This window comes from Ochotona curzoniae, unplaced genomic scaffold (assembly GCF_017591425.1).
Source record: "Ochotona curzoniae isolate NIBS_2020 unplaced genomic scaffold, NIBS_Ocur_1.0 contig_832, whole genome shotgun sequence".
NCBI lineage: Eukaryota > Metazoa > Chordata > Mammalia > Lagomorpha > Ochotonidae > Ochotona > Ochotona curzoniae.
The window spans coordinates 4,168,208-4,276,897 of NW_024466580.1; the positions used below are offsets into that span (position 1 = coordinate 4,168,208).

The following is a 108,690-nucleotide window of genomic DNA, read 5'->3' on the forward strand; positions in this document are numbered from 1 at the left end:
AGAATCATCTGAGATTGATGGCTACAGAGAACAGGAGACTGGATGACATAATCTTGAATTTCACTTTGGTGCAAATAAGATTTCGGTTGCCTAGAAGCTAACTAGTAGGACCACCATGATTCCCTGCCCGCTGAAGGACCCTCCTTCTCCTCTCAGGACAGCTCATGAACCAGAGCCCACTGTTGACTGAGAAGGCTAGTGTCAATTTGGACACAAAATTTCAGCAACACTAAACTTCAAGGCAGGCATCTGGTACAGCAGTCAAGATGCTTCTTGAGATGCCAGCATCCCATACCACAATGCCCAGATTCGAGTCCCAGATCCACTTCTTATTCCAGCTTCCCACTAATGCACAGCATGGAGAAAAGCAAGTGATGGTGCAGCTGCTTGGGTTCCTGTTGCCACATGGACAGCATTCAGAAAGGGCTTCTGGGTTCCTGGCTATCTGGTTGTTGTGAATATTTTAGGGAATGAACCAGCAAATAGAATTTCTCTCTCTCTCTCTCTCTCTCTCTCTCTCTCTGTCTCTCTCTCTCTCTCTCTACCTCTCTCATTCTACCTTTCAAACAAAAGGAAAAAAAATTTTTTAATGTAAAGTTGGATTTCTTTCTCTTTTTTTCAGGTTGTAAGTTTTCTTTTTTTAATTTAAGTTTTATTGGAAAAGCAGATTTACAAAGAGAAGGAAAAGCAGAGTGAAAGATTTCTATCTGCTGGTTCACTCCCCAGATGGCTGCAACAGCCATAGCTGAGTTGATCTGAAGCCAGAAACAGGGACCTTCTTCTAGGTCTCCCATACAAGCGCAGGATTTGGGTCTTCCTCTACTGCTTTCCCAGACCACAGGCAGAGAACTAGATGGGAAGTAGAGCAGCTGGGACACAAACCAGCAACTATATGGAATCCTGGTGCTTGCAGGGGGAGAATTAGCCAATTGAGCCATTGTACTAGGCCCCAGGTGATAAATTTAATACAGAAAAAAGAACTACCACTAGGAAAGGTGTGATGGCTCCACTGGCTAGTCATCCTGCTCCCATTTACCAGTGGAACCTCTTATGCATTCCATTTTGGGAGATCACCGATGCAGGGATTGGGCTGAGCACGATCTGTTGCTAAAACAATGCACTCAGATTCCCTGCAAGGAAAAAAAGAGAACATGAAGAAGGGCTAGTTTTGTGCCACGACCATTTTCAGGTAGTTTTTAACATGTGGGAGGCAGCATGGTACTGCACATTTTCAACCTCATCTGCTCTTGAGGATTACCACGCATCCTTGTTAACAAAAGAGATTCTCGGGTTTTTGCTCAGACTGGCTGAATCAGAACTTCCCAGGAGGAGTGCCTGAGAACCTATATTTTTAATAAACATCCCAGAGAGCTTTGTACATGAGCAAGTTTAGGAAATACACAAAAGGAGAATAAACATGGGCTGTGGAGTTAGGCTGGGAATAAATAATGACTCAGTCTTTCATAGCGTGTGGCTTCAAGCATGTCCCTTAACCTTCTGGTGCCTCCTTCTCTTATTTAGAGAAGGGGGTAATCATACTACCCACTAGGGCAGCCCCCAAGTATCAAATGAAAGGACATACATAAGATACTTGGTACAAAGCCTGGCACGTGGCAGGTGGCCATCTTCACTGTGGGAAAGATTCTGGGAGAAGACGTGAGGCTTAAATTACCAACCTACAATGACATTCCCATCCAAAGTTAAGAAGATACAGGGCTGGCATTGTGGTGCAGTGGGTAAAGCTGTTGTCTACACTAGCATCCCATATGGGTGCCAGTTCATGTGCCAGCTGTTCTACTTCCAATTCAGCTCCTATTTAACGGCCTACAAAAAGCAGCATGGCTCAAGTGTTTGGTCCCTGCCACTCAAAGAGGAACCCTGAAAGAAGCTCCTGGCTTTGGTCTGGCCAGTTCTAGCCACAGCAGCCATGTAGGAAGTAAACCAGTGGATGAAAGATCTGTGTGTGTGTGTGTGTGTGTGTGTGTGTGTGTGTGTGTGTGTCTCCCTCTCTCTTTCTCTCTCTTGTAACTCACACTCTCAAATAAATAAATAATTTTTTTATAAAAGATGCAGTGCTTCCTTCCTGTCTTTCTCTAGTAGTCCTGGGTTTGTTTGTAGAATCATCACCACTACCACAAGTCAGGTGAATGGATTTATCCCTGCCTTTCAGGTCCAGGGATGAGAGTGATCCAGGCCTGAGCACCCAGCAGCCTCCGTTCCTGCTGGTCAGCATTACCAGTTCAAGATGAAGTCAATGAACCATACTGGTCCCATCTTGGGACTCTCACTAGAGCTGGGGGTCTGGAGCCAAGTTTTTGGCTGTGTCTTAACCCCTGGGAGAGTGAAACGAAGAGCGATCCCTTGACCAGAGAACTGTACAGCCGTGGAGGAGTGGAGAACAGAGATATGGGCAGCATGGGACCGAGTCAGGAGGATATTTTCCAGCCCTGGAATCTAGACACATAGCAGCAATTCTATCCAGGGACATTTTAGTTATATGAGCCAATAAAAATTTTTGCCTAACACAGTTTGAGATAGATTTTCTGGTACTTGCACTCAAAAGTGTCTTGACAACGATTTTTAAGGCATTTCTTCTATTTTCGTCTCCAGCTTACCATGGAATCACACGAGCCCTGTTGGTCTGATACATTTCCTAACTTTATTAGGAAGAAGAAATCCCCTGGTCTAACATTTAGACGTGATGGATAAGGGATGTTGCTGAAATCACTCTCCGGGGATGAGAAAACTCGAACCCTTCCTACCTACGTGCATTCTTTTTTCTCAGAGTGGGAATGAGCTGATGTTTTAGGTAGGTGTCTGTTTTTGTTCTCCAAATGCTGAGCAAGGCTGCCATTCAAGGGCAATGCCACAATTAAAAGCTGCTGGGTACGAGAAAGACAAGCTTGGCTGGTCTACAGTACCGTGCAGCTGAGATGATCATTCACAACTAATGGGTAAACATTACACAATTGTGTCTTTCATGTCCGGAGAGCTAATACATAATACACAATCAGAGGGCATTGTTCATTGGAATATAGCTATTAGCCCAGGCCAACTTTTTACCCCTAGAAATAAAATAGTCCATTGTCTCTGAAAGCTGTAATTCGAGTCTTTCAAATTCGCAGCTACAGACCAGGTACATGATTTCAATTTGGGAAGAATCCAAATGTTAGTGGAAATGGGAATTCCTGTTGGAATTCATTGTAAAGACCAAAGCAGTGACTAAGGAGAGTGCAAGGTTCGATGTGGGGGTGGGAGGAAGGGGAAGGATGGTGAAGTTTGACCTCCTACACCTCCCACCAGGACCTTAAACAAATCTGGCTGAGGCAGCATCTGGCCCTTGTGAGGGACATCCCAGAATGGACATGTCCCTATGTGACTGTCCAGTGAATACCAAAGAGATTGGGTCATTTTATTCAAACCTGGAGGACTTGGCTGCCCAAACACATGCTCTACAGATGAACTCACTCTTGCTTTAGTCACACACGGCTGTCTGAGTAGCCCAGACAGCAAGGGACAGAGGGAAGGACAACACAGGGCAGGCAATCAGAGAAACCTAAGGGAGGGGATTGAGTTACTGTCAGATCAGCAGCTGTGGAGGCTCTGGGACCTACTGATAGGAGAGTCACACAGGCTGGCAGGAAGGAGAGCAAGTTGCCTTGCATGCAGACCCCAGGCTAACTGGTGGGAGGAAGTCTCAACATTTTACCGAGAACACCCAACAGGACACCAGCCCAACGAAATGGTAAACAAAACACGCCTTTTGGACTCTAGTTCCCCCCAATCTAAGAGACACCTGCCATGTTCCACAGAGGATGTCTCCACCCAACTTCCCAAAAACGCAACTTAAGAGCCTCCTAAATGTCAGGCTCTGTGCTGGGGGTGGGAGATTGGGAGGGAAAAGTGTGCAGGACTTCCTTCTAAGGAGCACCCGAGTAATAAACAATTACAAAAGTGGTGGGGGGGAATGCCGTAGGAGTTGGGATAAAAGGGAACACAGGAATGACAAAAGACCAAAAACCCCAGGGAGTTTACATTCTAGAGCTGCCTGGGGCATTGGGGGGGGGGGGGCACAGGGGAGGGGGCCTGGAGGAGTGTGCTTTCTCTAAGGAGCAGATATCTGCAGACCGACCGAGATGGGAGCAAACCGTGTTTGTCCGTGACCAGGATTACGATTGTGGGTTTACAGTAGGCGTTGTTTCTGCTGCTCTGCAGGAGACGGCAAAATGTTGCGCGCGTGCGCACACACACCACTGCTGAAGTAACTGAAGGTTGTGATAATAGGACTGAATGGAACAAGCCAGCTTGACCCTGTGACCAAGGACCCAGCAAACACTTGCTAAGCCTCTGGCTCAGGCTGACGGATCAATCTGTGACCAACGGAGTTTTACTCTCATTCCGGGGAAAAAAAAAAAAAAAAAAGCTAAGTGATCCATAAAAGTATAGTTCTGACCTTTTAATATCAGTCCCTACCTACCAGATTAAGCAACACACTCTAAAAGAGAGACAGGGAGATGGGAAACACACACAAGGAAGTAAAAATTACATTGTTGCAAGACCTGAGGGGCCCTGCGGCATCGTTACCAGGCTATGGCCTTGGAATTAGTCTGGGCAGGATGACAGGAAACTTGAGTCTGCGTGCTTGAAGGGTGGTTGACATGGCTGAAGACAGACTCTTCAGATCCTGACTCAGGGCCCGGGACCTCCCTTCCTGTCTCGTGCAGAGTTGATGAGCAGAGCCTGGCACATGATGCATGATAAGGAATTCGTTTCGGGGCCCGGCATGATAGCTTAGTAGCTAATGTCCTCACTTTGCACGTGCAGGGATCCCATATAGGCACCAGTTCTCATCCCGCCTGCTCCACTTCCCATCCAGCTCCCTGCTTGTGGCCTGGGAAGGCAATCGAGGACGGCCCAAAGCCTTAGGACCCTGCACCCGTGTGAGAGACCCGGAACAAACTCCTGGCTTTAAATCAGTTCAGTTCTGACCGATGTGGCCACTTGGAGAGTGAACCAGTGGATGAAAGATCTTTCTTTCTGCATCTCCTCCTCTCTGCATATATATCAGCCTTGCCAATATAAATCAGTGAATAAATAAAACTTTTTTTAAAGAATTAGTTTTGAAGTCTTAGTAAACTGAACATTCAAGTACTCTTTACTGAGCTAGTTTTTCTTTATTTTGCTTGGTTTTCATTTAATTATAACACTAGTTCAATATTTCAGTGTAAAATCAAAGTACAAACTTGTGGTCTCACCCCATTCTCTACCCATCCAGGTCCCATATGCTGCACAGAAATCTCCTCCCCAAACTTTTTATTATTTTATTTATTCTTGAATACTTTGTTTATACAAATCAAATACAGGTAAGTTTTCATTTGATTATGCAAAAGATAATGTATAATGTAATCTATGCTTATATTTAGCTGTCTTTTTCTCTAAGTGAAAATAGGAGATTCTTCCATACTCAGCTTGGACAGTGCTGTCCTTGCATACATATTTGTGTATACACACACACACACTAAGACAGTAAACATTCCAATCAATTCAATTGTGGTAATGTTTCATCTTTTTTTTTTTTTCAATTTTAATTGTTTCAGTTTCTTTCATTGGAAAGTCAGATTTACAGAGAGGAGAGACAGAAAGATCTTCTGTGGGCTGATTCCCTCCCCAGGTGACCACAATGGTCGGAGCTGAGCTGATCTGAAGCAGGAGCCAGGAGCTTCCTCCAGATCTCTCACACAGGTGCAGAGTCCAAAGGCTTTGGGCCATCCTTAACTGCTTTTCCCAGGCCACAAGCAGAGAGCTGGATGGGAAGTGGAGCAGGTGGGATGAGAACTGGCAGATGCAAGGCGAGAACTTTGGCTACTAGGCTTCTGTGCTGGGCCCCATGTTCCATCTTTTCTTAAGCAAACCTACATAGATGGATATTGGTGCCTGTTCCTAGGTCTTGCTATTTAAAAAATTAAAAGCACTAAATACCATACAAAAGAATAAAATTCCAAAAGCAAAATTGCTAGGTCAAAGAGTCTATGCATTAGTAATATTTTATTTATTTATTTATTTACATGTTATATAATAAAAATTAAATGACATCTATATAATCCATAATTACCTTTCAAAGGAGTTGTATAAATACTCACTGGTAATGAATAAGAATGCCTGATTTGGGTCAGCACCGTAGCATGGTGCATTAAGCTGCTACCTGCCATAATGGCTGAGAATTGTTCAGTTCAGGCGCAGTGATACCATGTTCACCACTCTTGTGTCTGGCATAAGCTTTCAGCCCTGTCAGCTCACTACTCTAATTTCCTAAAGAGAATCCTCCAATGACAATTGGGAAGAGAGACTATCCAAAGGTGTCAAAGCTTGTTATCTTCGAAAATAGCCAAGACCCTAAATTCAGTCTGTGCTATTCCTGTTCATCCAACATCTTTTCCCATTACAAAGTGAAAATCCCCCTAACTTCACTCCTTAATAAAATCAGGGTCTTGACTCTATTCCCCCTGTCCTTGGCCAGAAGATATGTAAGGTACATGATCCAATGATGTAGCAACTCAAAGCAGTCACAAAGCCTTTTTTCATATTGGGAGAATTTGTCTTTCTCCATTTTCTTACTTTTTAAATATATATTTATTTTAATTGGAAAGTCAGAGTTACCGAAAAGGAGCAAGGGGGCTCTTCCATCCACTGATTCACTCCCCAAATGGCTCAAAGGCTAGAGTTGAACAATCCAGAGCCAGAAGCCAGGAGCTTCTTCCAGGCCTCTGAAATGGGTATAGGTGCCCAAGGACTTAAGGTCATACTCTACTGCTTTCCAAGGTCATAAGCAGGGAACTGGATAGGAAGTGGAGCAGCCAAGACATGAACCAGCACCCGTTTGGGACGCTGGCACAACAAGCTGAGGCTTAACCTACTGTGCCACAGCACCAGCCCCAAGAATTTGGGTTTCTAAATCTTTCTTTTGATTCGGAATTTCTGTACACTTGCCTTCTAGAGTAGATTACTTCTAGGAAACAGAAAAATTTTGTGAGTTGGAGTCAAATCCTGTAAACATCCTCTTCCCATGAAACCACAAGCATTTACAGTCTCATCATTAGAAACTTTTTCTTTTAATTTGAATCTAAACTTTTGTTCCAATACAAACCACTGCCAGGAAAGTATCCATCAAATTTTTGGGTTCCTTTGAACGTGTTTTCACTGGGAAGATAGAGACTAAAGGCAGAGAAAGAGAAGAAAGTTGAGATGGGGAAGCAAAACAGAAAAGAACACAGAATTACAGAGATGGAATTCATGGCTACCTGGCTTTTAAGTCCATTTTCTGAGGTCCAGATTTTGCTAGGCTCTAATGAGGGTCTCCTGACCACACCACAATATTGTGGCTGGCATTGCAGTGGAGGGAAGCCACAGCTCTTCCATGAACAAACATGCCCTTTGGACTCCTTGGTAGGAACTAACTGAGGCCCTGTGAGAGGCACATTCACCCTTCCAAAGGGTGATGGACCCACAGTGATGTAATTATCTCCCAGTAGGCTCCAGCTGGTAAGCATTCCACCACTTCTCAATGTCATCACACTGGGAACTAAGCTTCAGCACCTCAACCATGAAGGGTCACATGCAATCCACATCACCTCCACAAGTCACTGCTTCGACACACCCTACAGTGTTCCATCTCCTGTTGTCACAGCAGAATCCCTGAGACCGGGTGTTGGGTAAAGAACAGTTCATGGCTCTGCAGGTAGGGAAGGCAAGTAGCACTCCTGCTGATGAGGAACTGCGCTCTGTCATAACATGGAGAAAAGGTGGAAAGACAAGAGAGCCCATGAGGAAGAGCCAGAACAACCCTGCTTTACAACAAGCTGTTCTAGCGATAACTAACCCAGACCTGTGGGAGCTGGAATTTAATCCCTCTTAATAACCTAATTACCTTTTACAGGCCTCATCTCCTAACTCTGCCACAATTTCAACATGCATTTCAGAGGGAGCCACCATACTCACACCACGGCACGGTTGTGAACCATGGTCTGAGATGGACAGGCTCCTGTAGAAGATGCCGTTACACAAAGTGAATGAGTCAGGTAGCCCTAAGAGGAGGCCCTGATTCAATACCAGAACAAGTCATCTCATTCTTCTCACATACTCTTCTACTTAGTCATTTTTGGCATTGCTTTTATATGCTGGAATTAATTTACATTCAGCAATTAGACCCCAGCAGATGTAGCATGTAATTGCAGCTGTCCTATGATGTCAGCAAGAACCAGCTGCCTGAGCAATGTACTACCTAGACAGAACTTCACTTTATAAGCTTATCTGTTCTTCACTATCAGTATCCTCATAGATTCCTCATGTATAAAGTATTCATTCCCCCAACTAGCTCCTATTTCAAGGAACAGACTGCACACACCTTCATGCAGGTTACAGTCCAAGTCTTCTGAATCCTTTAGTCAAAGTCCAAGTGAAGCCAGAACTGTGTTGAAGATTGGCAGAATGGCAACCAGGATGTTCCCAGCTCTCGTTCTCCCAACAGAAATATGTGGGGAGAGGAAAAAACAAACTCTTTGAACTCTGGAAAACAGGCAAGTCTTACAGCCACCAGGAGAAGGCCATCCTGACGATGGCTGGGGAGGTCTTTGGTGTTGCTGCTTGTCCTTACCTCATCTGTCTCCAGTTCCTGGAACTCCCCACTGAGCCGAAGCATGGCAGACCATGCTTGTCAATCATTGTGTATGTCAGTTCTAAACTCCGGTAGAAACCTAAAGCACGGACACAAGAAGTTTGTCCCCTTTTGTCTCAAAATTTGGATGGGAAAAGGTCAAGCCTTGTTCACAAAATCTACAAGACAGATGATAATAGGCCCACAGACCCCTGGAGCAACAAATTGCAGTTGGTGACAAACAAAAATCATGTTAGGCCCAAAGAAGATAGTGCTGTGTGATGGGGAGATGAGAGCGTTCAAACATAGCCATCTGCATGAGGGAACTGAGCAAGTCATGCACATGCACACGGAGATGCATGCTCAAAAAAGACCTGGGATCATTTTTAGCTTTTATCTTTATTTGCCGCACACAGCCATACGCCTAGTTAGTGTTGAGAGAATCCACCAGCACAGAGCTAATCTAAGCAAACTGAGAAAACCACTGAAACGTAAGGAAATCTTTGTCAAAATCTTAATTAGACATGAGTTAAAGGAAGAGTGATCAGATACAGCAACAACAAAAACAGCCTCTGCCACACCGGCTAAGAAAACTTACAAGTAACAGACTACTGCACCAAAAAGCCAGAATCATAAAACCAAATTCAGAGGGGGAAATAGGATGTGATTTCCAGAGTTTCCATCTTATATAAATAAATCCTCTATTTAAAAAAAAAAACCAGCAAAAAACACTAGATATATCATTGGATACACAAACGGGGAATGTGGCTTATTCAAGGGAACAAAATAAATAGGCAATAAAGTGAAGATATCTCAATATCAAACTTACTAGACAAAAAACTAATTACAATCTAACAACTAGAAGAAAACAGACCAAAAACTAAGTGAAATCAGGAAAAGAGTGATATGTCTACTCCAAATTCACTTACTGAAGTGCTAACCTCCAGGGTCAGGGTGAGTGTGTGGCAGTGACTAAGTGTCTGCTTGAGGTGCTTGTGTCCCATATCAGAGCATCCGGTTTGAGTACATTTTCAATGCAGCTTCCTGCAACTATGCATTCTGGAAGGCAGCAGATGGTGGCACCAGTATTTGGACACTTAACACGCATATGAGAGACACAGATAGTTCCAGACTCCAGCTTTGGCTGGCTCTACAATCATGGGAATTGTGTCCTCATAGAAGGCCAAGATAGACCATTTTCCCTTTTCCCATATGAAGAAATAGTGAAAAATTGGCTGTTTAAGAACCAGGAAACAAGCCCTGACCACATACTGAATTTGCTGGCATCTTGATCTCAGACTTCTCATACCTATGAACTGTGACCTTATTGTTTATAAGGTATCTTTGTATAAAATTTTGTTACGGCAGTTCACAGACTAAAGAATATGATATCAATATTCAGAAAAGAAATTATGAAAAGCAAACCAAATAGAAACCCTGGAACTAAAAACTACAATGATTGATAGGAAAAATTCACTATGTGGATGCAATAGCGTATTTGAGAAAACGAAAGAAAGATTCAGCAAACTTGAGAATAAGACAATTGAGATTATAGACTCTGAGGAACAGAAAGAAAAAAGAATAAAATGAAGTGAAGAACATTCAACATACTGTAAAATATCATGAGGTGAAACAAATATGCAATTTGAAAGTCTCGAAGAACAGAAAGAGGAAGAAGTAGAAAGATTGCTTGAAGAAATAATATGAAAAATGTCCCAAACTTGTTGAAAGACACTTAACAACAGGTCCAAGAAGCCAAATGAACTCCAATTATGAAAAAGTCTAAAAGATACATGCAGCAAAACAGAAAGAATGTTTAAATGCTGAGAAGTAGTTCAAAATATACAAGGAATTCTCAGCAGGAATATCACCCAATTTTCATCATATAGATGTGGGATAACGTGTGAAGTGTTGAAGGATAAAAGTTGTCAACCAAGAATTCTGTATCTGGCAAAGCCCCATCGGAAATAAGGCAAGGGTAGACATTTAGCACAACCACTAAGAAGCCAGTTGGAGTGTCCACACCCTCTATTGGAATTACTAGTTCAAGTCCCAGATCTTCTAGCTCTCATCCAGCTTTCTGCTAATGCACACCCTGGAAAGCAGTGAGAGAGATGTCTCAAAGACTCAGGTCCCTCCCTCTCATGTGGAAGAGGCAGACTGAGTTCTGGGCTCCTGATTTCAGCCTGGCCCCGCCCAACAAAGTTGCAAGATTTAGAGCAGTGAATCAGCAGGTGAAATATTCTCTCTTTCTCCCCTTCACTCTTTCTCTCTCCCCATCCCCACCTTTTAAATAAACAAATCAAAAGTTTAGAAAATAAGAAAGAGAAAAATGTATTTGGGTAGTGAATAAGATATTTCTTGGAATGCCCACGATCTGAGTTGAAGAGTGTTCAAGGCTTGGCTCCACTTCCAATTCCAGCTTCCTTCTAACAAACACGCTGAGAATTGGCAGGTACTTGGTTCAAGTACTTGGGTCCCTGCCACCAATGAGTGAAACTCGGACTGAGGTCTGGACTCCTGGCTTCTACCTGGCCTAGCCTTAGCGGTTGCAGGTATTTGAGCAGTGGGCCAGCACATGAGAGACTTTCTCTCTCACTCACTCTCACTCTCCCACCCACCCCCATATTTCAAAATATTTTTTAAGTGATTGTCCTGTTTTACATGGGAGTTATACTTTATCCTGAGTGAACATTACAGAAAGTTTCAGGAGAAGTCAGCTCTGTCTTTACCATAAACCTCCCCGGATGCATGGTGGAGCATGAACACCAGATGCACATTCATCAGTGAGAATCAGTGAAGGGTCTTGGTAAGATAGTAAAATGGTTACGAAGATGAAAACAGTCAGAAAATGTTCACAACCAAGACTAAGATTAGTGACTAGTTGGGCACATGTGATGAGAAGACTTGATTTTTCTGAGTTAGAAAATTTGATAAATGGTGACAAAATTCAACTGAAACAAAAAACTCAGAAAGAGAAATAGGTCTGGGGTGAGAGCTGTATTTGGAAATGTGTTGGAGGTGACCATTAAGCAGAAGTAAATTGCTATTTAGGTGTGGAGTTAGGAAAAAGCCCTGATACCCACTGAAAAGAAAGAGGAGTATGTCCGAAGGCATTCACCCTCCACTGCAGGATAATCTAGGGAATGGAGTGGCTCCACCCTGTCCATGAGAGTGAAGTCAAACCACATGGGCAGTTGTCCACTCGACTTGTGTGCAAGCCGATGATGGATAGTCCTAGATGATCCCCAAACTGTGTTTTCATTTTGAAGCTCAGAGAGATTTTTAATATGTATCTTGTCTGCGGCAGCTCAGAAAATACCTCTCTTCTAATGGTTCAACCCTGTGGGATCTTGGCAACAATCAGGAAAGAATAACTAACAAGCAAAAAATAAAACAAAGTATTGATGTCACTTTGATGGTTAGGTAGCTGGGTGGGTAATGAATGACAGAGGGGAGACGCAAGGTGGGATACGGTGCATTGTCTCTACTTTGTTGTCTGGAGGTGCCATTGAGTCATTCCCCTCACTGTCTACAACTTTGTAAATACTCCCAGGGAAATGGCTCTGCCAAAAAAAAAAGCAGTCAGTTAAGCCACCACTTGATAGTTCTATATCCTGTATCAGAGTACCAGGAATCAAGCCATGGCTCCTCTTTCTGATCCATCTCCCTGTCTATGCACACTCCAGAAGCAGAAGCTAATGATTTAAATACCTGGGATCCTGCCACCCAGTTAGGAGACCAGAATGGAATTCCTGGACTGTAGTTTTGGCATAATCCAGCCTCTGGTTTTGCAAGTGGGTATGCAGGTATTTGAGAAGTAAATTAGCAAAAGGAAGATTTCTCTCTCTCTCTATCTATCTCTATCTCTATCTCTCTCTCTCTCTCTCTCTCTCTCTCTCTCTCTGGGACAAAGAAAAATAAATAAACTTTAAAAATGAATAGGCCTTGTTTACAAGCAAGCAAAGTTGAGATATACAATCACAGAACTGCAGAATAATCCAAGCATTGAAAGAATGAGGAAGATGATGCACCTAACTCTGCTTTTTTTTTTTTTAACCAGAGTTTTGTTGAAACCTAAAGGAGAAAAAACTATTGTCCAGTTTAAAAAACAAAGTACATGTAGCTAAAAGTATCTAGGTGGGGATGGGGCAACATTCCTGAAATACAGGATCAAAGTCAAGAAAACATGTGAGTGCGGAATTGGATTCCAGGAGCTCCAAGTCACTCTGATGGTTAGGTAGCTGGATAGGTGCATGAATGACAGAGCGGAGATGCGGAGTGGGATGTGACACCTGCGCATTCTCTCCACTTTATTGCCTGGAGGTGCCACTGAGTCATCCTTGTCACTGTCCACACCCTTGTAAATGCTCTCAGGGAAATGTCTCTTTTCCATCTTATTGCTGTCCCTCACCCTGTGCCTGGGAAATTTTCACTGATTATCTGGGGACTTGAACATTGTGCATATGGGCTCCTCTCTGAATTCAGAAGCATTCGGTCTATGCCAGAGTTCTCCTGGGAAACAAAATGTGGGGGAATAATGAGATCTACATTAAGAAACTGGATCACACAACTATGGTGACTGTCAAATCTGGTCTGCAAGGCAGGCCAGCAGACAGAAAATTCAGGCAGCATTTCTATAGTGCAGTCTTGAGTCAGAATTCCTTCTTTTTTAGGAAAATTCCAGTCTTCACTTTTAAGGTCTTTAGCTAAGTAGATTAGACTCAACCCAGTAGGAGCAATCTTGTTTAATCAAAGTCTAAAAACATTTAGAAATTTAATCATATCTAAAAAATATGTTAAAATCAAAATCCAGATAGGTATTTTTTTTTCTTTTTAAAAAATATTTACCTATTTATGTGAAAGGTAGAGTTACAGAGAGAGGAGGAGAGACAAAGAAATCTTCCATCGGATGATTCACTCCCAAATGACCACAACAGCCAGATCTAGACCAGGGCAAACCTAGGAGCTAGGCGCTGGTTCTGGGTCTCCCACGTGGGTGGCAGGGATCCAAGCACTTGAGTCATCTTCCACTGCTTTCCTCAGGCACATCAGCAGGGAGGTATATCAAAAACAGAGCTCCCAGGATATAAACTGATACCCATATGGGATGCCAGTGTCACAGGTGGTGGCTTTACCCAATACACCACAACACTGACCCTTAAACTGATACTGGATTAAACACCTGGGTACCATCACCTATAGAGTTGAAAACAAAATGGAGTAAGCATGGCTCATTGCTACTTGTAACTGTGCGAGCTTTCAGGCCAGCCAATGTGACCTTTAGCACCAATGGGCCCCAATCCTCATGAATCAAGGCCCAAGTCTGGTTATCTCACAGGTGGCTCCAAGGAATTAAGTGGGTGGTTACATTAATTGCTGGACTAGAGAAGAGCCAGACATGGACTGTCCAGCCAAGGTAGGTAGGGAATCTGTGGTATTTCCCTCCTCACCTTGCAGGCTATTGTGGATTGCCCCTTTTGAAGCCATAAAACCCTGTGAATGTGTTGTTTGGGGCGACACTCCAATAAAGGGTATTGGTCCCAGCCGGCCAGTCGGTTGCCTTGCCTCTCATTTATAAGATGACTTTGTTGTGACTGGCACTGGTGAATGTAACATTCTGCTTTGTTGGATGAGTGGATGCAACATTCTAACCATCACACATTCCTTTATATTTCAAACTATCTGGATATATCATAGAGGGCCCCAGCAGGAAACAGAAATCACTAAAATTGGTTTTATTAAAGGTCTATTTATAAAGAGGTCATCAGAGTCAAATGGAAAAATGAGACACAAAGATACTTGTCATAAAATGTAAAAGATCTGGGGCGGGGGGCAGTGCTGTGATACAATGGGTTAAGTCACTGGTGCAGCACCAGTACCCCATATAAGCATCCATTTGAGTCCAGTTTCCCCACTTCCAACCAAACTCCCTGCTAATGTACCTGGGAAAGCAATGGCAAATGGTTCAAGTGTTTGCCTCCCATGTGAGAGACCTGGATGTAGTTCATGCCTCCTGGCAGGGAAAACAGGGGCTGGAGAAAGCTTTCTAAGCAGAAGGACTTGTGGAAAGGCCCTGAAACAGGACAAACCCTGATGACTCAGGAAATGAGACTAAGCCAGATGGCCATTGAGGTAATGAAGGAGGAGGCCCATGGCCTGGAGGGATGCTGGAATGACCCCATCGTGCAGGACCTTGCACAGTGAGGAGGATCCTAGGGATTAAAATCTTAGAGATCAAGCTGAGAACTTTAGGATGTTCGTGGCTGAATATGAGAGACATGGACAGGGCCAAGAGACACTTGATAAAATAAATAAGAAAACATTTGCTCTTCTTTTTCTTTTTTTTTTTTTTTTTTTTAAAGATTTATTTTTATTATTTTTTCATTGGAAAGGCGGATGTACAGAGAGAGGAGAGAGAGAGAGGAAGATCTTCCGTCCGATGATTCACTCCCCAAGTGAGCGCAACGGGCCGATACTATGCCGATCCGAAGCCAGGAGCCTCTTCCGGGTCTCCCGCACGGGTGCAGGTTCCCAAAGCTTTGGGCCGTCCTCCACTGCTTTCCCAGGCCACAAGCAGGGAGCTGGAAGGGAAGCGGGGCTGCCGGGATTAGAACCGGCGCCCATATGGGATCCCGGGGTTGCAAGGCGAGGACTTAACCACTTGCGCCACCGCGCCGGGCCCATGCTCTTCTTTTTCATAAAAACTTTACCACCAGGTACTTAAATAACTGAAAAGGGGAAATTTTCTCTGTGGAAGCAATGTGGCTAATGAATGAAGCATTACAGATTTATATCACTATTTTGAAACTAATGAATGAATGAACCTAAAGGCTGCCAAGATCACAAAAAAGAGATGGAAACCCACACTGTGTGTCTCCTAATGGGAAAGTATAGCATCGCCTGTAATGCCTACTGGCCAAAAATTAAATCTGATCTGACAAAATATGTAATCTTATGGCCAATTTACAGAAAATGCATAGGACAAAGGGAGGAGTTAAATACACCACAGTGATGCAAACGACAAAATCTAGATGATAGGAAATGCCATGAGATAAACAACCTAGCCCTATTTTTAAAAAGGAAAGGCTATTTTAAGCAGGGAAGGCTTTTGGTATAGCAGTTAAGATACTGATTAAAATGCCTCATTGCATATAGAAGTCCCCAGGTTTTGAGTCCCCATTCCACAAGTGCTGCCTCAAGTACCTGGGTCCCTGTCCCCCACACTGGGTACCTGGAAAGGCTTCTGGGCTTCTGGCTTTGGCCTGGCCTTACCGTAGCTCTTGCAGCTATTTTTCCCGGGGGGGGGCGGGGGGGAGGGGGCGGGGGGGAGGTCGGAGGAGTTGTAAATCAGCAGCTAGATAATCTCTGTCTCTACCTTTGAAACCAAATGAAAATAAGCAAATAGATAACTTGAATGTGTAGGAAGAGGACTTAAAAGATACACCAATCAAACACAAAAATAGATCTGCATGGAAACAAATCGCAAAATATTGCACTGAGAATCTGTACAGAAAGCAGATGGGTAAGTGGTTGCCTAATGCTAAGGAGTTGGGCAAATGGAAATGACTGCTATTGGATGTAGGTTTCTTTCCGGGATGATGTTAATGTTTTTTTTTTTTTTTAAAGATTTATTTTTTTTTATTATTTTTTCATTGGAAAGGCTGATATACAGAGAGGAGAGACAGAGAGGAAGATCTTCCGTCCGATGATTCACTCCCCAAGTGAGCGCAACGGGTCGATACTATGCTGATCCGAAGCCAGGGGCCTCTTTCGGGTCTCCCACGCGGGTGCAGGTTCCCAAAGCTTTGGGCTGTCCTTGACTGCTTTCCCAGGCCACAGGCAGGGAGCTGGAAGGGAAGCGGGGCTGCCGGGATTAGAACCGGCGCCCATATGGGATCCCGGGCGTGCAAGGCGAGGACCTTTAACCACTTGCGCCACCGCGCCGGGCCCGATGTTAATGTTTTTAAAAGATTGATTTTAGGGTCCTGCATTGTGGCATGTCCACTAAAACCACTGCTTGTGGTGCCAGCATCCCATATTGGCACTGGTTTGAGTCCCCGTGGCTCCATTTCTAATCCAATTCCTACTCATAAGAGAAACAGTGGAAGATGGCCCAAAACTTTGGGCCCGTGCATCCACATGAGAGACGCAGAACAAGCTCCTGGCTCCTGGGTTCTGAGTTTGAACCTGCTCAGCTTTGGCTGCCACAGCCATTGGAGAGGTAAGTTAACACCTGGTAACACCTGGTTAACACCTCTTTCTTTCCCTCTCCTTCTGTAACTCTGCCTTTCAAGTGAATAAATAAATCAATCTTAAAGATTAATTTTAATGATCATTGCACAACTGCAAATATATTGAAACCCACTGACTTGTATCTTAAGTGGATGGATTTTATAGTATGAAAATTATATCTCAGTAAACTTGGTATTTATATTCAAATGTGCACAGTTCATGGAAAATGGAATAAAACATGCCTTCTCACCTTCCTAGAAAAAAAAACAAACATGTTTATTTAGTTGAAAAAATAACATTAGCAGGAATCCACAATCAGAAGCGTAACTATGTCTCAAGCCGAGGCATATGCATGGCAGGTGTCCCAAACAATGCAATAGACATTTACTCTGGGCATAAAATGTTAACAACTGGTATAGCATATTGAGAGATGAAACTGACGACCTTGGGTAGGGTCCAGATCGCACAGGGTTGTGATACCCTTTGTGTTTGAGACTTTATCCCAAGAACAAAATAACGCTATATTGGGTGATGTGATCACTATGCCTGAATATCCCATAGGTAATGAGGCGAAGGGAAGCGTATGGAAGCAGTAAGTGGTATTCCTCTTCTCTAGACAAGCTATATTCTTACGTTAGGGTGTTGCTGATGAGAATAACAAATTCTCTAGGACTTACGGGAATCGAGATGCAACGTAATACTGAAGCAGCCAAGTTGACTTGCTCAACTGGGTGGATGGTGAAATGGGAACTTTAGACTCCGATTCAGAGTGAGGGGGGTGACATTAGTTCTTTTAAAATGTATTTAAAATGTATTTAGAATAATAAAGAAGCACGACTGACTTCTGCTGCAGTGAGCTCTTTTCACTGGAATTGTTCAAGTCAAACTAGAGATTTTTTCTGTGGAAAACATCCTTGCTCTGGAAATATATTTTGGGTTCAGGTCCTATCTAGCACTAATGATTTACCACAGAAAAGGTTCATTTTTGCCAGAATTTGTACCCCCAAACAGCTCATGGCTGGAAAAAAAAAAGGCACCTGGAATTTGAATTCCTCAGAATCATCCAAACTGAGTTAATAATTAAAGGTTCCTTGTACTGTCTACATTTGTTTGTTTCACCTATGTGCAGAATTCTGATTTCACAAAGTCCTCCCAGCCATGTTATTCAACTTAGTGTCAAAGACGTCTGTGTCCCAACAGCGCAAGGACAAGTCCCCACTCGCAGGGGAAGAGAAAAGGTGGGAGGCTGCAAAAGCCACAGAAACTGACCCTGCCCAAGCCAACCCGAGAAGAGGGCTCCCGTGACAGTTAATTTGTACTCTCTCACACCCTCTTCAAGCAGCTAACACTGGGTCCCAAAGGGGAAGAGGAGGGAAGGATCAAACATCTTAAAGTGGCAGAGTGAAAAAAAAAAAAAAAAAAGAAATTCAAAGGGAGAAAAGAGGAGATGAGACAAAAGAACAATCCAAGGAAAATCAAGTTTTTGTGCCACCTGCCAGTTGCTGTCACCTCCAGTCCCTTAAGAAACACCTGGTCTTTTATTGCGTGGCCTATTAAATGCCCTAGGCAAGGTAGATGGGGCTTATTTTGATTACCTTATTACCACACCAGTGGTGCTCTGGCTGTTCACCTTATACAAACCAAACACTCATCCTTGCACCACCACCTCCAGCTCAAAGTCTTTGCCTCAGCCTGGCTCCCGCAGGTAAGCACTCTGTCATCTTTTCCTATCTTTCTTCAAAAATCTCAGCAAAAATCCTTTAGTGTTGCATCATTCTGATTTTCCTCACCTCTGAAACGAGTGTAATTATATGCACACACATATGTACACATATATGCATGTATGTGTGTGTGTAAGAGAATAACAAGAGAAACCTAGAGAGCACAGGAGCTGCGAGGACTCAACAACACTGCAGAATAACTTGTTGGAAACAGCCAGGGGCTATGCACGCAAGCCGCTTTCACTGCCTTTACTTCTCCAGCGGATTTCAGCTGTTAGAAGTAGGGTGTGCGGGTGCTAGGCTGTTTGCCCAAGCTTGGGGAGAAGATTAACGTGAGCGTTGGGGAAGAAAAAAAAAAAATCCGCTCTGCTTTGGCGGGGACGTCAGCTTCTCCACCTTGCACAGAGGAAGTCCTCCGTTCCTAAAAGCTGGAGGTGTGGGAAAATAAAGTACGTCAAAACCGGGTGCACAGAGTGCCCTGGCGCCCACCCACCTCCAGATACCTGGGGAGCCTCCAAGGCCCTCCCAGAAAAGGGACTCGGGGCTTGCGGTCCCCCGCCTTTGCACTTCAAACGATTGATTTGGCAACCGACCCAGAACTCCAACACCCACCAGACAGTTACCGGTCACTTCCGGGTGGCCGGCACGCTCCCTCCCCGGAAGCCCTGGAAGCTAAGCGATGGGGGAAATCAAACGAGTCACCGTGGTGAAAGCAATAGGTATATATTTTGGACCCGCTGTTGGTGCCCCTGTGTGGGTGGGAGGGCGGTGTGTGGAGGGTGTTGGGGGTGCGGGGAGGAGGGAAACAGCCGTTGCTCGACTCTACGTCGCCCGGGGATAATTCTAGAACCGCCTTGACAGTGGTGAGCGGCAGAGTCCAGGCGGTGGCCACGGGAGAACGCCCGGTGCGCACGACCCTCACCTGCCCAAAAGCCTCGGTTTCCAGGTGTGAAAAATGGGAACACAACCCACTAACCTCTCTCACCGAGGGAGGAGCTGGGGTGTTTCGGTTTCGATCCTGCCACAAAAAATAACCCGAAAAAAAAAATCGGAGTCTCTCCCGATTTTTAGTTGGAAAAGGACGGGAGGGGGGATGGGGAGGATGCGATTAGTTATGAAAGCTGAGGAGGAAAAAATTCATGCTCTGAGTGTAGGCGAGGGAGAAGGCTGCGTGCAGGAAAGGCGCATTGTTCAGGCCTTATGCAGACTATGGATATGAACCTGCACGTGCGCCCACAAGGAAAAAGGCATTGTGTCAAGGCCCACAGGGTCCGCGCCGTGCGCCCCCGCGCCCCACCAGGACACCGAGTCGCCCACAGTTCAAATCCCGACGCCTCCAAGGGCCTTTTCTGCGCTTGCGCAACAGGCTCGTCTCCCCCCCACACACACACACTGGGCTCCGCCCCCCGCTGGCCACGCCCCTCCCCTCACCCCCTCCAGCCCTCGCCGCCGTGTGCGCAGAGCATTGTGGGACACAAACAAAGTGCCCCCAAACAGGCTGGAGTGCGAGCGGCGGCCACGGCGGCGGCGCCGGCCCGCGCGCGTGCGGCGGCGGCTCCCTCCCAGCCTCCCCTCCCCTCCCCTCGGCCCCTTCCCCTTCCCCACCCCGCCCCGCCGGGAGAACGCCCGCCGTCGCCGCTCTGCCCGCTCGGCCGGCCGCCCTCGGCCAGCCGCCCCCAACGGCCGGCCGCGCGCGGCGCCGGGGCCCCTTGGCTCCTCCCCTCGGGCCCCTCCGCGCGCCCGGCGTGCCTTCCTCGCCGCCGCCGGCCCTGCTGCACCTCGCGGGCGCGCCGGGGGGCCGGCCCGCCATGCCCCAGCCCCACAGGCCTAGGCGCGGCGGCCCGAGATAGGGTCCCCTGAGCTCCCGGGGGAGGAGAGGGAGCGAGCCGCGCGCTCCGCCCCCTGCCCCCGGGGTGTCGCCGCCGCCGCCACCGCCGCCGCCACCTCGCCCGCTCAGCCTGGCGGGGAGGAGGAGCAGCAGGCCTCCGGGCCCGCAGGTAATGGGGAAGGCCGGCTGGGCGGGAGGCAAGGCAGGGGATGCGGCCGCCACACGTCGCCGGTGCACTCGGGGGAGCGCTCGCCTCCGGGCTGCTGATGGTCCGTTACACCCCATCCGCGCGGGGCGCATCCCCCCTAGGGTCTCTCCTGGCAGGGAAGGGAGACCGGCCTGGAGCCGCGCAGTCCAGGAGCGACTCCCCCAACCTTGCTGGGTGCACCCCGCCTGCTGCACACGCGTTTGCCCCACGCCCTAGTGCAGAACGAGCGCAGGTGTTCACCTGGTGCACCCCGCGACCCCGAGACCTGCGTTTTGCCTCCCTCTCCCTTCTGCTTTTTCTTTGGTGCTGTGAAGAAAAAGATGGCACTTCTTTAAAAAAAAAAAAAAAAGACTTTTTATCTTTCCCACCTGAGAGGTTTCTACATTGGCTCGTTTTCCTGCCGGCCTAACCAGAAAAGGGGGGGCTACATGCAAGTGAAATGAGGAGCACCTTGCAACCGTTGAAAAGAAATTGGGACCTTGTGAATGCTGGGAATCGTAACCAGCGTCGTAACCAGCGTTTAGAATAAGGCCCCATAATTGAATTCTTTATTGCAACTTAGAGAAATGAAGACAGAAACTTAATTTCTTTTTCTGTCGCGATCGGGGCAGGATTCTCTTTGACTCCGGTTTCTATTGCTCGTGTTTACTGGGAAGTAGTCTAACAACCATGAGCGACCTGTGCAGTTTGATAGATGGCAAAGATGGGATAGGTAAAGCTTGAGGTTTCCTTCTGTTTGAGATTTCGGTTGAAATTCTTGGATTGGAAAATCTGTGTGAATGTTTAATTTCTCGTAATTTCCCTCGGACTTCCAGGAGACTGATAATAATAAATTTTACCTAACTTGGTTTCCTCTCAGGGTAGAGAGTGAATGTTGCCCTTTACTGTTGTGTTTTAGGGTGATTGTATTGATTATGAAAGCGAGGTTTGTTTTGTGCGACACTGCTAGGCGTTTCAAATATGTAGTCTTAACGTCAGTCTAATGACACATACTGCGAACTCAAATTTTATGGAAATCAGCACCTGCCTTAGGCTGCACTTGTTGGTAATAGAATTGAGAGTAGAACTCCAGAGAAACTGTATGTAAGTGTATTTTCTACTGCATGTCTTAATAGATGTACTTTTTTAAAGATTTTTTTTAATGGAAAGTCAGATGTGCAGAGAGAAAGATCTTCCATCCATTGAATCACTCCCTATGCAGCTGCAATGACCACAGCTGCATCGATCTGAAACCAAGAGCCCAGAGCCTCTTCCCGGTCTCCCGCACAGGTGCAGGATCTCAGGCTGTAGGCTGCCCTCAATTGCTTTTCCAGGCCACAAGCAGGGAGCTGCATGGGAAGTGGGCTGTCAGGATTAGAATCCGAGCCCATATGGGATCCCAGAGGGTGCAAGGAGAGTGCAGTGCCAGACTGGGCCCTAATAGATGTTCTTTTTTAAAAAAAAGTTGGTGTAACAATTTTCAGTCTGTGGAACAGAACATAAGGGGGAGTGGAAGGGTGATATGCTCCCACCGGTAAAATTCAGTGATTGGTGTTTTGTAGTGTTGTTCTTGTGTATGTGTGTCCCATTGAAAGTAAATTGCAGGGCCCTGCACGGTGGCCTAGCTGGCCTAGTGGCTAAAATCCGCGCCTTGAGCGTGCTGGGATCCCATATGGGCTCAGTTCTAATCCTGCCTGCTCCACTTCCAATCTGACTCCCTGCCTGTGGCTTGGGAAAGCAGTCAAGGACGGCCCAAAGCTTTGGGACCCTGCACCCGTGTGGGAGACCCAGAGGAAGTTCCTGGCTCCTGGCTTCAGATCGGCATAGCATCGGCTGTTGTGGCCACTTGGGGAGTGAATCAACAGACAGGATCTTCCTCTCTGTCTTTCCTCCTCTCTATATATCTGACTTTGCAATAAAAATACATAAATCTAAAAAAAAAAAAGGAAATTGCAGCCCTGCCACCTCGAATATTTCAGTATACATTTCGTAAAAATAAGTATGTTGTTTCAACCCTAGTGACATCAGTACCTATCAGAAACCAGCCCACACTCAGTTTCTTCAGTTGTTCTTTAGCATTTCTAATTGTTCTCACAGCCTTTCTCTCCTCTTCTGCAATCAGGATTAATGTGCTTCATTGGGTGATTAAGTCTTGATTCTCTTTTTAAAAAATAATACTCATTGTCTCTTCTTTTTTTTTTTTTATATACCCAGTTAACCAAACCAGTTGTCTAGAATACACCTACATTTTGGGTTGTTTGTGTCCTGTTGTTTCATTTATTCCTTTTTCCTGTAAATTGCTGAAAGTTACGTCTGCAGAAAGGCTTGATGAGCTTGATGTGCAGCTTTCTTAGGCAAGAATGTGACGTAGGTGATGCTGTGTACCTCATACCACATCATGTAGGGAGTGCGTAATGCCACATGGTGATGCTCCGTGGTGCTAAATGGGATCCTTGATTAAAGTAGTGACTTTCAGATCTGCTAGAGATATGGCTGGCCTGCTTGCATTCCCAGGATAATTCTTGGGGAAATTCTTTGGCACCAAACAAATATCCTGTGTCTAAGGACTTTTGAAAAACTTATTTAATTAAGGAATTGGAGAGCTCGCGCTTCTGGTTCACTCCCCAAATGGCTGCAACTGCCCAGGCTGCAGCCAGGAGCCTGGAAGTCTGTCTGACTCAAGTCCTGGGGCCACTGCTGCTGTTTGCCCAGGCACATGAGCAGAGGGCAGTGTGAGAAGTGGGACCGTTGGGCTGGAGCTGTGCCCATTGGGATGCTGCTTTTTGGCCAGCAGCTTAACCACGTGTGTTACAGTGCTGGTCTCTGAATATCTTTTGCTTAGAGATTTTTAGCACCCATGGCTGACTCTGACTAAAATTAATTTTTTTGTTAGAGGTTCTTTGTCAGATTCCTTCCTTAGGTAGGGAATGAATTTTCCTAATTAAGTATCTAATACAGATTCAATATTTAATTTTATGCCTTTAATTAATATTCAGAGTAAAGAACTGGAGAGATTTTCTCCCCAGTGGTGGCAGGTAAGGTGCTCTGTTTTGTTAATTATTTTGAGGGGCAAATCATTACCATGGTTGTTTATTTGCAAGGGAGAGACGCAGGGATCATCTGTGGACGGGTTCTCTGTCGTGCTGCCCGCAGCAGCCAGGGCCAGGCCAGCAGCCCAGGGTCCTGTGCAGTGTGATACATGGCAGGGCCCCCAGCGCTGCAACTGTCCTACTCTAACCCTGCATGCACTTCAGCAGGTGGCTGCATCAGAAGGGGATCAGCCAGGAATCACACCAGATAATCCACCTGAGGGATGTGGGTGTCCTCAACAACAGTCTGCTCCTCCCCCTGCGTTTACTTATTGATATTTATTTTGAAAGAAATCTTCCATCCAGCAGTTCAGTCTCTAGATCACGCCTTAACCTTTCATGGGTTTTTATTCATTTTATAAATTGTGGCTTTTTTTCTTTCTGATGATTAAACTGTCCCAAAATTTGATCAGTGGCCATCATGCGAGCTGACTGCTCTGCCTTCTGCAGCCCTTCTCACTGATTAATGCTGGAGTGCTTGCTGACACGGGCTCTCAAAGGCTTGTGCTTGGCTTCAAGTCTAGAGACGACGGTTTATTCAAGAAGTCTTGGTTCTTTGTACAGAGGAATAGTATATAGAAACCAAAATCTGGATATGTGTCACGTTCAGTTGCTGGGTGCTGTTGCTTCTAGGAGCCTTGAAAAGAGAACAAGAAACATTTTTTGCTTAATCATCAGTTTGTAGTAATCTTGAAAGGAAAATAAGAAACATTTTTTGTTTAATCATGGCTTTGCAGGGATACATCTAATTCAGATTTAACATGGTAGACTTTTGTATTTCATTAAATATTGTGCCTTTTGTCTTTAAATGAAAATCTTACTACCTGATGAGGTTAATTTATTTCTATTTACACAGTCTTCTTAAAAGTACAAGTGTTACTATCAGTAAACCTCTGAACAAAATATAATATTTCTTTGCACTGAATTTTTGTACTTAGAACATATTATATGAAAGGATTATATTATAATCAGAGTGCTATGCTTAAGAGTCACTTAAAATACTTTTCTCTGGTTATATTAACAATTTGTTAGGATTTATTGGTTACTTTATTCTAGGATCTTGTTTTATTATATATGATTCAAAAGTCAAAATAAGGTTTTAAATTAAGCTATACTTCAAAGAAACCTTTGGAAACTATCATTTTAACATAGTGTATTCCTTATTTCTTGATATCTGTTCTCTGTATCTTAAGTGAGAAGGATTGGTAGATGTGCTGTGTATTTGAAACCACAAAAGAGTGCTTATAAATTTTACAATTAGGGGCCGGCATGTTGGTTCAACTAGTTAATCGTCCACCTCCAAGCGCTGGCGTCCTGTATGGGTGCCTGTTGTGTCACAGCTGCTCCACCTCCAGCCCAGCTCCCTACTTGTGGCCTGAGAAAGCAGTTGAGGGGGCCCAAGGCTTTGGGGCCCCATACCCATGTAGGAGACTCGGAAGACTCTCCCAACTCCTGGCTTCAGATCAGCTCAGTCTGGTTGTTGTGGCCATTTGAGGAGTGAACCAGCAGATGGGAGATCTTTCTCTCTGTTCTCTAGAAATCTGCCTTCCCAATAAAAATAAATCTTAAGAATATATATATACATGTTTTTAAAATGCTTACAACTGGATTTTGATCCCTGTAGCACAGAGAAGGCACTAAGGCTAGTCTGTAGAAGTTAGCAGAGAAGTGGATTTCACATGTGCTTTTTGCAAATGTCATGTTTTTAAATAAAAATTACATGGAACTGCAACTTTTGCTTGAAAAGCATGTCTTTCTAAAGGCATGTAGTTGGTATAGATTTAATGAACCCATTTACTTTTATACTACACAACAAAACTGCCTTACCTAAGCTGTCTGTAGATACAGAAGAATTTGTCTATGCCATTAGTAAAGATAACATAGTTTCTTTGGATTGGATCAAATTTGATAGGAATTCCTAATTGTGTAGTCTGAAATACTGTGTTCAGATGAAGTTCTAGACAAAATAGCTAAAGCACAGGTAGCAGTTCATCGTCCTGCTGAAAAGCAAGAGCTGTGTCCGCAGTCCGTTCTACTGTTTGTCACTGCTGCGGGTAACAGAGCAAAAACATTTATTTCCTTCTGGGAGTGCTGTAGGAAGATGGAAAATGCCTTTGCTTTGCACTGCATCACCGACTTGATCTTTAATCTTAGTGAAATAGACTGCATATGACTGTTAAACATAAGGTATTGAAAAATGCAAATACTTGTGTGGCAGGTAGGGGCTATAGCGGTAGGCTGAACACAGGGGTGCTGTCGTGCCCTTCCTCCATGTGGGCTTTGCTGTGCACTTTTATACATTATCTCACTTAAATGTTACAATTGCCTTTTGCTACTGCTACTATCTTATTTTACAAGAAATGGTATCTGGAATTAAATGCCTTGCCTGTGTTGTCATAGCTAGTATGTGGCAGAGCTAGGTTTTCAGAGTAACACGTAACTGCTGCTCCTCACATCTGAAAGTAACCAGTCGTAAAATTGAGCATATCAGCAGCCACTGTGAGGAGGAGCTGGCATGCCTCATGTTTGTGCTAAGGCAGCGCTCTAGATGGCATGCCAAGAGCGGACATGCTTGATGTGTGTATTGGGCATCCTTTCGGTTACTCTTCAAGGATGGCGAAGTTCCTGATGCATGTAGATGCTGCTTAAATAGGCATGTAAAAAGTAAAGTATCCAGAATTAAAATGGTTGAGATGAAAACTTTCACAAGGAAATGCTGGAGGGAAAGATTAAAAATGTATTTGCATTAAGCAAGTGTTGAGAGTTGTGTTTAAACTAATACAATGAAACGTCTTCCATGTCTGTGTCCACTGTGATGATGTAAGGGTTCCTCATTCTGTGAGGATGAAACACCTGCCACTGAAAGTGCTCAAGTGTCGCAGACTTGTAAAGGGGACAGGGGTCTCATTACCTCGGAACCTTTTAATTAGGCTCTTTGCAACTCTACATTTTTACTACCCTTGTAAGTATTACATTTATCAATTTCCCCCTGTGGTTTCCTGACATTTTGTAGGCTGCTGTTAAGTACAGTACACTCTATATAAACTTTATAATGTTTTTGCTTTAAATTCCACTTCAAGACTAAAATAGATAGCTCTTGAACCTCAGATGATTGATTGAAATTTATATCCTACTAAGGTGAAAGTGATACTGGCTTTTGCTTGCATTTTGTATTGGAAACAGTTTAGCACTTTTTAGGCAATGAACTGGAGATTTTTAGATCCTTGTCATGGGATCTAAACTAGTGTTTGAAAATCTAGATTTGTTAAGGATCTAAAGTAGTGATTGTGTTCATGCCTTTGAAAATAGAGGTTAGATTTCCTGCTTGAAGGCCACATGCTGCATAGTCCATTAATTTCTTTGGTGACATTATTATGAATGTAGATAGTGATCTTTGCTAGCACACTTTTATATAACTTATTCTAGTAAATCACCAACTTGAATTGTCATAGTATTTATACTAGTAATTCTGTGCTGTAAGAATAAAATGATTAGGGGCCTGGTATGGTAGCCTAGAGGCTAAGATCCTTGCCTTGAACACTCCAAAATTCTATGTGGGCCCTGCTCCCCATCCAGCTCCCTTTTGTGGCCTGGGAAAGCAGTTGAGGACGGCCCACAGCCTTGGGACCCTGCACCTACGTGGGAGAGCTGGAAAAGGCTCCTGGCTGTTGCAACCACTTGGAGAATGAATCAAAGGACAGAAGATCTTCCTCTCTGTATATCTGACTTTCCAACAAAAACATTTTTTTCAAATAAATCTTTAAGAAAAAAAGAATAAAATGATTAGTAGTATTTCTCCCTAGATAATAACATCTTTAATCTTCACACTGAGTATTCTTTTTTGAATATTTATATGGTTTTTAAAAAGTAACATTACAAATGCTTTATACCCAATCTTTTTTCCAATTTTATTACTCTAGGACAATGCTATCCCTTTACTTGTGTTCATGATACGTATTTCTGTAGGCCGGAATGATTTGCTGTTAATTTGGTGGTGAAAATTTTTGATACATTCAGCAGAAATAGATGCATTTTGAGGGTAGCAGTGAAAACTGAGTCCGTTTTCACTGCTACCCTCAAAATGCAGTTTTTGGTGAAATGTTACTCTGCAGCTTCTGAAACAAGTTTGGATAATTTGTTTTTTAAATAATTTTCCTTTATTACAAGTTTAGCCTGCCATGTGTCTGAATCTCATCAGGAAGCATGTTTGGCACTGTGTTAAGTTTTTTATGCTCAAATTAATAAAATTGGATTTTGTGTGTGTGCAAAAAAAATAAAGTGAGAGCTTTCAAGACTTGGAAATTTTGAACTTGTTTCATATTTCATTTTTCTCTTTTACTTGTATCTATTGACTTTCTTTTACTTTTTTCTCTTACACAATGTATTTTGACTATGTGGGTTTTACTTTGGGGCTGTTAGGGAGTTACTGTTTGTTTTTCTTCCTTTCCTGAGTGGTAACTTCCCACTATTACTTTTCTTGTTGTGGCTTTCTATTAATGTACTGGCATATTTCAAATGGTTTGTGAAAATTAAACTGAAACATAAGTTTATTGTAGTACAAAAAAGCTTTGAAATTCATACGTATTTTTTATAAGATTCTTTTTCCATGAATTTTTTTGAAGACCACATTGATACGAGAACATTTTCTTTTACCTTAGGGCACTTTGTGTGTGGAATAAAACCATATCAACATACTTCTGTGAGCACTATTTTATTTGCGTAGATCACAGCTTCTCTTTGTTGTGGGGCCCATGAGATACTATTTCTTCCTCCTTAATTAGGTTTGTTTTGACTGACTTTGAGAGGCAATGTAACGTAGTGTTAAGAACTTAAATGCTTGGAAATACTGCCTATGTTTGACTGTTCTTTCTAACATATAGGGATATGTGCTTTATTTTCCTCACTGGTAAAATGATGTTGCTGATACCTATTTTAAAATATGTGAAATTGGGATTTGGGCCTTGGGGTTGGGGGCAACTGCAGCTCCCTGCAGTGTGGCAGCTGTGGGGGGTGCCCCTGCTGGGTCGGACCCAGTGCTGGGGACTCATGCCAAAGACACTGCCAGAAGGCAGGGAACAAGTCCTCGCCTTCCCCCAGGACCCAAGAGAACTCTTCCCTCAGGGTAAGTCCGCCATGAGGGAACTTGGGAACTGGGTTAAAATTCCTAGCTCCACCCTGCCGCTAAGATCTTGTGGCTGGGTGAGTTTGGGAGGGGTTCAGGCCTTGGGGTTGGGGGCAACTGCAGCTCCCTGCAGTGTGGCAGCTGTGGGGGATGCCCCTGCCAGGTCAGACCCAATGCTTGGGTCTCAAGCCAAAGACACTGCTGGAAGGCAGTGAATGAGTCCTCGGCTTGGGCGGCCTGTGCACTAAGTATTGCCAGGCTTTGCCTGCTGGCTGCCCGGCGGCGAACTCTGATGTTTTAAAGATATGTAGTTGCTGCCTGGGGACACCCATGACTAAGGCCAGTTTTAGTGTAGGTGAGAAGTGAATTTTGGGTGATTCCCCATGACAGGGTCATGAAAGTTTCAGGCACGCGTGGGGACTGAGACCTGGTGGTTTGGAGAGAAGTATCCAGAAGATAATTTGGGTTAGACAGATTCACCAGCCCAATTAGCAATCCAGAGATGAGCTGTTAGCATAGAACTTCATTAATCGCTACACACCAACCCACACCAAAGCTATGGATGGGGGCCTCTTTGGCAGTGTTAAGTACCATTACACGACTGGGTGGTGGAATGGTGGCGTGGTCACATGTGGCATGGTCAAAACACTATCCTGCAAGCGAGAGAACTTGGTCTAGGGGTAGACTCTATGGGGTGGTGTGGGCCCAACCCTGTGGAAATACAAGTTCCCCCTAGTTAACTCGCAAGCTGGGGTTGCGATGGACTAAGCTAGGTGTGACCATGGCACCTGGCATCACTCATGGGTAAAGGAACCCACAAAAGTCAGGGCATGTCAAAGCAGCAGCACCTGAATGTGCATCCTAAAACAGGATGTGGGGTGGGCCGGGCTGCCACTGGAAGGGGGTAGAATGGGCAGGGCTGAACAAACTTTAACTCACAAGAAACAGCAGAAATCAGGTTGGAGCACAGGTCATGCCAAGTAGGTCCTTGCACCTACTGATCTGTGTGAGACAGGGACACTAAGCCCCAGCATCCAAGGGGCCAGGACAAGTGAGGGGCTCTGCCAAACTGAGTCAGAGCAACCACTGGCCTGCACATGATCTAAGGCTGGGAATAGGCCCGGTTGGGGAGCTAAGGGGATACCCTAACTGGTTTCAGTTTCCCACCAAGGAGCACATGGGCTGGAATTGGGGCTGCATTCTGATCAGGATACGATTGTAATCCCACTTGGCACAAGTGTGGACTGGGATTGGAAGCACCAAGCCGGGCAAGACTCCAACACCATCTGGTGCTCTGGAGGACCAGGGGAGATGTGTGACAGACTAGGCTAGGTCTCAGCCCTTACTAAACCATGTGTGAGCTGTATATGGGTATGGAAGAGCCGTGGCTGGGTTGAAGCATCCAGCTGTAAGAACCAGATTGGGTTGAAGGCCAGTCAGGAAAAGCCACTGTTCAGGAGATGAACTGAGTAGGGCTAGCTCATGGACCCACTGGTAGGTGCAAAATCTGGCACTGGGACAGTTTCTGATGGAGAAGCCTGGACAACTTCTCTGGCAGGACACAGTCCCTGCAGGTAAGCACAAGAAGCACAATAGGAAACAGCCCAGAACAGGCAATGGAAATTATCCCACTGGCATACACATGGCCTGGGTTGGGGGCAGACCAGGCTGAACCTGCTCACATCACCTGCTGGCAAATCTGAGCACCAGAACAGAGTGTGGGTCAAGCCAGATTTGGTTGCAACACATACCAGTAAACATCAAGGAATGCCAAGGCGAGATGAGCTGTACCAGATGTAGTTGCAGCACCCAAACAGCACATGTGATAATCAGGGGGAGGAGACAAAGCCGACAGGGGAATGTGGACTACCCTGCTGGACAACTACTTCCATTGGAAAGCGTGAGTCGGGATAGGGGCAGATCAGACTAAGCAGGGCTATAACACCTGTGGGCGTTTTGTGAGCTAGATAAGGGAAGGGCCACGGTGGGCTGACTGTTCTGACTGGTGCAAGCATAAATTAGAGTGGGTAAGGGTTGGTTGGGCTTAGCTGCAGCATCAGATGGCAGAAGCTGGCACTGGGAGCTAGTTCTGTCAAGTCAAATGCCAGAACCACCTAGGGAATGCATAATCTGGCCTAGAAGGGAAATAAATAGTGGGTTCCTCTCTCGGGGTTATCACTCTAACTGGACAACACAAAAACCAGGACAGGGGTGGGGTGGCTAGACAGAAAGGCACCTGCCAGTATGTGTGTGGGCTGGATAGTAGTTTGGTTGGGTTGAACTAGGCTTCAATGCCCATTGACATGTGCGAGAGCTAAATGGAATGTGGGACAAACTGGACAAGCCTGTGGTACATACTGGCAAGCATGGGAACCAGGGTAGGGGGCAGAACTGGTGGGGGTTATTGGGAGTCACCCCAACTAGGCTGCCCCTCCAACTGGTTTGTGTGAGGACCAAGTATGAAGTGGGTAGGATCGAGCTGTACTACAATACCTGTTGGTTCACGAGGAAGACAGGGCTGGAAACAGAACTGACCCAGCAATTGCAATGACCAGCATGTGCATAAGCTGATTGGTGTGACGGATGGTGTTGGAGTATGTACTAGCAAACTCATGCAAGAATCAGGTCTGGGATCATCTCAGATGAAGTTTCTTTGGCGATCCCTCCAAGTGAACTGCTGATCTTAGAACCCCAACCATCAAGAGACTGTCAGCCAGTGGGCTCTGAATAGGTTTCATTGAGATTGGAACTGCGAGATTGGCAGCAATCCAGAACTGATGAACTATCAAAACTGTTTGAGCAGGACCCTCAGAGTGCGCCTCCTATTGGGGATCTGGGATGGGTGGGAGTTTGGGTGGAGCTTTTCCCTTTGTTACTCCCCTAACCCCAGATACAAGGAAAAAATGATAATATTGTTGTGGAAACAATGGTATTACCCACTTTCACCCTGTAGCCCTTGACCTTTGGTACCCTAATCAATTAAGTAAGATTATTAAAAAATAATTTAAAAAAAAAACATGTGAAATGTGTGAAAGGCTCTTAGCACAATACCTGTTGGCTGACACTGTGCCATAGTGGGAGACTTGTGGTGCCAGCATCTCATTGACACCGGTTTGAGACTGGGTTCTGTATTTCTGGCCAGCTCCGTGCTTATGGCCAGGAGAGCAGCAGATGGCCCAGGTGCTTGGGCCCATGTACCCATGTGGGAGACCCAGAAGAATCTTCTGGCCTCCAGTCCAGCTTTGGCCATTTTGCAGCTGTGTGAGAAGTAAACCAGCTAATGAAATATCTCTCTTTGTCTCTCCTTCTTTTGGGCTGTAGCTCTGCCTTTCAAATTATTTGTTTAGATCTTTTTAAAAAATAAATAAAAGGAAAAAGCATACAATATCTAGCATATGCTGAGTACAGTATAAGTATTAACTACTCACTTGAACTGATGATTGTCATTATAGTAGAAAGTGGTTCAAGGCCATTGATTGGTTTTTTACAATTTATTGAGAGAGAATTCTAAAGCTATGGATTATTGCCATTACAAAAAAAATTTTTTTGAAGATTTACTTGTTTTCATTTGAAAGGCAGATTTTACAGAGCAAGAAGGAGAGAGAGAGTGAAATGATTTTCCATTTGTGTTTCACTCCCCCGATGGTCATGACCTCCAGAGCTGAGCTAGTCCCAAACCGAAAGCCAGTGGCTTCTTTCAGGTCTCCCACTTAGGTGCAGGGGCATAAGAACTTGAGCCATCTTTGCTTCTCTTCCAGGTCGTAAGCAGAGACCTGTATTGGAAACAGAGCAGCCAGTACAGGAAGTGGTGCACCTGTATGGGATGCTGGCACAACAGAGTGCAGGATTAGCTCTCTGCACCACTGCCCCAGCCCCTACAATTTTCTCATTTTCCAGTCTTATTTGGGCCTTCAGTGAATCCTAGCTTATCCTTGTGGTTTTTCTTTCTCCATTCATTATTTTGTTTTCCTTAAAGTTATACTTGATTTTCTCCCTTCCCCATGGGTAGGATTTTCAAAGAGAAAGAACTGAAAGATCAGAATTAAGACTGTTCCCACTGCGTCACTTATAAACTGCAGTTGGACTCTTGCCTCTCTCTTGGTGCTATCACTGGGTCTGCTGGTGTAGGTTAGTCCTTTCCCTTCTATTCAGAGTCCCATTTTCTTCTCCCTATCCGAGGACCTTGTCCCCTTTGTAGCTTCTGTTTCCTGTGTTTTAGCTCTTCCCTCTTTGAATCTTTTCCAGTAACAATCAAAAACATTTTATTTATTTTAGTATAATAAAAGAAATGGAGAAAAATGCGGTTTCCCTTCTATAGCAATATCAGTATTATGTCTTGAACCCTTATTTCCTTTCAGCTAACCCTGTTATTTTCAGAAGCAGACTGCTTCAGATTGAATTCTCTGCTCCAGGTTCGCTTCCTCATCATTGTGTTTTGTAGTCTTGTAGCTCTAACTCTAGTCCCTTGTATGTGATGAGGTCATCATTGATTCCTATATTCCAAAACCAACTAGACTTTAGTTTGTATCTTATTTAGCTTATCAGCACTTGACACTGTCAGGCACTGTTCTTTGATGTACCCTATATTGTCGGTTCTCTGCCGTCCTGTATTTCTGTTCCCCAGCTTTTCCTCCTGCAGTTCTTCTCTCCCATTTTTTACTCCTGTTTTCTTCTATCTATTAGTTTTGCTTATTTTTTTCTCATAGAATCAAGTTTTGGCTTTCTCTTTTTTCCCCCCCTGTGGTATAACTTTTCTGAGCTTTATTTCCTTATATTTATTTTGGGTTTATTTTGCTGTTTTTCTGTCTTCCTAAGTTAGAAGTCTATACCATTTTTTTTTTATTGTGATGGGAAATAAACATGTCATTTACCATGGTAACAGTTTATAAGAGTACAGTTCAGTACGTTGTTACCAACGTACCATTACTAAATGGTAGCTCTGTTTTCGTTCAGTGATTACTCCCCAGTCCCCTCTTCCTACTTTTATGGCATACTCCCTTCTGCTTAAAGCTTCTCCTATCGTAAGTACTCTGCATAGTTGGAATCCTTTAATTAGCCTTTTGTGACTTACTCAGCATGTTTTCAGAGCATGCTGAATAGTCCATTGTATATATGTGTAGATCTACCAATGGGCATTTAAATGCCTGCACTTTTTAGTAGTTGTGAATAATACTGCTTTGAAGCTGGCTGTAGAAATACTCTGTTTGGGCCTAACATGCTGGCGTAGCATGCTAGTCCTCAGCCTGCCTTGCCAGTGTCCCAACTGGGTGCCAGCTCTAGTCCCGGCTGCTCCACTTTCCATCCGGCTCCCCACTAATGTCTTGGGAAAATAGTAGGGGATGGCCCAAGACCTTGGGCCTCAGCACTCGCCTGGAATACCCAGCAGAAGCTCCTGGCTCCCAGCTTCCAACTGGCTCAGCTCTAGCCATTGCAGCCATTTGGGCAGTAAACTAGCAGATGCAACATGTCTCTCCCCCTCTGTTAGCTCTTTCAAGTATAAATAAATCTTTCAAAAACAAAGAAGGAAACAAATATCTGTTCTTGTTCCTGCTTTTAATATTTTGCTATATACTGAGAAGCAAAATTGCTGGATCTCAAAATAATTCAGTTTTTGGTTTTGTTGAGAATTAGCAGTGTTTTCCAGAATGCACCATTTTACATTCTCTACAACAGAGCACAAGGGATTCAGTGTGTCTACAGCTTTGTGAACACTTTGTGTCTTTTTGACAGAGGCCATCTTAATGTTAGTTGATAGGCCACTGATTTCAAGACACTGATTTTTTTTTTTAAAGAATTAATTTATTTAAAAGGCAGAGTTAGATAGAGGAGTAAAGGTGTTCCATTGATGGCTCACTCCCTGCGCTGCTGCAGTGGCTGTAGCTGGGTCAGGCTGAAACCAGCAGCTTCATCTGGGTTTCCCTCTGCTACAAGAGCCAAAGTACTTGAGGCATCTTCTGCTGGTTTGCCAGGTTCAATAGGGAGCTGATTGGAAATGGAGCTGGCACCCTTATGGGATTCTGACTTCACAGGCAGCAGCTTAACCAGTTACACTTCAATGCCAGCCCCAAGATTTTGCTTTCTAATAAGTGTGTTTCAAAACTATAGATTGTAAGTACTGTCCTGAATATATTCTATAATTTTTGATAATTACATTTCTAGTATCATATAGTTAAAATATTTTTAAGTTTACTTGTTGATTCATTCTTTGACCAAATCATGGGTAGTTATTTAGAAGTATGTTGACTAGTTTTCAAACATTTGGGATTGCCTTTTTTTTTTTTTAATAAGAACATACTCTGTGTGCATTTGTTCCTTTAAAATTTATTGATGCTTTGTTTTTCATAGGCATGCTATATGACACTTGGAAAAAATGTAACAAACATAAATATTTTACATTATATACATTATATATATAATGATTTATTTGTTAATTTGAAAGAGTTACAGAGACAATCTTCCATCCACTGGTTTACTTCCCAAATGGATGCATTGGCCAGGGCTGATCCATTCTGAAGCCAGGCACCTGGAGCTTCATCCTGGTCTCCCACATAGGTTCAGAGGCTTGAACACTTGGGCCATCCTCCCCTGTTTTCCCACACACGTTAGCAGAGTTGGAACAACTGGGACTTGAACCAGCATCTCTATAGGATGCCAGTGTCTCAAGGACTTACCCACCATGCAAGTCCCTGGGTTAAAATCTTTTGAAAAGGGATTTCAACCTATTACAGATGCCTGAAATGGGCAACATGTTAGGTAAAGCCTATGTATAGATAGATTTGTATAGATTTTAAAGTGTATCAATAGCTGAACTCTGGAATTTTAAGGGTTTTGGGGGGAGGTTTTTTGGTTGTTTTTTGTTTGTTTGTAAGACTGCAAGTGACCCAGGGCTGATCCGGGAACCCTGTGGGTTTCTTATTGACACAGGAGCCCAAGTACTTGGCTATCTTTCTTCTTTCTTAGTGTGCAGTTGTAGGGAGCCAGATATGAAGTGAAGCAACCTGGATTGTGATAACAGATACCCAGCTGAGACACAACACTTCTCTCCACCTCACCCCTAGCTGAACTTGAGTCCTCCATGTAAACACTTAAAAACTCTTTAGGGGTAAGAAAGAGCTCTTTATATGCTAGTTGTTCGCTTATCCATGTGAGGATACTGAAAGTGTAATTCAAAACAGTGAATGGGATAGACTCTCTTAAAGCTTTTATTCTGACAATGATAATATGATACTAATAGCTAATATCCTTTAATTACTTTGCTTGAATTCTTTATTATAAATGGCTGCAGAATGAGCATGGCATGACAGAGAATTGAATTTGTTCAAATTTTGGTTTTATTATTTCTATTGCTGATGTGTTTGTCATATTTTTATTACTGTGAGTAAATATGTAAGACATAATACTTACGGAGGGAAGCAGCTTATTAGGGCTCACAGTTTGGGAGGTTCGTAATCCAAGATCATCTGGCTGTCTAGTGGAGCTGAAGGATTGTTTTGGCAGAGCGTGCGTGGAAGAAGGCTCACAGCACAAACTAGGAAGCAGTGAACGGCTATGTCCTCTTCTCCTGTTATCTTTTTTTTTTTTTAAGATTCATTTATTTAATTTGAAAAGGTAAAGAGGGAGAGGCAGACTAAGAGAGATTTCCATGCACTGATTCACCCCCAGATCCTTCAATGGCCGGAGTGAGCCAGGCTGCATTCAGGAGGTTCACCTGAGTCTCCCTAAGCACTTGGACCATCTTCCACTGCTTTTCCCTGGTCACTAGCAGAGAGCTGAATCGGGTGAAGAGCTGGCACAGGAATTCCCACCCATATGGGATTCTGGTGTCACAGGTGGCAGGGTTACCAGCTGTGCCACAACTGCAGCCTCCTCCTCTGCCTTTAACTGCCAACCCTTTTCAGTGTCATATCCTTTATAACCCAAGTACCTCCCACCAGGCTCAACTTCTGAACAGTTCTACATAGCACACTAATCCAAGACGTTGGAATTTAAGCATCTGCATAAATAAGGGGGTCAAAGCCTATTCAAATAATAGCTTTCTATTTCCTCATTTACAATTGAGTTATATAAGAAAAAACAAAACCATTTTTTCTCAGTTTGTGAATCTAGAGAGAGAGAGAGAATGACAGTTGATAGCAGTTACTCAATGCATGTGTTAAATGTGTTTACCTGATCACAGATATTCACAATTAGCATGACTTGATGACTATCAGCAGTGAGAAAATCCTGGTAGTTTATTGTTCCTGGTTGAATTGATTTAATGATTACTTTTGCACAAGTCTCAGGGTTCTTAAGTTTCTGAACAAGAAGGGGTTTATTTGTGTAAAAAATTATTGAAATCTTTTTCTGTTTAAAAATTTGCAGTTAAGGGGCCAGGCCGCCAGAAGAAGACACTGGGGCCCGCCATAGCAAGAGGGACTGCAGAATGCATGGGGAAAGGAATTTGGGGAGTGATAGAGGGGGCTACTGAAGGAGTATGGGACACGTTTGGAGTCACTTCATAGGGCCTCCTTAGAACAGGGCACTATGTTTGCTGGTCAACAAGGTTGCTGCGATGGGTAGGTTAGGTAGGGAAACTGGAAGGTAATGGCTAGGTTGGACCAAGGCACCTGGTGATGTGGGAAACCAGGGCTAGGCTAAGTTGCATCACCCACCAGCTGCCCCCACACACAAACGCTATAGCTAGGGCCCTGCCCCACAGAGCTAGGCCACGTTACCCGCCAGCAAGTGTCCAGGTGGCAGGAGAGAGGTTGCTGGACCATGCAAGACTGAGCTGTGATACCAACCAGCACATGAAAGAACTGGGTCTGGGAGCAGATTCTATAGATTTGTGGGCTCACCCCTTTGGGACTGCAGTACCCACTGGTTTGGCAAAAACTGAGGTTGGTGACAAGGCAGGCCAGGCTGTGCCAGGCTGCAGCACCCTCCACCCCATGCAGAGACTGGGACTGTGGATGGACTATGCTGGGAAGGGACCTACCACCCACTGGCACAAGTGAGATTTGGGTCTGGGAGCAGGCCTCATAGGGAAATTTGGGAGACTCCCCTCATAGGCCGTAACTCCCACTGGTAAGCATGAGAGCTGGAGCTAGGAGTAGGCCAGGCTGCGCTGGGCCACGCCCTAGCACCCATTTGTATACGTGGGAGCCAGGACAGGGATATGGTCACTGCTAGGCTAGGCAGCTGCACTCGCTGGAACATGAGAGAGCCAAGGATTGGGGTAGGTTGAGCTAGACTAGGCTGCAGCACCCACCGACAACAGTTGGGCCTTGGAGTGGGCTGGACCAGGCCAGGTTATAGCACCTGATGGCACACTCAAGAGCAGGAGCTGGGAGCACGCCTTATAGAGGAACTAAGGAAACTCCCTTGCTAGGCTGTGGTTCCCACTGTTGAGCATGAGAGCCTAGGCTGGGAGCAGACTAGGCAGGACAAGGTTGTAGCACCCCCATGGTATGCGTGTGGCTGGGTCCTGGGGCAGGACAGGCTGGGCTAGGTCACAGCACCCGCTCAACTACTGTTCTACATGAGAACCAGGTTTGGGAGTAGGCTGGGCTGGGCTGTAGCACTCACCATTTAGAGGCAGAATGTGTGTGGGCCAGTTTGGTTTTCCGCAGTACCCTCAGGTGAGGCCGGAACTGGAGGCCGGCCATGTCAGGCTGGGCCAAGCACCCACCACAGCAGCTGGGAGCTTGGGGAACTCCACTATTAGGCTGCAGCTCCTGAAACTGGTGAGCGCTAGAGCCAGGGCAGAGGGCAGCTTTGAGTTATGGGTCTTTCTTAAATTGGCTATATTAAAAGAATTTTTTTGAAAGATTTGTTTTTATTTGAAAGGCAAATTTACAGAGAGAAGGTGAGACAGAAACAGAAGTCTTCCATGCGCTGGTTCACTCCCCAGATTGCTGCCAAGGCCATAGCTAAGCCAGTCCACAGCTGGGAGCCTGGAGCTTGGAGCCTCTTTCAGGGTGCAGAGACCCAAGGACTTAACCCATTCTTCAATGCTTTCCCACGCCATAAGCAGAGAGCTAGATTGTAAATGGAGCAGCCAGGGCACAAACTGGCACCCATATGTGATACTTGCGAGTAGATCAGCTCTTTGAGCCACGAAAACATTTTCAACAGAATATTTCCAAGTTAAACACTTTATTTACTTCCTGTATTTTTGCGTCAAGTTTTCTGTTGTTATTTATAACTAAACTTTTATTTTCATTGAGTCTCAAGTTTTTAGCTCAAAGTTACTTCAAGCGGCATATTTATTACTCAGTTTTAGTCTTTACATGTGTCGTATTTTTAGGATGATAGGATAGAATGGGTTAATGTGATTGAATATGGAAGAACATGCCCATCATGGAAGTGAGCACCATAAACCACATGCATTTAATTCAGTATATTTTCAATGCCCACTCTATTTTAGACAATTATACAATACATCCAGTCTTTTCCCTCAGGTTACATAAGACTCTGGAAGAGCAAGATCTGTAAAGAGCTCATTGATTACCTGTAGCACATAAAATATTATGCTGAGGAATAGAGCACTGATTGTTCTGTGGGATCACTGCCCTGTCATGAGAGGTATTGTTGATAGCAGTGTAACACACACACAAACGATATGGGAAAAAAAAAGATGACAGTTCATTGCTAGTTTATCTATACGAAGACTTACAGGTACACACATTCATACTATATTTGTTGGAGCATAGCATATGTGTTATTGGGAACAGCTCAATTTATCAACATCTAAATGATAAATAATGCCAAATCCATACAATAGAATAATACTCAGCAATATCAAAGAACAAAAAGTCTTGAGCTCAATGTGATGGTATTCATGTCTCAGCTTAGTAACTGACAGTGATTTTCCCATTCCAAAAGACTTCACATTTGTAAACTGTTTGCTGGAAAGTTCTATTTACAAATGCAACAGATTAGAACATAGACTTTTGGGACTTGTAGTTGATATTGTCAGCTCTAGAGAACATCCAAGGAAGAGCATGTTTGTGAAGAGAGGCTAATGAATTCAGTTGTACCTATTGAAATGCCTGAGATATGTCTATGTAAGGATCCTCCTGTTTGTATCAGAAAGCCTTGAATCAAATGGCTTAAATAATAAGGACATCCATAATTTCAAATAAAAGCAAAGGAAGCATCAGAGTAAGCTATCTGCAGAATGGATTAATTCAGCAGTCCCAGACACAACATTGGAAGCAAGTTCTCAACTTTCTAGTTGCCAGAACTAGCCTACCACTCCTGTGTGCCCTGCAACCCCATTCTAGGACTTAAATTCATATTGAAAACACTTGGTTGGCTTTATTTGTTTTTAATGAGTTAGGAAACTAACTGCTGAAGCCACCATCTTTTTTTTTTTAATTTTTTAAAAAGATTTATTTTTATTATTTTTTTATTGGAAAGGCAGATATACAGAGAGGAAGATCTTCCGTCCGATGATTCACTCCCCAAGTGAGCGCAATCGCCGATGCTATGCCGATCCGAAGCCAGGAGCCTCTTCCGGGTCTCCCACACGGGTGCAGGGTCCCAAAGCTTTGGGCCGTCCTTGACTGCTTTCCCAGGCCACAGGCAGGGAGCTGGAAGGGAAGCGGGGCTGCCAGGATAGAACCGGCGCCCATATGGGATCCCAGGGCGTGCAAGGTGTGGACCTTAACCACTTGCGCCACCGCGCCGGGCTCCACCATCTTTTTCTGAAATAGAAGCATGGTGCCTTCATTAACAACCTTTAGGTCCTCCCATCTGTACAGACATAACAATATTTATCCTTTATGAATGTCTTAAATGACTTAAGACAGAAGAAAGCCTTTGCACACTCCATAGCACACTATTTCCTTACTCGTTTTGATGTGCATATTTGATAGAACGTTTCAGTGAAGAAAGTGGCTTTTTTAAAATATTTTTTATCATACAGATTTATAAGCATGAGGGATCATCCCTCCCCATCCTATTATTTTTCTTCAAATTCTTACAGTGGCGTAGTCTTTATTCTGTTAAAAGCTTAAGTTTCTGATACACGAATGTGTTGTGAGATGGCAAGTATAGGAAAAGGAAGAAAATTATGTAAAAATATAAACGCAGTAATGGGAATCCTATTCAGGAGTAAAGATGAGTGCTGTGTACATCCATGATTTCCCAATCTGCCAGTCTCCCTTATGGACTTTCTGGTGTGTGTATTTGTGCGCTCTTTGTATTAGTTGTTGAATGTCAGAGAGAATACATATTTGTCCTTTTGGGACTGGCTTATCTCACTAAGCATAATGGTTTCTAGCTGGGTCCGTTTTGTTGCATAAGTTAAGATTTCATTTTTCTATGGCTGAGTGTTCTGTAGGGTGAATATGCCACATTTCTTTATCCATTCATCTGTTGATGGCATCTGGGTTGGTTCCATGTCTTGATTGTTGTGTGCTGCACTGCTATAAACATGGAGTTGGAGGTACTTCTCATATACAGGTTTCATTTTGTTTTGATATATTCCCAGAAATAGAATGGCTGGGTTGTATGGTAGATCTGTTTTCAGTTGAGGAATCTTTAGCTAACTTCCATAGTGGTTGTGCTAGTTTACACTCCTACCAACAGTGAATTTGGATGCCTTTTCCCCCTTACATCCTCACCAACAGTTACTTGTTGATTTGTGTATGTATGCCATTCTCATTGGAGTTAAGTGGAACCTCACTGCAGTTTCTAATTGTGTTTCCTGGATAGCTAAAGAACCTGAGTGTTTTTATGCTTACTGGCCGTTTAAATTTCGTTTTTTGAAAACATCTGTTCATGTCCTTTACCGATTTCTTAATGGATTGTTTTTGTTGTTCTTGAGTTTCTGGAGTTCTTTGTAAATCCTGGATGTTAGTCCTCTGTCTGTTGTGTAGTTTGTGAATATTTTCTCCCATTCTGTTGGCTGCCTCTTTTGACAATTTCCTTTGCAGTGCTGAAGCTTGCTAGCTTGATGTGATCCCATTTGTTTACTTTTGCTCTAATTACCTGTGCTTTTGAAGTCTTCTTCCATAGTCTTTGCTTGTGCCTTTGTGCCGGAGTCCAGCTCCAGCGGAGTTCAGAACTCAGAAAGGGTGTGTGGCTGAGCGTAAACAGGAGAGAAATGGACCACTACGATTTCATGATCATAATGGTCAATGCGGGAAAGCTGTCCGCTTTATTTATACAGAAACAATCAAACTGTGGCTCAGCCTTTCTACGTCATGGTCAAGTGGGTGTTTCTAACGATAATTTTGCCATTTGTTTTACCTAAAAACAATAGAAGTTCTTACTACAATTCTCATTCTACAACTTAATCTTGTATCACAAAAAAAAGGAGAACCTAAAGATCAAGGAAAGAATGAAAGCCTAAATATAGGTCCCTTGATTAGCATAAGGACAATGGGGACAACCAAGACAGTAGAAATAATAGAAAGCCCTTTTGCAGGACGTTATTATTGACATTAACCTCCAAGCTCACATTGAGTAAAAAAGCCAACTCCACAGTAGCAAATAATGCCTGAATGGATTAGAGTTCTTCCGCAGGGTGCTCCAGTCTCCATGCAAAGGAAAGTGGAGCTGCATTCAAATGGTTGTAGAGACATCCGCTAGGCCCTGCCATACAGCGGGAAGTTCCTTGCAGCCCTGTCTGTGATGGAACAATACTCTTCACACCTTCGAGTCCCTCCACATCCACTGCACGGGGACCCCAACACCTTTGTCTTGCAGAGTGTTCCTGATGTTCTCTAGTATTTTGATGACGTCAGGACCTAGGTCTAGATCCTTGATCCATTTAGATTTGTTTCTTGTATAAGATGAAAGGTAGGAGTCTTGTTCCTTACTTCTCCAAGAGTAATTCCAGTTTTCCCAGCACTATTTATTTATTTATTTTATTTTTTAAAGATTTATTTTTTTATTGTTTTTATTGGAAAGGCAGATATACAGAGAGGAGAGACAAAGAGGAAGATCTTCCGTCCGATGATTCACTCCCCAAGTGAGCACAACGGCCAATGCTATGCTGATCCTAAGCCAGGAGCCTCTTCTGGGTCTCCCACGCGGGTGCAGGGTCCCAAAGCTTTGGGCCGTCCTCGACTGCTTTCCCAGGCCACAGGCAGGGAGCTGGAAGGGAAGCGGGGCTGCCAGGATAGAACCGGCGCCCATATGGGATCCCGGGTGTGCAAGGCGAGGACCTTAACCACTTGCGCCACCACACCGGGCCCCCCAGCACTATTTATTAAAGAGACTTGGGTTGAGTTCACTTGTCAAAACTTAATTGGCTGTAGATATGTGGGTTCACTTCTGGGGTTTCTATTCTGTTCCATTGATATTCTCTGTTTTTATACAATACCATTGCTGTTTTGATTAGTTTGTTGCCCTGTAGTTTAGTCTTGAAGTCTGATATTGTGATACTTCCAACTTTGTATTATTTTTTAAGATTGCTTTAGCTTTTGTGTTTGCATATGAATTTTGTTTAATACTTTCTAGGTGAGAAGAATGTGGTTGGAATCTTGATTGGAATCTCATTTAATTTGTAGATTACTTTTGGTAGTATAAAATTTTGATGTTGACTTTAAATACATGACCATGACAGATTTCTCCATGTTTTGATGTCTCCTTCTATTTCTTTCTTTAATGTGTCATAATTTTCATAGTAGAAGTCCCTCAAATCCTTTGTTAGGTTTATTCCAAAGTATTTAAATTTGTTTGTTTATTTTTGCAACTATTGTGAATCAGCTGATCTTGCAAGTTCTTTCACAGTCATAGAATAGCTTGTGTATACTAAACCATTGGTTTATGTGCATTTATTTTGCACTGTGCAACCTTGCCAAATTTGAGTTCCAGTAGTCTCTTAGTTGAGTCTTTCAGTTCCTCTGTGTAGAGAATTTTGTCATCTGCAAGATAGGTATAATTTGACTTCCTCTGTTCCAATTCATGCCTACTAACAGTAGGTAGAACTTCCAGCACTGTGTTGACTAGCAGTGGTGAGAGTGAACATATTTGTGTGGTTCCAGATCAGAGTGGAAATGCCTCCATCTTCCTGATGCAAGATAATGCTGGATTTGGATTTTTCATATATTGGCTTGAATGCATTGAGGAATTATTCTTCTAACCTAATTTGCTTAGGGATTTTAACATGAAGGGATGTTGAATGTCACCGAATGGCTTTCTTTACATATATGGAGATAATCATGGGTTTTTATGCTTCAGTCTGTTGATGTGGCATATCACATGAATTGATTTGCCTATGTTGGGTTCCCTGCTTACCAGAGGTAAATTCCACCTGGTCTGAGTGAGTTATCTTTCTGATATGTTCTTGGATTCTATTGGTTAATATATATATACTTTTTTACACTAAAAGATGCAATAGCTTTTTATTTTTTTGTTGTTTGTTCTTTTACATTTTATTATTATTATCATTTTATGATACAGTTCAATAGACTCCTGGAATTTCCCTTATCCCACTCCAATTCCCCCTCCCACCTAGTTTTTCTGTATCATTACTAAAGTATAGTTCTTCATAAACAGTCACATATCCATAACTGTGGACATGGACAATGGCAAAGTTCACCATCCTATTGTCAAGATATAGTAAACAGTTTCATTATAAGTCCATCTTTGTCAGAAGTAGGAATGCATACTACATTGTACCCTCACATCTGGATGTTAGTCTCCATTTCACAGCTACTGTACATCCCCTCAAATGAAAAGTCATAATACAAAATCAACAATAGAAAAATAGGAATTTACAATGCCATGAAGTTAAACAACATTTTACTAGATATGAGAGTATGCATTACACATCTACTATACATTCCCTTACATGAAAAGCCATAAAACAAAATAAACATCCGGAGAAAAAAGAAATTAACAACACCTTGAAGTTAAATAACATGCTACTAAATGACTAAGTGTAGATGAAGAAATGAAAATCAAGAACCTTCTTGAAGAAAATGATGCTACTGTATGAACTATGAGTCACTGAAGAATTTAATCAGAAGAAAGTGCTTTGAAGAGATAAAGCTAACAAAAAAAATCAAAGTTCATGAAATATAGTTTCCGCTGATCTTTGTTGGTGAAATGTGCCTCTTGTAGGCAACAAATAGATAGGCTTTGTTTTTTAATCCAGTCTACTAATCTATCACATTTGATTGATGAGTTTAAGCCATTTACATTCAGGGTTAATATCAATGGAAAGCAATTTGGTCCTGTCATTTTAGGAATGGGTTGTTCATTGATTTAGTCTTCTGTTGTCATTTTACTGGGATGTTCTTCCCGTTTGCCTTTGGTTTTGGTGGGCGCTATTCCTCTTCTCTGTCAAGAGAACATCTTGAAGTATCCTTTGTAGAGCAGGTTTGGAAGAGGCAAATTCTTTTAACTTTTCTTTACTCTGGAAGAATTTTACTTCATTTCCAAAGACAGAAGAAAGTTTTGCTGAGTACATTCTCCTTGGCCGACAATTTTTTCTTTGAGAATTTGGAATATGTTGCTCTATTCTCTTGTTGCCTGTAGTTTCCTGTGAGAGATGTCCTGTGAGCTTAATTTGGCATTCCTTTATATGTCAATTGACTATTTTCACGTGCACATTTAAGGATCTTTTCCTTATGTTCAGTTGAAGAGAGCTTGATGATCTCTTTTGGTCCAGCCTGTTGGGAGTTCTGTGCCCCTCCTGGATGTTATTTCCCAGTTCTTTCTCCAGATTAGGGAAATTTTCCTTTATTATTTCACTAAATATATTTGTAAAACCAGTTTCTCTTTCTGTACCTTCTGGGACTCCCATAACTCTTATATTTGGCCTCTTAATAGTGTCTTTCAATTCTTAAATACTTTTTCGGGCCTGATCAAGGTGTCTGCTTTCAGCGTTTTGTTTGCTTCCCCCTGCTGACAGGAAACATCTTCCAATTCTGAGATTCTTTCTTCTGCTTGCTTCATTCTATTTTGGAGACTCTCCACTGTACTTGTAATTTGCTCTACTGTGTTCTTAATTTCTTTTTTGTTTGTTTGGTTTTTTTATTTTTCACAATTTATTATTATTGCTATCATTTTACGATACAGTTCCATATTCTCTTATCCCCTCCCCAATTCCCTCTCCCCCCGTTCCTTTATATCATTACTAACATATAGTTCTTCATACTCAGTCATATGTTTATCATTGCTGGCATGGACAATGGCAGAGTTCCAGAATCTTATTGTCAAAATATAATATAAACAGTTTCACTGTAAGTCCATCTTTGTCTGGAAACAGAGATGCATACCACACTGCATCCTCACATCTGGTTGTTAGTCTCCATTACATAACTACTGTACATTCCCTTAAATGAAAAGTCATGATACAAAATCAACAATAGAAAGAAAAATAGAAATTTACAATGCCATGAAGTTAAATGACATGTTACTAGATGTTACAGTCTCCATTACACAACTACTATACCTTCCCTTAAATGAAGAGCCGCAATACAAAATCAACTTCCAGGAGAAAAAAGAAATTAACAACACCTTGTCACTCTCTGGCAGGTACTGCAGCCAGTCCTGGTTTTGCTAGCGGGTGCTACAGCTCAGCCCCTCCTTGGACCACTTCCAGTACTCTCTTGTGGACCATAGGTGCTAGAGCATAGCCCAGCATGGCCCTCCCCCAAACCCAGCCCACACATGCCAAGGAGTGCTGCAGGCTGTTCAGCCCAGTCTGTCCTAGTTATACACAGAGTAAATATATTTAATGCCATGGAACCATTTACCTAAAAATAGAGTTCTAAATTTTAACAAATCTTCCTGGGTTGTTATGTCACAGTGGGTTAAGCCTCTACTTAGAAGGCCCACATTAGAGCACTAGTTTGAGTCCCAGTTACTCCCCTTCACATCCAACTTTGTTTAGTGTGTGCAGGAAGGCAGTGGACAATAGTTCAAGTACTTGGGTCCCTGCAACCCACCTCCGAGGCACAGATGGAGTTCCTTAGTTCCTGACTTTGGCCTGGCACAGCACTGGCTGTTCTGGACATTTGTAGAGTGAATTAGTGAATCAAAGGTCTTGCTGTATCTTCCCTGCCTGCATCCCTGGTTCTCTCCCTCCCCCTCTCTCTGGCACTCTGCCTTTAAAATAAATAGTTTTTTAAAAATAAATACTTCCATGTCCAGCGGAGTAATTCAGTGGCTAAAATCCTTGCCTTGCACATGCTGGGATCCCATATGGGCGCCAGTTCATGTCCCAGCTGCCCTACTTCCCATCCAGCTCCCTGCGCTACTGGAGTTCTTAATCTGCTGGCCATCAGGTCTGAGGGCTACCTGGACCTATTTTGAGTGGTACCTATAAGATGCCACGTTGTTGCAGTTCACTGAGCCAGAAATGAGTTCACTCCCAGCTCAGTGCATGCACGGTCCTATCCCATAGCTTTTGCCTCCTTAAACAAAATGGTGCCTGATTCAGCTGTGGGCTGTGAAATCCACCCTGTTCCCACACTGCCCATCTGGGCCTGTTGCTCTGTCTCTGCTCCTGGTCAAATCAAACAGACCAACAGGACGGGCAGTTCTTTGTCTGGGTTTACCTCCTGAGCTCCCAGTGGATGTCCCTTCCCACCTGATTGCTGGTCAAGTTCCATGGCAATTCATTTCTGTTCACTGAATGCTGCTGGGATATCTGCTTGGTCACTGCAATATCACACCATTGAGTCCGCTGCTTTCCTGTGTCTGTCAGTCTCCATGCACCCCTCTGCTGTTTTTCTGTCCTCTTCTATTTCCTGGATTGTGCCCTGTCTGCTTCACATTGGCTAATATTTCTCCATCTGTTTAAATGTGTCCTTGTACTATTTCACCATCTTGATTCCTCAAATAATTCTCTTTGCCTATTGAGTTGTATTATACATGAACAGCAGCTGTCATGCTATAACTAACTAAATAAAATGTTGGTGTGATTGATGATTTTGTCAAAGAGAAATGTGAGCAGTTTTAGGTAATAGTCGCCCTAAGTAAAGATACTTCAAAGTGTTAGCAGAATTTTGACTGGAGTAAGTTCAAATGACACAGAGTGCAGGGCTAGATAGCCAAAATTCCTATACTTGAAGATTCTTTGATTTCATAGATAAACCTGCTTTCATTAGTTGAATGGAAAATGTAAAATCTGCAGAAGAAATACAAGTTTCTATTATAGCTAACTGGATAAACAAAATGTGGTATGTATATTCAGTCATAGGGAATTCTTATATACTACAACATACAAGAATCATTAAATAAGCCAGACATAGGATAACTATTAGATGGTTTCACTTGTATGAAGTACAAGGGTTATCAGGCTCACAGACAGAAAATATAGAATGGTTACCAGGAATACTGGATGGAAAGAAGAATTGGGGAATTATTTTTAGAGGGTACTGGGTTTTAGTATGGGATGATGAAAAGGTTTTAGAGATTGCTAGTGATGAATGATAGTTGTAGAAGTTTTATATCTTGTTTTGCCAGAATTTAATCTTAATTGTTAGATAACTTAGATGATGTGGGCTTTTTACTTTATAAATAGAATTTGAGGTTTTTAAAAATAAAGTAATAAGGCACATCATCAATACAGTGAATCTTTTTTAAAGCTTTCATTTTACTTGGGTAGCAGAGATCTTTCATCTGTTGATGTTCTCTTCAAATGCCCACAACAGCCAGAACAAGACCAGGCAGAAGCTGGGTGCCTAGCCATCATTCCACGTCTCTCACATGGGTGGCTGCAACCCTCATGCAGTGTAGATTGACAGGAAGCTGCAGTTAGGAATAGAGCCTGGGTTATAGACACCGATATGGAGTGTGGATGTCCCGATAGCATTTTAACCCCTGTGCCAAGTGCCTGCTCCTAAGTGGCTTTTTGATACTCTATTAGAATTGATGGCCGATAGTTACGACTGTGGAACTGAGTTTTCTATTGAGTTTAGATAATTCTGTGTGGCAAGTAACTACTTTGTTACTTGCAACTCTATGTTCATCATCCTCTTAGCCTGCCTATATAATTATATTTAAAGTGGGTTTCTCCAGCCGGCATTGTGGCTCAACAGGGTGATCCACCTCCAAACACTGGGATGACATATGGATGCTGGTTCACGTACTGCTGCTCCACTTCCAATATATGTCCCTGCTTATTGCTTGGGAAAGCAGCGGAAAATGGCCCAAGACCTTAGTAACCTGAATCCACATGGAAGACCTAGAAGAAACCCCTAGCTCCTGGTTTCGTATCGGCTTAGCTTTAGCTATTAGGCCATGTGAGGCATCAACCATCAGATGAAAGTCTTTCTTTCTCTGCTACTCTGTAAATTTGCCTTTCCATTAAAAATAAATCTTTAAAAAAGAAAAAGGTCTCTGTACTCCCCCATCATATACCCCCTATATATCCTAAGAACAACATCAGGCAACGGTAGAAATTTTGCTTTGGTTAGCAGAAATATTTTAGAAAATAGAAGAGGCAATAAATGCAAAGGGACTTCAAAAGGTTGATGGGAAAACAAGATTAAAAAGAGTAGGTATTTTTTGCTGTTTCCATTTTTGTCTTCCGTTTCAAGAACTTACTTAATTTTGTTGGTTTGTTCCTTAAGGGATAGGTCTGGCAACAAAATCTCTAGTGTTCCTGCATGTGAAGGTGTCCTGCTTTCTCCATCATTCCTGTAGGAAGTTTTCACTTGATATATAAGTCCTATATTGGCAGTTCTTTTAGTGCTTTGATGTGTCACTTCCTTTAAATTGGTCCCTTTAGTTTTTGACAACTTGATTAAGTGTGACTGGGCATGATTGTTTTGAGTATATCCAGTTTGGGTTCCCTGAACTTCTCTAATCTCTAGATTTTCGTCTTGCCAAATTTGAAAAGTTTCCAACCATTAATTAGACTTTTTCACCTTCTCTCCCTTTGACTTTCCTCTGCCCCTGCCTTCTTTTTGAAACTTTTGCAAATAAAAACTTGGGTCTAAACTAGATGTGCTTTATCATTCCACAGGGGCCTGAAACCCTGTTTTCCTTTTGTCAACCCATTTTCTCTCCGTTGTTTAAATTGAGTGATTTCTGTTGTTTCGTCATAAGTTCACTGATTCTTTTGCCCCTGTTCTCTCCATTCTCCTCCTAAACTCTTGTATTTATTATTTTATATTTTTAACAGCTTTAAAGTTAATATACAGATAATCATATTGAAAGTGTACTGTTTGCTGGCTTTGATATGTTCTACTAGAAAATGTTTTCATTGCCCTACAGTCAGTCCCTACATACGGTCTCTTGGCCATCACTGTCCAGTTCTCTCCATCCTTCAGCCATGGGCAATCACTAAACTATATTTTGTCTCTATGAGTTTGCTTGTTCTGAACATTTCTCTCTCTTTTTTTTTTTTTTAAGATTTAGTCATTTTATTGCAAAGGCAGATGTACAGAGAGGCAGATGTACAAAAAGACACAGAGGAAGATCCTCCATCTGATGACTCACTCCCCAAGTGGCTGTGATGGCTGGTGCTGCACCAATCCGAATCCAGGAGCCAGACGCTCTTCCAGGTTTCCCACGTGGGTACAGGGTCCCAAGGCTTTGGGCCGTCCTTGACTGTTTTCCCAGGCCATAAGCAGGGAGCTAGATGGGAAGCAGGGCTGCCGGGATTAGGACCGGTGTCCATATGGGATCCTGGAGCATTCAAGGCGTGGACCTTAACCGTTATGCTATCGCACTGGGCCCTAAACATTTCAAATAAATGGAATTCTATGTGATTCTTTGGCCATTGTGGCCCGTTGAGCAGTGACTCATCAGTCAGAATATTTTCCTCTCTGTCTCTCTTCTCTGTATATCTGACTTTGCAATAAAAATAAATAAATCTTAAGAAAAAATTGAAGATATTAGAAACAGTATGTTGGAATAGCAGTGTAAAGAGGGAAATTTCTAGTTGTAAATACCTTTATTAAAACATAAGAAAGGGGAATCAAGAGGACAGAATTGGATAAGGACACATTTAAACAGATGGAGAAACGTTAGCCAGTGTGAAAGCTGAAAGGACACATCCAGGAAATAGAAGATGACAGAAGATCAGCAGAGAGGCACCTGGAGACTGACAGACATGAGAATGTTGCATTGACTGATACCCCAGCGGCATGCAGCCAGCAATGATCTGGACTGCAACGGCAGGTGGAACTCCACCAGCAGCAAGGCGTTCACCGGGAGCTCAGGAGGTGAACCCAGACAAAAAGAGCTGCTGGTCATGCTGGTCTGTTTGATTTGACCAGGAGCAGAGACAGAGCAACAGGTCCCAGACGGGCAGTGTGGGAAGAGGGTGGATTTCACAACCCAGTTTGCCCCCAGAAGCCGAATCAGGTGCAATATTATATAGAGAAGCAATGGTGATGGAAAGTACTGTGCATGCACTGAGCTGGGAGTGAACTCATTTCTGGCTCAGTGAACTGCAACAACGTGGCATCTTATAGGTACCACTCAAAATAGGTCCAGGTAGCCCTCAGACCTGATGGCCAGCAGATTAAGAACTCTAGTGGTGGCACATCAGGCAACATTTCCTAGAGTGTAGAAAAACATTAAGGCTGCAAGCCAGCAGTAACCTGCGCATGTGCTGAGCTGGGAGTGAACTCACTGAGCTCAGTGTATTTCAGTGGTCCCACGGGGAAAATAATACTGACTTTGGCACCAGATGGGTCAAAATAAGTTCATGTGGCCCTCACACCTAATTGCCAACAGGTTCTTGCAAGATCAGTATCACCAAGAACTTAGCTATATAGGACACTTGGTGTCTCTGTAATCCTGGGAACTGCTTGAACTGGAAGTAGGAGAAAGATTGTACAGATAATGGTGCAGCCTAAACATGGTATCACAGGAGGTGAAAAGTGATGAACCAGGAGGTGAGGCTGCAGAGACCCTGGTGGAAGTCTTTAACTTAAGAACCCAGACCTGGAAGTTGTTGGAGGGCGTGGCACAGGTGACTGCAAACAAAGAACCATGTGCCAACCACAATAAGTCAAATTGAATTATAGACCTGTGAGTGACACAGCTTAGCAACCTGCCCAAACCAAAGGCAGATGTGAAGAACATCCCAGTAAATAACAGCAAAAGGCTAAATCAGTGAACAACCTATTGCTAAAATGACAGGATAAAATTACCATCCATTCGTATTAACCCTGATTGTGAATGGCTTAAACTCATCAGTCAAACATCATAGATTAGTAGACTAGATTAAAAAAATAAAACCTACCTATTTGTTGGCTATAGAAGACATAGCTCACCAACAAAGGTCAGCAGAAACTGTAACTCAGGGATTTTGATGAATTTTTTAAAAGATTTATTTATTTATTTTTATTAGAAAGGCCGATATACAGAGAGGAGGAGAGACACAGAGGAAGGTCCTTCATCCGATGGTTCACGCCCCAAGCGGCTGCAACAGCTGGAGCTGAGCCAATCCGAAGCAGGAGCCAAGAGCTCTACTGGTCTCTCATGCGGGTGCAGGATCCCAAGGCTTTGGGCTGCCTAACACTGCTTTCCCAGGCCACAAGCAGGGAGCTGAATGGGAACGGTGGGGGGGGGGGGCGGGAGAAGGGGGGGCGGCACTGGAATTAGAACCAGCGCCCATATGGGATCCCAGCGCATGCAAAGCAAGTATTTTCACCACTATGCTATCGCGCTGGGCCCTTGATGATTTTTTTTTAGCTTTATCTCTTCATAACACTTTCTCACTAAATTCTTCAGTGACTCATAGATCATAGAGTAGCATCATTTTCTTTAAAAAGTTTCTTGACTTTCATTTCTTCAGCAACACATTAGTCATTCAGCATGTTATTTAACTCATGGCATTGTAAATTTCTATTTTTCTTCAGGTTGTTGATTTTGTCTTGTGGCTCTTCATTTAAGAAGATGTATAGTAACTGTGTAATGGAGACTGTCATATCCAGATGTGAGAATACAGTGCAGTATGCATCTCTATTTCTAGATCAAAAATGGACTCCTCCCAAAAACTGTTAGCTGTATCTTGACAATAGGATGCCGATAATTCTTTGCCATTATCCATGCCCATAATAATGGAAATATGGCTATTTATGATTAACTATACTATAGTAATAATATAGGAGAACTCAGTTGGGGGGGGGGGAACTTGTGGAGGGAGTAAGGGGAATCCCTGGGCCTAATGGAACTGTATCATAGAATAATAATAATAGTAGTAGTAAGATGTCAATGAATAACCTCACCTTCCACTTAAGATACTTGAGAAAAAGAGCAAACTAAAAGAAAGCAAAATGAAGGTAGTAATAAAGATTTATTAAAGGTTACTATGAACAGTTATATGCCAGCAAATTATAGATGAAATGGGAAAATCCTAGGAAGACTTTGATTCAAGAAATCAGCATCTGAGTAGATCTGTGTCAGAAAAGAGTTTGAATTAGTGATTATAAAACTGCTCCCAAGGCTGGGCTTCCAGCCAGCAGTGAAGATACCACACCCATCCTCTATTTCAGAGTACAAAGGTTTGACACCCATCTCCATGTCTTACCTACAGCTTCCTCCTTGTGCAGACTTTGGGAGACAGTAATGATGGCTCAAGAGACTGAGATGCTGCCACCTTGGATAGGCCGTGGCTTTGGTCTGACGCAGACCTAACCATTGCAGACATTTCAGGAATAAATTAGTAGATGAAAGTATGCTCATTCTATAACCCCCTACCCTCAGTCTGCCTTTCAAATATTTTTTTCTAATGGCCACAAAGAAAATTCTTGGCTTAGTCAGTTTTGATGCAGGTTGTAGTAAAGACATGGTAAGAATATAGAGGTGCAGCTGCTTTGGAAAATGGTAGTTTCTCCAACAGGTAGACATAGAATTGCTACATAACACAACAGTTACACTCCTACCTACATAAGTACCTAGGAAAACTGAGAAATGAGCGCCCACACAAAAACGTGATTGTAACAGCTTTTCCATAAAAACCAGGAATTATGGAAGCAACTCTGATATTCATTAGTTAATCAATGGAACATAAAAATGTATTGTTTATCTGTATAATGGATTATTATTTGGGCATAAAAGGAAATGAAGCTCTAATAACTACAGTAGCATGCTGAGTGGAATGCAACAATCCTTAACCGTCTATGTATTGTTTCATTTTTGTGAAAATCTTGAGCAGTTGAGTTTATGAAGACAGTATAGGTTCGTCAGTCCCTATAGCCTGTGTAAAGGCGGAGGATGTGGTAATGAGGATGGTAGCTGAGGTACACAGGGTTTCTTCTTGAGGTGATACAATTATCCTAAAATTGGATATTGTCATGGTTAGACATATCTGTGAATACAAAAACAGTTGTGAAATGTTTATGCATGTAAGTGCATGAATTATATCTTAAAGCTGTTTAAAAATGTATAGTCATTTCTTGGGTCCAGCACAGTGGCATAGCCAGACTAATCTTCAACCTGTGGTGCTGGCATCCTATATGGGCACCAGTTTGAGTCCTGGATGCTCTAGTTCTGATCCAGCTCCCTGGTAATAACCTGGGAAATCACTGGAAGATAGCCCAAGTACTTGGGCACCTGCACCCACATGGGAGACCCAGATGAAGCTTCTGGCGCCAAGCTTTGGACCCCTCCATCCCAGGTCTTGCCATGGCAGCCGTTTGAGCCAGAAGGTAAAAGATATCTCTCTCTCTCTCTCTTTTGTTTCATGCTTCAAGCAAAGTAAATCTTTTTTTTTAATATTAGTAATAATTTCAAATGGCCAATGAAAACATATTCAAATCATTTCAGATTTCTTTTTCATTTTTAAGTCTGAGTTCCCTATTTTATTTCCCCTTTATGTCTTTTTCTTAGAGTTTATTAGGTGCCAAAAATTTTTTTAGTAGAGTTTCTAGTTTTACAATCCAGTTTTTGCTATATTAGATTTGCTGTGGTGTAGTTGGTGTGTGTGTTTTGATGATGATTGCACGATTGATCAGAGTGGGAAGGATCACAGATTAGGTAAAAGTGGGTGAAATCATTGTTTCCAGATTTGCTGTTTCTTGTTTCTGGGGGATAAAGGGGGAAGCCACACCAAGCTTCCCAAATATCCCGGTACCCAGGAATGGGGAACCATCACCCAGTATCAACATAGGGTCCCAATGTAGTGCTGATCTGAGGGTTCTGACCAGGTGTTTGAATTATCTGAAATGCTGTTGATTTCATCAATCCAGGGGTGAGGCAACCCTCCCAATGTCCATTGGCTGACATAGTCAAGCTTAAGTCTTCATTCACACTGATTTTTGCTGTCATCGTTTGCTGGGGTAGTTGTCCAGTTTGCTCTGTTCTCCTCTGCTACAGTTCCAGATGTGCTGCCATATTCTCCATGTGCATGAGGGTGTGTGTCTACTGTACTGACTTTTTCACTCGCAGACAGGCCCAAAGACCAGGGCCAGGCTACCCAAGCGCTACTGGGACCTCCGCCCCCAGGGCTCACAAACCCAGCACTTCACTTGCAGACGGTCCCCAGGACCCAAGCCAAGAAACCTGAGCATTGCCAGATCCTCTGCCACTGGGGTTCACAAACCCAGTACCCACCTCACAGGCAACCTGAGACCCACTGAATCCCCACCTCCTGAGCTCACGAAACCTGCACCCTCCATGCAAGTGGGCCTCGGGACCCGGGCCAGGTGACCCAAGCCGCAGCGTATTGTGGTGTAGTTTTAACATGTTCCTGCCACCTTCCTATATCATGGGAATTGGTAGTTGGGTTTAGAAGACTTAATTTTTTTTTTCTTGGTTTTTCTTGGGATTTTTGGGTTTTTTTGGGAAGTCCTTTATTTAGTGGTTCTTTTGTCAAATACAAGCTATTGGTGTGCAGTCCCTCTCTTGTGGAAAAAAATTCCATAAATTGGTGATTTTTTAAAAAGATTTATTTTTATTGGAAACTCAGATACAGAGAGGAGAAGTAGAGACAAAGAGGGAGATCTTCCACCCGTTGGTTCTCTCCCCAAGTGACCGCAATGGCTGGAATGGAGCTGAGCCAAAACAAAGGCAGCAGCCTCCTCCGGGTCTCCCACATGGGTGCAGGATCCCAAGACTTAGGGCTGTCCTCGATTGCTTTCCCAAGCCACAAGCAGGGAGCTGGATGGGAAGCAGGGCTGCTGGGATTAAAACCAGTGCCCATATGGATCCTGGTACATTCAAGGCAAGGACTTTAGCCACTGAGCTACCGCGCTGGGCCCTGGTGATTTTTTTTTTCAAGGTTTATTTATTTTTATTGGAAAGGCAGATTTACACAGAGAAGGAGAAACAAAAAAGATCTTCAGTCCACTCACCAAATGGCCACAGTGGCCAGAGCTGAGCCAATCAGACTGGGAGCCAGGGTCTTCTTCCAGGACTCACACAGATGCAGGGTCCCAAGGCATTGGACCATCTTCTATAAGCAGAGAGCTGGATGGGAAGTGGAGCAGCTAGGACATGAACCAGTGCCCATATGGGATGCTGATGCTTGTAGGTGGAGAATTAGCCAGTTGAGCCAAGGCCCCAGCTCCAAACGGTGCTCTTCTGATTTTCATATTCCTTCATTAACCAGAGAGCTCGTTCGTGTTGCTGGATGACTCAGAAGAACTATTTGTATTTCCATCTCTTTAAAGCCAGTTTCAAAATAGTTATTTGGTTCAGTAGCTTCTTCTGGGTTAGGGCCCAACCTTATAGCCTAGTGGGTAAATGCTCGCATGTAACTTCTGGGATCCCTTATGGACACTGGTTTATCTCCTGGCTGTTCCATTTCCCATCCAGCTCCCTGCTTGTGACCTAGGAAAGCAATTGAGGATGGCCCAAACCCTTGGGACCCTGCATCCACGTGGGAGACCCGGAAAGAAGCTCCTGCCTACTGGCTTAGGATTACATTAGCTCTGGCCATTGCGCTCACTTGGGGAGTGAACCAGAGGACAGATCTATGTCTTTGTCTCTCTTCCTCTCTGTATATCTGGCTTTCCAATAAAAATAAATCTTTAAAACAAAAATAACAGGTTAGGTTTGTTTTCATCTAGTGAATGTGAACTAGATATATTTCTGTGAATTTAGATACGTTTAGATGCATTTTACGTCTATATAGATTTCTTTTTCTAGTCTGTTAGAAAAAGCTTCCGTCCGTTGGTTTGCTCTCTGAAGTTCCTGTAATGCTAGAGGCTGAGCTCAGGCTGGGCTCAAGCTGGGCCATGTGGGTGGTTGGGACCGCCAGGGTGCACATGGATAAGGAGCTGCAGTTAGGAACAGCGCTGTGACTTCCAAACCAGGCACTCCAAAATGGCATGCACATGTCCCAAGTGCCACAATAGCCTGAGCCATAATCCAGGAGCTTCTTTTGATCTCACATGGGCACAGGGGCCCAAGGGCTTCAGCAAGCCGCTGCCATCTGAGGCACATTAGCAGGGAGCTGACAGAAGTGGAGCGGCCAGGACACAAGCTAGTACCCATATGGGATGCCTGCTTTGTATATGGAAGATTCTCTTGCTACGCCACCATACCAGCCTCTGTTGTTTTACATTAATGTATCTGATATGAGAGAGACACAGAATATGTTCCCATCCACTGCTTCATTCCCCAAATGTCTGTAAAGTTTGGGTTTGTGCTGGCATCCAAGATGGCTGCTGAGAGCACAATCTGTGTGTCTCTCCACCCTGCCCTGGTCAGTTCAACTACTTGAACCAAACCGTCACTGCTGCCTCTGAGGGTCTACACTGGCAACAAGCTCAAATCAGAAGCCAGGGCAGGAATCAAACCCAGGCTGCTCAGTTGTAGAACTTAGGCTTTTAAATTGCTAGGCCAAACACCTACCTACCAACTCATCTTTTTAATTTTTTTTTAAGATTTATTTATTTATTGGAAAGTCAGATATACAGGGAGAGGAGAGACAGAAAGGAAGATCTTCATCCATTGATTCACTCCCAAAATGGCCACAGCAGCTGGAATCGCACAGATCCGAACCCAGAAGAACGGAACCTCTTCCAGATCTCACACATGGGTGCAGGGTCCCAAGGCTTTGGGCCATCCTCTAGTGCTTTCCCAGGCCACAAGCAGGGATCTGGATGTGAAGCAGGGTGTCTGGGATTAGAACCAGTGCCATATGGGATTCAGGCACGTGCAAGGCGAGAACTTTAGCTGCTAGGCTATTGTACTGGGTTCTATTAATTCATCTTTATAAACACAGTGTTATTAAATGTGCTAAGTCATACATATACATTTTGAAATGTGTTCATTTCACATTTCCAGTGTGAATAAACTATTTATTGGATACTTTGGCAGGAATTGGGTGAAGTTCATTCTTTGACAATCTTGGAAGTGTAATTTGCATGATTCTTGTTCTACAGATAAAACTGAAGCACGAGAGAGATGAAATATCTTAGTTTTTGTTAATTTTTTACTTATTTTTAAAATATTGTTGACAGAGGTGTTTGCCTTTGTAAGCCTCTGATTAGGGTGGAGAGGATCATGGTGTAGATTGACAGTGGGTGGATAGGAGAAATGTTCCAGAGGGAATGTGAGGGGCCCACTCCTTTCTGTTAAATTGGCTAAGTTTCTTTTTTTAAGATGTATTTATTTTTAAAGATTTATTTATTTTTGTTCAGAAGTCACATACACGGAGAGGAAGATCTTCTGTCTGTTGATTCACTCCCCAGTGGCCACAACTGATGAATCTGTGCCAGTCTGAAGCCAGGAGCTTCTTCCAGGTCTCCCACGTGGGTGCAGGGTTCCAGGGCTTTGTTTGGGCTGTCCTTGACTCGGCTGTTTTCCCAGGCCACAAGCAGGGAGCTGGATGGGAAACAGGGCCACCAGAACACAAACCAGTGTAATTTGCTAAGTTTTAATGTCTGACTTAAACTGGAGACTTCACAATTTAAAGCGTAAGCTTTATCTTACTTTTACTAATTAAATTCTATTATCTTTTTGGCAGGTTTCTCAGCCCAACTATAAATCAAATCATAGGACATTTTTCCTGTGATTATACGTGCACATACACATACACACTTTATATTGTTTTGGAGCAGACTAATCCTGTGCTTACACAGGCATCCCATATGATTCCAGTTCTGGTCTCGCTGCTCCACTCGCAACCTGGGTCCCTGGGAGTGCAGCAGAGGATGGCACAACACTTTGGATTTCTGCATCTGTGTGGGAGAACTGAATGAAGCTACTGGCCCATCTCAGGCTGTTGTAGGCATTTGAGAGTGAACCAGCAGGTAGAAGAGCTCTTTCACCCTCCCTCTAACTCTTTCAAGTTAAAAACAATTTTTTTTAAAGACTATTTTTATTGCAAAGTCAGATATACAAAGAGGAGGAGAGACAGAGAGGAAGATCTTCCTTCCGATGATTCACTCCCCAAGTGGCCACAGCAGCCGGTGCTATGCCGATCTGAAGCCAGGAGCCAGGAACTTGCTCCAGGTCTCCCACACAGGTGCAGGGTCCCAAGGCTTTGGGCCGTCCTCGACTGCTTTCCCAAGCCACAGGCAGGGAGCTGGATGGGAAGTCAGGCTCCAGGATTAGAACCAGCATCCATATATGATCCCGACGCATGCAAGATTAGAATTTTTGCTGCTAGGCCACTGCGTTGGGCCCAAAAATTTTTTTTTAAGTATGTGTTCAGCAACCACCACTTTTTTAAGCATGCATGTATAGTATTTTATCAGTAACTTAAAATAAAAGGATGGGAAATAAACCATTTCTTCAAATCAAAAACTGCCACGCAAATACATTTTTCTGTGTGTGTTGCCTTCATTTAAACAAGTACAATTGTTATCTCTTTTGAATTTGATTTTAATTTATTCAAAAGCCAGAAATTGAGCTTCATGTATGAGTTCAGTCCCTGGATGGTTACAGTGTCCGTGCTGTGCCAAGCTGACACTAAGAGCCTGGGTCTGCCCTGTTCTCACACATGGGTTCAGAAACACAAGCACAGGGCCAGCTTCTACAGTTCCCAGGCATGTTAGCAGGGAGCTAGACTGGGAAGGCAACAGTTGGATTTTGAACCGGCACCCAGGTGGGATGCCAGTATCATAGGTGCTGGCTTTGCCCACTGTTACACAATATTGATCCCAGTTATCTTTGCTCAAGAATTTTAAATGATCTCCAAAAATGTCTTGTTATTATATATATGTGGGGGGGGGGATGTGTATGTATGTGTGTGTATCCATGTACACGCTGAGAAATGAGATTTTAATAGCAAAATTTTAGATTATGCTTTCTTAATCCTGCACTGTCCATATTATGTGTAAGTAATTTTTCTGTGTTCAAGTTCTGCCTCAGTATATGATATTTCAATATTTTCAAAATACATTTGTAATGTAATTTTTAATTATAAAATCTCAGAGTCTCCATAAACATGTGTTGGGAAATGCATGTCGTAAATACATGGCATAGAAAGGGTTTCCGGTCTAACCCTCCTCTCATTCCTTCAGCTATGCCAGGCTGTGTGCCATAGGTATGCCATTGCTGGTTTCAGCAGACATGATTGCGTAGGAGGTATTCATGACATTTTTGTCTTCCATTGTCCATCTAATATAATTCATAATTCAAAGTTAAAATTTCTTCTGTTTTGCCACCTCAGGCTTCTGTGTGAAATAGAAAGGTTTGGTTTGCTTCTTTTAAGATTTGTGTTTATTTGAATGCCAGAGTAACAGAGAGGAGAGACAGAGAGATTTTTCCATGTGCTGATTCTGTCTAAAATGGCTACAGTGACCAGAGCTGCACCAATCCAAAACCTGGAGCTGGTAGCTTCCTCCAGAGACCCATGTGGATGCAGAGGCCCAAGGACTCCTGCACTGCTTTCCTAGTGCCGTTATGGGATGCTGGTGCCACAGACAGAGGCTCAGCTTGATACACCACAGTGCCTGCACCCCTTCCTTTTTATTTCTTTCTGTTTTCCTACACTTCACACTTTTACTGCCCTTTCCCTTTTTCTAAATGTGATTTTTGATCATTTCATGAATAGGAGTGGTACAAGGTAAAGTAGAAAAGGTCCTTTACTGATAAGTACATCATTTGAAGTCCTTTAACCTGAGAACTCTTAAAAGACAGGTTCTAGGATCCCGTTTTATTTATTGAGGAGGAAACTAGAATACAGATTATTACAGGATTTGCCTAAGGTCACAGAGCTGTAAACAGCAGGAGCCGGATGCAAACCTAGCATCATGCTACAAAGCCAGCGCTCTGAATTACATTGTGTGTGCTTTTTGTGTACTGTTGGAAACAGGGTGTTTTCTGGTCAGACACATCATAGTTTTCCATAGTTGTGAGACAAAGGACAAATTTGCTGATGCTTTGCAGGGCAAATGCAGGGAGTGAAGTAAAATTAGGAACCCATAAAACACTGATAATGCTTAGCAAAAATACATTTAATCTTTTGAATGTTGAATTCAAGATTGATGTGACACGACGTTGTAAAAATAATTTGCCACTATTCCCTTCCATGGTGGCCTTGGCACTTCATTTGGAAATATAATATGTGTTTGGGTACTCCATGCAAACATAGTTCCGTTTTAATATCTTATTGCACATGTTCTCTGAACATGATTATTTTTTGTCTCCATACTCGTGCATATACATGGTGCCTGAACTCTGGCTGTGTGAATTGCTCTGAAGGTAGTTTCCTCCCTCAACCATGTGACCCCAATCACAATACACAGGGGGTATAGCCAGGCTTTAAAAATAGATGTCAGTTTCCTAGGTTGCAGCAAACAACCAAACACGGTATATGGCCCTCCCATTGCCTTCTCCCTGTCATTCCTGTGAGAGAACTCAACAGATACAGTAATGATGGTTTGCTTAGATCAATCTTAGCTGCACCATGTTTCATTGTAAGTACTTTTCTTTGGAAGAGCTTGTGGAACAGGTTTATATTTTAAGTGTTATCAGTGATTATAGTCAAGATATAAACTTGAGTGACCTTTTACCTGGCTGACTTGGCACGAGATTTTTTTTAATGCCTTTATCCTTTCAATTGTGATATCAGACAAGAGACTGTCTTAGCTTTCTCGCTGGGCCTCTCATCAGGATATTGAGCTATCCTTTTTTAAGCCATCTTGAGATCTTGGGGTTTTTTTTTTCCTCCTCCCTTACATTTCCCCACATAGAACATTCAGGGGGGATGGTTATATAGCGGAATGTTTGATTGTGGAAACTGGCATTGCCCAGTGGATGCTTACATGTAGAGATGGGTAACGTTGTACCCACTAACAGATAATCATGAAGATCAGCACATTCAAATGTGAGTCATTGAGAATATGCCTGACACTTTAAAGCACTGTTATATAAACTCTCATTTAAAATTCTACAGCTTATTACAACCCTAGCTCACTGGTAATACTGACTGGAGAGTTTAGACCGTTTTCTATGGTGGGTAGGAGGAATACATTGTAATATATTTACTAATTTAAAATTTCTCTTTTACTACTTAGCTTTTTTGTTCAGCACAGTAGCTGTATAGAAACAATATAAAATAAAATCACCTGCTTTAGCTATGAAAATGTCAATTAATGCTTTATTTTATGTATTTTTTAGGACATTTCTGATTCATTTGCATCCTTGAAGAGCATCTGTAGAAGAGGAAGGAAAAGATGGGTGTGAAAACATTTACTCATAGTTCCTCTTCCCACAGCCAGGAAATGCTTGGAAAGCTAAATATGCTGCGAAATGATGGACACTTTTGTGATGTCACTATTCGTGTCCAGGACAAAATCTTCCGGGCACATAAGGTGGTACTAGCAGCTTGCAGTGATTTCTTTCGCACCAAACTGGTGGGCCAAGCAGAGGATGAGAACAAGAATGTGTTGGATCTGCATCATGTCACAGTGACTGGCTTTATACCCCTTTTAGAATATGCTTATACAGCCACTCTGTCAATTAACACAGAAAATATTATTGATGTTTTAGCCGCAGCCAGCTATATGCAAATGTTTAGTGTTGCTAGTACCTGTTCTGAGTTCATGAAATCAAGCATTTTATGGAATACACCCAATAGCCAACCAGAAAAGGGTCTAGATGCTGGACAAGAAAACAATTCTAACTGCAATTTCACTTCTCGAGACGGAAGCATTTCTCCAGTGTCTTCAGAGTGCAGTGTGGTAGAAAGAGCCATTCCTGTCTGCCGAGAATCCCGGAGAAAGCGCAAAAGCTATATTGTTATGTCTCCTGAAAGTCCTGTAAAGTGTAGCACACAAACAAGTTCACCACAGGTACTGAATTCTACAGCTTCCTACTCAGAAAACAGAAACCAACCAGTTGACTCTTCTTTAGCTTTTCCCTGGACTTTTCCTTTTGGAATTGATCGAAGGATTCAGCCTGAGAAAGTTAAACAGGCAGAAAACACCCGAACTTTAGAATTACCTGGCCCATCCGAGGCAGGTAGAAGAATGACTGATTATGTGACTTGTGAGAGCACAAAAGCCACCTTGCCTTTGGGTACTGAAGAAGATGTCCAGGTCAAAGTAGAGAGGTTAAGTGACGAGGAGGTTCACGAGGAAGTATCCCAGCCTGTCAGTGCATCTCAGAGCTCACTGAGCGATCAGCAGACAGTGCCAGGAAGTGAGCAAGTCCAAGAGGACCTTCTGATTAGTCCACAGTCTTCCTCTATAGGTACAGTGACTTTGTTTTTCATGAAACTGTAAAGTCAATTCAGAAAGTTTTAAAATCTTACTAGATAGAGCATTTTGTGCTCAGGAAATGTAAAGAATTAAATTTGGTAACTGGATTTTTTTTTCAAACTTGCTTTTGACACTATGGGATTTTTTTTCTCAAAGATTAACTTTTTTATTTGAAAGATTTACAGAGAAAGAGCAGGAGGGAGGGAAGGAACGAGAGAGATCTTTCCACTGGTTCACTCTCCCAATGGCCACAATGACCATAGCTGGGCCAGACTAAAACAGTACCCTCTGCCAGATCTCCCACATGGGTCCATGGGTCCACGGGCCCAAGTACTTGAGCCGACTTCTACCATTTTCCCAGATACACTAGCAGGTAGCTGAATCAAAAGTGGAACAGCCAGGACTGGAACCAATGCCTTTATAGGATGATGGCACTGCAGCTGGAGGCTTAACCCACTGTACTGTGGTGCCACCCTGAGTTTCCTTTGGGGGTATGGGAGGGAAAAAATTCAGCACTATCTGATGGTACAAAGGCAAAGATGCAAATTATGACTCAGTGCAAAAAATATATAAAAAAATCCAGTTAGTATTTGATTCTTTATTAAAATATTTATTGGAAAACCTACCATATGTTGAATATTGGTGATACATAAAGAAAAAGGCCCTGAAGTAAAGGAATGAGTAGTCTAATTGGAGATCAGATGTGCAAGCAAATGGTTACTGTGAACTTCTACAAGTGCAAGTGCTAAGGTATGGGGTTGAGCAAAGCTCTATAGATACAACATAGGAGCTGATTCTTACACAATGGGTAGAAGATTGTCAGGTGAGGGAATAGCAACTCTATGAAATGTATGAAAGCCCAGAATTGTAGAAGAAAGCATTGCATGTTTGATAAGCAATGAATCCAGTGTAGTATAGTGTAAATAGAGCACAAATGCTTGCAAGTAGGGGGAGTAATAAATTGGAGAGAAGACAAAAAGGAATGGCTCATAACAGATTGTGAAGATTCTTGAATGCTAGTTTTAGTTAAGCCAGTGCAGAAGGAATAATATTAACTTTTATCACATAGAACATTAAGAAGTAGGAGGTCCAAAGCTGTTGTTCCGTCATCTATTGTGTCATCAATATGTTGCAGTGTGCACCTTGGTTACATGGTACTGCCTTCATTTGTTAGCTTCTCATTCTAGAATGGGACAATGTTTATATCAAGGGGACGTGCATGTTTTGCTAATGGTTCTAGCAAGATTTACTTCCTCAACTCATAAACATGTTTAAATCCCAATGTTATTAGTCAGTTATATTAAAGAAAATGGAGGCTTAAGCCAGATATGGTGTCTGAAGATCTGCCACTGGAGAAATGCTTGAATTGTACCACAAACCATATAGAAAAGTAGTGTAACATGAGTAAAAGTTCAGACCTAGAAGTCAGACAAATGAGTTATGCTACTACTAATTTTTGTCCCTTAATCTGTGTAGTTTGATCAAGTCATTAACTCCACCAGTTCCTGTAATTATAAACTTAAAGTAATACTGAAAATACTAACTGGAAAATTCCAGAGATGGACAACTCATAAGTTTTAATTTGCATCTCTTCTGATTAGCATGATGAAATCTCCCAGTTTCATCCATCTACTTGGAAAATGAATAATCTCTTTGTCCAGCATATCCACACTATGTATGCTACCTGCCCATTAGTCACTTAGAAGCCATCTTGGTAGAGTGCCAATGTGCTTATGTTCAAGAAACTTTTTGAGGTTTAGTTAGAGCACATTTACTACTTCTGTTACAGAATTTTCTAAGTGTGCTACTGTGTTTCTTTACAGTAACAAATTATAAGCTTGTTCATAGGAAGAAGGAAGAGACGTGTGTGTGTGTGTGTGTGTGTGTGTCTGTGTGTGTGTGTGTGTGTGTGTGTGTTTTTCAGTATTTGATTTCAGGCATCCGCCCAGAGATCCTAAAGCATATCCCTGTGGATTTAGAGGGACTCCTGTACCTATTTATTATGTTAGTGCCCTCCAGCCAAATGCCACCCAGGGACACATCTGGAGTTGAACCAGTGGATGGTAGATTTACAATCAAAAATCTAACAGATACCCAGGATGTGCAGGATAGGTTGCATTAGAAATGTGTATTCTAATGGTTATCTTAATGAGAGTGTCAGAAGTATGTCACACAACAAAAGTAAACCAGTTTTGTGTCCATTATGATGAGCAAATTCCTTGAAGAATTAAATTGTTTCTGCAAAGCAAACTGAAGCAGTTCTACCAAGAACAGATTAATCAGGATGAGCCCAGTCAGTATTCGTGTATTTTTGATTGGTCTTGCCAACAGGACTGTAATGACTTCAGCAGAAACATTTTGATGTGAATTTCAATGTCCTTTACAGGAATGAGAGTTGAGATTACTGATGTAAGGGAAACTTTAAAACCAGAGGGGCTGATAAACGGAAACTTGTCTTCTGAAATGTTAAAAAGGAACAGCTATTAAATTCTTGGCAACTAGGTCAGATGAGGGGTAATAGATCCAGTGATCTCTTAAATTCAGCACAGTCATTATGTTTTAGGGAAAAATATGTTAAGAGTTTTTCCTTAAGTGAGAGAAGGAGATTTTTGACAGTAACACAACAGGATGAGGTTGGAGCTCCTACTAATTGTGGTGGGCAAAGAGCACTGCAAAGAAGCAAGAAAGTCCTGACGAATCAAATAAAGATCTGATTTTGTCATCTTCAGTAGAAGTGCCTGGTTTGAGGCAGTATTTGCTGGAGTATCTCTCAGAGTCCTTACCTTGAGATTTCACCATGGTATGTCAGGGTAGTCGGAAGGGTGTGATGCATTACTTTCAAGCTGAGGTAACAGGTAGGCATAATCAGTATCTTGAAGTTTCACTGCCAGCTCAAACAGTTGAAAACTAAAACTGTAAATTTTAAATCATTAGGTGAATATTTTCAAATACAGTTCTTAGATGCCTGTGATAATGCTAAAGACATCGCATAAGGTGTATGTCCTTGCAGTATTCAGTTATGCCAGCTTATAAATATTCATCTTCTTGGAGAAGATCTACCTTATTATGGTAGAGACTCTTGACAGTATTTTGACTATATAAGTTACAGGATTTTTAAGTGCTTTAATAGTTACTCAACAGTACTCCAAAAAGTTCATGAAAAATGAACTTAAGAGTTTATCTTGGGGAAAAATTGAGATCTATGTTGAGTGGTTTTTTTTTTTTTCAAAATACATATCTCCCATGAGGTTCTTGGAGATTTTAGAGTACGTATTTTTTCTTTATCTTTTTTTAATTGTAGATGATGATATCAGTGGGAACTCTTTGTAAGAGATGAAGTGTATAGAGTTCTTTAATAACAGTATAATGTGTGGTCCTAATAATAAAGAAATAATTTGGTATTCCTTTAGTGAGAAGTATGGAAAATAAATTTTTTTCCTTCTACAGCTTAAAGCTCTAAAAGCTTCAACCTACCGTAAGAACAAGTAATAGCCAAGACAAACTCATAGCTCACTAGAGGTTTTGTTTTGATTTTATTTTTTATTGGTTTTATTTCAAGAGCAGAGAAAGATCTTCTTTCATTAGCTCCCTCCTCAAATCGCCACAACAGCTGGCGCCCAAAGTTCCATTGTGCGTCAGGGACACAGCTGCTTGAATCTGTCACCTGCTGCCTACGGGATGTGCTTTCACAGACACCTGGGGTCTGAAGCCAAACGGACTCAGACGCAACACCGCAGTATAGGTGCAGCTATCCCAAGCAGAACCTTAATGGCACTCCGAAGGCCTACTATGGAGGTGCTGTAAAAGACAGCAGTGCTGGAGCTGATGATTTTGGTGCCATGGGTCAAACTACCTTTTGAAATGTTGGCATCCCATCTTGTAGCATCAATTCAAGTCCTGGCTGCTCCAACTTCCAGTGTATCTCCCTGCTAACACTCCTGGGAAAGCAGTGAAAAATGGCCCAAATCCTTGAGCTCTGCCATCCATGGGCGAGGTTCAGATGGAGTTCTAGTCTCCAGGCTTCTGCGTGGCTGTTGCAGCTGCTTGAGGAGTGAATCAACAGTTGGAATATCTGTGTTCTCTCCTTCTGTGTCATTCTGCCTTTCAGATAAATCATGTTTTAAAAAAAAAATTAAAAAGAAAAATACTTTTTCCTGTCCATGTGTTACGTTAACAGTCTGAGCAAGGTTGCACCCTGACAGAAAGATCATGCACTGAAACACCCAGAGCAGTACCTGTGCAAATGGCCATTCCAGAGATGGGACCATGTTGTTGCATCCCAGGTGGACAGTTTTGTTCATGTTAAAAGCTCCTCGAAAATGACCACATGAAATTTGATTGGTCTGGTGAAATTGAGTCAGTTGAGAAGTGTACAAGTTGGTGTTACAATTAGGAAAACATGGAAGGAAACAGGTGTTTGGCCTGGAAGAGATACGGTTTTAGATTTGGACAACTCATGAAACTTGCCACAGTCCTTCATAGCGATACTGCCACTGTGATGGCCCCTGTGCCTCCTCACTGCAAGGAAGGTTCTATATGTCCATAAAGAGTGGCTGCAGCAGCTTGTGGGTTTTGTTTTGTCTTAGGAGGAAGATCTTCTGTCTGATGGTTCACACCCCAAGTGACTGCAATGGCTGAAACTGAGCTAATCCAAAGCCAGGAGCCGGAACCTCTTCTGGGTCTCCCACACGGGTGCTGGGTCCTGAGGCTTTGGGCTGTCCTTGACTGCTTTCCCAGGTCACAAGCAGGGAACTGGATGGGAAGCAGGGCCACCAGGATTAGAGCCAGTGTCCATATGGGATCCCAGCCCGTGCAAGGTTAGAATTTTGCTGCTAGGCTACCGCACTGGGCCCCAGCAGCTTGTGTTTGATGCAGCATCAGTAGCTATCATACAACAATCCAAATTGTTACGAATGTCTGAAAATCAACTTTCCTGCTTCACCAGAGGCAAGGGTCTGTACAAAATTCTTAGCCACCAGCTACCACTGAGAACAGAATCTTCTAATGTCCAAAGGGAGCTTTGTGTTAATAATATAAGACATAGGGACCAGCATTGTGGCATATGCAATGCCAGCATCACATGTGGGCTCTCATGTTTGTCCCAGATGCTTTGCTTCTAGTCCAACTCCATGCTAGTGGCCTAGGAAAAGCAACAAAAGATGGTCCTGTCACTATGTAGGAGACCTGGATGAAGCTCCTGGCTCCTGGCATCTACTTGACCCAGTCCCAGCCATGGCAGCCATCTGGGGAGTGACCCAGTGAACGTGAGATTCCCCCTGGCCGCTCCAGTCTCTCTCTCATCAGCTGTCGCTCCCCTTTCCTCTCTTTCCGTCCCTCCGTCCCCGTCGCAGGCTCACAAACATGCTCTGTGACTCCTCTGTGGAACTGACTTTGAAATGAATTACAAAAGAGAGAAATAAGAATCTAAGAAACGTGAGAGTGTCACCTCTAGAAATATCATTTGACTGTCACGTTGCTGAGTCAGTTCAGTTGAAATTTTAATCTGTATTGTTACATTATCATCATTGCAGAAAACATTTATGGGGGAAAGTTTATATAGAGTTATTACTTTGCTAATCATTGCATAACAATGTAATTATTTCACTCTGCACTCTCCATGGTATGAGTAGAACTCTACATGTGTGTTGGACTTTGACCTTTTGTTTAGCTTAGAGTGATTTTTAAGTTTTAGCTTTTGGTGCATTTAGTATCCCTGAGAGAGGGAATGGTGCCTTTGTTTTAATGTTCGTATGTTCATTATCCCCCTGAGTTGGCAGGTTAAAAGGCACACAAAATGAGTGTTTTGTTTTACATACATCTAATACTTTATTTTTTAGAGCAACAGTGGCTTTTTTTTAATGTTTTATTTTTCATTGGAAAGGCAGACTTACAGAGAGTAGGAGAGAAGAGATAGAGATCCTCTCTCTGCTGCTACATTCCCCAGATGGCTGAGCGCGTCCTGGAGCCTGCCCCAGGACCCCTGTGCCCCAGGACCCCTGTGCGGGTGTAGGGGCCGAAAGACCTGAGCCGCCAGCCACTGATTTCCCAGGCCATAAACAGAGAGCTGGATCAGAAGTGAAGCAACCAGGACATGAATTAGCACCCATATGGATGCTGGTGCTGTAAGGGAGAGGATTAGCATGCTACACTGCCACACCTATCCATTGTACTCCATTTAAATCCTAACTTTTTTTTTCTTTTGTCTCTTAATTTGAGAGATGTAAACGTGGATAGATAATTCACTCCCTAGATGCTTGCAGTGACTGAAGTTGAGCCAGGCTAGAGCCGGGGAGCAGGAGCTTAATCTAGGTCTCAGTCTGGCACTTGATTGAGAGGGTCCGAACTTCTTGAACCATTACTTGCTGCCTCCCCTGGCATGCAGTAACAGAGACTAGAATCAAGAAAGAAGCTGTGACTGAACTCTAATATGCAGGTAGGCAATGAGAGTTCACTCCTTCACTCCACAGGTCAAATACCTGTCCCTCAGCCAGCTTCTAAACAAACTGACATGCTAAAGTCAGTCCCAGGCCATATGTTTTTATTTGCATCTCCTAGAAATAGTACATACATGGCCTGCGTACATCAGCTTATCTGTCCAAATGTTTTTTGCAAACCTTTGCATATGAGCTTTAATGTTACCTATATTCTGAATAAATTTCTAAATACTGAAAAATAGATGTTTATGTCCATGGTGACCAAGTGGTCCAAATGCTGGGACTTTTTCAGTGTTTATCCTAGGATACACTGAAGTCTAGCATGTAGTCCTTTTTCTTGAAAGAAAAAAAATGAAAATTCGAAGACACAAATGACGTTTTTTTTCTGAAATAAAATGCAACATTATCTTGTTTTCCATCTCATATCTAGAGTAAAAGCAAATCAGAAGGATGAAGGACAACTTGGGTACATGAACAGAAAGGAAAGGCATATCATACGATGGCAAGGGAAATCAAAGCATGCGCACCAAGGGCAGACGCATGAGCAGGAGTAGGGCTTGGGAAGCGCGCTTCCAGGAAGGTAGAGGTGCCGGGGAGGTAACTGAGTGCCTGCTTTGACAGGCCCTCAGTGGATCTTTGATTGAAATGCAGAGTAATAGTGCCCTGAATGGCCGCTGAGTCATAAACAAGAAATAGGATTAATATTCTTTATTCTAACAGGGCAAAATATAATCCTGTTACATTTTCCAGCACAAATGATTAAATAATTTTGGATGACTTAAATGCGATTAGGTTAGGTTGGGGAAAAACTTCAATGGAAAAATTGCTTGTTTTAGCTAATTCAGTTGGTCCAAAAGGGAAGACTTTAGTTTTGGATTCTAAATTTCCATCAGGAAGATGTTTCATCCTGTGTTTCCACTAACAAATTTATTAAATATTTTCACAGGTGTATAATATATTCCCAGCTATTAAAGTTAATATATCATAGATTTATTTTTATTGCAAAGTTAGATATACAGAGAGGAGGAGAGACAAAGAGGAAGATCTGTCCTCTGATGATTCGCTCCCCAAGTGACCACAATGGCCAGTGCTGCACCGATCTGAAGCCAGGAGCCAGGAACTTCCTTCAGGTTTCCCACACAGGTGCAGAGTCCCAAGGCTTTGGGCCATCCTCGACTGCTTTCCAAGGCTACAAGCAGAGAGCTGGATGGAAGTGGAGCTGCCGGGATTAAAACCAGCACCCATATGGGATCCTGACACTTTCAAGGCATGGACTTTAGCTGCTAGGCCACGCTGCCAGGCCCAATATATCATAACTTTTACTAAAAGCTTGATTTACTCATTTATTGCAGTACAATTTGTAAATAGTAAAGACATTGGCAAAATTCCTCATCTGGTGAGAACTGACAAGTTTGTTCAATCCATTATTTTATTTACATATTCTAGACTTTTTTTTTCTCTTTATTTTGTTGATAATCTTTACATGGTTGATTAGAGCACAAAGGGTCAAGGGCTAGAGGAAAGTGGGTAAGACCATTGTTATCACATTCTCTTTTTTTCCTTCTTGTGTCTGGGGGAAGGGAAGAGATAAGGGGAAAAGCCACATCCAGCCTCCCAGCCATCCCACGATCCCAGATGTGGAGCCTGCTCCAGGGGCTCCACTCAAGTGGTTACATGCTCTAGGCTTTTTAAGTCTCTTTGAAAGTATTTGAAAAGCTGAGAAGATGGTCAAGAGACTACCAGTCAACTTTAGGGGAATGCCAAAACAAGAAAACTGATAGTGTCAGAACACTATCAGTTCCACCTGTAAGACATTTGCCAAAACTAAGCAAACTTCCAGTTCTTCAAACCAGAATGACAAGAAGAAGGGATGTTGAGGCCCAGTGAGTATGAAAGTTAAGAATTCCTGGAAAAGTTATTCTACACATTAACAGGACTATACACTAGGCTTAGACCTGTCCCCCTTCTCCAAGCTTCCAGGACTGTTAACAAAGCTATCTGCGCAGAAGACCCTCTGTAAAATCAAAAAGGAAGGGAACTCCATCCCTGAGAAGTTGTGATCAGATTTCTGTTCTGCTTATGCCTACTCTGGGAAAACCGAGGAATTTCAGTGAATTTACTTTAGGTAGTGCTTACAATCACCCAATAAAACCAAACAGTAAGCTTTTCTGACAGAGGATGGCATTCATCGTAGCCTCTCAGGTCAGTCCCCTAATCTTCAAGGACAGTAACCAAGGAATACAAAGAAACAAAACAGAAGGAACCAGTAGAGGAAAGTCAGTGAGACAACACAAAGAAATGACATAGTTCTCAGACAAAAGTGCAGAACAGATTCACTCACCCTCTAACAGAGTCAGCAGGCTTAGACAGTAACGGCAAAAAGCAGTAAACTAAAAACTTAGCCATTTTGATGGGGGTGCAAGTAATTCTACAACAGAAAACTGAAACTAAACTATCAACATCTTAGCAACACAAGAGAAAATGGGAAGTCAGAGAATAAATTCAAAGAAAATTGCCTGAATCTTGTGCAGAGAAAAGTGATGGTGGAGGCTAACTAGGAAACAGAAGTGTGTGGAAGATAAAGTATAAACTTATTGGATGTCCTAAAAAGAAAAGCCAAAATGGCTGAAAATTTTCTAGAATTAAAGAAACCAGCAAATCCCAAACAGAAATAAGAAGAAATGTAAACCTTGATACAGCCTAAAGAAACTATAGAAAAGTCTAAAAAATGGCATTATCATCAAAGGAATAAGTGAGTTTTTAAAATAAATACTTTAAGATTTATTTATTTTTATTGCAAAGTCAGATATACAGAGAAGAGAGAGAGGAAGATGTTCCTTCCAGTGATTCACTCCCTAAGTAAAACGCAATGGCCAGTGCTAAACCAGTCCGAAATCAGCCAGGAACTTCCTCCAGGTCTCCCAAGTGGGTGCAGGGTCCCAAGGCTTTGGGCCATCCTCAGCTGCTTTCCCAGGCCACAGGCTGGTTGCTGGATGGGAATTGGAACTGCCGGGATTTAGCACTCATGGGATCCCGGCACTTTCAAGACGAAGACTTTACCCACTAGGCCACCGCGCCAGGCCCGAATATGTGACTTTTTTAACATCAGAAATCAGATATCTGGCATGATCATCCTGAATGTGCTTAAGAAGAAATTATCAAGCTAGATGTTTATATACGATGAAAATATCTTTCAAGAGTTAAGTTGAGGGACTCACAAGACTGGCATCCCATATCTGAGCTGCATTTGAAATCTCAGCTGCTTGGCTGGCAGCCAAGGTCCCTGCATCTGGGAAATCCAGGTGTTTTGGCTTCTGCCACCCACATGGGAGGCCTGTGCATAGTTGTAGGTTTCAACCTAAGATTGGACCAGTCTCGGTTCTGGTCATTTGGGAAGTAAAGCAGCCAGGTTGGAAAATCTCTCTCTTTGTCTCTGCTGTTTCTGTGCCTTTCTGTCTTTCAAGTTGAAGATGAATAGTAGAATTCATCAACAAATTATTGCTAAAGGAAATTCTTAAGCGTGGAGTTAAGGCAGAAGTGAATACAGAAGAAAGAACTCGTACAAGAACCTATGAAGTGCCAAAGGAAGGGACAGATACCTGAATAAATATCAGCATTTCTGGTGTAAAAATATTTCATGAGTGTTAATCGTAACAAAATATCAGAGGAGAACCAAGATGGCAGAATAGGGTAAGGACAAGTTTAAACAGAAATATTAACCAGTATGAAGCAAAGAGGGCACTCTCCAGGGAACAGGAAAAGAAAGAAACAGCAGAGGAGTACCTGGAACCTGACAGACACAAGAAAGCAGCAGACTCAATGCTGTGGTGTTGCAGTGACTCACACTCCAGCAGCATTCAGCAGGCTGCCAGAACTCCACCAGCAATCAGGTGGGAAGGGACTTTCACAGGGAGCTTGGGAGGTGAACCCAGCTAAAGATCTGCCCATCTTGCTGGTCCATTTGATTTGACCAAGAGCAGAGACAGAGCAACAGGTCCCAGATGGGCAGTGTGGCAACAGGGTGGATTTCAGAGCCCAGAGTTTAATCGGGCAACATTTTGTTTAAGGAGGCAAAAGCTATGGGATAGAACTGCATGCACTGAACTGGGAGTGAACTCATTTCTGGCTCAGTGAACTGCAGCAACGTGGCACCCTACAGGTTCCACCCAAGACAGGTCTGGGTAGCCCTCAGATCTGATGGCCAGCAGATGAAGAACTCTAGTAGTAGCGTTTTAGGCGCCATTTTGTATGGTGTGGCAAAGACTGCAGGGACAACTGTGAGCTGTGCTTGCACTGAGCTCAGCTAGAACTCACTGAGTTAGTGGATTGCACTGGTCCTGCAGGAAAATAATACGGACTGTGGCATCATAAGGGTCAAAATAGGTCCGTGTGGCCCACAAACCTAACAGTCAACGGGTTCTGGCAAGATCAGTATCACCAAGAACTTAGCTATGTAGGACACCTGTTGTCTCTAACCCTGGGAACTGCTCCAACTGGAAGTGGGAGAAAGGTTGTACAGACAGCGGTGCAGCCTCAGCATCGTATCACAGGAGGTGGAGAGTGGTGAGATAAAAGCTGTGGCTACAGAGACCATGGTGGAAACCTAATGTAAGAACCCAGACCTGGAACTTGCCAGAGGGAATGGCACAAGTGACTGCAAACAAAAAGCCACGTACCAAATGCAATAAATAAAATTGAGCTGTAAACCTGTGGGTGACACAGCTTAGAAACCTGCCCCAAGGAGAAGAATCTAATAACCAGAAGTACAATGAGCAAGAGCAAAAGAATAGACAAAGGTACAGTGAATATTACTGAAGACTCCCCTGCAAAGGAGCAAAAGTCTTTATCAATCTCAGAGTTAATCAAGGAAAACATAAAAATGGGGAAAAAGAATTCAAAACATTTGCTATAAAGCTTCTTATCAGCAATGAGAAGCACATAAAGCAGGAGTTCAAGGAATTTAAGGAATATGTTACACAAAAAATAGCAGCAGTGAATCAAATGAAAGTTGATATATCAGAAACTATGAACAGTGGAGAGTCTCCAAAATAGAATGAAGAAGGCAGAAGAAAGAAGCTCAAAATTGGAATATACTTCCTGTCATTGGGGGAAGCAAACAAAACGATGAAAGCAGAGCTGGAAAAAGTATTCAAGAATTGAAAGACACTGTTAAGAGGCCAAATATATGACTTATGGGAGTCCCAGAATGTACAGAAAGAGAAACTGGTTTTACAAATATATTTAATGAAATAATCAAGGAAAATTTCCCTAATCTAGAGAAAGAATTGGGAAACAACATCCAGGAGGGGCACAAAACTCCCAACAGGCTTGATCGAAAGTGATCTTCACCAAGACACATGATCATCAAGCTCTCTTCAATTGAACATAAGGAAAAGATCCTTAAATGTGCACGTGAAAACAGTCAATTGACATAAAGGAATGCCAAATTAAACTCACAGGTGACCTCTCACAGGAAACTACAGGCAAGAAGAGAATGGAGTGACATATTCCAGATTCTCAAAGAAAAAAATTGTGGGCCAAGGAGAATGTACTCAGCAAAACTTTCTTTTGTCTTTGGAAATGAAGTAAAATTCTTCCAGAGTAAAGAAAAGTTAAAAGAATATGCCTCTTCCAGTTCTGCCCTACAAAGGATACTTCAAGATGTTCTCTTGACAGAGAAGAGGAATAGCACCCACCAAAACCAAAGGCAAACAGGAAAAACATCCCAGTAAAATAACAACAGAAGACTAAATCAATGAACAACCCATTCCTAAAATGACAGGGCCAAATTTCTATCCATTGATATTAACCCTGAATGTAAATGGCTTAAACTCATCAATCAAATGTGATAGATTAGTAGACTGGATTAAAAAACAAAGCCTATCTATTTGTTGCCTACAAGAGCACATTTCACCAACAAAGATCAGCGGAAACTGTATCTCATGAGCTTTGATTTTTTTTTGTTGTTAGTTTCATCCCTTCAAAGCACTTTCTTCTGATTAAATTCTTCAGTGACTGATAGATCATACAGTGGCAACATTTTCTTCAAGAAGGTTCTAGATTTTCAATTCTTCAGCGAAACATTAGCAATTCAGTAGCATGTTATTTAACTTCATGGTGGTGATTTTTTTTTCTTTCTGCCGTAATTTTTTTTGTGGCTTTTCAATTAAGGGGATGTATAGTAACTGTGTAAAGGAGACTATCACATCTAGCAGCATATAATTTAACTTCATGGCATTGTAAATTTCTATTTTCCTGTTGTTGATTTTGTTTTGTGGCTTTTCATTTAAGGGATGTATCGTAACTGTGTAATTGAGACTATCATATCCAGATGTGAGGATACAATGTAGTATGCATTTCTGCTTCCAGGCAAAGATGGAATGAAACCGTTTACTATATGACATTAGGATTTTTTTTTAATTGGAATGGCAAATATACAGAGAGGAGAGACAGAGAGGAAGATCTTCTGTCCGATGATTCACTCCCCAAGTGAGCACAACGGCCGATGCTATGCCGTTCCGAAGCCAGGAGCCTCTTCCGGGTCTCCCACGCAGGTGCAGGTTCCCAAAGCTTTGGGCCGTCCTCGACTGCTTTCCCGGACCATAGGCAGGGAGCTGGAAGGGGATAGGTGCTGCCAGGATTAGAACCGGCGCCCATATGGGATCTCGGGCCTGCAAGGCGAGGACCTTAACCACTTGTGCCACCGCGCCGGGCCCGACATTAGGATTCTAAACTCACTGCCATTGCCCATGCCTGCTATGATGGGCATTTGACTGTTTATAAAGAACTATGTTATAGTTATCATATAGGAGAACTCAGTGATGGGGGAGGGACTTATGAAGGGGATAAGGGAAATCCCAGGGCCTATGGAACTGTATCATAAAATGAGAATAATAAAAATAAGTAAAAATTTTTTAAATTTTTAAAATATCAGACATGAGACCAGTGTTGTAACATAGCAGATAAAATCAATTCATGTGAGTGCCAGTTCAGAAACAGCTCCCTGTTGATGGCCTGGAAAAAGCAGCAACAGTTTACCCAATTGTTTGCGCTCTTGCCACCCTGTGGGAGACCAGATGAAGCCCCTGGCTTCTGCCTGGCTCAGCCTTGGCAGTTGCAGCCATCTGAGGGGTGAACCAGAGGATGGAAGATCTCCTCTTACTTTAAAGTTAATAAATCTTTTTTTTTAATCATACAATAACATACACATTGCAGAATGGAATAGTAGTAAATGAATCTCTAAAAACCTTTTAGTATCTTAGTGGAAATAAAGGTTTTGATTAACTTTAAGCTTTGGTAAGTATATAATTTCTCAGGTTGAGAGGAACAGGATAGAGAGGGAAGGTTGTGTAATTTCAAACAAATAGAAGTTGGGAAAAGTGATTATTATCACTTCTTTTTCACAAGTAGATTCAGAAGTGTGTTCAGAAATGCAAAGGACCAACAAAAACCAGAATGTTCAGGGAGCAAGTGAGCCAGTGAGAAGACCTGCTGTCCTGGATATCGGGATGAATTTTAGAGTGTTGGCATCCAAAAATTAGCTAATACAAGGACAGACAAGCAAATGGAACTATAAAAAATCTGGAAACAGACTCGTGCTTATATGTACTTGATCAGTCGGTGGCACTAAGAGAATCAAAAGATAGCTTAATGAAATCAACTCCAGGTGGATTAAAGACTTAAATTCCAAAGACAAACATAAATTTTCATGATTTACAATGGATGATTGATTCTTCTTAGAAAGACTTTTTAAAACTACATTCTTTTGTATTTGACGCAGATTAGAGGATGGAGCTGTTCACTGCTTCACAGTTCATGCTTCCACAGCAGCCAGAACTAGGCAAAGTTAGAAGCCAAGAACCTGCTCCAGGTCTCCCCCAAGGGTGACAAGTGCTAGTGACTAGTTATCGCCTGCTGCTTCCTAGGGTATCTAACGACAGGAAGCTGACCCAGACACTTCAAGGAAGCAGGCGTGCTGAGCAGCATCTTAAACATTAGGTTGAGTACCCTTCCTTAAATAAAACTAGAGGAACAGATTGTAAAACTGTTGATTATCCAAAGAAACCATGAAAGACAAGCCACATAACATGGAAAGATACAACTCCGAAGAGGCTTTTCACAGACAAGGAAGCTTAGTAAATGCATGAAATGGAATTCAACATCATTAGTAATAAGGGAATAAAACTTCTACACAACCATCAAGTTGACAAAAATTGTGTGATTCCAGCAATGCTACGTGTTGGGATGCCGAACAGCACAGCTGTTAAATTGCTGGCGGTAATGCAGATCTCGGTTAGCCACTTTGGAAAAAGAGTTAAGCGTTTGTTTATAAAGCCGAAGAGACACGCATTCTGTGACCCAGCAAATCCATTTCTAAGCATGTGCTCCAGAGAAAAACTTGCACCTATGTATGTTGTTATTTGTACAGGAATGTTCACAGCAACACTATTTGTAATAGCCTGAAAGTGTCCATCAGAGATGAAATGAATAAATGCCTCAGTACAGATAAACTTGTTCAATGTGCCAATGTGAGTGAGTCTGTGATGTTAAGGAAAGAAAGAAGACAGGTGCATACTGTATGACCCAATGTATATAAACTGCACTATACTTTATACATTGTGACAGTTGTTGGCAAGCTTTCCTTTGAAGGCCAGGTAGTAACTACTTGGCGAACTGCCCCATGTGGTGATCAGTGATCACGTCCACAGCTACTCAGCCCTGCCACTTTGTGTAGTACCGTGGCAGCCCTGGAGTGTGCCTGCTTTGTTGCAACAAAAAAAAACAGTTCCTAGTGTAGGGACATGTTTGAACAAATCACTTGGTCAGGGAAGAGTGAATGGGGAGATGGTCACTTTGTCTTATAAATGCCACATCAAAGCACAACACTAAGTTGTGTGTGCAGTAATGCTCATGTTTCCCGAAGTGGTTGTTAACTGTTTCATATTGTGTGGATTTTCGCTTCGTTTACATTTGGACTGCTCTGCTAGATTTCTGGAATGTGTATCATATTAAAAAAAAGTAAGATGTTAACATGACTGTTATCTTACATATTTTAAGTCACATACATATTTGATTTAAAACATAGAATACCACTTTTTGATTAATAGTTCAGAATATGAACTCCATAGAAGCTTGAATGTATGACTTGCAGTTAACGTCTTGGCTGTCCTTTCTTTCTCGGATTCACAGGCTCTGTAGATGAAGGTGTTACTGAAGGATTACCAACACTTCAGAGCACTTCTAGCACGAATGCCCACGTGGATGACGACGATCGGTTAGTACTAACATAGCATATAGTCTTGGAAAAATTTTGTTTACAAATCTAAATTTCTAGCATTTCTGTGGTAATGGTGTAAGAAATTTATTGGGACCTCACTTGAGTATGCTTTTCAGATAATGAGTTAGCATCACCATTATTATAAATTTGATAAGTTTACTTAATTGCAAATATTTTTTTAAATTCGTATCCAGTGGTTTTTGTAATACACGCGTAATACGACAGCACATGTAATAGCACAACTTTAACTTTTTACACATGATCCTAGCCAAAAGGCCGAGAAGCGATCACAACTGTAGTCTATGTTGACAGGCTGGGTGCTATAGGTGAATCCCAGCCCACCATCTATTTGAGGATTTTGTTTTTGTTTTTTTAAGATTTATTTTTATTGGACAGTCAGATGTACAGAAAGGAGGAGAGACAGATAAGATAATTTTCCATCTCCTAATTCACTCCCCAAGTGGCCGCAACGGCTGGAGCTGACCTGATCCAAAGCCAGGAGCCCAGAGCCTCTTCCAAGGTCTCCCACGTGGTGCAGCGTCCCAAAGCTTTGGGCTGTTCTCAACTGCTCTCTCAGGCAACAAGCAGGGAGCTGGATAGGAAGCCGGGATTAGACCCGACACCCATATGGAATCCTGGCACATTTGAGGCAAGGACTTTAGCCACTAAGCTAAAACCTCCACCATCCTGTTTGTAATTTAAAGTGTTAATTAGAACACAACCACACTTATTTACATGTTGCTTTCTGTTTTGTTTTTTGTCACATAAGGGCTTTTGCTTCACATACTTCTTCCCTTTCACATTGTTGGCTCCTTTTTGACCTTCAAATCACTACAGTAGTGCCAGTTGGCAAGGAGGCTTTTTTTGTTTGTGTGTTTGTGTTTGTTTGTTTGTTTTTAAGTGTCTTAACATAGGTGAGGGGATTATAGACCCATGCAGGTCTCTGGGAGGGGTGGTGAGGGGAGCGGTGTGGGAAACACCTGGTCTTCCCTCCTATGACTGCAGGGGGTGGGAGAGATGGTGCACTACTCCTTGATGCCAGATCACATCAGTGCCGGGGGACAGAGAAGGACCCCTGAATTTGTCCCAGGGACCCTGATGGAAGAAGGAAGGTCTTGAAAGTGCTACTTGAATAGTCTTGATTGTTCTGAGATAGTTTTGGTGGCTTCATTGCACTGTGTGTGAGATACCACTTCCCATGCTTGTCAGCTGTCTGTATATATTTTGGTATGTCCATAGTCTTAGATACTTGATGGAGACTTTGGCCTTGTAGCATTGTTCAACCTGCTCCTTCTCTCTTTTGGTGAGGCACCAAGGTCTTCCATTGAATCGGAAGACAATTGTCCTGTCTTGTGTGTATTCCATTATGTTGTCTCTCCTTACATGCAGTTAGCAACAGGGGCGGCTCTGTCCCACAACAAGTGCTCAGAGGCCAGACCAGATATCCATGTGGTATTCCCTGAGGTTGGGGTTTGGTGGAATGGAACCATCAGGCTAACTCCTAAAACCCTACTGATTGGATCCCAGATCTAGCTCTCAAATATGCCAGTGCGTACTGCAGTTTGGCCTGGCCCAGCCCACCCCCAAGCCCAGACTTGCGTACACCAGCGGATACTGCAGCCTGTTCAGGGTGACCCTCAAGAACCCCAGGCCTGGGAAATCAGTAGAGGATGGCCCACGGCCTTGGGACCTTGGGACCTTGAGACCCTGCATACCCACGTGGAAGACCCAGAAATAACTCCTGGCTCCCAGCTTTTGATCAACTCGACTCTGGCTCTAGCAGCCACTTGGGAAGTGAACCAGCGGATAGAAGATCTTTCTGTGTCTCCTTCTCTATATGTTTACCTTTCCAATAAAAAAGGCAGTGTGACAGAGAGACAGTATGTTAGTGCTGCAGCCCACCATAACTTGGCTCAGCCTGTGTGCACCAGCACGTGCTGTAGCCCAGCCTGGCACAGTCAGCACCCAGGCCTGGTTCCTGGGTGAACTGCCAGGTACTATATCCTGGCCCAGCCTACCTCTCACACACCAGAAGGTGCTACAACCTGGTCCAGCCACTCCAAGACCCAGTACTTACTTGTATCTATGGGTGCTGCAGCCTGGTCAGGGAGATTCCTGAGGATCCCTTAATAAGTTGACTCCCAGATCCAGCCTCAGTTGTTCCAGTGGGTGCTGAGGCCTAGTCAGGGCGAGCTCCAAGAACTCCAACCAGGCCCATGCCCAGGTCTAGCCACTGCAGCTGGTACAGCATGACTCAGCCTGCCCCATACTCAACACCTAGTCGTATCAATAAGTGTTGCAGCCTAATAAGGGAGCCCCTGTGTACCCCTCAGGTCTGCTACTAGACCCCACCCTTCTGTGCCCCACCCTTCTGTGCAGCCTGGCCTGACCACAAAGAACTACCAAACCTGCCTCTAGACATGGCTCTTACAAGTGCCTACAAGTACTACAGCTTAGCCTGGCCCCAGCCCCTTGTGCATGCAGATCGTGGCTTTGGCCTGACCCAGGGAGGCTCTCCAGATTACTCCTTCTGATCCAGCCCATCTCAGCCTCCTCAGTTATCTGAATGTTCAATGACCCAGTCCATGGAAACCCTCAGAAATAATTTTATATATATCAAATAAGCTTCAGTGAGCCCCATTCCAGCCCATCCCCAGTCCCCCAGCCTCCAGCAGTGTGTGCCTCCCCACAATCCCCATCATGCCCTTATGGGGACTGCAATGGTACTGGGGTAGTCCCAGCTAGTGTGTATTTATGGTGGCACAGTGCAAACTCTACCCACTCCCCCCAAGAATGGGAAATTGTGCTGGCACCCTGGTATGGTTAACACAGAATTAACATTAACCAGGCCCACAATGTCCACCAGCTGTTGGCTGCTTTTCTCCCAGCTGTGTAACACTGGCCTAGGTACAAGGCAGCCTAGGCCATTGTCTACAGCTGGGTACAGGGAGGCCTTTCTAAGCAGCACCCAATCACAGTAGGATCCTCCTACTTAACTTTCTGCTTTGATAGTCTTGATTCGTTGATTCTCACCCCTGAGCATAGACCTTAGTTCCTAAAGACTGGTGCCTCCTTAAGGAGACTCTGGAACAAGTGTCAACAAACAAGAGGGACTCAAGGGACTCTAACCGGGTTTATTATTCATGAATAGCTAAGTCTGAGAGACCACAATCATCTCAGTGAATTACCAAAAGCATAAACAAGTGTTTCTGCATTTCTTAACTTCAAATATTAGTAGGTCTTTTGTCTTTTTAAAGATTTTTTGGGCCCGGCGCGGTGGCGCAAGTGGTTAAGGTCCTCGCCTTGCACGCCCGGGATCCCATATGGGCACCAGTTCTAATCCCGGCAGCCCCGCTTCCGTTCCAGCTCCCTGCCTGTGGCCTGGGAAAGCAGTCGAGGACGGCCCAGAGCTTTGGGATCCTACACCCACGTGGGAGACCCGGAAGAGGCTCCTGGCTTCGGATCAGCATAGCATCGGCCGTTGCGCTCACTTGGGGAGTGAATCATCGGACGGAAGATCTTCCTCTCTGTCTCTCCTCTCTGTATATTTGCCTTTCCAATAAAAAAAAATAATAAAAATAAAAATCTTTTTTTAAAAAAAAGATTTTTTTTGAAAGGCGCATGTACAGAGGGACAGATTTCCATGCACTGGTTCAGTTCCCAAATCTCCACAATGGTCAGAGCTAGGCCAGTTGAAAGCCTAGAGACAGCTGCTTTCAGGAATCCCAAGTGGGTACAGGAATCAAAGACTTGGGCCATCTTGCACTGCTTTCCCAGGCACATTAGCATGTAGGTAGATCAGAGGTAGAGTAGCTGGGATTCAAACTGGTACCCATATGGGATGCTGGCACCATAGATGGGGGTTTAACCTAAAATGCCATCGTGCCAGTCCCTTCGGAAGTTTATTAAATGCTATACTGAATAATTGGGAGAAAGAGGAGACATGAAGTCCTTTCTAGGGATTCAGTTTTCTTTAAGGGAGGAAGAGAAGGAGAAATAGAGCAATAAATAGGGAATCCTAAACAATCCACAGGGAGTTCTCATTTGTGGTCTGTATAGGAAGGCCACTACAGAAGCAACAAATGAGTCAAAGAAGGCTTCCCAGAGGACAGTCTGACTTCTAAGCTACATTTCATAAAATGTGCATTACCTAGTGGAAGAAGGTAGGCAACAAAGTTAAATACACATAATTACAGTGTTGATAGAGATTATGGCACATTGGAGGGCTTGTTTGGCCTAGGCTGTGAGACAGGCTGGAAAGACAGAGGTCTCTGGTTGTAAGTGCTTTTGCAGGCCTTCCAAAGGAGTTTAGACTTACTCTGAAGATAGCACGTGTAGAGGTTTATACATGTGGCTAACTGAATCCTGTCATTGTGCTTTTAGCAGGCAGGACAGAGGGGTGTAGAGCTAAAGAGACTTCTGAATTCAGATCCTCATCAGACTTACACTGACGAGGGTCTGTGGTAAATATTCATACTTCGTTAAAAAGTCTGCACTTGTTATGCAGTAGCATTTTTTGTTTTATTTACATAACAGCAGATTTCATTTTCATAGTGTAAGCTCATGATGATATTACCCTCCCTATTTCCATTCTTCTTTCTTCCTCTATTTTTTCTTTGAGTTTTTGTAGTAGCATACTTTTAATTTACTTTGTAGTCACAGGTATAATCCTCCACTAAAAAGTTCAGGAAGTAGAAAGACCACTATTCTACAGGAGTGTAGACAAAGGCTGTAAACAGTAGTCAGATCTCCTGGTGTCGATTTCATTCGCATACGTTACTTCTTGTATTTCATGTATAAGCTATCACAAATTAAAGAAAACATGATATTTGTCTTTTGGGATCTGGCCTATTTCATTAAAAGTAATGGTCTCCAGCTGCATTCTTTTTGTTGCTAAATACAGGATTTGTGTAATCTGACAGTTAAGCTATTTTAAAAAGTCTTTTAAGTGTTTTTTCTTTAGTTCATATAGCACTTACCTGCAAAAATATTTATTCAACTTAAAAATCAGAGCCTGGTTGCCTTCTTTGGTCTGTTTTTTAGATTGGAAAATGTTCAGTATCCCTACCAACTCTACATTGCTCCTTCTACCAGCAGTACAGAACGACCAAGTCCAAATGGTCCAGACAGACCTTTTCAGTGTCCAACCTGTGGGGTGCGATTCACCCGTATTCAGAACCTAAAACAGCACATGCTCATCCACTCAGGTAATGTTATCTTCCCTGTTACACAAGTGAGCACTTTAAAACATTTTCTTTTGGATCCTAGTTAGAATAGAGAACAGGTAGTTTGGGGTTTAAAATAAAAAACATATAGTCAAATATGAGCAGATTAACTTAGGTCTGTTGATTAATTGGAATAGTCAGAAACTTTGCTTAATACATTGGACATAGGCATAAGTTTTCTGATTAAACTTAGGTGGGGTGGTGAGTATTTGACCTACTGGTGAGCTGCTGGCTCTGCTTCCTGGATCCCGTACTGCAGTGTCTGGCTTCCATTACCGGCTCCATTCCACTCCAACTTTTTGCTGGTACAGACCCTAGGAAGCAGCATTTGATGGGCTGCTTGGATTCCTGCCACCTACATGGAAGACGCGGGTTGTATCCACTGCTCCCAGCAGTGTTCAAGAAGTGAGCGAGCAGATGGGAGCTTTCTCTCTGCATGTGTTTCTGTCAAATAAAGATTTTTTTACTCACTGGGCCTGGCTAAAGTCCTCGCCTTGTACACTCAGAATCCCATATGGGTACCAGTTCTAATCCTGGTGACCCCGAAATTAAAAAAAAAAATTCACTGATTGTTTGAAAAAGTCATGGATGGGGAAAGTGGGCAGGGAAAGTCAGAGAGAGATCTTCCACCTGCTGGTTCATTCCCCAAATGAACATAGCAGCCAGAGCTGGGCTGGGCTGGAGCCAGGAAGCTTCTTCCCTAGCTCCCATGTGAGAGCAGGGGCCCAAGGATTTGAGCCGTCTTTCTGTGCTTTCCCAGGTGGGACTTCAGCACATGCCCGTAAAGGTTTCCAGTGTCACAGGTGGCAGCTGTACGTGCTACACCACAGTACCATCCCCAGTAAATTTTAAATGCCATTATTTGCATTAACGCTATGCAAAATATTAAAACATTTAGAGGTGACATGTAAATTAAAATACTGAGTGAGACAGAGAAGCACGAACACATGGTCAAGCAAGTGAGATGACAAGAACATCAACTGGTGTTCTTGGTAACTTCTTGAAATAAAAATTAATTTTCAAAATGTTTTACTGTCATTGCAGTTGTCTCCTAAATTTCTCTGTTCCCTAATTAGTCAGTTTTGAGGTTTCTTGTTTTTGTTTTTAGTGAAAAAGATTTTGATAAATTTTTTGATAGAACAAATTTGAAACAGAGGTGACACATACTTGTGGGTATAACCCTGACCTAATGAGAAACAGATTCTTGCTGCTGTGTTCAGCTGTCGCGTCTCATTTTCCCGTTCTGAGGATAGGCTCGCGCTCTCTGTCCTCGCAGCAATTTCCGGTGGCTCTTAAACACATAGGTTACATAGGTTTGTCGGGGTCTTAATTTTGTTTTACAAAAAAACTTTGATAATGAATTTAAGGAGCCCATGAGTATACCTTGTAATGCACTAATTTTGTATCAGTATTACACTAAATACCCCAAGAACCAGTTCATCAAATAATATCATGATCACAACATTGAGGAGGTGTTAGAATTTTACTTTTTCCCTCACATTTCTCCTTGAGAGGAGGAGTGGACAGGAGGTGGTAATCATTTTTTACGCCTTTTCAGTATGAACCTGTTACTTTAATGAAATGAAATAGCACATGATTTTACATGGTGGCTTTGGCTCTAAATACTGTTTACATTTGTTTCAAAGTCTGTAAAACAGATGATTTAGAATAGATTTTGCTGGTAATTTTTGTCTTCGATTATTACTACTGAATTATAGTTGGGAAATTTGTGAGATTTATGGCACTTGAGTTGATTTTGTTTTTAGATAACTTTGTTTTTGCTTTATTTTATAGGAATTAAACCATTTCAGTGTGACCGCTGTGGGAAAAAGTTCACCAGGGCTTACTCGCTAAAGATGCATCGCCTAAAGCATGAAGGTAAACGCTGTTTCCGGTGCCAGATATGTAGTGCCACTTTCACTTCCTTCGGGGAATATAAACACCACATGAGGGTTTCCCGGCACATTATCCGCAAGCCTCGGATTTACGAGTGCAAAACATGTGGCGCCATGTTCACCAACTCTGGAAATTTAATCGTGCACCTGAGGAGTCTGAACCATGAAGCATCAGAGCTAGCAAACTACTTCCAGAGCAGGTGAGGTGCACAACGAGAACCCAACCAGGAAAACTGCTTTCTAAACTCTCTTCCTGCTTTTAGGGCAGCCTGCTGCGGTTTTTTAATCAGGTTGCCAGCTAGCCAATCATTATTTTAAAATCCCACGATCCGTATTCTAATTTGATAGCTTTGCTGAATCTAAGAATATAAAATTACAAATATTTTAGAGCTGGTATTAAAAGTATTTCTTACAAAACTAGGCTATCTAGACTATCCTCTTGATTTTTAAAAAAATATACTGTTAAATAATTCTGTAGCAGATAAATAGATCTCATTGGCTAGTATACCATGTCAGATAATACTTAATAATACTGAATACTCTGAATGTGGCTAAAAATCTCAACCAGTTCTTTTTTTTTTTTCTATATGAAGAATTTTCCTTTAAGAAACTACAGGTGCTACTATAATGGATATGATTGCTCAGATCAAACATTTTTTTCCTATATTCAGTTTAGAGCTTCATGCTTTTGATATTAATAGTTTATAATAGAGTTGCCTTTCTGATTTATAGGGTGACCAAGGAGATCAGGTTCTAGGTGTAGCTCCACCACTAACTGCTGTTGAGTGAGCATGTCACTTTACAGAGGAAGAAGCTTGACCTGAGAGAAAGATAAAGTGTAAGCTTTCAACAAGATGGGCTCTAAGGATCCTAGATTTAAAAAATTCTGTTGTCTTTTTTTTTTAAATATTTTATATGAATTGTACTTCTGTAGGAATTTTTGGTTACTTAAAAAAATGGAATCTTTATGCTGTAAGTTGCTTTTATTTTTAAAACCTTATTTTTCAATAAATTGTAAATTATTTCTGCATAGATTTTTTTTTCCCTGCAGACCATGCATTCATTTTGTTTAATGTGATCACATCTAATTCTGAGTGTGTGGTTGTCATATTACTGAACCTCAGTTACATATTGTAGTAAACAGGGCTTGCGGCTGGTTAAAATAGATTCCAGTTAACCATTTCTGTTATCTTTATGTGCCCTGTTTAGTGTCCTGTATGTCCCACTCCTTTCTCCAACACCAGAAGACATTGTAGGATATATTACATAAGACATTTTTAATTCTTTGGCAGATTATCAGATTGTTTTTATTAATAACCATCACTCTAAAATTTATTGTTTTAACTCTCCAAAAATTCTTATAGACATTTTAAGAAAATTATTAAAAAAATAACTTTTTTTCTCATATCACCACACAGAGAACATATTCTCTCAAATTGTTCTCAAATTGTTGGTGTATTTTACTGCCCATGCTTCCTATTAGGATCAAAAATAAAACCAACATAACTAATCTCAAGGCGTTCATTTCCAAATTCTTATTCAAAGGAAGTTTATAATTATTTTATTTTAATTTACCAGATGAGATAGCAGGACACATCAGTCATTTTTCCATATTTCTCAACTTTCTGTTGTAGGTGTTATATAAAGTCATTCTTGGGTAAGGACTTGATTATTTAACATACATCAAGTTAGTACTATGAAGCAGGGTTTACATACTTTCTAGTGTGTAATCCAAGGGATGTTAAGCATTTAGTTATTCAGATGACTGAAGTGAGCATGCTGCTAACACGTGTTTCATAGAGAGAAAACTCCTCTACACAGAAGAACGGATATGTAGGTATTCAAAGAAACACTGAAAGTAGGAATTAGCATTACGCCTTGGTCCTAGGGGGCTGAGACCCTTGTGTTTATGACTGGCTTTAGTTCATGTTTAGGAAAATTTGTAAGTTGAAGTTTGCTGAGTTTTCTCTTCATTGAAGAATTAGTGAAATTTAAAATCCCAATCTTGTTTTGCAGTTCAGACCTTTTTATTGTAGTTTATCTGTTAATGGTTTAAAAGTAACTCTGTATTTCATCTTTTGCCTTTTATCTAGTGATTTCCTAGTACCGGACTACTTAAACCAGGAGCAAGAAGAAACCCTTGTTCAGTATGATCTTGGAGACCACGGTTTTGAAAGCAACTCCTCTGTTCAAATGCCTGTAATTTCACAGGTCTCCTCCACCCAGAACTGCGAAAGCACTTTCCCCTTGGGGTCTCTCGATGGGCTGGCAGAAAAGGAGGAAGAGGTGCCAGAGCAGCCAAAGACCAGTACTTGTTCTGAGGCAACCAGAGATGACCCCCCAAAATCAGAGCTGTCTTCTATAACTATTGAATAATTTTGTGACTTGGCTTCATTTTTTTTGGTTTTTGGAAAGTGCCTGTGCTTGGTCTTGTACATTTAATTTAATTTTTTCAACAAAAATAGAATTTGGGAAGAATTTCCCTTTTTACTTTGTAAGCCCTACAACTGATATTTTTCATAACTGAGATTGTTTCTGTAAGTACACTATAACATAATGTTGGAATACAGTAGAAACTATGATACTTCAGAAAAGCGGTTGACTTTACAAAATATACCACTGTCTTCTTCCATTGTTAGAAGTAGGGTAATGGTAGACCATTAGGTACAGGAAAAATGAGATGATCATTAACCTTCCGAGATGAAAGGGCATATGAGAAACAAATTACTAAACTGACAAATGGCCTGAGTAGATGTTTACTCCTACACACAGGATGCTGCACAATATTTTGTAAAGCCTGATGATTTCGAAGTATTTATGGTAAGCTGTCTTTAAAATTATTAGGATAAATACTTCTGAAATCCAGCATACTCTTTTGTTAAATCTTTGTCAGTTCTGTTGTATTTTTTATGATGAAAGGTTGGTAATAGGATAGAGAAGGCATTCGTTACACTCTTACTGTGTCACTCAAATGGCAGAGAATCGTGCCTGCATGTAGTCAAGCTGTGGATGAAATGGCCAGGACTGGAGGGTGAAGTAGGTAAAGCCCAGCTTCACAGGAACTGTTCTATTCCTGCTTTGCTGACTAAAACTAATACTCTTCTGGTGTTTGAATGTTATTGCCTGACTAAATGGATCACCATCCAAATCAGTTTTCCCCTTGCCCCATCATCAATACTTTCCCTTACTATACTGACTGCTACCATATAAAGTAAAAATATTGGAGATATTCTATATTTTATATATAGGCTTATGTATTGGCAGGGATGTTTTTAATGTGTTTTTTGAACAAGATGATTCTCTGTTGAGCTACATTCTTAACTAAGATTGTTTACAAAATCCCATATGACCGTGACATATTGTCCTTGTTCCAAAATATTTTTAGACATTGCCAAGTTTGTTAAAAGCAGTTATTATAGTTTTTACAGAATGTAAGCAATAATGTAAAAGATAAGAAAAAGCTATAAAATGAATATCTATGACTCATCATTCTGGGAAAGAAGAAAATTATTTATACTAACAACTAAAAACTAAATTAATGGGTATCGATTTTTTTTTTTTTTGCTGGCAAAAAAGGAAACTTCCTGATTTTCTAGCTAAAGTTTACCAGATGCTCTGGATTGAAGCATATTTTTCATCGGATGCTATTAAAGCATCTCTGCCCCAATCCTAAATATGAGTGAGTTCGTGAGTAGATATTTGAATCACGTTTGTTCTGTATATGTACCCAAAGCTTAATAATCAAGAAAGCAAAGCATTAGATTAGGTTAGGGAAGAGAAACAAAATGCTGTTCTTTATAGTGACTTTCTTCATTTTTTTCTTTTCATTGATTATGTAATTTAGGCTTTTTTTTTTCACCAAAAATTTTAAAATAAGCAAAAGTAAGCTCATTGAAAAAGAAATCTTACGTTAGGGTTCTTTGTATCTCTGCCTAGTCTGCTGTCCTCCGCAGTTATTCAGATGAGTCGTGAACCTGTTTCTTACCCATTTCCTCCTCAACATGGATGTGTGCTGAGTCAGTGTGGTGATGGGCTTCTACCACCTGTACTTCTTGGACACCAGGGCTGAGCTATTCTCAACACACTACGATACTTATTTTGGCACTGCTGTGTCTCAACTGGGAAGTAAAATCCTTAGTTGGCATGACAAATAGGTCAGTTGTATGCTTAAGAATCATTATTGCTCTTAGTTCCAAGAGGTTTGTTCTTGTTTTTGTTTCTGTTTCTTTTTAAGAACAAGGAGGTGTGTGAGTTTGGCAAGGTTTACTGTTTGAGGATGTCACAGCCGGTCTCCTGTCCCGAGGAGTGTGCGCCTGGGGGAACGCTGCGCGGCCTGGCAGCTCTGAGCTGTTCTGATCATGTTCTTAACACATCTCCCAAACACAAACCTTAGGTCCTTATCGGTGATAGTAAAATACACAGATTTACAAGATTAGTTGGAAAATTTAAAAAGTAACATTTAAATTTATTTAAAAGAGGAATACCTAGATATATCATTTTTTTTTTAAGGAAGGACTCTCTCTCTTTTTTTTTTTTTAATTTATTACAAAGTCAGATATCCAGAGAGGAGGAGAGACAAGACAGGAAGATCTTCCATCCAACGGTTTACTCCCCAAGTGACCGCAATGGCCAATGCTATGCTGATCCGAAGCCAGGAGCCTCTTCCCGGTCTCCCACATGGGTGCAGGGACCCAAGGCTTTGGGCAGCCCTTGACTGCTTTCCCAGGCCACAAGCAGGGAGCTAGATGAGAGGTGGAGCTGCCAGGATTAGAACCGGCGCCCATATGGGATCCCGGTGCGTTCAGGGCAAGGACTTTAGCCGCTAGGCCACGCCACCAGGCCCGATGTATCATTTTTATTAGTGGGGGAAACACAGCAAAGAGATGAGAGCCAGTTACATTATCCCATTAAAAGTTAACTGTATAACCAAACCTTAAAATATTACTCTTTAGAATAGTTAAGCTTAGCTGTCTCTTTAAAACCCAAAAGGATAAACTGTAATATTTAAAGGGCTTAAATTTTAGAAAGCAAGTTAAATTACCTTTTTTTAAAAAAGAATATTTTATTTTTGTTATAAAGTCAGATATCCAGAGAGGAGGAGAGAGAGAGAGGAAGATCTTCCATCCAATGATTCATTCCCCAAGTAAGCGCAACGGCCGATGCTATGCCGATCCGAAGCCGGGAACCTGGAACCTCCTCCAGGTCTCCCACACAGGTACAGGGTCCCAAAGCTCTGGGCCATCCTCGACTGCTTTCCCAGGCCACAAGCAGGGAGCTGGATGGGAAGTGGGGCTGCCCGGGATTAGAACCAGCGCCCATATGGGATCCCAGGGCATTCAAGGCGAGGACTTTAGCTGCTGGGCCATGCCGCCGGACCCCTAAATTACCTTTTTAAAAAGATGCATTTTCTATAAGAAAAATTTTATTTTCAGTTTAACTGCCAGTTAGGTGTGATGTATTTTAGAAGTAGATGAAATGTTCACCAGTGACACTGCATATTGTAGCTCCTGTGGCCAATCATTTTATTCATAAATAACATACCTAACACATAACATACCTAAATAAATAGATATTAGACACAGCTATCGTGTCAGTAATTCTAATTCAGAAACAAAAGGATTAATACTTGGGTTTTCACCCTAAGTTTTCTGTATATGGATGCAAATGGAGAGTATCACAAATTTATTTAAGTGGGTTTTTTTCATTTTGATTTGCTGATCTCTAAATAATTAGTTCCACATGTAGTTACATTGCCAGTTTGAAGTTTTCGATGTCAGTGAGGCAACATTTTCAGTGTCATGCCCGTCATACATTTACCTTCTGACTGACAGCAGTGAGGGTCCAGCGTGTGGTACCTGCCTTTGATCTTGAGGTGGGAAGCAGGGAAGGAAGGCTTCCACTCTGTGCGCACACTTCACCAGGTGAAGCGACTGCCCAGCATTCTGATAAACTCAGTCGTGTGGGATTCAGTTGTCTTCTAACCGTGGAGCCAGGCTCTCCCGGGCTCCATGTGGCCCTGTGAGCCGTTGGACATGGAGTCAAATCTCTCAGTCCTTTATCTGTTCTCCTTGACCTGATCTCCATAGAAACCAGTTTTCTATTTTTTTTTACTTTTATTATGAAGACACTCTGATCATGTTTTAATCACTTTCACCTTTATATCCCTGAAAAATACATTACTGTGTGTAAATTCTGTATTAATGCAGCTCACAGAATGAAGCGTTAGAACTACAGTATGCTCACTGACATTTTTGCACTGATGAATAAGAGAATTTGGAACTTTTATGTTTTACTCACTTATTTGCAAAATACGAAGTTATAACTGAAACATAAATCCAAGGGAAGGAAAAACAATTTTCTGGTTATTAATTGGGAGAACTAGTTACCTTCACATTGGGAAGAAACCCAAATTTACCAAAAGGTAGCAAATGTGATTTTCATCACAACTTATAACACAAGATGTGTTGCTTATAATATGTTGAGATTTTGAAAGTTACTGAGAGAAGAATGTATAGAAACCAACTTTTCGGAGGCAGTGGAACAACACAGAGCCAGGGAAGCCCTATTTTGTGGTGAATGTTACTGTGAGAATTGTTTATAACCAAGCATGTTCCCATAGGCTTTCAGCTAAAAACATCAAATTTAAGTTGTTGCTTATTTTGTCTACCCCTATTTTTATCTTCCAGTGTCGTTTATGCCTGATAGGATGTGATAGCACACAGGGTGTTTTTATTTTGTAACTCCTCGGCCAAGAGCAATAATGATTCAGATTGAACAGTGAAATAGAACTCTCACTTTATGCTTTCTAGTTCAGAATGCAGCTGTGTGGAGGTGTTGATTGTAGTGATGGCAAGTGAAGCCTGCTGGCAACTGGCAAGGCTCAGGACCGCCACCGCCAGTAACCATGCTCTTTGTTTGTTTTACTTTATTCTAAGCGCAGCACAGATATTTCCCATCACATTACACTGATTTTATTTTTATGAGAGAAGCAAATAATTCCATGTTTTTGCAAACAGCCTCCGCAGATTTCAGAGTGTTATCGGAATCTTGGTTTGGCAGTATCCAAATGAAATGGCCTTGAAATGTATGTGCTGTTTTAGCTAAGTAAGCACCTTCCACACAAGGACCCAGGCCACTTCCAGCTGGGACTGAGATTCTTCTCAGTGTAAAAGTTGATAAGACCATGGATTAAAACCAGAGCATTTGGGGCTTTAGGGGTTTTTGTTTTGTCTTAGTTTGAAGTACCTGACTTATAAAATTAGATTTTTGGGCTATATCCTTTCTCTCTTAAATTGACTATTTTGCTGATTAAGCTCAAGTCCTGGGCTCCATTTAGATGATGTATTGAGTTGTTTTTTTTTTTTAAATCACTGCTTAATCCTGTAAGGAGTTATAACACTAGTGTCATGCCCTATATTAAATTGTAGTCATTTTCCCAAATGCCAGTCTAAACATTTCAAGATTTTGTTATTTAAGTAGGTCAAAATCATCCTGTAAATGAACTTTCAGCTTACCAAAGTCTGTCACCGGCTAAGGGAGGGGAAGCCCCCAATTTCAGAGATGCCATTGATCCTGGAGCCTAGCGTTTCCTTGGGTGTTGCGGAAGCTGCGTTGTGCTGCAGCTGAGAAGCCTTCCGTGCGGTACTTCAACACCTGCTTGCTACAGACAGCCCTTTCTCATTAGGACATGCATGTTTTCCCCAGATTTCTCCCTGTTTGTAGTCACTTCAAGTCTCTAGTGAGCAGATGCTGGGTAAAGTCTCTCATAGTGAGAGTAGTAAGTTGCACTACTTGTCATCTTCCAGGTACCTGAAGTGAATGACACAGTGGGTACTTGGAAGGAATAAGATCATAAACTTTATTTTCTTCCTCGTACAAAGTGATGGATTCTAGTGCTTATATTTTGTGCTTCACTTTTTCTTTTACTAGCAGTCCCTAAAAGGTTAAAGTTGGTTCTGATCGCAGTTCCCAGTGACCTACTTGTGTGTTGCTACTGGTGCCTCTTGTTGCATCAGACAGAGATTGCCTGCCTCTTTCTTAGGCACCCTCGTGGCACCTTATTTCCAACTTGGAGGATAGTAGATGGCTTCTTTGTGCCTCTACTGTCTTTTCAAAAGCCATTTTATAAAGTCCTAGGTAGCATATTTTAATATTTAAATATATATATTTGTGAAAAATACTTTTAGAACAGACTTTTTTTTAACTTTAAAATTCCTGTATTCCCATTTTTAAGAGTAAATTTAAACTTTTCCAGGATTAGGAAGTGTCTTTTTCCAGAGCAACATAATGAGAAAATCAACTGGAGGTAGTAGACCAGAATTCAGTGATAGAGAAACTTTCTGTCTGGTGAAGGAGATGGATTGAAGGGGTATAGAAATGAATTTCTAAATAAAACTGTGGTTTGTTTCTGTAATTTCATATCTGCTGCTGTATGTGGTTCAATATTTTATAGGGCTAACATACAATTCTGGCTCCATTTAAAACTAAAGTACTTGCTAGTGTAGCCAGCCGAGGGAGAAACTGCACCAGGCTCTTGGTGATGGGCAGGTAACTGCTTTGTGTAGCTGATGCATGCATTCGTGCTTGCCTGCGGCCCCGTGGCCAGGGAGGCTGGAGCGGGGTGTGCTGTGCCCTGCCGGTTTCAGCATGATGATCCTTCTTGGGCATTGGCATCTTGTGAAACCTTCAAGGGAGGGTAGTGCGGGAGAGAAAATGTGAATTTAAGTACATAGGTGGGTGTTTCATGTCTTCTGCCCCTCTCCTAGAACCAGTACTTAATCTGTGCCAGTTCCCAGTTCACCAGCTTTGTATCCAGTCGTCATCTCATTCAAACATGGCTTTACTTGGTGACAGTGGCCATAACTAAGTTACTTGGCATGTTTGACTTTTAACAGTAACAAAAATGGTTTTGGATTTTGTTTATTTCCTAAAAATGTATACAATGTCAGAACTTGACTTTTTATATACTAGTGTCTGGCTATTAGTATTTTACAGGAACCATATAGTTCTTGGTGACTACACACACACACACATATATATATATATTTTTGTGACCTTTTGTAAACTAAGTGCCGTTTCAACGTTACAATCATTTTTAGAGTTATTGTAATCAATGTGAATATTATGTTTTTTCAAATTGTTCTGAGCCTATAGTGTTTGCTTTGTGAATATACGTGTATTGTATATATTCTGTATAGGTACACTGTACTGAAATATTAGCTTGTTTGATATATGAAAAGTATGTATTGAGTACCTTTTTGCTAGCCTGATTGTTTAATCTTTTTAAAAAAGGTTTAAACTTTTTTTAAAAAAAAAATCTTTAAACTGGCCTTTATTACATGGTCACAAAGTTTCAGTTAGAAGGGATGGGCAGGGAAAAACTAGTTTTGAGTGTCTTTGGCTAGAAACATGAAACTAAGATTTGTTTTGTTTTTTCTCATTAAAATATCTTATTAATGCTTTATGGAATAAAAACTTCCTGCTGTTGTTATTTATTGTTGGCTGGAAGGAAAAAATGGTGACGTTGATTAAGTAGGTAAGAAAGGTCATCAAATTAATTCATTACTAGGATAAACATCCATTGTGTACAAATTAGACACTATTACATTAGCATGTATCAAGTTTCCTGGAATAGTAAGGGAAGTGGTGTTCATGCAAAGATTACACAAACCAGTTAGTGTTGGACACACCTGGGATGCCTGCATCCCATACTGGAGTGCTGGGAGTCCAGTCCCACCTCCACTTCTTGATCCATCCTTCTGCTGATGCACGCCCTACCGCCCGGAGAGGCAGCAGGTGGTGGCTCAAGGTCTCCCACCAACAGGGAAGACCTTGATGGAGTTCCAGCTCATGGCTTTCACCACGTCCAACCCCAGCTATTTGCAGGCATTTGAGGAGTGAATTATGGATGAAAGATCCTTGTATTTTCATTTTAAACAAGCAAAAAATTTTAACATCCAGGGTTTATTTATCTGAAACGCACAGTAACACAGGGGGAGAGACAAATCTTCCATCTTTTGGTTCACTCCCCCAACTGCTGCAGCAGCCAGCACTGGGTCAGGCCAGAGCAGGGGCTTGGAACTCCGCCCAGGTCTCCAAGCAGCTGGTAGGACCTACATGCTTGTGCCATGGTGTTTTCCCAGGCATATTAGCAGAGAGCATAATGGGAAACAGCAACCAGGACTTGAATTGGCACTCCTGTATGTGATGCCTGCTGAGCCCACTGTGTCACATTTCACCTGCAAACAAATTTCTTAAAAGAATGAAATTATATCCTATGCTTTGCATATGAATTATGTACCAGGAAAGTTCCTTTCAAAGAATGACACTAAACATAATAACCAAAGAATATGTATCTCCCCAACCCGATTTAGAGTTAAAATTAGTAGTTTTAGCTTTTTCTCTTTCCAACAGCAGTGTTCCAATACTGAAGTGAAGAAGCTAACAAAATATCAGTAAGCATACCAAGAGTTTGGGAAAGGGACCTGTTTATAAACATGAATTTCCCTAGGTTAATGTGCCTTCTTTATGTGCTTCGTCACAGATGGAAATACTGGGTAAGGTGGAGCATACTCAGCCTAGAAACACCTCTTCACCAAACTGCCATGTACCTAGAGATGGGACTCGCTTGTTACGAGCACCGTGCCCAGTTCCCTCACTTCTGCTTGGTTTACTTGAATTGTCCTGCGTAGAGTAGTGAGATTTTCATTCCTGCTTATTTAACAGATAAGAACAAATCTCTGTGGAAACTGTGAGCAGACGTGACATTGGAACTCTCTGGCAGAGCCTCCATTTCCAAGTGTTTCCACAGCTAATGTTTTTGGCTGCATTGCACTGGAAATCATTTAGTGAATATATGAGTCTAATTTACCAAAGGCCTAAAGCAATTATGTAGGCTCAGTAGCCCCCCACCCACCGCAACCCGTGCCCCTCTACTCCATCACTGCCCCCCAGTGCACTGCTTCCAGTGCCTCTTGCCTTCTAGAAGCCCTCTGCTGATAAAGTTGTTGTTGAACACAGTCAGGAAAGCTCACAGCCAAGTAGCTTGCCTGCAGTCCATCTTAAATTAGGGCTGCCAGCAAAAATGTCCTTGGTGGTCCAAACAGCAGTACGCACCGTCGGGCCTGTGTGCAGTAACTTCTCCAAGGACCGAATTCTGTATGGAATATAAATCTACTTTGACAGCCAGTTCCTGTTCTTTGGATTTATACATTATAAACCCAGTGAGATGAGCAGGAACTGCAATGAAGGTATGATCTGTTCCAACCAGTGGAGTCCCATCCACAAGGACTCTCCGCTGAACCTTCCCTGGGAGAGAAGCCTGGGACTACTGAGTCCTGCAGGCTGCTTTAATAATGCTCCTTTTGGGGAGCACTGACGTTTTGGGGGACCCTGGAGAAGGGAGGGGTGGTGCTGGAAGGAGACCTTTCAGTTACTGCAGATGCAGATAGGGGATTCGTTGTGCCCTGTGGCCTTTTCCTGGAAGTGTGCCTGGCTGGTTGATTCCCCCCCCCCCCCCGTGTGCTCTTGCTAGTTAATACCTCCAGTGGGCTATCTTTCCCGCCCCGGTAACGTTTTCCATCATCTCCACCCCCGAGCTCCGACATAATTCTAGTTTTTGTGGCTTCCTGCCTGAGAACAGCCATCAGCTTTCTCCCTGCCTGCCTGTCACGTTGCTGGTACAGTCACACTCCATCAGGTGCGCTGCCCTCCTTGCAATCTTCCACTTCCCCCGCCCCACCTGCTCTGCCATGGCTGAAGAGACCTTGGGACCACCCTTCACTCAGCATTCCCCTCCCACCTTCTGATTGGGTTCAGAGTTCCTCTAGTTTAATTCCTATCACAAATTCTGTTTAGCTCTTCCTGTCCACCCCTCAGAGACATTGCCTTGTAAACCTGCCTCACAGAGTAGTTATGATAATAAATTTTGTAGAACATTCTTAATATAGAACAGGGGCTGGCACTGTGGCATAGTGGGCTAAGCCCTCACCCAAAGTGCCAGCATCCCATGTAGTTATTGGATCAAGTCCCAGCTGCTCCACTTCCAGTCCCACTCCCTGCTAATGCACCTGAAAAGGTGGTAAAAGCCGAAATGCTTGGGTTCCTTCTCCCAAGAGACAGAAGAAACTCTAGGCTCCTGACTTTGTACCAGCCTAGCTCCAGCTGTTGCAGGCAATTGGGGAGTGGACCAGCAGGTGGAAGACCTTTGTATCATCACTGTAAATCTGCGCTTCAAATACAAATAACTTTTTTTTTATTTAGAACAGTACCTGGTGTATAATAACCACTTGGAAGTCTTGTGTATAAACACAAGATGCTGGCATTACACACACTAGTGTCTCCCTTGCCTGAAATTGTTTAGGTCGGAGTGAAGCTCAACATGTGCAGATCCCTTACAGCACTTGGCACAGAGCTGAGCTGAGAAAACATGAGTGAATAGAAGGATGCTGCTACGATTGGGTCGTAGTTCTGGACCAATGTTGACAGGTGTTTGCCATGGGACTTCAGGGCAGACATCCTAGAAGGGCCGGCAGGTAGCAGGACTGCCCCAACTCACAGTGTACGGATCAGTCCTGCTCAGCTTTGAGGGACTAGGCTGTATGACCAGGAATTTTTGGTGTGTAGCTACATTGAGTCAAGTCACTGCTAACAGCTGGCCAGAATCTCCCCAAACTCTCGCTGGAATGCCTGTCTCTACCCTTCCCCTGGTTTCTCAGCCATCAGAAAAGTGTCATTTTGCAGGGAAGTTTCCCCCAGTGCCTGCTGCACTGGCCCAAGACATATTCACATGCCGTCCTCCACAGCCAGGCCCATGGACTAAACTCTGTTGGGCTAAGTTCCGCTAGGATGGGGCCCAGGTCCAGGGTGTTGCATGCTGGTGGTCTCTGAAGTGTGGAGTTTACAGAAACCCCAGGAAGTGTGCTTTGGAAATTTGAAGGGGAAAAAAAAAAGGGAAGGCAGTGAGAAGAGGAGACACTTGAGCTGGGATTTGAACACTGGGGAGACTTGTGGGATTTGAACAAACACTGAGGTTGTTGGGGGGACAGGAAGGAGTTCAGGGGCCACCACATCCAAGAGGTGATGTACTGAGGAATGAAAGTGGTTTCATTTGCCCAGCATCACGTCATGCCTGAAGCAGAATGGAAGAAAACCTGAACTTGACCAGGGCCTGACCATCTGGAACTGCATTTTGTAAGCGACAGCTATCACACGTTCAGAGGGACATGATCAGAGCATTGTAGATTAAGAACAGGAACAAAAGGAACGTGCACAGACTTGCATCACAGGGGAAATAAGTAGCACCTTAGAGCCCACAGGAGCTAACAGGAGGGGCTGCACAGGGAGGGATGGTGTTCAGCCCTGTTGGTGATGACATGAGCTGCAGGGTAGGGAGAAATGGCCCTGGGAGTCCAAGGCCCGGTCTCCGGACAGTGGCGGGGACTCACTGGATTATTTCTTAAGAAGCCCAGTGCACTGGCTTTGGCTGGGCAAGGCTAAGCCATAAACTCATCCAGGTCTCACATGGGTAACAGGAACTCGGTTTGAGCCACCACTGCCCGGGTGCACCCATATGGGTGTGGCACCTTACATGGCATCGTAGCCACTGAACACTCCCTCCCCTGCTGCATGTGTGTGTGACTTCGGGTGAGCTACAACTCCCCCCCCCCTTTTTTTTTTAATGGAGTGGAACTCTGTCCCAGAGCAGGTAGGGTGAGAATTAGGCAAAGTACTAAGGCTCAAGGACCACACTTCGGAGACGGAGGAGAATCCCCAAGAGTGGTCATGCTAACTTAGAATTCCTCTTCTGCTCAGCCAGGTTGGCTGGATGGCAAGTTACAAAGACCAGTCTTGTTCTGACTGCTGCCTATGAATTCCGCCTCTCCTCCAGGAAACACTGAGTGAAGGCCCGCCAGGCACTGTCCATGCAGCAGGGCTGTGCGATGTGGATGCGGTATGCCTGAAGGGGGAGGGTACAGCCAACAGTGAGAGAAGGCAGGCAGCAAGAGGGAACATTGGTGGCCCGCTGAGGAAAGGCCTGGAGGAGGAGGTGGGGCATGAGGAGAGTGCAGGGGGTCCCATACCCAGGATGGAAAGAACAAACTGTGAAGCAGGTTTGTTTGCAGACCAAGTAGATACCTTTTCCTGGAGAGACCTGTTTTCCCCAGCACTCCCCAAGGAGCGGGGCGCCCTGGGTGAGAGCCAGGCACCAACAGCAGTATTTTCTGTTTTAAAGGAATGAAAAGCCACCTGGCCCAGTGCTGGACTTCTATGAGCGTTTTAAATGCCATTTCACAGACCTGCCTTTGCTGCGGGAGTGGCTGCAGGTGCACCCATGTGCTCCATGTTTCTCTGTTACACTTGCAGTGGCTTCGATCCTCCAGGAGCCTGTGACTGGAGGGGAGGTGCACCTGGCTGTGCCAGAGATGGTAGGTACCAGGGTTAGATTTAAACAGGAAGCAATGTGCCTTCACCTGGGAAAGCTAAGCCCTGTTGCATCTGCTCATACCCCAGGAAGTGTCAGGAAATGCATGCTTTCTCCCTGAGGTCAGGGCTCCACAGACCCCCAACACAAACCACATGGACACCCATGAGAGCGCAATCTGCCGACATGAGATGAGATTTTCCTCATAGTCCTGATGGGGAGAGATGGGCACAGGCCAGCAAGCTGTAGCATTGCTCTGCACTCACGACTACCCCACACATGCAAGCCTCCACACAGTGCAGTTCTTCCCTGAATGCCAAGCAGGGACAGCCGGGCACAAGGAGGCCCTTTCTGGAGGGAGGGATCCACAGAGCTTAGCCTAGGGCAGGCCCTCAGGCCCTCCTGAGTGCCCACTCCCAGCCCAGGACACTACAGGACTGTAAGAGCCTGGGCCTCTTCTCCTGAAGCCCTTGGGGCCAAACGCCCTTGCGCCCGTGCTGACATGGGTGTGCTCCCCACTGCGCCTCCCAGAACACCATTCTGGAGCTACACAGCTCAGTGCCTTAATTGCCCCTGCTTACAGCATCAGATGTGCAAGGGTTTTCCGTGGTCCAGATGGTGTCTCCACCTTAGCCTCCCACACAGCCTCTGATGTAGCCCAACTCTGCGTGCCAGTGGATTTCCTAGTCCTCCCATGGAAAGTGTGGGGAAGGGTGGGGTAGAAGGCAGGCGGAGGAAACACCCAGTGACATGCAACAACACAGCCCTTGGTACCCCAGCTTGGGGCCTGGGCCTTCCAAACCTGCCTCTCCACGTGGCCTCCCAAGAGGTCACCTCTCGAGCCTGCCCATCAAGAGGCAGCGGTGACTACAGGAGGCAAATAACCAAGTGTACAAAGTAGAGGGCCCCCCGATAACCGGAAGGATGCTGTGACTGGCGAGATGAAGGCAGACTCAGGCTGGTTGTGAGGTAGCGCGACAGAAATGCTGGCAAAGGTGGCATCGGGTCTTTGTGGAACACTCAGAGGGAGCAGAGTCTGCACTCTGCTGTACTCCCTGCCAGTAGGGATATTCCTTCCCTCCGGTGAGAGACCAGGCAGCAGGACACTCACCACCGACGTCCTCTGAGGCTGCAGCTGCACACTCAGTGCCTGGGATCCTATAAGCAGTCAGTAGCCTATAGATGAATAAAAAAAAAAAAAAAAAAAAGACAGTGCTGGTGCAGTAGTGTAACAGGCTAAGCCCCTGTCTGTAGCACAGCATATGGGTGCCAGTTTGAGTCCCAGGTGCTCCACTTCCAATCCAGGTCCCTGCTTACGGCCTGGGAAAGCAGCAGGTCCCCCGCCCCCGGGAGACCCAGGCTCCTGGTTTTAACCTGGCCCAGCCCTGGTTGTTGTGGCCATCTGGGGAGTGAACCAGCAGGTGCAAGAGTACTGTCCATTCAAACAAATCTTCAAAAACGTAAATGTTAAAGCTGGCATGGTGGTGTTTCAGGCTAATCCTCTGCCTGCTTCAGTACCAGTTCTGGTCCCAGCCACTCTACTTCCAATCCAATTCCCTGCTAACGGCCTGGGAAAGCAACAGAGAACAGGTCAAGTCCTTGGGCCCCTACACCCACCCACAGGGGAGACCCCAAGGAGGCTCCTGGATCCCGCTTTCAGACAGACCCGAGCCCTGTCTGTTATAACCATTTGAGGAGTGAACCAGTGGATGAACAATTGCTCTCTGCTTTTCTCTGTAGCTCTACCTTTCAAATTAAAATCAAAAAGGCCTTTAAAAAAAAATATGTTGGAAATCTAACCACACTTGGTGTAGCAGTTAAGACGACCACATTCCAGTGCCTGGGTTCGATTCCCAGGTCCAGCTCCTGGCTCCTGGCCCCGGGAAAGAGCAGCGACAGCTCAGGGGCTTGGGTTCCTGTCCCCCGGGGTGGGCGGGGAGAGAGGATACTGGCTCCTGGCTTCACCCTCAGCCTAACCCTAGTCCCTGTGGCTGCTGGAAGTGAACCAGCTCTGTATCTCTGTCTCTCAAATTTTAAGAAGTTTATAAAGCTGTTGGGAATGGGTTCACAGTAGTGGAAGTCTGATCCTTAAGTTAACATTACGTATATGGTGGACTGCAGTCCCTAGCTTCCGGAGGAGATGCACAAAGTCCGGGCTGAAGGAGTTAACGTGAGTTAACTTTGGAGAGCAGCGTGTCAGGGCAGTGAAAGCTTCCAGATGCAGCCGCTGAAGGACGTCCAAGCCCATGCCAAGGTGCGCTGCGAGCCGGGCGAGCGGCCGGGGCCCGGGGCCTGCCTGCGGGGCCCACAGAGTGTGGCCGGCTCCCCGCAACCCCAGTGCCATCACCTGCAACCCCATCGCCTGCCATCGCCTGCGTCCACGCGTCAGGGCGAGCGGTGAGGGGCGCTGCAAAGCCGCCTTCCCAGTGCTGTCAAACTCGGGTTGCAACTCAAGAACGCACCTGCGCGCTGGGGCCTCGCCAGGACCCAAGACGGTGCAGGGTGCGGACCCAACCTCCCGGAGCGGCCTTCCCCGTGCGGGCCTCCCTGCAACGCGGGGCGTGGGCGCCCCATGCTGCCCTGCCCCTGAACTGACCCCAGGCACGGCCAGGCACCCCACGCAGCCCGTGATGAAGTGCACGGTGACCCAATTTAATCTGTGCGCATCCCCTTAGGGAACTGGGAAACAAAGCTGCCAGGCCGAGGGAGGTGAGGGTAGACGGAGACCACCCACCAGATTTGCTGCCCATCAGTGGGCACCTCCAGTGGAAGACGACAGAAGACAGAGGAACCTAAGAGAGAACCATGCCCAGAGGGATTGCTGGGGTGGCTGGAAAGGCCAGGAAGCCCTGAGATGCCGCCCAGGTTCCTCTCCGCCATGGCGTGGGCTGCAGCCAGGGAGTTTATTATCTTGCCCGAGAGGTGACACTGGCAGGTAGAGTTGGTTCCCTCCCAAAGCCAGGGCCGACTTCACCGCAGTGCCGGGTCGCCTAGAGCCTCCTGTCCCCGTACCTGGAGACATAGAATAAGAGCAGGAGCAGAGGGCCTTTTGCCCAGCAAGAGGGGAGGCAGAACAAGGGTCCCCGTGGTCCCATCTGAACAAAGCTGGGGCTGGAGCGAGGGCACAGTTCACAGTCCCTGCTAGGAGCCATGCAAATCCGGGGCTCGGGGCTGGCCTGCCTGACCTTGAATCTGACAGCCTGTCCAACCAGGATGTCCCAGGAGTCGCCCACATTCCACCAAGCCAGCCAAGGGGCCCCTGAAAGCCTTTTCTCCCGAAGCTGCCAAGGACTGGATGCTCCCCCTCCAGGGGCCAGGGAATGTGCTATCCCAGGGTCTCCAAAGGGATAATGCTCTCACTGCTTATCTTCTTCCGCAGAGCCCCACGTTTCAAACACAGCATTCTCATTTGTCCCTAGTATGTGCCTATGCCATTCCCATCCTGTTAAAGTGCATGGGAGGTATTAGATTGTGACCTTGGGGCACAGGCGTTGGGCCTGGCAGTCAAGATACCACCCCATCCCCCAGTGCCTGAATTCAGTTCCCAGCTCCAGCCCAGGGGTCCACCTTCTCGCAGGTGCAGACACTGGAAAGCAGCCATCCAGGCTTAAGCAGTTGAGTCCCACCCCCTGTGGTGTTGGGGGGAGACCCGGATGGTGTTCCCAGCTCTGGGGTCCGCCTGCCACCGTCCCCCAACTGTTGTGACATTTCAGGAGTGGGCCAGCAGTTTAGGGGGGGCACACTGTGTGTGTGTCTACCTCTCAATTAACTGTTGTTTTAATAGATGGTGAGTGCCTGAGGTGTCAGAGACCCTGTGCATGTTGGGAGCCACCCTCTGAGACCTTCCTCCTCCTCCTCCCCTGGGCCCCGAGCTCTCCCCCCCCCCCCCCCACCGCCCCCTCGCACAACTCAGCATGTTCCCAAAGCTCTGTGCAAACAGACCAGGGGGAATTCCCCTCCCACGCTAGGCAGGACCATCTGGAGTCCCAGAAAGTCCTGGCTGGGCGATGGCAGGGAAACAGTGATAACCTCCAAGGTGGAGGGTGTGCAGGGAAGGGAAAGTCAAGTTCACAGCCTAGGAAAATACACACACACACGCTTCCCTCCCGGTGGAAGGTTCTGAGACAACGGAACAAGCAGACAATGGATCTGGCTCCACTCACGCCTCGGAACAACCATGGGCAGGCTCTTCAGGAGGGGCTGGGAGGTGACGGGGGAGAATGGGGTGAGTCTGAGGTCCCCCAGCTGCAGGCACAGGGTGGTGGGAGAGGACCCCCTGCACCCGTGCCAGACCACAGCAGTTACTATGACAGACACAACGTGACTGTGGCCAGGACCCCCTCAAGATGCCAGCCCACGCCCTGGGCCTACTCCCCGCAGCTGCTCAGGCCCCCATCTCCTCCCTGCAGAGCAGTCAGGCCTGTCCCTGCACTGAGACCTGCTGACAGGAGCTCATGGGCACATGGACTTGAATCTGTGTAAGATCATCCTAACTCTAATAATTCACGAATGTGCAATCTTGGGCACATGTGGGTGCAGGGTCCCAAGGCTTTGGGCTGTCCTTGACTGATTTCCCAGGCCACAAACAGGGAGCTGGATGGGAAGCAGAGCAGTCAGAATACGAACTGATGCCCGTATGGGATAATCAGCCAATTAAGCCATTGTACCTGTCCTTGTTGCGAGGTTTAAATGAAATAAGATGCTTAAAGCAGGAGCTAGGAAATGATGACAGGCAAATGCTGTGACCTGCAGTGCCAGCATCCCATATGGGTTGCCAGTTCAGGTCTCAGCTGCTCCAGTTTCAATCGAGCTCCCTGCTAACGTGTCTGGGAAGCAGCCAAGGGTGGCCCAAATGCCTGGTCCTGCACCTTTGTGGAAGACCTGGGGAAAGCTGCCGAAGCCTGGCTCCTGGCTTTGGCTAGCCCTAGCTGCCGCCACCATCTGAGGGAGTAAACCTCTGGATGGAAGGTTCTCTCCCAGCTTGTAACTTTCTCAAGTAAATAAATACATCACTCTTGCAGTGCATAAAGCATTTTGAACACTAAGGAGGGATTTTTTTTTCTTGAAATCTTGGACTCTCCCGCATTTTGCAGCTCATAGAAACTCAAATGTCTGATAATAACCGGCTCAACGGCGCAATTTCCCATACAAGTTGGATTGCAAGTGGACAACACATACACGCACATATACACGCAGACATGTATGCCCAGGACAGTAAAGAGCCTCATTCTGTTAGTCTGCAGGCTCCATGGGTCCCCCCCGGGAGGGAGAGGGAGTCAGTGTCACATCCAGGACATTCCCTTGATCCCAGCACCCATGCATGGGTGCCTGCAGGCCTGTTCCAGCCCTAAAGTGCCAGCCTCCAGGTGTGAGGGCCATGCGCGTCTGTGGGCACCAGTTCACATTTGTCACTTACAGAAATAACACCTCTGCTGCCACAGGGCCCTTCTTGAAAGAAAAAGAATCATGAAGTTTTACTGGAGAGGCAGATTTGAGACAAAGACCTTCCATCCAATGGTTCACTTCCCCGAACGGACGTAACAGCCAGAGCTGAGCTAATCCACTTCCTAAATGGCTAGTACTGCCAGAGCTGACCTGATCCGAAGCCAGGAGCTAGAAGCTTCTTCGAAATCTCCTATGTGAGTGCAGGGTCCCAAGACTTTGGGCCATTCTCTACTGCTTTCCCAGGCCACAAGCAGGGAGCTGGATGCGAAATGGAGCAGCTGAGATACAAACCTGCGCCCATAGGGGATGGTAGTGCTTGTAGGAGGAGGATTAGCAGGTAGAGCCAACATGCCAGCCCCACATGGCCCTTGCAACCTCTAAAGCCATCTTTTGAGACTGTCAAGGAATGTGTCACCCTCTGGGATCCCTTGTCTGAAGCCACGAGGTCACAGTTATGGAATGCAATGGGGGAAAAGAGGGGCATTGACAGGGCTAAAGGTGTGACCAGGAAAGGCTTCACGCGCAGGCCTCCTGAGCCTGGCACCAGATGTCCAGGGGTGCAGGGAAAGCAACAATCACTCCCCACCCCTCAGCAAGACTGTGAGAACAGGTGACCAGCCGCCCTCTCCCGGGAGGCGGTGCAACACCGCCATCGCGTGGCTGCAAGCCTGAACAGCAGCCGCCCGCTCCCCTGGGTCCTTCCCGGAGAATCCAGGATCTGAAGCCTGTTTTGTTGTTGTTTCTAAATAAAAACACTAATTCAAACATCATGATAGTTTCTGTTGGATCAAGGTGTGGGTCTGTCCTCTGTGGCTGCAACACTCAGGACCCTGGTCCAAATATTGAAGAAACAACATGGTTCTGATGAGTGGCTTACACAACTGAGGAACAAGATAGTCCAAGGGGAACCAGAGGGATGGGTCAAGATTTTAACAACCAAAACAGCAAGTCTGAGGGAGTGGGGAAGAGCTTGTGGGGGCCCAGCCACACGCTGCCAGCTCCTCCAGCGCTGGCATGGACTAGAAGAGCTGTCTCTAACCCCACAGCGGGGCGGCAGCCAGGATGTCTCTTTCCAGGTCTTCCCCACCCCCGCCCCAGGTCACGTTCAGCAACTTTCTGTGCTGCCAGACAGGTGCCTAAGGCGGAGAGCTCTTCCAGGCACGAAAGCCTGTGCTGCCCAACCAGAGGGACTGAAGCCCTGCCTGGCCACTTTGGTGAGCAGGAGGCATGCTCTCAAGCTCCATACCTTTACCTCAGGGTGGGACGATGCTACGTGGGCCATTCACATTGTTCCCTGCAAAGCGCACTCAGCTACAACCACTAACTACGTCATCCTTTCTGTCATACACTTGCAGCTAGAGCTCTTGAATTGAAAAATGTAGAGCCGTGCCTACGAGCTTTGGCCATGAGTCAGGGTCAGTAGCAGGTGTACCCAGGCCTCTGAGCAAAGATCTCCTCCTGCCCACTGATGTGGTCCCCCCACGCACCTGCAAGGCAGAGTCTGAATTGACAGGTCTACTGTCAGTTCCGACTCTGCCCAGGTGACCTTGTCTTCATTAGAGCTACTAGCAAGGAACCTCAGAGCTGTGAACCAGCTCTCCCCTCAGGTAAGGCCGCTTCTGAGGCAGGGCCACTTCCCCAAACTTGCAGTGTCCAACATGTCTCTACAGGCCAGCAGGCTGCCAGCTCACTGCCAGGACTGCACGGGACGGGCAGCCCTCCCTTGCCCAATTCCCCTTCCCACAGGACACAGTCATTCTTAGTGGGGCAGTGTGACCCAGACCTGGGCGTGCACTGGGGGGACACAGAGTTGAATTCTGGAAGTCTGCGTGAAGCGTGAGAACTTGTGGGGGGAGGGGAGCGGACCAGGCAGCCCCTGCACGGGACCACACTGGGAGAGCCCCGCCCCAGCTGTCCCATCAGGGTCCCTGTGCAGGACATTTAACCCCTTCACCTCCCCCCCTCCAATCCACCTAGGGATAGCAGGCATGGGACAGTTAGTGATCAGGACACACTGTGGTCTTCCCAGTGCCCTCCGGTGCATCTGGCCCGGGAATTGCCTTGTGCTAGCAGCCACGCCCACGGCTGAAGGACAGGGGTGGCGCTCACTGAGGCAGCAGAGCTCCCAGGAGCCCCGCAAAGTCCCCGTGGAAGCAAGCTGCGTGCCAGCGTCTGCATGGGGGCATTTCGGGCCCATGGGCAGCAGGGAGAGACATCTCCTGGGAGAGCAGGAACCTTTACAACATGGATCGGTCTGCGCAGGTGTCTCCGCTGCCTTCATCCCAGACACACCAACCACCTGCCCCATGCAAGGGAGGTTCAGCCAGGCACAACTTCCATCTCCCGCTCAGTGGGAAAGCCAGCACGTCCTGTGCGCCACGCTGAGCCTGGGGACCAGGTTCCTGCTCCCAAGGTTACTCCCTTACCCCAAGCTCAGCTCACAGACCGCCCCCCCACCTACAGTCAGCCCTCCAAAGCCCCCGGCCCACCCCAGCTCCTGGACGCTGTCCCTCTGACCAAGAGGTACCAAGAGATATAAGGGTGATCCCAAAAGCTGGTTCTACAGCTATTTAATAATATGAACTTCTGTCAACTTTCAGAAGACACAGATGGGTGAATTTTTTTAAAAAAAGCTTACACCCAAATACA

The 108,690-nt window shown here is 43.8% G+C and overlaps 1 protein-coding gene across 5 annotated transcripts; it reads left to right on the forward strand.

Annotated features, from left to right (window-relative positions):
* The first annotated feature begins 19,258 nt into the window (after positions 1-19,258).
* On the forward strand, positions 19,259-90,024 carry ZBTB44 (zinc finger and BTB domain containing 44). Of its 5 annotated transcripts, none has more exons than XM_040992660.1 (6): positions 19,259-19,325; positions 62,262-63,335; positions 78,967-79,051; positions 84,098-84,261; positions 86,074-86,374; positions 88,268-90,024. In XM_040992660.1, the coding sequence occupies exons 2-6, from the start codon at positions 62,318-62,320 to the stop codon at positions 88,548-88,550; spliced, it is 1,851 nt and encodes a 616-aa protein (XP_040848594.1). In that variant the 5' UTR covers positions 19,259-19,325; positions 62,262-62,317; the 3' UTR covers positions 88,551-90,024. The 5 variants fall into 5 exon arrangements, with proteins under 5 accessions (XP_040848594.1, XP_040848595.1, XP_040848596.1 ...); XM_040992661.1 differs by lacking the exon at positions 19,259-19,325 and adding an exon at positions 20,265-20,603 and having other exon boundaries at positions 84,149-84,261; XM_040992662.1 differs by lacking the exon at positions 19,259-19,325 and adding an exon at positions 20,348-20,603 and having other exon boundaries at positions 84,152-84,261.
* The last annotated feature ends 18,666 nt before the right edge of the window (positions 90,025-108,690 follow it).

Excerpts from the sequence above, each read along its gene's own strand:
- ZBTB44 (XM_040992660.1), top strand. The coding sequence starts at position 62,318 with ATGGGTGTGAAAACATTTACTCATAGTTCCTCTTCCCACAGCCAGGAA. Across the intron at positions 63,336-78,966 it reads TCCACAGTCTTCCTCTATAG|GCTCTGTAGATGAAGGTGTT; the intron begins GTACAGTGACTT and ends TCGGATTCACAG. Across the intron at positions 86,375-88,267 it reads GCAAACTACTTCCAGAGCAG|TGATTTCCTAGTACCGGACT; the intron begins GTGAGGTGCACA and ends CCTTTTATCTAG.